Raw genomic sequence first — 144,179 nt, 5'->3', positions numbered from 1 at the left:
CAGAGTTTTAGATTCGGCTGGGGCCATCTAACGCTATTACACGTGCCGGGGAAGGTGTTCTTTTCCTTTCCTATTCTTTCAGGGGGAAAAGACCCCACGGAGACCACACCCTGCCCGGAGGAGAGGTAACATGCTTGCAGGCTCACCACTTGATCCCTGAAGGGGGTCATGGGAACCTTGGGCACAAGCCTGGCCGGGGTCTCTGGACCACGTGAGAGTCTACCGGATTGAACTCCAGGCAGGTATCGCTGACAGAGTACGCCTGCAGGTCCCCAACCCTCTTGATGGAGGTGAGCGCAATCAGGAGGGCCATCTTCAAAGAGAGGGCTTTCAGCTCGACTGACTCTAACGGCTCAAATGGGGCTCTCCGAAGCCCCAGGAGGACCACAGAGAGATCCCATGAGGGAAAGAGGCGTGGCCTAGGAGGATTCAGCCTCCGGGTGCCTCTCAGGAACCTGATGATCAGGTCGTGCTTCCCTAAGGACTTACCATCCACTGCGTTGTGGTGTGCCGCTATGGTGGCCACATACACCTTCAGGGTGGAGGGGGACAGCCGCCACTCCAGCCTCTCCTGCAGGAAGGAAAGCACTGACCCAACTGTGCATCTCTGGGGGTCTACACCTCGGGAAGAACACTAACTTGCGAAAAAACGGTACTTCAGGGCATAAAGCTGCCTCATAGAGGGAGCCCTGGCCTGAGTGATCGTGTCTACCACTGCTGGTGGTAGGCCAATTTTGTCTTCTGCGTCCCTTCCAAGGGCCAGACGTGGAGGTTCCAGAGGTCTGGGGGCGGGTGCCAGTTGGTGCCCCGTTCCTGAGAGAGGAGGTCCTTCCTCAGGGGAATCTGCCAGGGAGAGGCTGTCGTGAGGAGCATGAGATCCGAGAACCAAGTCTGAGTGGGCCAGTACGGCGCCATGAGCGGTGCCCCGAGCCCAGGAACCAGTCATCTATTCGCGAGGGCTCAGGGGAGGGTGGAGAGTTCCAGTCCAACCCGACACTTGCGGCGGCCCGGGCAAGCATGGTGGTCAGCTCTGTGTCAGCCTCAGACTGGGTGGGCAGACCCGAAGGTGGCAGCCCAGTCAGGTCCTCGGAATCCGACATCGCCAGTGCTCTCTCCAACGCAGCGATCAAGAACTCATCCTGCTCACAAGCCCTGAGAGAGATGTTAGGCTGGCCGTAAGGTGAGCTGGTCTCATCTCGGAACTCGACGGAGGCAGACGAGCGTGCTGGGGAACGGGAGGTCCGCGGGGAATTACCCGGTGAGACCACGCCCATTGAAATCCCCAAATCGCCTCCAGCGCCAGCCGGGCTGGCCTCGTACCCGTAGGTAGAAGGCGCAGCGCGGGGGGCAGCTGGAATGGTTTTCCCTTGGAGGAAGGAAAGCCGCGACCGCAACGTTGCCATGGTCATGTTCTCGCAATGAGAACACGAACCATCCACAAACGCAGCCTCAGTGTGAGCGCGGCCCAGACAGGTGAGGCAGCGCCCATGGCCTTCGGAGGCGGAGAGATATGACCACATCCAGGAATTACACAAAGACGGAACAGCATCTTTAAAAAGACGTGTCTTTAAAAAGACGTTCACGTCAATGTGTTGCTCTTATAGAGGAAAATATACTCTTTGCAGAAATATATACTCTCTCAGTAGCGCTGTCGAAGCGCCCAGGGGCGTAGTCTACACTAAGCGTGCAGAAGGAGAGAAAGCCGCTGAAATGCGCCGTATATCCAACAGCATATGCTTCTATCTGAGGTGAATGGACCGGCAGTGGAATTCAGCTCACTGACACACAGCCGCTCGGCTCTGAAGAAAAAATCTGAATGAGTGGTTGCGAGCCAGCTCCTTTTATACCCGTATGTCCGGGGGAGTGGCATACAAATTCCACTCGCCAATTCTCATTGGCCTTTTCTCAAAGATTGGAGGCGTTTGGGGCTCCCAGGAGCGACCCCTAGTGTCACTACATCGACACAACTTCGAGTGAGTGACAGAAGGGGAACTGTAAACACTTTGTTTCCAATGGTGCTATAAAAATTGGTCCATTTGATTTGAGCGGCCCATCCAGCCCAACAAAACAACATTGGAACAACCAGTGGCATGAGCTTGAGGCGGGACATTCTGTTTCATCAACCAATGAAAGACATAAAGGGTGTATTCAGAAAACTGTTTGAAAAGGTTTATTTTTGCAATTCCGTCCGTAAAAGTAATACTGTTTAAAATTATTGCAACTTAAGTAACTTTGTTTAAAGTGATTGCAATTTTATTTATGTATTTTTTATTTATTTCTTTTTTTTTTTTTTTTTTTTTTTTTTTGAGTCTTAAAGGGATAGTTTAAACAAGATTTTTAAACTTTGCTATGTGCGGCTTTAAAGCGCATTTACATGGACAAGACTTCTTCAGCATGTCTGCTATCAACATGCAGGCAGTGACAGTGTGACACAGTTGAGAAGGACGTAGCCTACATCTAAAGCTGAATAATACAGGTAGCCTATTCACTAAAATAACTCTAAATTCTGCACACGCATTAAATCCAAGTATAACCGTCAGAAACGGTGCGCGAAATTTGCGCAATTTCTTGTTAATCTTGTTCATTTTGTGCACTTTATTATCATGCAGTAACTGGCAGCAACACACTGTCGTTATGACTGATGTATGTAGTCATTAAATCACACACGCTCCCTTCGAAATCTGAATCTGTCAAATGTCCATATATATTTTAAATCGGCAGATGATTTTTCAGCTAAGGCAAGGACATTTATTTATAAAGCACAATTAAAAACAATGTGCTGTAACCTACAATAAAATAAGTAGAGGAGAGAGAAAAAAATCAATAACAAGCATAAGTATAAATACATCAAATAAGCATACTAAACAAGGGGACAAACAAATCTCAGCTCATGGTTAATTTAAAGCCTCGGAGAAAAGATACGTTTTTAACTGAGATTTAAAAACAGCCCCTGCAGCCAGTTTTCTTTTTTATTTGTAAATCACAAGCTACAAGGAATTAAAGCAATCCTCAGGCTTTATGTCTTATAATGATAAATAGTGCAAAGATTCGTGAGATTGCTCACGAATGTTTTATTAAAGATAATAAGGACAAATACTTTTTAATTTACACAGTTAGGATACTGTAAATTTCGTGAATTATTTACAATAATCAGGGCTCTACAATGCCAGCGTTTTACTCGCATTTGCGAGTGAAAATTACTGTTTGCAAATGCAGAAAATTATTTGGGGGCAGGGCGCGAGCTGATCTAACGGCCATAGTTATGAACTTATTATTGCAGCCTACCATTAGAATTCAAACTCCCCAATGCATCTTCCTTCATATACCAAATACTTTTAAAAGAGGCGTGTTAGTTATTTTTGTATTAAAAGCGCAGTTTTTTCACTCTCACATGGCTGCGAGCGCTGTCCCATCTTTCATTCACGCGCACACAAAGACCGAGGGAGAGATAGGCTATACCAAGTTCACGTGAAGAGGGTTTAAGCGGAGTTTCTTGCTTGCTTTTTATGTGTCATAATTACGGACAGCGTTTTAAATAATGACGGATTCATCTCGCGCTCACACGCAAGATTCTGAGAAAAATAGCGAGTCACATTAAAATGTGCACATTCATAATATGCACCATAACAGTAAACAGCATGTCAGCGTCCTCGTCTAACTCAACGTGATGAGCAAAATCTCAAATATAAAAAATAAAAATAAAAATAAAAATAAATAAATAATGAAATGCCACTCTACCAATAACAGACTCTTTGCACATCTGCGTGAGGATGTAACGCACCAAATGTAGAGTATTGCAGGTGCGCTGGCTATCGTGTGGACAAATGCTTGTGGGTTTCTTTTTCAAAAGCAAAGCAAAAGGGACCAGCAAAGGTCAGTGCGGGTGGAGGTGAGATCCGTCAAAGGCTCAGCGAGTTGGCTGTAGTTTCTAATGAACTTCCGATAAAAATTAGCTAATCCTAGAAGCCTCTGCAATGCCTTGCGAGAATCTGGAATTGGCCAATCGGAGACGGCTTTGACATTAGCAGGGTACATACGCACTCCCTTGGACGAAACGATGAACCCCAGGAACGGAAACTTGATGAACAGCCGATTCTCTAGCAGTCGCTGAAGCACCTGCCTGACATGCTGTACATGGTCCTGGATATTCTGGGAGAAGATCAGAATATCGTAAAGATAAACAAACACAAAACGATCAACCATGTCTCTAAGCACGTCATTTACGAGCCCCTGGAAGACGGCGGGGGCACTGACCAATCCGAAAAGCATAACCAAATATTCTAAGTGCTCCCTATGAGTGTTAATAATAATAATAATAATAATACATTTTATTTATATAGCATCTTTCCACAAGCTCAAGGACACTTTACACTCCATATACATTTAGACAGACAACAATTTGGAATCAGAAGAACGATGAGTGCGTGCTGGTGTGTATGGATGCAGCAGATCACATATATAACGAGGCGCCAGATCATTGAGAGCTTTGTATGTCAGGAGAAGAATTTTAAACTTAATACGGCATGAGACAGGCTGCCAGTGAAGACTAAACAAGATGGGAGTAATGTGTGCAGAACTCTTAGTGTCAGTGAGAACTCTAGTTGCAGAGTTTTGGATGTATTGTAATCGGGCAATAATTTTAGCTGGTAGGCCAGTAAAGAGGCAGTTACAGTAGTCGAGACATGATGATATGAAAGCATGAACTAGTGATTCTGCACCCTTCAAACTGAGAATAGGGCAAAGTCGTGCAATGTGACGTAGATGGAAGAAAGCAGTTTTTGTGATGGATCGAAAGTGATTCCCAGATTCTTAATGGTTTTAGAGGGATTGGTCAGATTTCCATCAATACTGACACAAATGTCAATATTTCTTATAAGTGTTTGTGGCCCAGAAATCATGATCTCAGTTTTGTCAGCACTGAATTTGAGGAAATTACTGTTTAACCAAAATATTACATCATTGATACAGGCAGTTTATGAGCTGATGACATGTGCGGATCAAAACGTGTGGATGTACACTACCGGTCAAAAGTTTTAAAAAACACTTACTCATTCTTTATTATAATTTTTTTCACATTTTAGAATAATAATAAAGTAATCGAAACTATGGAATAACATAAATGGAACTATGGGAATTAAGTTGTGACTAAACAAAATCCAAAATAAATCAAAACTGTGTTATATTTTAGCATCTTCAAAGTAGTCACCCTTTGCCTAGAATTTGCAGACATGTACTCTTGACATTTTCTCAACCAGCTTCTTGAGGTATCACCCTGGGATGCTTTTTAAACAGTATTGAAGGAGTTCCCATCTATGTTGGGCACTTATTGGCTACTTTTCTTTATTATTTGGTCCAAGTCATCAATTTCAAAAACATTTCTTTTTTTTTTATTTATTTTTTTATAAAATTTTAGTTTTATAATGAAATCAATTAATATGTTGGTACAATTATATTTTTGTCTACAAAACTAATTTAAAACATTTAAGCATATGCCTTCAGAACAAAAGATTTTTATGATCATGAGAAACATTTCAGTCAAGTGTTTCAAAACGTTTGACCAGTAGTGTATAAATCTGGGTGTCATCAGCATAGCAGTGATAACTGAGAGCATGACGACGGATGATCTGACCTAGTGGGAGAACGTAAATTATGAACATTAGTGGACCTAGTATAGAACCCTGGGGGATACCCTGAGTGAGAGGAGCAGCAGGGGATTTGTTTTTCTTAATAGAGATGAAATATTGTCTGTTAGTGAGGTAGGAAGAAAACCAGGATATAAGCCAGTAATACCAATATCTGAAAGTCGGGAAAGGAGTTTTTTGTGGCATACAGTGTTAAAAGCAGAGCTCAGGTCAAGCAAGATCAGAATACTGAGAAATCCATAGTCAGCAGAGAGGAGGAGATCATTAATAACCTTCAAGAGAGCAGTTTCAGTGCTGTGGAATAGGCGAAAATCAAATTGGAAAGGGTCATAGAGATTATTAGCTGCAAGAAGTGATTGTAACTGGGAGGTTACAACTTTTTCCAGAAGTTTAGATGTAAAAGGCAGGTTAGAAATAGGACGTTAGTTGCAGAGGGAAGATGATCTAAGTTGGGACCTTTAAGGACTGGTGTAACAGCGGCAATTTTAAGATCAGTTGGAACAATAGCAGATGCAAGAGATGTGTTTATCATATGCAAAATAGGTGCTGAAATGACTGACTCACAGTGTTTAAAAAGGGAGGTTGGGGCATGGTGCAACTGACAGGATGATGAGTTGGAATGTAAAATTAAATCACTGACTGATGATGGACTAGTGGGAGTGAAGGAGGAGAATGGGTGGATAGGGTGTTCAAACAGACATTCGTGGAGAGGATCTTCAGAAATGGTTGATGTGAATGTTTGGTAAATGAAAAGATTTTCTTGAAAGAAGTGCAGAAATGAGTCACAGAGTTCATCAGAGCTGTGTGAGTCCTGAGCCGGTGGGTGAATTAGCTTGTTCACCATTGCAAAGAGGGCTCTAGGTCTACAACTTGCTTTTTGGATGATAGAGGAAAAGTACATTGAACGTGCAGTGTTGAGTGCTGCTCTGTACTTTAGCTGATGTTCTCTAAGAGATAATGAATGAACAGTGAGACCTGTTTATCTACAGAGTCATTCAAGATGATGACCCACTCTCTTCAATGCCCACAGTTCAGGAGTAAACCAAGGTGATGAGCGAGAAAAGGGCACCAGCTTTGTCTTGATGGGGGCATGCTCCTCAAGAGCAGCTGAGATAGCTGAATTATAATTTGAGAGGATGTTTGAAGGACAGTTTCAAAGCATCAGAAAATAAGGGTGCACAGACAGAGGTACAGAATGATGAGGGGTCGACTGCTTTTAAGTTGCGATAAGATACCACAGTTTTCTTGTATGACTTACAGTGAGGAAAATTAAATGAATATTCTATAAGTTTGTGATCCGAGATGCCAATTTGTGTACCAGTTGTAGAAACATTATTAAGACCTGATGTACAAACTAAGTCAAGTATATGACAATGGGTATGGGTAGAAAAATTCGCATGCTGTGTTAAATTGAAGCATTCAAGGACATTCATGAGTTCAGTTATATTTGAACAGTCAGTATCAACATGGATATTGAAATCACCAAGCAGTATAACATGGGGAGACATAGCACAGGCAAGAGTGAGTTTCACTAAGTTCAGAGAAAAAGTTAAGCTGATACTTTGGAGGTCGGTAAATCAATAACACAATGAGGGGAGTTTCACCAACAATCTTGAGAGTCAGACATTCAAAAGACCTGACATTACGAAATCCAGTCAAAACCGCTCTCATTCCATCAACAAACAACAGCTAGTCCGCCCCCTTTTCCGTGAGGTCGGGGATTAGACAAATAATTGTATCCATGTGGAGTAAGCTAATTTAGTTGTAAAAAGTAATTAAGTGTTTGTCAGGTTTCAGTTAGCAGTAGCATGTCCAGTTTTTTTTATCGCTGATGAGTTCATTGAGAATTGACGCTTTGTCCATTAGAGAGCAACAGTTCAATAGTGCCAAATCCTGACAAACAAATCTGAAGTGTTTTGACGTGGAGTAGTGATCATCTTTAGTTAAATGCCTCAGTGAAAGTGAGTTTGAGCATCTTGCTGATGCAACATCAGTTTTACAGCACTGTCTTTTTGTCCAGATAGATGAAATTGCTGTGGGAGATGAGCGACAGACAGACTGGAGATTCCGTGGTGAGCGATGGATATACCGCGGCCGCCGGAGGATTCTGAGTTCAGGATAGAGTGTCTCAGAGTGTTCATATGTCTCAGAGTCTAAATGTAGATGGCAGTTTAAGACTCTAAGTCGTGATGTCAGTAGTTGGATTTCCATGGCATGAATGCCAAGGATGAGAGTGAGGAAGATCAAAAATTCTTTAATAGATGAAATCCAAGACAGGTTCATATGTGAGATATAGAGCAAAATCAGTCATGAGATGCCAGCTACAGCAGCCAAAATCAACAAATCACAATCACAATCAACATATCGCGTTAGCCAGAACCCTGCCTAGTCTACACCTAACATTTGATTGAGAGGAAGGCTACCCAACCAGTCAAAGAACTATTGACACAGGTGATAAAGAGAGTGGAGACTCACTCAATACCCATGCCGAGAGAGGGCTCGCGACATACCCCTGAAATGGAGTGTGAGCTATCCAGTTTCAAACGGCAGGTGAATGCTGTTTTTCTCTGGTGAGCAGAAAGAAAGTGAAGCATAGAATCCAATTCCAAATGTGTTATGGATCCAGAAGCCATCAGGATTTAACTTTATGCACAGACTAATAAATGAAAAGAAAAACAAATGGAAACAAACACACAAAAAATAAATAAATAATATAATCCGAGTGTGAAGCGGCAGCCAAATGCACACAGCGTTCTCACACCGGAAGTTGTCTCTTCTGTCTCTTCTGGAAGTTCACGTTCAGTGTTAAAGGCCATCTTCCACTCCTCCCCCTTCCTGATTCAGACCAGGTGATAAGCATTGCGTAGGTCCAACTTCATTAAGACTGACACCCCCTGCAAGAGTTCGAAGGCTGAGGACATCAACGACAAAGGATAACGATTCTTCACCGTGATGTCATTCAGCCCCCAATAATCTATGCAGGGTCTAATCGAGCCATCCTTCTTCTCCACGAAGAAGAACCCCGCCCCTGCGGGCGATGAGGAAGGGTGGATGAGACCGGCTGCCAGAAAATCATTGATATACATGTTCATGGCGAATACAGCCATCTCAGAGGAGTAGAGGTACCAGGAAGCAGTTCAACAGCACGATCATACGGGCGGTGAGGAGGAAGGGTCTGGCTGGCTGAACACCGCCCTCAAGTCATGGTACATCAACGACACTCCAGGCAAATCCACCGGTTCATCCTGCAACAAAACATAAGACTGGACAGGGGAGACAGCAGAATAAAGACAGTGTGATGAACAATAAGAGCTCCAAGCAAGAACAGTGTTGGTTGTCCAATCTATGTGTGGGTTGTGAGTTACCAATCTTGAATGCCCCAACACTACTGGGGTCGATGGGGATCGGATCAGATAAAAGGACAGTTGCTCTGAATGGTTACCAGAGACGAGGGTGACTGGCTTGGTAGACTGGGTGATGACTGACAGGGGCATGCCAATGAGGGTGTGGGCGGTGATGGGCTCGTCCAACTGGACCTTGGGAAGTCGCCATTTAGAGGCCAAGTCAATGTCAGTGAAGTTCCCTTTGGCTCCGGAATCCACCAGAGCTGAGACTTTGTGACTAGCAAAGCCATAATGCAACCGGGCCGGGAGAAGAGCACGAAGTCTGGGGCTTTGTTCAATGGTGTTACGCTCACCAGTAACCCCCTTCCTACTGATGAGCAGTGTCCTTTTAACAGGCAGGCAGAAGAGAAATTCTCCTTACGTGACATCGGGGTTCTCCCAATTTGCATGGGCTCAGTGTCGGGGAAAGATTCAGGTGACCTGGTCAAAGTAGTGGGTCAGAGGGAATGCTCAGCCGCTCGAGAGGGTGAAGAGTGGCGTCGACTGTGATTACGGCGTAGGGTCAGGCATTGATCGACTTGGATAGCCAGGTCCACCAAGTCATCAAAACGAGTAGAGAGATCCAAAGGATAAATCTAATTGTGAACATCATCGGAAAGCCAACTCAAGAACAGGTCCCACATGGCTTGGTCGTTCCACTCGCAGGAAGTGGCCAGGGTGTGAAACTCAATCGCATAGTCAGCGACTCGCAATCTCCTTGGGACAGTCCAGATAAGACCCTCCCCGCCTCCCGACCTTGAGCCGCGCAGTCAAACACTCGACAAAGTTCAGAAGAGAAAGCTTCATAAGCCCTTCCGGAGAGGAGCGTGATAACACATGCGACCTTCATCGTGTCGTAGGCAAATGTAGAGGGTTATAGGGTGAAGAACAGTGAACATTGAGACAGAAAGGTGCTAACGGAACCCGCCTCACCTGAGAACGGAGCTGGAGGGAGGATGCGAGCCTCTGAGCTCCAAGGGGCATTGGGAACTATCGAGGCCGATGGGGTTGTTTCTGGAGTTGTTGGACCACCGCGGTGAGTTCAGAGCTCTGTGATGCCATCATCTCCAATGCCCGATTAGAAGCGGATATTTGGTCTTGTTGACACCCTAGCAGAGCTCCTTGCTACGAGAGGGCGGAGTGAAGAGTTGATTCCTCCACTGGGTCCATGTGGGGCTAGATTATTCTGTCAGAGCGAGAGTGAGACAGAGACCCAAAAACAGAAGAACAGTTCAAAGGATTTATTAACAACAAATGTCAACATAAACTGTGCTGGCAAAGTATTAGAATCCCAGCAGTGGCTGCAGTAGCAGGAGATGAAGAACGAGTCTGTGTGCGCATAGTGGCTGCGCAGTGGGCAAAGGAGGAGTGTGTTCCTAGACAGGTGTATGCATTGTGGAAGTCAGGAACAGATCCGTAAGAAGTGTCCATTGAAGTGTGTTGTGGTGCAGAGAACAAAGCCTGGACGAAGGAGGGCAGTCGTATTCCCAACACGCGGGCAGAGAAGAATAATCATCCGAGTGGAACAGGTGTAGCTAGCACGTTAATAACAAATATTTTAGGTGCCCCTAAATACCCCCCAATCAACACCCCCACATCCCAGCTCAAAACCTCAAGGGGTGGGGACCCCCCATAAGACTGGAATCAACTCGGGCACTGGTACCACTGCATCTGTACGATTGTTAGATAAACTGACTCGTAATGTGTGCAGGGGCTCACGACCTCCCAAGTGTCAGAATTCACACCGTGTACGCCCAGCTTACCCAAAAAAGAAACTTTTCTCATAATTTAGTCATCCTCATGCAGGGTTGGGAGGGTTACTTTTGAAATGTATTCCACCTACAGATTACAGAATACATGCTGTAAAATTTAATTTGTAACGTATTCCATTAGATTACTCAAGGTCAGTAACGTATTTTAAATACTTTGGATTACTTCTTCAGCACTGGTAGATGCAGTACAGTACAGTAAGTACAAAATACACATTAAAAATGCATTCTCTGAAAAACCTAAATATCTTATGCAGTGTTGTTTCTAAAACAAGAAATCAAATTTATCTTGTTTTAAGGATTTTTAGATATTTTTACAGGAAAACAATAAAAAAAATTATTATCAAAAATATGATTTTTGCCCTAATATCAAAGGTCTTTCTAGAAAAAAAGAATTTATGATCTAACGTGAATTTTCTTGATAAAAATATGATTGTGCCTGGTAATGGCTAGAAATAGCATTTTAGCTTAGCGTAAAGCTGACAATTTACACAAGGTTTATTTCTATTTCTTCTGCTCTAAACTTACTACAAACATACTTCTCTGTCTGCTCGTATGAATGTAATGCATCATAAGAAAGTGTTTCACTGCTGTTCATATGCAATTTGGATCGCATCATTTATATGTATAAATGTTTTCCATCTGTAAGGACTAAATATTTAATGAAACAGGGGGCCTGGGTAGCTCAGTGGTAAAGACGCTGGCTACCACCAGGAGTTCGCTAGTTCACTAGTTCAAATCCCATGGTGTGCTGAGTGACTCCAGCCAGGTCTCCTAAGCAACCAAATTGGCCTGGTTGCTAGGGAGGTTAGAGTCACATGGGGTAACCTCCACATGGTTACTATAATGTGGTTTGTTCTCGGTGGGGCGCATGGGGAGTTGAGTGTTGTTGCCGCGGTGGATGGCATGAAGCCTATGTCTCCGTGGCAATGCGCTCAACAAGCCACATGATAAGATGCACAGGTTGACAGTCTCAGACACAGAGGCAACTGGGATTTGTCCTCTGCCACCCAGACTGAGGCAAATCACTATTTGACCACAAGGACTTAAAAAGCACATTTGGAATTGGGCATTCCAAATTTGGAGGGAAAAAAAATAATGTATATATATATATATACATTATTTTTACATATATATATGTATATATATATATACATATATTAAATGAAACAAATGACAATAAAATGCAAAGTAATCTCTTCAGTAATCAATAATACTTTATGAATGTAACTGTATTCTAATTACCAATTATTTAAATTGTAACTGTAGTGGAATACAGTTACTTATATTTTGCATTTTAAATACGTAATCCCATTACATGTATTCCGTTACTGCCCAACCCTGTCCTCATGCCATCCCAGATGTGTATTACTTTCTTTCTTTCTTCTGCTGAACACAAACAAAGATTTTTAGAAGACCATCTCAGCTCTGTAGGTCCATACAATGCAAGTGAATGGTGGCCAGTACTTCAAAGTTCCAAAAAGCACATAAATGCAGCATAAAAGTAATTCATATGACTCCAGTGATTAAATCCATATCTTCAGAAGCAATAGGATAGGTGTGTGTGTGTGTGTGTGTGTGTGTGTGAGAGAAACAGATCAATATTAAGGCTTATTTACTGTAAATCTCTACTTTCACATTCGTCTTTTGATTTTGACGATTCACATTCTTTGTGCATATTATCACAGACAGATTAGGTATATTAGGTATACCTACCAGGGTAGGGAGGAGAAATTATAATAAAAAAGTACTTAAAAATGTAACTTTCTCATCCCCACACCTATCATATTGCTTCTAGAGACATGGATTTAACCACTGGAGTTGTATGGATAATATTTATGCTGCCTTTATATGCTTTTTGGACATTCAAAGTTCTGGCCACAATTTCCTTGCATTTTGAGGACCTACAGAGCTGAAATATTTTCTAAAAATCTTCATTTGTTCAGCAGAAGAAAGAAAGTCATATACATCTGGGATGGCATGAGGGTGAGTAAATGATGAGAGAATTATCAGTTTTGGGTGAACTATCCCTTTAATTTTCTTAATTCGTCCAACCCACGTAAAAACAAACAGCTCTCCGTCACACTTGAAGAGTCCACATGTATTTGAAGCATTTACATTCCTCCCTGTGAGGCATGTGTACGCTTGTGATGCCGACTCGCCTGTGGGTGGGTTCCTGATAATATGATTGTCTATGTGTTTATGCACAAGTGTGTGTCCGGCATTTCAACCATGTGCAACTGAACCTGCAATTTCACAGTGCATCTCTCGCTATGCTGAAGCATTGTGCTGGTGAGGCACCTTAAATAATGTCATTTCCCCCTGCTGTTTGAGATCAAAGCATCTATCAGCTGAACCTCTGAGCCTTCTCCACCCTCACAGTGGCCCTCTCCGTCTGCTTGCACTTTCTCCACCACATATGGCGTCCACAACAAAGATGCAGTTCACCGCCAAACAGCTCTAGATGTCAAACAAAGCCAATCAATTGCTTGTTTCCTGTGTAACAATACAATCGGTTATGGCTTACCTTTAAAAATGATAGGTTGGGTACATGTAATTTCCTTGCTGTAAGGAATTTGCATCATATATTGCATTTCTGCCAAATAAGTAGTCTGTCACAAAGCAGTTTCATCAAATGTATATGTGGCCTGATGTCTGATGCGAGACACCCATGACTTGCCTTAGTTTCGAAAACAACCATCTGAATGCAAATGTTACACTAGTTAATAGTATTTTAATTTTCCACCTAGAATAATGTTTGTAGTGGATGGAACCACCTACAGATATCTGAAATCCACTGGGACAATATACATTCACTGAGCACTTTATTTGGAACAACTGGACACCTACATATTCATGCGATTATCTAATCAGCCAATCATGTGGCAGCAGTGCAATATGGGTCAGGAGCTTCAGTAAATGTTCACATCATCCATCAGAATGGGGAAAACATTTTATCTCAGTGATTTTGACCGTGGCATGATTGTTAGTGCTAGACAGGCTGGTTTGATTATTTCTGTAACTGCTGATCTCCTGGGATTTTCACGCACAACAGTCTCTAGAGTTTACTCAGAATGGTGCCAAAAACAAAAAACCTCCAGTGAGCGGCAGTTCTGTGGACGAAAACACCTTGTTGATGAGAGAGGTCAACGGAGAAAGGCCAGACTGGTTTGAGCTGACACAAAGGCTACAGTAACTCAGATAACCGCTCTGTAAAATTGTAGTGAGCAGAATAGCATCTCAGAATGCATACCATGTTGAACCTTGAGGCAGATGGGCTACAACAGCAGAAGACCACATTGGGCACTTTATTAGGACCTAGTGTTCCTAATAAAGTACTCAGTGAGTGTAGGTGAGACTGGGGCTAGTTGTCACACTCTTTACTCAAGTAAATGTTTCTCAAGGTATGTTTATGTTTATTAAATCAGTTTCTATATACCTCTTGGCTCAAGTCATGACTACAAAAAGCTATTGAACATTACTGCTACTGTTATTGCCCTGGGAAAAAATATACAGCTCATTTAACAAACAGTGGGGCATGTTGTCACACTATATGAGGAAAGTTGTCACATGAACCTCCATTCATCATGATGATAATACATCATGATGGCGCCACGGATGGCCGCCTCGGTGTGGAGCGCTTCTATTGTTTTGTTATTTTTGTTTGTTTGTCCTGTGTTTAGTAATCTTTTTTCAGTCAGTTTTACCAGAGACGAACTGCTAAACATTCGACAGTATACACCAGTCAATCTTTTCCTGGATTTTGAATATTCGGACGTTTTGTTTGACATTTTAGTCAGAGGCGCGGCTGTGTTGTTTAAATGCGCTTTGAGATGCAGGCGAGGGAGATGAGCAGGCGCGCTGGTCAAACTCCGTCGACGGGGCTTTCGAACATTGCTGCCGAGCATTCATCTTGCGAATCTCCGCTCTCTCCCTAACAAAACGGACAAACTACATCTCCTCACCCGCACAAACAAGGACTTGTGCTTCACAGAAACCTGGCTGAGTGAAGCCATTCCGGACAGCGCGTTACATCTGCCAGGATTTCAGCTGCTCAGAGCGGATCGGATTGCGGAGTTAATGGGGAAAACGAGAGGCGGTGGAACATGCTTTTACATCAATGAAAGTTGGTGTACAGATGTAACAACGTTAAAGAAGATGTGCTGTCCTAATTTGGAAGCGCTCTTTATTAACTGTAAGCCGTTCTACTCGCCGCGGAAGTTTTCCTCGTTTATTCTGGTGAGTGTGTATATCGCGCCAAACGCGTGTTTGAACACAGCGCAGCAACAGCTGGCTGATCAAATCACAGACACAGAACAACAATACCCGGACTCAGTTATTATTATTCTTGGGGATTTTAACAAAACAAACTTCACACGTGTACTGCCCAAATACAAACAGCACATTACATGCCCCACCAGAGACAGAAATATACTGGATCACTGCTACACAACAACAAAGGATGCATATCGCTCTGTTCCTAGAGCAGCTTTGGGACTCTCTGATCACTGTCTGATTCATCTTCTTCCAACCTACAGACAGAAATTATCTGCTAAGCCTGTATTAAGGACTGTAAAGGGATGGACCAACAAAGCAGAGCTGGAACTACAAGCCTGCTTTGACTGCACTGATTGGAGTGTTTTTGAGGCTGCAGACACCAATCTGGACGAGTTCACAGATACTGTTACATCATATATCAGTTTTTGTGAGGATATGTGCATTCCTACTAGGACTTATTTAACATTTAACAACGACAAACCATGGTTTACAGTGGAACTCAGGCAGCTTCATCAGGCCAAAGAGGATGCTTACAGAGTTGGGGATAAAGTCTTGTACAATCAGGCCAGGAACACACTGAATAAGGGAACCAGAGTGGCTAAAAGAAGATATTCTGAGAAGCTGAAAAACAAGTTTTCAGCTAACGACCCTGCATCAGTGTGGAGTGGCATGAAACAACTACGAATTACAGGACTCCTGCCCCCAACCCTGTGGTGGACCAACAACTGGCAGACGACCTGAATGTGTTCTACTGTAGATCTGAAAGGCCCAATCTCACACCCCGCATCCACTCTGATCTTCACTTCACACAAACACCAATACCTCCTGCAACCCCCGTCCTCCCCCCTCCTGCTACTCAACCTGCACTTAAGATCTGTGAAGATGATGTGAGCCGCGTCTTTCGACAACAAAGGATAAGGAAAGCACAGGGCCCAGATGGCGTTTCACCTGCATGTCTTCGATCCTGTGCTAACCAGCTGGCCCCCATCTTCACACAGATCTTCAATAGATCACTGGAGCAGTGTGAAGTCCCATGCTGCTTCAAACATTCCACTATCATCCCCATCCCAAAGAAACCAAAAATCACAGGACTTATTGACTACAGACCTGTCGCCCTGACGTCTGTGGTCATGAAATCATTTGAGAGACTGGTGTTGGCCCACCTGAAGAACATCACTGGACCCTTTCTAGATCCCCTTCAATTTGCTTATAGAGCAAACAGGTCTGTGGATGATGCAGTCAACATGGGATTGCATCATATCCTGCAACATCTGGACAGACCAAGGACATATGCAAGGATCCTTTTTGTGGACTTCAGTTCGGCTTTCAACACCATCATCCCAGCTATACTCCAGAATAAATTACACCAACTCTCTGTTCCCATTTCTATCTGTCAGTGGATTACCAGCTTTCTGACAGACAGGCAGCAGCTTGTGAGACAGGGGAAATTCACTTCCAGCACCTGTACAATCAGCACTGGTGCCCCCCAGGGATGTGTGCTCTCCCCACTACTCTTCTCCCTCTACACCAATGACTGCATTGCCAAGGACCCCTCTGTCAAGCTCCTGAAGTTTGCAGATGACACCACTGTCATCTGCCTCATCCGAGATGATGATGAGTCTGCATACAGAAGGGAGGTTGAACAGCTGGCTGTCTGGTGCAGTCAAAACAACCTTGAGCTGAACACGCTCAAAACGGTGGAGATGATTGTGGACTTTAGGAGGAACACCCCAACACTGACCCCCTCACCATTCTAAACAGCACTGTGGCAGCAGTGGAGTCTGTCCTCTGCACTTCAATATCTGTCTGGTTTGGTTCAGCTATGAAATCAGACATCAGAAGACTACAAAGGACAGTTTGGACTGCTGAGAGGATTATTGGTTGCCCCCTGCCACCCCTTCAAGAACTATACACTTCCAGAGTGAGGAAAAAGGCTGGAAAAATCACTCTGGACCCCACTCACCCTGCCCACTACCTTTTTGAACTGTTGCCTTCTGGCCGACGCTTCAGAGCTCTGAATACCAGAACCGTCAGGCACAGGAACAGTTTTTTCCCCTCAGGCTATCCATCTCATGAACAGTTAAATTGCCCCATTGAGCAATACCTATGTGCAATACACAGTTTAGTCTTTCTTATATTTATCCAACACATCCAACCTCTTCTGCCATTTCATTCCTCTGAGAAAAAAAAAACAAAAACATTGCACTGTACATAACAGATTTGTATTTACACTGTACATAACAGATTGTATTAGATTTGCACTACCCATGTGTATGTGTGTATGTTTGTATGTGTGTGTCTGTACGTATGTGTATAATTATTTTTTATTTTTTATTTTTTATTATTATCTATGTCTTGCTGCTGTTTTTGTATTGTTTTGTATTGTTGTACACTGGAAGCTCCTGTCACCAAGACAAATTCCTTGTATGTGTAAGCATACTTGGCAATAAAGCTCATTCTGATCCTGATTCTGATTAAATAGCATTATGATCCGAATAGCCGAAATGTAAAAAGTAACAAAACATTTCAAATCAATGTTTTGGCCTACAAATATTTGTAGAAATAATTTGTAGAAATGTTGATTTCATAAGTTTTTGAAAAACATTTTTAGCATTTTCTACAAAGAAAATTGATGACTTTAAAATGTCATATGGTGTAACCATCAAGCCAAAGGTACTAAAATACTTTCCTTGCACCCTGAATTCATGAGTGTGTAAACTCAATCATTAATTTCAAAAAAGTTTTCCAAAATACTTTCAAGGTAAAAAAAATAAAAATAGATATTTACAAATATCATGAATGTTTTGAGTAAAGAATATCAAGAATTTTTCTAAGGGATACTCCATTTTACCTTGCTTCCATTTACCAAAAAATGGCCTTTTCATAAAAATGTCCAAATATCTTCACACACAGTCTTGACAGTCTAAGGGGGTCCTCTCTGTTTTGTTTACTTTGATTTGGTGGACAAAAGGTTTTAAAATATTAATAATATTAATAATAAAATGTATAATATTACTATTAATGATATTTTAAAACAAAACTGTTTCACTGCTTTTTTATATATATAAATAATAATACAAAATTATTCTGCACTACTCATGCCAATATTTATTTTTTCAAGAATTTCAGCTTTTAATGGGTATTTTTTTTTTTTTTTTTTTTTTTTTTTACTGTCTCCAGATGGTTACACCACATGATATTTTTTACTTTAAGCCCCAGAAAAAAAGAAAACATATCTAAATGACTTTGAACACAGTAATTGAAAACATGTTCATCATAGAAGAGATGTATTCAAATTATTGTTTTGTGTGAATTGCATTTATGTATCTTTGAATACCTTAATAGATCCATACAAAAATTAGTGTGACGCCATTGACCCAAGAGCTATTACAAAAATATGATGGTAATGGAATTGATTTATTTATTTTTATTATTTATTTATTATTTTATTTTATTTATTTTTGTTAGTTTAAGACAGTTTGGAAGGTAACTGAAACCAACATACAAGAGCACTTCTAGAGAAAACAAGTGTTTGTGCAATTGGACTTTTGACTCAGAACCTTATAGTTGCTTAGGAACATGCCTTGTGAAAACTTTCCCATTAGACAACCACCCCTCATATACACTGTGGCCTGAGTCAGAGGAGCAGCAGAGACTCATGTAATGTAATGCCTTGAGTTGGTAGGAGATCGGTGCTTTCTGGCTGCAGCCCAGGCTGCTCTCCCACTTGCACAGTACAGCTACAGATCAGATTACTGTTTACACTGAATTTCAGCCTTAATCAGGATCCACATCTGCTGCATTCCATCATTGCATAATACATCATCAACCATTCACAGTACTGTCCAGTTATGTTTCACTCTTACTACACTACACTAATACTGTACTTACAGGCACATATCTGACATCACTTCCCCTTTCCATAATGAAAAGCATTTTTACTGAGATTATTTATCTACCTTTGAGTTTCTCACTGACAATATCTGAGTAACAGAACTGCTCAAGATTATTCAAAGTTTCATATGTGTTTTCTTGCTCTCCTCGTGGTAATAAATGGAGGATGACAACTGGGCACAGCCGTGCTTCCTCAGGTCCCCATTAATCCAGCACATTCACTCACCATCACTGTCTCTCTTCCATGAATATAAAGGCCCCTGGATTTGTAACAGTATGTCCTTCATGGCACTCAAAGACAGCTTCATTCCCATCAATATTAAATAAAAATTAAAGCCCACTCGATATATGGGAGTGTGCATTGATTTAATATTTCACCCCACCAGTGAAAGAAGCCCTTGCTCCCAGAATCAACTTGCAATTTGGAAATAAATTTACTGATTTAGACAGAGCCAGAAAGAGAAAGAGAGAGAGAGAGAGAGAGAGAGAGAGAAAAGGGTTCGATGCAAACCTGGTCCGCCACCACGGAGTAAGGTGACATTGCACAACAAATCACTTGCATGAATATAGAAAAAGAAAATGATTGCTATTTCTGAAAGCAATTTTGTTTGGTGAAGGTGTGTTGATTGCCATGTATGTGAATCTATCACTCACACAACAGGAAGGGGCACGTGTATTTCGTAAGAATCAATGGCATATTTTGCTGTTAGCATAACAATATGAAGACTTTCATACAGAAGGAGACAAAGCATTTTTTTCCTTTTGAAAACATAAAAAGGTACAGTAGTTCACAATTTAGTGTAATCCTGCTTTGAGGATAGTGTAAGTGTGTGTGGCTCGCTGTCCTGGGCGAAGGGCTCGAGGCTCGAGGCTTGACCTGAGCTTGAACGAGACTGCGAGCTGTTGTCTAGAGATCCTTGTGTTTGAGACGAGATGAAATATGTTGCAAAGACTTTTGTGCCCCCAAAAGTAATGTTAAAAATGAGTTGCGGCGGGTGGATGGGAGATGTCGCTTGCTTATCTTGTGTGAGATGGGCAGATGTGCCAAAGAAGATAGAATCGAGCAGGGCCACTAGCTGAGGCAGCCTCGCGCTAGGGTCCGCATTGGGGGATAGGAAACTGGGAGGTGTAGGATAGGAGATTGGAGAGTGAATGTAGGTTGAAGCATTGAAGGGACAGTGGCAGAATCGGCCACAGGGAAATGTGCTGGAGGGATCGTTATGCCGTAACTTGGGGGGGCACCCACGCAGTAGGGCAGGGTCGCCCCAGACAGAGGCGTGAATCCTAGCCGCCCAGATTGACCTTAAGTCTCCCTCCAGGTTGTTCGACGGGTGGGCTCGCGCGTCAAATGGTGCCGCCACTCAAGCAGGCAAGTCCAGCTGCGGTTGAACGGGAAGGGCCCTCACTGCATTCGATGGGGGAGTTGTCCTGGGCCGCTAACAGGGGAGCCCACGATACAAATGAACGTGAATGGCTCACACAGCGTTCGGACGGGGAATCTCTTACCACAAATCGAATGGGGAGAGCCCTTGGCATAATTGTGTTGGAGGGGTCTGCAACGCCCTACCACAGGGGCCACCCCCGCAGTCTGGCAGGATCGCCCCGAACAGAGGAGTGAATCCTGGCCACTTGGAACCGACCTGGCCCCCCCTCCAGATGCAATGGGGGCCCTCACTGCATCCGAAACGGAGGAGTCCTCGCTGCGCTTCGAAGGGGGAGCCCATGATACAAATAAACATGAGTTAGCTTGCATGCATTAGAATGGGAGAACCTCCTGCTGCGATTCGGGAGGGAGAGCCTTTGAGTGTTTTAGGCGGGCCCATCCAGCAAATTGTGACAGGGGGGCTCTCGGACTGGCCGGAGAGGCTCCCACAGTGCCTAAATGGGGGGGCCAGCCTGGTGGTTTGACAAGGATAAGGCAAGCATCCCCCTGACCCTGATCATGAATGTATCGTGGTTAGCTAATGAGGGCTTTTTGTGTGTTTGTGATGTGGAGACGGTTGGTACGGATATAGCTAAGTTAAGCATCGGATGACCAACGGCCCAGTAAACCTTTTTGATGCCAAAAGAACAAAGAAAAACGAATAAATGCTCGGGCATGCCTTTTCGGGCTGCAGTGCTGATGTGTAAGGAATGGTTTGAATATAGTTATTCTGAGAAGCCGTATTTAATCAGAGCAAATTTGAGGTGTTTTTGGAACCAGAATCGGGAAACTGCTTGGTTTTTGTCATCTACGAAAAGTGGATCGAGAGGGTTTTAGGATTGGGAACCTCTGTAATGGAGATAAAGTGCTAGTGATTGAAAGGGCTGGATGGGAGAGGGCAGGTTGAAAATGAAAAATTGAAAGCCCTCTTGTGTTTGGTCTGTTTGCTTTGTTGAGAGGGAAATGTAACTTGGGAGAGTTGGATGGAATTCAGCAGGTTTAAAATGTAAATTGAATGTCCTCTTTGTGTTGGTCTGACTCTCGTAAATGATTTCCTCTGTTGCGTATCCTGCATCCTACTGATGTAAGATTTGCATGGCGATTCGAATGGGTAAACCCAGCCTGCATTCAAATGGGGGTCCTCCCGCATTCGAACGGAAAAGACCTCTCAATGATTCGAGCAGGAGAGCCCACGGCTTGGACGAGATGACTCTCGTTGCATTCGAACGGGAGAGTCCATACTGTGATCCAAATGAGAGAGCCCGTGCTACATTTGAACAGGGGAACCCTTTACTGCGATTTGAACGGGAGAATCTGTGGCTTGGACATTGTGACTCTTGCTGCATTTGAACGGGAGACCCTTACTCTGAATCAAACTGGAAAGTCCATTTTGCGTTTGGACGGGAGAGCCGTACTGTGTTTGAATGGGAAGGCCGTACTGATTCGAACGGGAGAGCCCACGGCCTGGACGTGGTGACTCTCGCTGCATTCGAAATGGGAGAGCTCTTGCTGCATTCAGATGAAGTGATTAGAGTTGCTTTAAACAAGAGCCCTCCCCTCTTTGCGATTTGAACAGGCTGAATCCTCAAGCGTGGGACCGCATGGCATTCAATGGGAGAGCATGTGATTCATGCGAGAATGGTTTATGCTGCATTTTACTGAGCTCGCTCGGTGCTGCGAGTGGCATAAAAATAGGTTGTGAAGAAAAACAAAGTCGTAGGAGCGGAGAAATATTATTTGAGGACGGGTGGTTCGCTGACTGCCTGTAGGGAGGTATCAGGTATTTTATACCCCGATTAGGTATTGCAAGACACCTGTAAACATGCTTGTATGAATACTTGTAGAGTGAGACATGGTAGGCTTGATTGTTTGCTAGATTAAGTGACTGGAACATATGAGAAGCAATATTAGGATACGGGCTTGCATGTGCATTGCGATATGAATCGAATCGCTGCTGGAAGTTGAGGAATGGCGTTGGAAGAGACAGAGATGATCCTGGGTTCAATAAGCTGTTGTGGGGAGTCCGGAGCGATTGACAATTCTTCGTCAGAAGGAAACAGTTCGAGTTCCAAAGACATCTTCGAGTATGGGTGGGGCATAATGCCGGAAGACTCGACGCCACGTAGAGGTAAGCAGCTGTTTATATACGCTTACTCTGGCAATGTGATTGGTTGGATTAAATGAACTTGCTCCTCCCAAACCTAGTTTATAAAACTCCATCAACTTTTTGCCTAGGCCTTTTATGTTTCTATGAGGTGTCGGACACTATGACTTTTTGTGGAAATGCATCAGTTGTATTTAAATTGAGCCTAATGAAGAATAATTAGGTAGTTAAACTGTGGATAACTGAGCTGCTCAGTAAACAGATAAAATATGAGCTGGCCTGGTGGTAGAGTTGGAGCACACACACACACACACACACTGAAACACTTTTTTCCCCCCAATGCATCACTGTGTCGAACTTAAGGACCAATTTGCCATACCAATTCCCCTAGTTTTCTTTGAAAACTGGTAACATTTTTTTCCATGTGCTCATTAAACTTGCATGTAGTGAAACTCAAAATGTAATACTTTCCTTTTGGAATGATTGAAAATGTACAATATTAATTTAGCTATTTTAACAACTCCCCAATAAAGGTATTTTTACATAAAGGCAGAGCATGGTATGTGCTCATAGGTCTTAGTGAGCACCATGAAGGGATTATTTCAACAACACAGCAATTACCATAAAAATGGAAATGACTGTGCAGCCAGTTCACAACTGCGCTAACATAAATATTAACTGAAAAAAATAAAAATAAATAAAAAAATAAAAGGAGAAATAAAAACTACATATAGCATGGCTAAATGACTTGTGTGTGAGGCCAAATAACAGCATCCAACTTTCTGCTTTATAGATCACTGGTAACATCAAAATGGATGTTAGCACAATGGTAAAAATGCACAGAGATGCCATGTGGTCAAATTTAAAGGAATAGTCCAGGTTCAATAAAAGTTAAGGTCAATCGACAGCATTTGTGGCATAATGTTGGTTGCCACAAAAATGTATTTAGGCTCGTCTGTCCTTTTCTTTAAAATAGCAAAAATCGAGGTTACAATGAGGCACTTACAATGGAAGGGAATGGGGCCAATTTTAAGGGGGTTTAAAGACAGAAATGTGAAGATTATAATTTTATAAAAGCACTTTTATAAATTTTTCTCTTAAAACTCATGTGTTATTTGAGCTGTAAAGTTGTTTAAATCATAATTTTTACAGTCATTTTAGGGTTTTAGGGGTTGTTGACATTACATCGTCATGGCAACGAAGTTGTAAAATTGGCTATAACTTAACATAGAAAATGTTAGTAAGCGATTTTATCACACTAAAATCATGTTAACACACATATTGTTTACATCTTGTGGCTATACTTTTGAAATAGAGAGTATTCTAACGTTTACAGATTGGTCTCATTCACTTCCACTGTAAGTGCCTCACTCCAACACAGATTTTTCCTTTTTTTTTTTAAAGAAAAAAGCAAAACCAATTCAAATCAAAATAATTCTTTGTGGTAATCAATATTATGCCACAAATGCTGTCAGTTGAACTTAACTTGTAATGAACCCGGAATATTCCTTTAATGCTATACTCTTGATATTTGCAATAGAAATGTAGTACAATACTGTTTTCATTCCTTTTTTTTTTTTTTTTTTTTTTTTTTTTGCACAAGGACAAACGGATTATTGACAAATGATACAAAAAGTGCATGATATGAATCCAAAGATTCTATTATTCGCCCAGTGTGTGTTAAATCAAGCGTTTAATAATGGCAGCACTGCCATCTACTGGACAAATAGGTAAACAACAACAACAACAACAACAACAACAAGAACACCACCTATTAAAATAATAATAATAGTAAGGCCGTTTTTTATAAGTTTAACAACTCTGAATATTTGTATTAGGCTATGTGTAGTAATGTGAGGGCTACGAGAAAACAACAGTAAAACATTAAAAAGTCGTATTAAAGAGGTTGATAACGGGCACGGTGTGATTCGTGATTTAATGTCAGGGTAAAATTAATCTCCTTTCCCGGATGACGGATTAATGTTTTCAGTCATTTCCGCTCCTGCGAATCAACAGGAAAGTTCGTAAAAGTGATGCTGATGCTTTTCAGCATTTAGGCATCTTTTCACTCGCAGCACTATGGCTATTTCAACATGTCAGAAGATCACCTTCATCTCTTGCAGCGTCCTGTGTATGTCTTTATTCCTACCCAAAATGTTTTTATCCAGAGGGAAGAAAGAAATCGTGCACTCGGAGGGTAAGATCAGTGAAATGTGTAATCCCTCATCCCTGATTTACTGTTCGCATAGTGTCAGCGCTGGATTTGACCATCCCTGTGATCTCTTTCCCCAGGTCCCATATTAACCTCGTGTTTCTAAAGTGTGTGTGCCTTCATAATGTGAGGATCACTTTTCTTTGTCCTTTTCACAATATACTTTTCCATTTTCTTTCGCTTTTCCCCTGATGATGTTTCATCCCTTTACCATGGTAACCTCTGTCAAAATACCTTAGTTACTACAGTTATTGTTACTGCTACAAACGCATGTGGGATCTCATTGAAATAAGGAGCTTTCACAGTCTTTGTCATTTTGATTTATTTCTGTCTGTGTTGATGACAGTTGTTACTATGGTTATCTTAATTGATTTTTGTAGGGGAAAATATTGATTACTGTGTATGTTTATAGACATTAATACATTTTTAAACAGCTTCTCTGAAAATTGTTTTTGTATTTTTAAGGCAGGTTGTATAACCTGTAAAACTTGAAAATACTGTAGCTTGCCCGCTAAAATATGTCTATCAAAAAGCTAGTTGAATATAATACATTTTTATAATAAAAATATATTATATTATATTATTATTATATCAGACTGATACGATGTTCAGTGGGGGGCTTTGTGCGGGCCATGACATCTGTTGCAGGGCTCCCTGTTCTTCTATTCTAATCTTTTCTATTTGCAAAAGTAATGTTTGGGAGTCTAACATTTATATATATTTATATTTTCCTATTGACACTAAAGCTGAAGATATATATATACAGTACTGTGCAAAAGTCTTAGGCACATAAGATGTTTCACAAAAGCATTTGTCTTAAGATAATTATATCTTCAGCTTTAGTGTGTCAATAGGAAATATGAATGTTAGACTCCCAAACATTACTTTTGCAAATAGAAAAGATTAGAATAGAAGAACAGGGAGCCCTGCAACAGATGTCATGGCCCCCACAAATCCCCCTCTGAACATCGTATCAGTCTGAGATTACATAAAGAGACAGAAGCAACTGAGACAGCCTAAATAGACAGAAGAACTGTGGCGAATTCTCCGAATAAGAAGCTTGGAACATCCTATCTGCCAACAACCAAGAAAAACTGTGTCTAGGTGTACCTAGGAGAATTGGTGCTGTTTTAAAGGCAAAGGTGGCCACACCAAATATTGATTTAGCTTGTTTTATGTTTACTGGACTTTGTATGACATTAAGTGATAAATGAAAACAATTTATGTCATTATTTTGGAAAACATCCTTACTATGCAACATTTTTCACAAGTGCCTAAAACTTTTGCACAGTACTGTATATATATATATATATATATATATATATATATATATATATATATATATATATATATATTATTATTATTATTATTATTATTATTATTGATCTATTTATTTTGAAGTTGGGCCAGGGCATTTTCCTCCCTTGCGAAACAGCCATTCATTCTCTGGAGATCAAGATAACTGGGACACGGAGTCTCATTACACCAAGCATTACAACCCAGAGGCCATCGCCAGAGCCAAGGGTGCTGGCAAGCCAAACCTTCTTGGTCAGGTGATCCCTGTCTATGGTTTTGGGATCTTTCTTTATATCATCTACCTGTTCTTTAAGGTGAGCCATACCAAAAGCACTTTTGAAATCAGTTTTTTCAGCAGTACTCCTGGAACAATACTGACACTACAGAAGAGATCTGATTGATGTGTAAAAAAAAGGTGTACTCCATAATATTTTCCTCTTTTACCTTTAAGTAATTGAATAACAGTACTTTTGAATAATGTTTGAGTCCAATATACTCACATGTGATGAAGAAAGTCCAAGATGACTGCCTAATAAAAGCTGTTTTATTTTTCATGGAGTGGGTCGCCTCATGGGGGCAACCGTGTTAAGATCACATGACGAGCCAAAAACTCACTTTATCTCAGTAAACCCCATTATTGGACACTATCTTGTGTAATAAATTAACCATGGCTGAGTGCAAATAGTGCATTCCTACAATTGCATCAGCAACCGAAAACTGTTGTCTTGGCATGATGCTGAATCAGCTCCGCTAAGTGTCCAAGATGACTGCCATATCAGCCAGTGTAACATAAACAAACAAAAAAACAAACAAACAAAAAAATAATAGCATCTTTAACATGTACTCCTGCTTTAATACATGTGTAACAAAAATTATTGTTGTCTTAGGTTTGAATATAGTTACACTTATTAGCCTGCACTTAGTGGGCTAGGAAGTAAATAAAAATGTTTTGCAATAATTTACTTTTTTTGCCTTTTAACAGCTGACATCTAAGGACAAACCTCCCCGACAAGGGTGCAGATTTCCTATACTGCAGCCAGAATGCACATTTGAAGAAATGCGTAAGTTTCACATTTACATTAATAATCCTTGTTGAAAAACATAATCTACCTTGTCACGATGTTAGATCAATTTAATAGCACCATTGTCAAGTTAAGACTCTTTTTTTCATAATATTTCTGTTTCTTTCTTGTGGTGTGTGCTTTCAGCATATCAGTAACTAAACCACATGCAGTTCCAGATAAGGTAGATTAAGATCCTGTCCAAGACCTGGGAAGCTTTGTTCTCTCCTTTTGTTAGACCCGGATTAGCAATCAGAAGTAATGTTGTATAAGCCTAGCAGTGCCTAATAGCAATTAACTGCATGTCTTTTGGATCAGTACTAAGAGGTTTAGCTCTATACATCAAATGGATGCCAAAGGGTGGAGGGAGCAAGTGTGAAAGAGCAATCAGTACTGCACTCATTCACTGTACAGTCTGTGTATCTAATGCACAAATTAGTTTTACAAATCTTGGGGTGAGGGCTATATCTAAATATTCAACTGCATTCGTGACACAAAGAAGAGCTTTGTATATGGAACAAGGGTTAAATGATCACATGAGAAGGCATGGCCGATAAGATCATGAAGTTGGAGCTTTCCTTGGAAGTTTAAGACACCAGGGGCAATTAATTTTTTTCCAGTTCACAAATTCGTTGAAAGATTTTGCTTTTAAAAATCTGGGCAAAATCTCGTATTTGTCATTCTATTGCTGACTGTTGTTCTGTTGGCCCTTGACACAATGACTGCAGCATGTGGGGACAATGTGTTTAAGTGAATCAATGTACTGTATCTAAAACGAATTTAACCCCCTTTCTAATGTCTTCCTGGCAGCTACTTGTCAGCTGGTCCAGCTGCATGCCAAAATGAGTGAAAAAGTGAGAGAAAAGAGGATATCTAAAGTTGTCCACTCATCTGCTAGGTAAATAGTGCAGATGTCTCTCCTTCCACTATTCCTCACCTCTGATCAAAGAAACTGAGAGAACTGATGTAATACTTCTGCCTCTGACACAAATATATATATATATATATATTTTAAATGGGCACAATTTCAGCCTTACTTGTGAACTTTCCATCTCTGAAGTGTTAAAAAAAAGTCATATTTCCTGCACATTTTAATTCAAATACTTGTAAATCTTTATTCTAATAAAGATTGGTAATGAAACTTTTATTGTGTCTCAACTCAAAGAACTTTTCTGTTCTCCTCATGCTTGCAGTGTGTAATTAGTTGCTATTTGACCCTGCACAACTCCATGGATGGTTTCTTTAATCTCAAATGTACTTAATTTTCATTTTTGGATGAACTTAGTGTCAATGTTTACTCACCCTCATGTTGTTTCAAACCTGTATGACCTTCTTTCTTACGTGGAACACAAAAGGAAATGTTAGAAAGTCACTATGCATCTTTTTTCTATACAATAAAACTTGATGGTTACTTTGACCCCATTTACACCTAGTATAAAGATGTGTTTCGGGTGATCCGATCACAAGTCAATGAACTGCTGCACTAAAACAAGAGTTTAAAGTTTGCTGTTTACGAGCGGCTTTAAAAGGAAATAACTGTCTGGTTGGAAAATGTAAAAAAGCGGGTACATACACAAGCACGAGAACTTCACAGATCTTCTTCAATGTGTCTGATATCAACATGCAGTGAGACAGATGAGAAGCACAAACATCTGAAGCTCAGGTTAATTCAGGACATCCACTAAAGTAACTAATAATTCAGCTCGAAATTTTGCGTTTGTGCTTAGATTAAATTTCAACTGCATCTGGGAGCAACATCGCACCGTTTTTTTGCGCTTTGTCTTTTCTGACTTTTTTGCACTATAATATCATACAGTAACACACTGACATAGTTATTGATGTCGTCATGAATTTAGAGACTGTTCAGATCTGAACACAAGTGGTCACAGGAGATGCATTTAGCGACCAGGTGTAAACAGTGATGTATCTCACCTGACCACATGTGATCAGATCACCCCAAACACATCTTAATACCAGGTATAAATGAGGTCTGTCAGTCCCTAACATGCCTAACATTGCCTTCTGTGTTCCACTGAAGAATGAAAGTCATTTGGGGTAGGAACAACATGAGGGTGAGAAAATGATGGCAGAATATTCTTTTTGAGTGAACTATTCCTTTAAGTTCTACTGGTTTCACCTTCGTGGTATTGGTTTACTTAAATTTGTTTTGCAGCTCTATGATTTATATTGAAACAACACATTTTACAGTAGGATGTGTTTTAGTTGTGGTTGTGATGTGTTTGTAGTTCTGATTTAGTCTTTGACTCAACAAGTGTTCTGTTCCCTGGCTTCAGGTCACGCAGGGAGACACGGAGGCGAGAGGAGAGAAAGTTGAAACAGTTGAGGGAGATCACCCACATTATGCGGGAAAGACAACTGCGAGAGGGAGCTACCCCGGAAGAGGAGGCTGAGGAGGCCCCCTACACAGCAGACTGGGAAGGTATACCTCAGGGTTTTGTAAAAGGCCCATTGCTGTTTCGGTTGCCCAGTGTCCATGTCTAATAATATTCATAACCTCCAAAGGCTATCCAGAGGAGACCTACCCAGAGTATGATATGCCCTGCCGCAGACGCAGGTTTCCTAGCGTTATCCTGGAGGAGCCAGATCAAGTTATATTCACAGCTGAGGAGCTGGCTGAGAGAATGGAGAAAGAAGAGGGAGAAGATGAGAATGAGTCAGGTGACAATGACTTGTGTACTAATGAGAATGTGATGAAAGATGAACAAGAAGATGAAGAGGAGGAAGAAGAAAATGATGAGGAAGAGGAAGATGAGGAGGAAGAGATTGGAGAGGACCAGCCCTGTCTTCCTAAAAGTATTGATGAGGACGATGAGAGACTTAAGTCCGTAGGTGAAAGGGAAGAGAAACAGAATGCAAGCAAGAAAAGACGACAAATCACCTTCAGCGATCACAGACATGTCTACCATTATCCAAAGGGTGGTGCTGTTGGCTGCAAGTTTGAGGAAGAGGAGGAGGAAGAGCATGAGGAAGGAGAAGAAGTAGAAGATGAGGAGGAGGAGGAGGAGGAGGAGGAGGAGGAAGAGAATGAAGAGGAAGAAAATGGTGATGATGAAGACTGCGAAGAGGAAGAGGGGGAGGAAGATCAGTGGAATGAAGAAGAGCAGAGCGATAAAGAGGAGAAAGAGGAGGATCCACTGATGGAGGCTGAGAGTCTGGGATTTAATGATGATGCCGAATGTGATCCTGAAGAGCATGAAGTAGACCTCATTGACTTCCTTCAAACATACCAACCTGAAGTAACCATCATCTCCAGTCAGTCACAGTCTCCCAAAGCTCAGGCCTCTGGGACACTTAGAATGCGTCACAAGAAGCAAAAGGTGAAGAAGTGACCTACTTGGTAAAATATAACAATGAAATTCAGTTTGATTAACCTTTATTTCTTCCTGTAGAATACTACCTCTGTATCAATGTACTTTACTGTGAATCTTTGTACTTATTTTGCTCATGGGTGACAAGTTCTCTGTTATCATTCGTGCTTTTCTGATTAACAGATTTCACTGCTCTGTCTTTAAGAACAGTTCCAAGGTTGATGATATTTGTAATGTTTAATTGTTTGTATCATTCCGCTTAAATGTTAAGATATTCTTATTCTTCGATGTGCAACATTAGGTCTCATTTACGAATAATTGTGAATAGGATCTGTACTAATGCACACAGAAAAAGTTCTCACACAAAATTTCAGCTGGATTCACCACACATATATTTGTTCTTACCCTCATTCTATTGTTAATGCATCCGGATTATTCTAAATAAGGGAGTGCATGCCCACCATTAGTAATTTGCATAAAACATGACCAAACAATCTCAAAAGGCATTCGTCTGAGTGCTTTCTGAGAGCACATGCAGCAAGAAAGCAAAGTGTGCCATTTTCAAAACTATCTGAAACAATAAGCACCTTTTTATAAGTTGTCTAGAAGGGAACCGCCTGGCCGGGAAAAGTCTTGCAATAGTCACATGTAAGATTTATACACTGTTTATTGTGTTAAATCCTACACCTACCTTAATCTAACCCTAACCTTAACGTTAGTAGCAGCAAATGGGACTCTCACAAGACTTTCCCAGCCCGGCAGTTCCCTTCTAGACACAGTCCTTTTTATAGATCAGGGCTACACATGATCAGCTACATTTGTATGCAGAACCTATTCCGAATCAAGCTACTGAATGGTTACTTAGTAACCCTTAAAAAAACATTTTGGCTTAACATATTCTTTGGGGGCCTCAGGGGGTCTGTGATTTTTGCATACATGTGGTTTTATTGCAAATTTAGAATAAATGAAGTAGGAACTTATTTAAAAAAAAATCCTGATTTCTGCATGAAAACATTTGCATAGGTTTTATGCACAAATACTGATACGTGTGAACACACAGTAAGTAAATGAGACACAGTGTAACTAAACTATTTTCATTGGCAAAGCAAAAATAAACAAAACAGTTGGCCATTTTGAGTCTGAAATGTAATTTATTCTATATTAACCTCTTCTTTATAGAACTATAAATATAAAATCAATATCACACTCGCAATTTATTATATTACTGAATATAAGCATGGCTGTGATTATCTTTCGCCTTGTACATACGGCTGAATCACAATCCTCATATTCAGTACAACACTCTTGCTTGATGCGATAATTGGCTAAAACATGTTAGATTATCCGATGACCTGTAAAAAAACAGGCACTTAAATGTTTATAACACCTTTTGCCCATAAAAGTTTAGTGAACAGAAATGATTGTGTACAGACTTTCATTTGACTATTTACAGTAGTTTTAAAGTATTGTAAATTGACTTAGTCCTAAATATCTGAGATATAAAAATTCACTGAAGTTTAGATTTATTTTTATTTTTTTATGTACTGTATACAAACACTGTATATTGACCAATGTAAACATTTTACAAAACAATGTGACATAACATTTATACATTATCACTTAACAGAGTGGTGAGAATCTTTTTTTTTTTTTTCAAAAAGATAAAAATAGCAGAAAAACACGTTAGTTTTCAGTGTTTTTACCAGAGCAAACCCAAAATTGTTAGAGCATTACATTGACAAAGAGTAAAAAAGCTGGAATGGTTTCATGAACCATTTAAACAAATCATTTACAGTAAACATCACAGATTTATTTTCAATATGCCTAAGAATTGTATATATATATATATATATATATATATATATATATATATATATATATATATATACACACACACACACACACACACACACACACACACACACTACCGGTCAAAAGTTTTGAAACACTTATTCTTTATTATAATTTTTTTTCTTCACATTTTAGAATAAAAGTAAAGTCATCAAAACTATGGAATAACATAAATGGAACTATGGGAATTATGTTGTGACTAAACAAAATCTAAAATAAATCAAAACTGTGTTATATTTTAGCATCTTCAAAGTAGTCACCCTTTGCCTAGAATTTGCAGACATGTACTCTTGACATTTTCTCAACCAACTTCTTGAGGTATCACCCTGGGATGCTTTTTAAACAGTATTGAAGGAGTTCCCATCTATGTTGGGCACTTATTGGCTGCTTTTCTTTATTATTTGGTCCAAGTCATCAATTTCAAAAACTTTTTTTTTTTTAATTAAATTTTAGTTTTATAATGAAATAAATTAATATGTTGGCATAATTATATTTTTGTCTACAAAACTAATTTCATTTAAGCATACGCCTTCAGATCAAAAGATTTTTAAGATCATGAGAAACATTTCAGGCAAGTGTTTCAAAACTTTTGACCGGTAGTGTATATAATAATATAAGTTAATATTAAAAAATACTTTTCTGGGGAAGAGATATATTTTAAAATGTTATGTCTGAAGCTATAATTTTAATATGATCAAAGTGAATAGTAAAAAAAAATAGAAAGGAGATGAATGTTTTGACAGTTTTCTACTAGGTGTTAAAATATGAGTGAAAATTAAGGTCAGCCATTTACAGCACATGTCTTGTCTGTATCTTGTATTCATAAATAAAGTAATAACTCAAATTTAGTAATCAAGTAATTTTCATCACTAAGCCAAATGAGACTGCAGGGAAAAACTAATGTTATTAGTTATTAGATGATAACAAAAGATTTGGATTTTCAAGATTTTACTGGGACCTTGACTTTCAACCGGAATAATATCATAAAAATCATCTGAAACAAGGCATGCTTTTGGATAATTGAGCAGAGCTAAATCATTGAGGCCATATTATCAAATTATAAATGAAAATTAACTTCTAAAATGCGCTAAGAACAATTTGGCTTAAGGGAAGGTACAATATCACACATTAGGCTTTTTGATTTGCAATTCAATTACCACACTGATGAAACACCACTTACTTCCTTGATTCACTCATCAACATTGTTTAGCAAAGATGTGTACATTTACAAACTAGTAAAATTAGGGGGGAAAAATATGCTGCATTGAGTTTTTTGTCTTTGACACTTTGTTCGTTCCACAATTTCATGCTTGTCAATTTTGCACTACAGCAGTTTTATACGCATGCAGCGGGACATTTCATGGATGGCTTGTAAACAAACTGCATATGTCATTGTCTCACTTTGTCAACAAGAATCCAAATAGTTGTTTTTCTGTTCTTAAAAAAATCAGCTTTTCCACAAGCAGGCAACTGAACCATATTCATTCTGGAAAGCTACAGCCCAGTATACTGTAGGTATACTGCAAATATACAGGTTGTTCTCAAGAAATAAGACAGAAGCTCAGGTAGTTTCAGGATAAATAAACACTAGCTGGAGAAAACAATGTTGCATCCCATCAACCTCAAGCATCTCAAGTGTCTTGTCCAAAGGCACAAAGCTTTCCACAATTAAACTCTTTATAAAGTGCTCCATTCAGTACATTCCCCTACAATGTAGTGGGTCAGTATAACTGAGATGATAATGTACTTAAACTGATATTGACCCTCACATAAAATAACATACAATATACTTTTGCCACCGTTTAGGTTTTTGGGCACTTTTACACTAGAGCTATTGGTGTGCATGTAAAATCAGTAAACCATTCATTTTGGGTCATTCTACTGGTGACGGCACTAAGGTCCACATAAAAAGTGGTATCTGGGTTTCACGTTTCAAAGTACAGTTCACCACTGATGTGAAACTAATGCAGTCTGGTTATGAACCCCTATTGATTACATATATTTTGTAAAACTATCACACATTCATCATTTAAATTTAATGAGTCTGCACCAGACACTCGAGTGTGAAAGTGACCTTGTCAAAAATTGTGCTTGAAGCACAGAGAATTATGGGCAAAGGGGTAAGACAAAAGCAGAAGATGATATGTAAATCTATATAAATACATAAATAATAAATATGACTTCATACACTGGCAAAGAATGATGGAGCCCTCATAAAGCATGTATTATTACTGATACATTACATATTTAAGTGTTTTATGACAGAGGTGACTTATGTCAAACTGAAGCCATATCACATATGACAGTGACATTCAAAATCACTTCACAAAAGTCAGTTTGTTAAAGGGATATTTCACCCAAAAATGAAAATTCTCTCATCATTTACTCACCCTCATGCCATCCCAGATGTGTATGACTTTCTGTCTTCTGCTGAACACAAACGGAGATTTTTAAAAGAATATCTCAGCTCTGTAGGTCCATACAATGCAAGTGAATGGTGACCAAAATTTTGAAGCTCCAAAAAGACATACGACTCCAGTGGTTAAATCCATATCTTCAGAAGCGATATGATAGGTGTGGTTGAGAAACAGATCAATATATAGTTCCTTTTTTACTATCAATCTCCACTTTCACTTTCACATTCTTCTTTTGTTTTTGATGATTCACATTCTTCGTGCATATCATCACCTACTGGGCAGGGAGGAGAATTTATAGCAAGAAAGGACTTAAATATTGATCTGTTTATCACCCACACCTATCATATCACTGGATTACTTTTATGCTGCCTTTATGTGCTTTTGGAGCTTCAACATTTTGGTACCAATTCACTTGCATTTTGAGGACCTACAGAGCTGAAATATTCTTCTAAATATCTCCATTTGTGTTCTGCAGAATAAAGTCATACACATCTGGGATGGCATGAGGCTGAGTAAATGATGAGAGAATTTCCTTTTTTGGGTCAACTATCTCTTTAAGTAAACCAATTTTTCAAACTGTTATAAATCACAGCTACACGTTACATTTCTTGTGAAAAATCAAGTTAAAATGTTAGTGAACATTAAGCTTTATTCATGTAGAATTATGACCATGGCAAAATTACGTTTTTCTTGTATTCTAAGGAGCACAAATACGACTTTAAATGATTCTCCATTTAACATGAACAAAATGTTAGTTTTACCTTGCAAAACACAAAAATGTCTGTTAAGTAAAGAAAGAAAAAGGGGATTCAATTTTGACAGCTGATAAAAATGAATGTATCACCTTATGATGTTCTCTCCCCCATTTAAACAGATAAAAGGAGAAACAGTGGTTTAGTCTTTGTGCTTTGTGCCCCACTGCCATGTCCTTTAAAAAAAAAAAAAAAAGGCCATACACATTCATGCCTCCAAAGGTGGATGTTGAGAGAGGGACTCTGCTGCTGTGGAGTTTACCTCGCATCACTTACTCAGTGTTTCTGATTGTAAAGCAGACTGGCTGGGTCTTTTTCTGGTCATGGCTGGCAGAGAGGCTGCTACTCACAAGCCAGCTTGCTGTCAAAGCTGGACAGAGCAATAGCAAATGCCTGCAGGGCACACATGGGGTAGTTGTAGTCCATAGTGAAGACATCCTCTGCTACACGACCAAACTGCATCACTATGTAGTCTGCTGTGTATAAACGGGTGAAAAGTTACAGTAAAATTAAATGTTTTCTATTGTGTTTCCATCTAAAATCCATCTCTGGAATATATTTGCTCCACATACAGTATATGCTGCAGTATATCCAGCACAGACAGTATGTTAACTTAACGCCTGTGATTTTTACCAGTAGATTGATAAATTGACAATTTAATGAAAAGCGCTTTTCTTTTTTTCAAAAGAATTGAAAATGAACTCTAATATTGTAAATCTAATCTTTCCAGCAGAGTTTACTATTGACATATACTGAGCTAAAATTAAATACTATTTACTATTTTTCAATAGTGTGACATCACAACCACCATATCAAATCTGAAAATTGTTACTTGTAGGCATCAAAGCACTTAAAACTGATGTATGTTTTTTTTTATTTTTTTTTTTATGTTACAATTCTCTTTCGTATTACATCTTAAAATGCAGAGTAAACTATAAGTAAGCCATTTGTAGGTTGATTTCACCTATTGTATATGCGCTATCAAAACATTCCTCTGTTTGTCTGAGCAGCCCATCTAGCTCGACACGGCAACATTGGCTCGACCAATGGCGCAAGTTTGGGTTGGAACTATCTGTATGTACAACCAATGAATGATGTGGGGAGTTTTTTTGGTATCTGTTTGAACAGTAATTATTTTTGCAATTCCGTTTAGTGATGCTAGTGGCACAGAAATTACACACTTCAGCTTTAACCCAAAGGGTCTAGATGCAAACCACTGCAAAATTATGTTTTAACTCACGGTCATTGTCATGAATGATCTGAAAATTTTTGACGGATGCTTGGGTGACCCTGCCATGGAAGTTGAGAACATAAGATTGAGTGTCATCGTTCCACACAGGCGTCTTGTTGTGGAGCTCTATCACATTCTCAGTGCTTTTGTTCTGCCATCGAGCCAGCAAAGACTCATGGTCCTGCAAAGCAAAAGACAGATGTTGAGGGAGGGATTAGCTTTCCATTAAAGCATGTAGACTCGTTGCTAACACTATCATCTATAGCCTATATAGGCCAAGGGTTACTGGTTTACTCAGGCTTAACATATATACGGGTCAGCATCAAACTTGTATAAATGATACTTAACATTATTGTCATTCTGGCTCATATACAGTACTAACCCTTAAAACGATCAGGAAGATAAAAATAACAAATTAATTTATTGCTTATTGTCCACTACATTAGGACTAAAATAATATAATTTCATGTTACTCTTCAAAATATTGCCTTTATTTTCACATTTTTGTATCTACCATGAAAATAACATCAAAAAGATAGGAACATTTACCTCAAGGTCAGCAGGCTTCTCATGGAATGCTGCCAGGTTATTTTCAGATAGATTCTGGGTTGATGCCAGAGTTTTTACACAAAGTCTCTTGACCCGAGTATTTTCAAGACCCCTTTACAATATTTTCTCAGAAATCTGGCACACTCACTCATGGTCTCTCAAAATGGTATCTTCCAGGATTCAAGACCATTAAAGGGTTAATATACACACAGTCCACTTACACAGGCCTACATGCTAACAGCCCACTTGTAATTTTCTAAAAAGCCATGCACTCACATTACGAGGCCTGATGGAGACCCTTTCATGGTCCATGTTCATTCCAGGAATAATGACACTCATCTTTCGAGGTCCCTTAAAGCCTAAAACGTTAGTTTCCTGTGGAACAGAAGATGAACAAACAGAATCATTGACATCTGAATTGGCCCTTTACCACTATGATTGCATATACATGTGACTCACAAATCTTTTGACGGATGACAAATTCTTAGAAATCCTTTATCTATAGATATGAGCTTTATTCCTGTTTTCCCTCCATCAGAGGTATTGCTGTCCCAGTAATAACCACCAGAGGCCAGGCTTGGTTCATGGTCTGCTTGTGCCCTCACTGACTAATAGATTGAGTGCCCTTAGGGCTGGGTGCTGGCTCTTTGCTGGCCACTAATAAAGACCATTCTCATAAACTCACATAGCAGATAGCTGCAAGCTCCTGCCGTAGGTTGCCGGCTTCTAGACTGGAGGTGGTTTTAACTGGGTTCACACCACTGTCGTATACCGTAAACTTGGTGCCCATAAGGTTCGATCTGTGGGGATAAAGGAAGGAATTCTTACAATGGTGATTTTTTAAAAGATCTTTTTAGAGCCTATCCCAGTCACAAAACAGTGAACCCCAAATCTCACACAGACATTCAAGAACATGCCTGGGTCATATAAATAATTAAATAACTAAATAAATATAAAATTATATAATATTATATTATATTATATTATATTATATTTTGCATAAAGTAAATTGAGTGTATTCTTGTACCATTATTATTTTATGTTTATTTATTTATTTATTTATTTTATTTGAAAATTAAGCAAATTTCCCTCTAAAAATTCTCATTACTTTTATAAAGCTAAAAAAAACTCGTTCTTTTTATTGTAATGGGGGAAAAGAGCCCACTCAGTGTCTTTACTATTTAAATGGTAAAGTATTCATACATAACTGTACTTGCTGTACTACCTGATTTTAATAAAAGAAAATATGCTGATTTTGATTAAAAAAATATACTATAATAAATTACAAAATCTCATTACAGTAATGAAAATTTAATAAAAATTATTTAAAAAAAAATGTCTGGATGCAGTACAGTAAAAATGGGGGGGGGGACAACATTGAAGTTCACATTGTCATTCAACTTTCAGTTAACTTTATTCAATTTGAGTTTCAATATTATTCAATATTATTTTAATAATAATGTATAATTTCTAATATAATTATAATGGCAGATTGTTTTTATATATATTTGTTGCTTCAAATCACTATATATAAAAACTGTATCTCAAATCTCATTATCACTCCATGAAGTCTTTTTTTTTTTTTTTTGGACATTTTGATTCCCCACTTTTGCTGACTCTATTGTTAAGATGTTATCTTTTCTCTGTAGTAACAGAATGAAGGCATGTACTCAGACACACCTACACATACCCTCACTCCATGTCTAAGATGAATACTGTGTTGCAGGTGCAGTATATATTTTCACATATGCTGTGGTTTAACCATACTCTGATGTCAGCATACACACAGGTGCTCACTCCTCATACAAATGAGGACACTCCAGTGCTCGCACATTAGTAGTGAACCCAATTACTGTTTTAAATAGGCTCATGCAGTTGCGTGAGCAGCACACACGTGCATTCACAAATTCATTAAAGATCTCGTTTAAATGTTTTGAGAGAGACGCATGTCTCTTGCCTCGACAAGAACAGTATAGATTTAGGTTACACTACCTTATGAATCACGACAAGATGAACTATCTTTAAACATATACCTTAGTTTGCCAATGAAGCTCTCGCCACCTCGAGACAGGTCAGTAGGGTCGATGGAGATAAGGTAATTGGATGTTTTGCTCTTCTTTCTCTTCCTCCCAGCTAAAAGGAACACCTACAGAATAAAACAGAATTTACTTGGGCATGCATGATTCTGACATCAAAAAAGATCCAGATCAGAGATTGGAGATCTTGCATAAAAAACATCCTGACAACAGAGAAACAAGTTTCCATATTTTGTTTCTGAGATTTCTGTTTAGAGGACAGGCATAATAAATATACATAACTATTATATATATATATATATATATATATATATATATATATATATATATATATATATATATATACATACATACAGGGTTGGGAGGGTTACTTTTGAAATGTATTCCACTACAGATTACAGAATACATGCTGTAAAATGTAATTTGTAACGTATTCCGTTAGATTACTCAAGGTCAGTAATGTATTCTAAATACTTTGCATTACCTCTTCAGCACTGGTAGATTTTTTCACTTGTTTTGACTATAAAACTCTGTCAGTACAGTAAGATTAAATACACATGTTAAAAATACATTCTCTGAAAAACCTAAATATCTTATGCAGTATTGTTTCTAAAACAAGATTAATCAAATTGATCTCGTTTTAAGGATTTTTAGATATTTTTACAGGAAAACAATACAAAAATTATTATCAAGAATATGATTTTTGCCCTAATATCAAAGGTCTTACTAGAAAAAAGAAATTATGATCCAACGTGAGTTTTCTTGATAAAAAAATATGATCCTGCCTGGTAACGTGCATGTAAAATGACTAGAAATAGCATTTTAGTTTAGCGTAAAGCTGACAATTTACACAAGGTTTATTTCTATATCTTCTGCTCTAAACTTACTTCAAACTTAATTATTTCACCGCTGTTCAGATGTACTTTGGATCGCATCATTTATATGTATAAATGTTTTCCATCTGAAAGAACTAAATATTAAATGAAACAAATGACAATAAAATGCAAAGTAATCTCTTCAGTAATCAAAATACTTTTTGAATGTAACTGTATTCTAATTACCAATGATTTAAATTGTAACTGTAGTGGAATACAGTTACTTATATTTTGTAATACGTAATTCCGTTACATGTATTCCGTTACTCCCCAACCCTGAATATATATATACAGGTGCATCTCAATAAATTAGAATGTCGTGGAAAAGTTCATTTATTTCAGTAATGCAACTCAAATTGTGAAACTCGTGTATTAAATAAATTCAGTGCACACAGACTGAAGTAGTTTAAGTCTTTGGTTCTTTTAATTGTGATGATTTTGGCTCACATTTAACAAAAACCCACCCATTCACTATCTCAAAAAATTAGAATATGGTGACATGCCAAACAGCTAATCAACTCAAAACACCTGCAAAGGTTTCCTGAGCCTTCAAAATGGTCTCTCAGTTTGGTTCACTAGGCTACACAATCATGGGGAAGACTGCTGATCTGACAGTTGTCCAGAAGACAATCATTGACACCCTTCACAAGGAGGGTAAGCCACAAACATTCTTTGCCAAAGAAGCTGGCTGTTCACAGAGTGCTGTATCCAAGCATGTTAACAGAAAGTTGAGTGGAAGGAAAAAGTGTGGAAGAAAAAGATGCACAACCAACCGAGAGAACCGCAGCCTTATGAGGATTGTCAAGCAAAATCGATTCAAGAATTTGGGTGAACTTCACAAGGAATGGACTGAGGCTGGGGTCTTGGCATCAAGAGCCACCACACACAGACGTGTCAAGGAATTTGGCTACAGTTGTTGTATTCCTCTTGTTAAGCCACTCCTGAACCACAGACAACATCAGAGGCGTCTTACCTGGGCTAAGGAGAAGAAGAACTGGACTGTTGCCCAGTGGTCCAAAGTCCTCTTTTCAGATGAGAGCAAGTTTTGTATTTCATTTGGAAACCAAGGTCCTAGAGTCTGGAGGAAGGGTGGAGAAGCTCATAGCCCAAGTTGCTTGAAGTCCAGTGTTAAGTTTCCACAGTCTGTGATGATTTGGGGTGCAATGTCATCTGCTGGTGTTGGTCCATTGTGTTTTTTTGAAAACCAAGAAATTTTGGAGCACTTCATGCTTCCTTCTGCTGACCAGCTTTTTAAAGATGCTGATTTCATTTTCCAGCAGGATTTGGCACCTGCCCACACTGCCAAAAGCACCAAAAGTTGGTTAAATGACCATGGTGTTGGTGTGCTTGACTGGCCAGCAAACTCACCAGACCTGAACCCCATAGAGAATCTATGGGGTATTGTCAAGAGGAAAATGAGAAACAAGAGACCAAAAAATGCAGATGAGCTGAAGGCCACTGTCAAAGAAACCTGGGCTTCCATACCACCTCAGCAGTGCCACAAACTGATCACCTCCATGCCACGCCGAATTGATGCAGTAATTAAAGCAAAATGAGCCCCTACCAAGTATTGAGTACATATACAGTAAATGAACATACTTTCCAGAAGGCCAACAATTCACTAAAAATGTTTTTTTTATTGGTCTTATGATGTATTCTAATTTTTTGAGATAGTGAATTGGTGGGTTTTTGTTAAATGTGAGCCAAAATCATCACAATTAAAAGAACCAAAGACTTAAACTACTTCAGTCTGTGTGCATTGAATTTATTTAATACACGAGTTTCACAATTTGAGTTGAATTACTGAAATAAATGAACTTTTCCACGACATTCTAATTTATTGAGATGCACCTGTATATATACACTATATTGCCAAAAGTATTCGCTCACCCATCCAAATAATTGAATTCAGGTGTTCCAATCACTTCCATGGCCACAGGTGTATAAAATGAAGCACCTAGGCATGCAGACTGCCTCTACAAACATTTGTGAAAGAATGGGCCGCTCTCAGGAGCTCAGTGAATTCAAGCGTGGTACTGTGATAGGATGCCACCTGTGCAACAAGTCCAGTCGTGAAATTTCCTCGCTACTAAATATTCCACAGTCAACTGTCAGTGGTATTATAACAAAGTGGAAGCGATTGGGAATGACAGCAACTCAGCCACGAAGTGGTAGGCCACGTAAAATGACAGAGCGGGGTCAGCGGATGCTGAGGCGCATAGTGCGCAGAGGTCGCCAACTTTCTGCAGAGTCAATCGCTACAGACCTCCAAAGTTCATGTGGCCTTCAGATTAGCTCAAGAACAGCGCGTAGAGAGCTTCATGGAATGGGTTTCCATGGCCGAGCAGCTGCATCCAAGCCATACATCACCAAGTGCAATGCAAAGCGTCGGATACAGTGGTGTAAAGCACGCCGCCACTGGACTCTAGAGCAGTGGAGACGCGTTCTCTGGAGTGACGAATCACACTTCTCCATCTGGCAATCTGATGGACGAGTCTGGGTTTGGCGGTTGCCAGGAGAACGGTACTTGTCTGACTGCATTGTGCCAACTGTGATGTTTGGTGGAGGGGGGATTATGGTGTGGGGTTGTTTTTCAGGAGCTGGGCTTGGCCCCTTAGTTCCAGTGAAAGGAACTCTGAATGCTTCAGCATACCAAGAGATTTTGGACAATTCCATGCTCCCAACTTTGTGGGAAAAGTTTGGGGATGGCCCCTTCCTGTTCCAACGTGACTGCGCACCAGTGCACAAAGCAAGGTCCATAAAGACATGGATGAGCGAGTTTGGTGTGGAAGAACTTGACTGGCCTGCACAGAGTCCTGACCTCAACCCGATAGAGCACCTTTGGGATGAATTAGAGCGAAGACTGTGAGCCAGGCCTTCTCGTCCAACATCAGTGTCTGACCTCACAAATGTGCTTCTGGAAGAATGGTCAAAAATTCCCATGAACACACTCCTAAACCTTGTGGAAAGCCTTCCCAGAAGAGTTGAAGCTGTTATAGCTGCAAAGGGTGGGCCGACGTCATATTAAAACCTATGGATTAAGAATGGGATGTCACTTAAGTTCATATACGTCTAAAGGCAGATGAGCGAATACTTTTGGCAATATAGTGTATATATATATGTGTGTATATATATATATATATATATCAAGACCTGTGTGTATCTTTCCCCTATGAGGGAGTGCTGAGATTGAGAAAGTGGCTGCATATGTTATTCCATCTGGTAAATAACAGCTGGAGAACACTGTTTTTACTTCTTGTATGGTTTGTGATTTAGTCATGATATTTTTTTGAATCAGCATTTATCAGATACAACAATATTATGAGCAATTGTCATTTGGCTAAATCTCCCTTTGGGATAAATTTGGCCCCTTTCATCAAAATCAATCATTTGAAACCCTTCAGCAAATTGGAGAAATGTGAGCTGGAGTGTCACTGATTGGACTCTTGATTGCATGAGCACAACAATGAGGAGTTCCAAAAAAGGCAAAACTCTTTAGAAAACTGGGAATAAACAGTCTTTGGGTGTGTCTGACCTTCTTGCCATCCTCCCTCTCCATATGGAGGTAGTAGGTGGGGTACATGCCCCTGTCCATGCCCTTCTTATCCCGAGTGATCCTGCACTTTACAGTCACCCCTTGGGGGGCAGGTCTGAGAGTAAACTCCTCCAGGTCATCCACATCGATGGACGGCTCGTTGGCCAAAGGGGTGGAAGCTGAGGTCGCCTCCTGTTACATTGATTAAGCAGATAGAGATTGATCCCATTCAATTTAAAATGTATATACTGAAAGAAACATACATCTGTACATACACTATAAATTAATACACACAGTCATGGTCCATTTTTAGCTAAGGTCCAGGCCAAGTGATAATTAATGAAAATAAATAAAAAAATAAATGAAATGTAAGCAGCTGGGATTAAAAGTAAAATGTTAAAGAGCAACAAAGTAGCCCAAAGACGTCAGCAGGGTCAAGCAAATAAATATAAGCCAAAAAAAGAAGAAAACTCTAAGTTCTAGTCTAGTCTTCTAATCTTGATCAATTTAACAAAATAACAAAGCTGCTTTCAGTAATTTACAAATAACATGGGTGTTTTAGGACACAAGTAAGATTTTAGGTTAAAATATGTATACTGTAAATAGTGTAGATACAGTATATACAGTTGTCCTCAAAAGTTTGCATACCCTGGCAGAAATTGTGAAATTTTGGCATTGATTTTGAAAATATGACTGATCGTGCAAAAACACTGTCTTTTATTTAAGGATAGTGATCATATGAAGCCATTTATTATGTTTGGCTCCTTTTTAAATCATAATGATAACAGAAATCACCCAAATGGCCCTGATCAAAAGTTTACATACACTTGAATGTTTGGCCTTGTTACAGACATACAAGGTGACACAAACTGGTTAAAATAGCAATTAAAGGTTAATTTCCCACACCTGTGGCTTTTTAAATTGCAATTAGTGTCTGTGTATAAATAGTCAATGAGTTTGTTAGCTCTCACATGGATGCACTGAGCATGCTAGATACTGAGCCAAGGGGAGCAGAAAAGAACTGTCAAAAGACCTGCGTAACAAGGCAATGGAACTTTATAAAGATGGAAAAGGATATAAAAAGATATTAAAAGCCTTGAAAATGCCAGTCAGTACTGTTCAGTCACTTAGTAAAAAGTGGAAAATTCAGGGATCTCTTGATACTAAGCCAAGGTCAGGTAGACCAAGAAAGATTTCAGCCACAACTGCCAGAAGAATTGTTCGGGATACAAAGAACAACCCACAGGTAACCTCAGGAGAAATACAGGCTGCTCTGGAAAAGACAGTGTTGTTGTTTCAAGGAGCACAATACGACGATACTTGAACAAAAATGAGCTGCATGATTGAGTTGCCCGAAAAAGGCCTTTACTGTGCCAATGCCACAAAAAGCCTAGTTACAATATGCCCGACAACACCTGGACACGCCTTTGGAGTGACAAGACCAAAATAGAGCTTTATGGTCACAACCATAAGCGCTATGTTTAGAGAGGGGTCAGCAAGGCCTATAGTGAAAAGAATATCATCCTCACTGTGAAGCATGGTGGTGGCTCACTGATGTTTTGGGGATGTGTGAGCTCTAAAGGCACAGGTAATCTTGTGAAAATTGATGGTAAGATGAATGCAGCATGTTATCAGAAAATACTGGCAGACAATTTGCATTCTTCTGCACGAAAGCTGCGCATGGGACGCTCTTGGACTTTCCAGCACGACAATGACCCTAAGCACAAGGCCAAGTTGACCCTCCAGTGGTTACAGCAGAAAAAGTTGAAGGTTCTGGAGTGGCCATCACAGTCTCCTGACCTTAATATCATCGAGCCACTCCAGGGAGATCTCAAACGTGCGATTCATTCAAGACGACCAAAGACTTTGCATGACATAGAGGCATTTTACCAAGACGAATGGGCAGCTATACCATCTGCAAGAATTTGGGGCCTCATAGACAACTATTACAAAAGACTGCACACTGTCATTGATGCTAAAGGGGCAATACACAGTATTAAGAACTAAGGGTATGCAGACCTTTGAACAGGGGTCATTTCATTTTTTTCTTTGTTGCTATGTTTTGTTTTATGATTGTGCCATTCTGTTATAACCTACAGTTGAATATGAATCCCATAAGAAATAAAAGAAATGTGTTTTGCCTGCTCACTCCTGTTTTCTTTAAAAATGGTACATATATTACCAATTCTCCAAGGGTATGCAAACTTTTGACCACAAATGTATACACTCACTGAGCACTTTATTAGGAACACTTGTACACCTACTTATTCATGTGATTATCTAATCAGCCAATCATGTGGCAGCAGTGCAATACATAAAATCATGCAGATACAGGTCAGGAGTTTCAGTTAATGTTCACATCAACCATCAGAATGGGGAAAAAATGTAATCTCAGTGATTTCGACCATGGCATGATTGTTGGTGCCAGACGGGCTGGTTTGAGTATTTCTGTAACTGCTGATCTCCTGGGATTTTCAAGCACAACTGTCTCTAGAGTTTAATCAGAATGGTGCCAAAAACAAAAAACATCCAGTGAGCAGCAGTTCTTCAGACAAAAAAAACGCCATGTTGATGATAGAGGTCAACGGAGAATGGCTACAGTAACTCTATTTTAATTGTGGTAAGCAGAATAGCATCACAGAATGCACAATACGTCAAACCTTGAGGCGGATGGGCTACAACAGCAGAAGACCACATCGGGTTCCACTTCTGTCAGCCATGTACAAAAAGCTGAGGCTGCAGTTGGCACAGGCTCACCAAAACTGGACAATTGAAGACAGAAAAAACGTAGCCTGTTCTGTTGAATCTCAATTTGTGCTTAGGCACACAGATGGTAGGACCAGAATTTGGCACCAACAACATGAATCCAACAGTCCAGAATGTTTTCTTAGAATACTTTGGGCCCGTTAATAGTAATACCAATCAATCAGCACCACAGCCTATTTGAGTATTGTTGCTGACCATGTGCATCCCTTCATGACCACAATTTACCCATCTTCTAATGGCTACTTCCAGCAAGATAATGCACCATATTACAAAGCAAAAGTCATCTCAAACTGGTTTCATGAACATGACAATGAGTTCAATGTTCTTCAGTGACCTTCCCAGTCAACAGATCTGAATCCAATAGAACACCTTTTGGATGTGGTAGAACAGGAGATTCACAGCATGAATGTGCAGCTGACAAATCTGCAGAAATTGCGTGATGCAATCGTCAACATGGACCAGAATCTCAAAGGAACGTTTCTTACATCTTGTGGAATCCATGCCACGAAGAACTGAGGCTGTTTTGAGAGCAAAGGGAGGACCTGCCCAGTATTAGTGTAGTGTTCCTAATAAAATGCTCAGTGAATGTATATATATTCTGTAACTAGTAGATACGTTCATGTTGTTCCACAATGTTTAATCATATTTTAGCTTTATTACAGTTCACTTTAATATAATTTTTCCTGCATTGTGACAAATACATTTTTTTAAATTACAAATATTCCATGTAGTCCCTCAGTTACTATGAGACCATAAATAATGTACAAAAATGTTGTTTAAAATAGTTTTATATAAAGTATAGCATGTTACACAGCAGGACACTCCTGTTACTGCTATATTCTCCCCATCTGACCTATCTGTTAACAATGTATGTGTACATGGCACTCCACAAAATGATCTATGAAAATTATAAATTATAACTATAATAATTAAGAATTTTTGTTTTCTACAGAACACTATACAAGACAGAAAGATCACCAATGAGATATTGGCAAGAGCAGGGCTTCAAAAAGGCACAGTTTCGTCACCAAGTTATTTTAAGAAAGTAATCATTTCACTGTTGCCATAGGAAACAACAGGACCATGACCCTCCATTTCCAGCATTGTGGGCTTTGTGCCTTGGTAGACACAAGAGAATACATCCTAGCAGAACAATACACTGTCAGCTTGTGTCAGCACTGAATATGTTACACATCTGGCCACTGAGAAATTCACATTTAGAGCTTACTGCATAAAATGGCAGTCCACAGTCAAACTGATATTCAGGGAAACAACAAGCACATCATAGATACAGTGTGCAACATGTCATATAGACCATTTCAGAAGAAGTGACATCTTTTTGTTCCTTGAACATTTCCTGCTAGTTGTCTAACTCAGACTGCATTCCAATCGGGATAAATCACCCTCTGAAGGGCACTTTGAAGAAAGAGCAATCATGATAGTCATGCTGTAAGATCGCTTCAAACTGAATTTCCAATAAAAATAACTTAAAAAGTGAGTTCTGAATTAACCTTATTTTTGAGCCCCCCACCTTTTAGCCTTTCCAAGCTCTGACAGTGGATGGTTAAGTCTTTGAATGGAATAGGGCATAAGGATAATCCCTTCTGAATGGAACGCACCCTCATTTAAAACAACAGCGGGAGGCGCTTCATTCATAGTGACTTTAACACGATTAATGTTACTAACATTTACACGATTGTCATAAAATGCCATTTTATGTCATTTTACGTCATTTAGCTGACGCTTTTATCCAGAAGAAAGAGACAAGACAAGTATTTTTACCATTAAAAAAGAAAACCTTACCTTGTCTGCAGGTCACGCATTCAGTTTTATTGAACGGCTTCATTGATTATAACAGGAGCGATCCAACCGATCTCCCCACTGAGGAAATAATTGTGAGCATCTAAACTACGATATAATTTTATCGCTCAGTATCAACAACATGTCTGGATAAGTCACTTCAGGTAAACGTTGACTGTTGACTCAGGGTCTTATTTAAAGGATCTGGTAAAACACCTTTTTTTTTTTTTCTTTTTTTTTTTTGCACATATATCTTTTTTTCTGTTTTAGCTCTAAAAGGATGTGCTAGTCATTTTATTTTCAGTTCTAGGTTATAAAAATGCCCCTACAGGAAATGTTTCAGGGTCAGACATGTGCAGTTGCATTCTAATTCTTTGTTATTGTTTACGCCATTGAAATCATAGATATACATATGTAGATGCCCCATTCAGCTGGTTCAGATATGTAAACTGTTGCGCCATCTTGGAACAGTCAACAAGGAGAGCTGTTTGAACATAAGTGAAAGGAGGAGATGCCTCAGACTGCTGCATAAACTGCTTTTGTGTGGAAACATTTCTTCAATGAATGAACTGACTGACTGGGTGCTAATTTTCAGTATGTTTGCCTTGATATATTCTTTTGTAGAGGACTTAATTAGCTGCTTGCTATGGGGGACAAAAACTGTTTTAGAAGTGAGGTCAGGATTTTTTATATAATCTAAAATACTGCCAAATGTTTATGGAAAATCAGATAATATGAAAGTTGGCTGGAAAAGACAATAGACTTTTGCAAACCGCATATGTCAATTTACATTCATATGTTGACAGATGGCTCTTGACCTAACCAATATGGCAGATGCGCCGACGTATCGCGGTCCATAGAAACAGCTGCTAATAAGGTATCTACGTATAGATATCTATGCTTGAAATGGACTATACTGGGGGTATGGTTTACCATAGAGGAAAACAAATCCCAGTTTCCATAGTTCCCTTTTATTTCTATGGGGGAAATGAAACAAAATATCAAGTTGAGCTTTTTATAGCAGTGGTTCTCAACATTTTTGACTCCAATGCCCCCCATTGTCCAAGACAATTTTCAAAGAGCCATGACAATGATGACTTTTGGCATTTAATTAATAAAAAAAAAAACACACACACACAAATAAATAGTCCCAGAGAGAGTTCATCTGATGATAAATATGATTTCAGTTGTAGGCCTACATCTTAATCTTTATTTTCTGTATTTAGCCTTTTAATTAAGATTATTTTAATATAACTTATCCTATACCCAGATCTATCTAGCACTAATATCTATCTAGCCCTAGCCCCATAGACTCTCTGTGCCAGTGCATTGATGAAATTAAAAGCTGGATGTGCCAAAACTTCCTTCAGTTAAACAATGACAAGACAGAGGTCATTGTATTTGGCAACAAAGGTGAAATTGCAAAGGTGAATACATACCTTGACTCCAAGGGCCTAAAGACAAAAAATCAAGTAAGAAATCTTGGTGTCATTTTGGAGTCAGACCTTAGTTTCAGTAGTCACATCAAAGCAATAACTAAATCAGCCTACTATTATCTTTAAAAATATAGCCAGAATTAGATGTTTTGTATCCAGTCAAGACTTAGAGAAACTTGTTCATGCATTCATCACCAGAAGGATAGACTACTGCAGTGGAATCCTAACCGGCCTTCCCAAAAAGACCATTAGACACGTGCAGCTCATTCAAAATGCCACTGCCAGGATTCTCACCCGAACCAAAAAATCTGAGCATATTACTCCAGTCCTCAGGTCTTTACATTGGCTTTCAGTTACATTTAGAATTGATTTTAAAGTGCTATTACTCATTTATAAATCACTCAATAGCCTAGGACCTAAATACATTTCAGATATGCTTGTTGAATATAAACCTAACAGACCTCTCAGATCACTAGGATCATGTCAGTTAGACATACAGAGGGTTCACTCAAAACAAGGTGAGAAAGTGTTTAGCTATTACGCCACCCGCAGCTGAAACCAGCTTCCAGAAGAGGTTAGATATGCCCCAACAGTAGCCACATTTAAAACCAGACTGAAAACGCTTCTGTTTAGCTGTGCATTTTATGACTGAGCATTATGCTGCATTTATTGATTTCACTGAATCATTTTGCTTTTGTCTTTCTTCCATTTTAATTATTCTATTTTATTCTTTTTATTTTATTTTTATATACCTTTTCTCAATGTGTGTATTACTTTTTATTCTTATTTCATGTTCTTAATTGTTGTTTTTTTAAAAAGAAAAATTTATGTATCTTGTATTTTCTTTCAAATTTATAAGTTAAGCACTTTGAATTGCAATTGTGTATGAAATGTGCTATATAAATAAACTTGCCTTGCCTTGCCTATATTCAGTTATTTGAGTCATCTTGCATAGGTTTGCTGAGGATGAAAAACACGCAAAAATATTTCTGTGGGGTTTTTTGCCCTCAGATGAAGCAAAAAATCTAGAACCATTTTCTTTTTTTGCGAGTTCATAGAGCACAACAGTGCCCTCCCACTTTTTCAGCCTTCTTGGTTCCAGAATTATTTTTCTCATTTATTTTTTCAATAAATATTACATACAATTTTTCAGAAAAGAGTTCTAAGCCATGAGCCAAATAAACTATCTCTGAGGTGAATCACAACATTACAAATTTTAATTTAAAGCAAAAAGGTATTTAAAAATCAGACTAAAAGACAAACGTACAAGACTATGTTTCATGAGGGAATTGCCATGAAGCATTGCGAATGACGTCATCGAATTAAATACGATGGAAAAATATAAAACTATTGATTTTGAAGTTTTTGATTATAAGAATATAAATAATAAATTTGGATTTGTTTGCTATTTATCAAATAAACAAGTAGTTTTAGATTGTAGGGAGATCGACTCGATAGACCTTTTTCACCTTTCTGGGTTTTGAAACACGGAAGCAAACTATGGATGGGCAAACATCTATAGCAGTGAATGGGAGACCACAGCAAATTTCATTTTTACTAATCTATTTGCTTCAACAGCAAAGAAAAAATCCACTATTACATACTATGACTTTCCACAAAGAGGAAAAAACAGAGAGCAGTGGATTACAGCAGTCAGAAGAAAGAAGATGCCAAATTTATTGTCACTCCCTCAGCAGATGTATTACAAACCCCACAGCAGCTGTGGTAACTAGTTATTTAAAACGAATTACAGGGTAATACAACACAAAGCATAATGTTATAGATTTAAAATTCAAATTGAAAATATACAAATTTTGCTAGATTTATGCTGCTAAATAAGGCAGAAATGCATCATCACAGTCTGTGATAAAGGTCTATTGCATCATTCACATTGCACCATGGAAGTGGGTGGTCGCTACAGAGCTTGTTTGGCGTGCTTTTTAGCCACACTGGTGGTTGGTTTCCCTTCAGGATCATGGATAGTGTTGTTCTTCACCAGAAATTCAGCTAGTAAACACAATTTTTTTTTATTAAGTTGAAATAAAAATGGACTGATGGCTTCAACAGAAGAGTATACCATCGATTAACAACCTTACGGTAGGTCTGTCTTTAACCTCCTGAGTCTCGAGCATGACTGCTGTGTGCATTTTCATTCCCCTTTTTGATTTGTAACTAGTAGCTCCTAAGAAACATGCAAAAAAAATTTTTTTTTAGACCAAACAGTTTTCATAAAAATGTATGTCCACATATGTGGACAGCGGGACTAAGTTGTGAAATTTTAAAAAATACCAAGCTATAGAAAGTCCGATATTTAAGTTTATGTTTCCAGGAGTGTTGGTTATTAATGTTTTTGAGATGATACAGACATTGCATCAGAAAAAATTCTGATTCAAAGTAATGGAAGTTTAGATTGAATGCACTTTGCTGAATAGAGAGATATAGGATGCTCCCTTGCTCCCTATTTAGTGAATGACTTAACCGCCAGTGTACTGTCTGTCTGCGTTGGTCTCAGAACAGTTTGAAATGCAACTTATTTTCATCCTAACTCTGTATACAGCCTCTGAAAGCAAACATTTTCAGCTTTTGGATGCATCCATTGATTCTCAATGGCATAATGCACAGTGAATATAGGATATTTTAAATGAAAATGAGCATACAGCTCAAATAAAAAAAAAAAAAAAAAAAAATGGCATATTGGATGAGACTCTAATCTTTTGACTCAAACAGGTTTCAATGTAAAAACTGTAAAATAATTAGGTTTCTTACCAGATGTAGTTTTGTTGGTGTTTCTCCAAAAGACAAACTCCACTGTGATCTATGCCATGTTGTTTGGTCACATGACACTGTACATCGAAAGTTTAACCCTTTACTGACAGCAGAGAGTCTCCTGAACTGACATTGGTCGGTTGAAATTAAATTAAATTATGCATTGCGTATAGCGAAGCCAAAATACAATGCCCACGCATGTGGACGCCGGGTTGCAGGAAGTTAAAGGTTTATAATGTTATCCTTAAAATTAAATTACCCTATGGAAAAAATTTATGAGATTTTTACTTCTGGAACCAGACTGTTGCGCTCTGTTGATTAAAACAAGCTCCAATGTGTGGGTGAAGCCTCCTTGCCGACTGTATCTATAGGTCACAGTGTGCGAAAATGACAAATTAACCACAACCTCTAATTGAATAGAGAAACTGAGCCCAGTAGAATGCTGTCTACCTTGCTGGACTTTTTGCTAGTGGCAGAGCCAGGTCTTGTGTTGCTGTTAAGCTGAGATGAGCTTGAGCTGACCAAATCATCTTCATCCTCCTCCTCATCGAAGTTCATGCTACTCGAGATTCCTTTGAACATGAAAACATATTGAGGTGCTAATTTAATAGCGTGTTGATAGCTGAACACATGGAGAGAACAGCAGCAGGCATAAAGCAAACATGAGGCATTATGCAGTGCAAACAACACTGTAAATAATTGCACTCTGATGCCTAAAGAGCATATGGCCAGATATGTAGTCAAATCAATAAACTGAGTACATCTGGGTTTAAAAAAAAGTTCTTCACTCTCAGTGGCCGTTTACACCGAACGTGCTTTCACGTCTGTCTGCGCTGTTTTTCAATTGTTTTTCAATGTACACAAGCGCTAGACGGACATCTTTGACTGCTGAACTGCATCTCACATAGGAGCCCTGTGATTTTAGATTCAGTGTCAAGTTTCAAAGAACTTCAATTGTTTGAACGCGTCTTAAAACCTGTGCGTTCTATTATATTCAATTATCTGCGTCTTGCTTTTTTTTTTTTTTTTGCATAAGAACACGTTCAGTCTAAATGGCTCCTTATCTGTTCAACAAATTAACAGAAAAGGACAAAGTTATTGTCCACAGTCCAGAATTGCACATCCCAGAGGTGTTCTTACAAGTAATGCAGACAGTAAAGACATGATCTGATCCAAATATGTCCCAAAGGGAGGAGAGAGAGGCAGACATTGAATCTTAATGCTACAGCAAGTAACTCCGATAGTGTTAGTTGCCAGATTATGATATTTCAGGAACATGATATTATTTCTTGTTAGGTGATCAGTAATACCGAATTATGGGTAAATGTGGTATCTGCAGTGGCAATCTGCAAATCTAGATGAATTAATCTTGATCGTAGAAGCCTCTCCATCTGTCTCTCTCTCTCCACTCGATTTAATCTGAGGAGTATCATTGTTGTACCTTTTTTCAGCATGGTGACCCGTAGGTCCTGTTTGCCCTGTGACTGTGTGCTGTCCACTGCCTCACCCTGACCCTCTGCCTCGTTCTCCTGGGCAGGTGAGTGGCCCACTGTCAGGATCTGAATCTGGTTGCCTAGCTCCTGACTTTCATCCTGGAAGGCAGCGGGCCCATCAATCCCTGTGGTGCCACCACAACACAGTAACACCATTAACTCCGCTATATCAACCTAAACATTTATTTTGATGTCAGAAAGTAATAGTGTTCTGAGAAGACGTCATGAATGTATGGAGACAGACATTAACATTTTTAATGCATGAGGAATGGATCCCAAAAAACTCTGTTTCCAGAATTGTGCTCTGAACCTTGTGATAACACATAGCTTTACAAAGTATACACAGTAGCCCTCTTGGTGAAATATGCATATGATGCTTTTAAGTGCCCCTGGGATTTCAATAGTTTGCTTCGCATCTATTTATAAACGCTCTTATGTCAGTCTGGGTTTTGTATTTCATCCAATTAGTCACTATCACTAGGGGAGAACATGTTGTCCTTTGTGTCCCAGCCAAGCAGTGCAACATGCAACTCCCTATATTACAGCTCCTATCCATCGATCGATCCATACATCCATCCATCCATCCATCCAGGCCCAAAAAAGGAATTATAGCTACAGAAACCCTTAGTAACATCAATCTCCCACCTCCTGAGTCTGCTCTGCTGCATAATGTCAGTGAGTTAGCTCTGGCTAGACAGGCGAGAGGCATTTGTGGTTAAGATTGCATAATAATCAGCATTGCATTTAGACTATGATTGTCATTGTAGTTAAAGTGAACTTTGCGAGGGCTGCTTCCAAGAGAGGCCTTAACAAGGTGAGTAATCTTCAGAAGAGCCAGAGGAAGAATGAACACGGGACAAAAAATATTGATCAGTCTATCAAGAATAAAGAGTGCGGAGAAAAGCAACAGTCAGAACACATGGTTCACCTTGTAGGGTTTTCATAGCATGAACAAGCTGTTTGTATCAGCTTATTCTTTCAAAGCATTAGTTGGATTTCATACCATCATTTTTTAGTCAGAGATCAGTTTTTGTGGGATGGTAAGGGAAACACGCAATTACTTTTATTTTATTTTTTTTTACCAATATGGAATTGTGTAGCTGTGTGGAATACTTCTTCTTTACCACACAGTTTGTTTATATACTGTTACATTGAGTACATAACTGTTTCTGTTGACCTGTTGCTAGACACATTTATTATGTTGGCTTGACAAAGCCAAGATGCTTTTATTTTGCAGACATTGTTAAACCTAGAACAAAATTATCAACTGTAATTTCTCCTAGAGCTCTCAAGCCTCATCCACCAAACTTGTACAGACCTTCAGACTGTTTTGACTTAGGGTCTGTTCCAAAACCTAGTGAGGAGTGCTATTTGAATGATGCACAGAGCTACTGTCGATGTAAAGGGTTCAAAATCTCTCTTAAGAGGCATCATTTCAGTAAGATTTTACTGAAGACAGCTGCCCATAAAAGGCAGCTCACTAAGTTTTGGAACAGACCCTTAGTGTGCCATGTTTTGTCTAACTGATTTTCTAACTATTTTCTATTTTCTAACTTTTTTTTTCTTTTTTTTTTACTTACTGTTTTAAATCCAGATTTAAAAATTATAAATACCATAGATCAAAGTCTGTCCACTGTCGGCCATCTTTGGAACGCTCCCGTGAAGCTATTTCCAGTCATGAAAGTGCAGCTCCTATCTACTTGAATGAGGAAACAACAAAATCTCAAAAACGGTTGGTCAAGATTACGATCAAAGAACATATTTCAAATCAGCAGTAAAATCTGACAAAACTGGAATCATAAATTGTGCTTCTTTACCTCAGATTACAAAAAAAAAAAAAAAAAAAAAAAAGATTACCGGCTTACATAGCTAATGCACATGCACGTTCTCCAGTTGACTGACAGGTGATGTCTGAATCCAAAATGTGATTAGCTCTTTTACCTGTAAGGCAGGACTTCCTTTCTACATCCGTTGACCGTTGGGCGTTCCAGTTACTCCCATTCATTTTAAAAGAAGTGGCCCGTCTCTGCTAAATAGTCTCTGCATAGACTTACATTGCCGGCAAATACTATCAGAGACTGTTTAGCAGAGCTGGGCCACTTCTATTAAAATGAATGGGAGAAATGGGAATGCCCAATGTACAACGGATTTTGAAAGGAAGTCCCGCCTTACAGGTAAAAGAGCCAATCACAATTTAGATTCAGACATTGCTTGTCAGTCAACTCGAGAACGCGCATGCGCATTAGCTATGCAAACCTGTTTTTTTTTTTTTTTTTATTGTAATCTGAGGTAAAGATGCACAATTTATGATACCTGTGTTGTCATATTTTACTGCTGACTTGAAATATGTTATTTGATCGTAATCAACCATTTTGATTACGTTTGTCTGATCAACCATTTTGGAGATTTCGGTCCATCCCCATTCATATAGATATGAGCTGCACTTATGCTATTACATATGCCGCTTGTTAACATAGAAAAATAGTTGCCCGAGAGCATTCCAAAGATGGCCGCCAGTGGACTGACTTGCTAGAAAGACTTTGATACTATTCCAGCTTTAATTGTCTGTCTATCTGTCAGTCAGTCAGTCTGTCTGTCTGTCTGTCTATCTAACTATCTATCGGCCTCCAGCTTGCCTCCCAGCTAAACCAGCAGAGCACCAGCCTGGCCAGCCAACCACCTTAGATTGGTTTTAGCTGGGTAATCTGTAACAGAAACTCTGTTTTCTTGGCTTTACTCTGTTGTATGGTATAGTATAGTTTGCAGCCTTGTCAGCTATGCCACCTAAACTCTTACCTTCAGCAAAAGTCAAAGTGTTTAGTTTAAAGCAAATAACTAATGTGTGCTCGCCAAGAAATACACATGCTTCCTTATGTGAATCATACTGGTGCTGAAATTGACCCAAAAGCATCCCTACCACTGCCACAGCTTATCTAACTGAGCTCCATGTGTCTATTAGTAAGTGCATTACAATCACAGAGAGGCAGCATTTCTGTAATTCATGAATGTACTGTATATGCCTTTTACCGATGAAGGCTGCATTATGTTTTTTTTTTTTTTTTTGCTGCTCTTGACAAGTGGAGAGCAGCTGTTCGTGTACATGGTATTAGACATTGTTTTTTTTTTTTTTCTTTGAGGAAGGATTGGCAATGGTGCAGCGGTTTGGTCTCTCTCCAGGGGCGTGTTCATTAATGCTGTGTGGGATGCTGTCAGTGGTGGGGAAAGTAGTGAAAATCCTCAACACGCTCCCAGATCACAGGGAGATGGGTTTAGAGGACAGGAAATGAAATTCAAAAACACAGTATAGAGAATACAGAGACAGGATGAAGAGATTTTATATAGCTGTGGTACAGTAGCTTAAGCAAATACACCACATGAGAAAAAAAAATTCAGTAGCAGCTCCAATGAGAGTTTTGATTTCATAGTGTTCATGTCAGGGATGTGCATGGATAGTTGTTATTCAGTTAACCATTCGACGCACCTGTATTTGAATACCAAAATCACTATTCGTTTTTTCTACATGTGCAATAGAGGTCTTCAACCCGATCTAAACCTGGCGGTACCCGACTAACCCTCGGGTTTGGGCCAGGTTCAGGTCAGTTTTTTAAGTACAGGGCTAGTTAGGGGCTGTTCAAATGTGTTTTTACACGCGTCTGTACTTTTTCCAATTGTTTTTCTATCTAAACACATGCTGGATGGATGTCTTTAGTGCAGGACCACCGCATTTACACTTTGTCAAGTTAAAAAAAAAACGTAAATAACTGTAAATGCATCTCGAGACACCTGTGTTCTGTCTCGCCATTCGTTGCCTGCATCTAGCATTTATATCGCAAATGTCACAAAGATTCGATGTTCTGAAGTTCATGTGACTGTTACATTGTTACACATGATTCCAGATGTTCCAGTTTCAGCACCTGATAAATAGTAAGACGTAAATGTTTTTCCCTTTTACTCTGGTGTGTAGACAATAATTCCACAAGTTAAATGCTAAACCATTTAAAAATTAAGAGGCTAATAAACTGCAGCAGTGTAACTCCATGCACATGACTAGCGTTCGCTGCCTCATGGAAATGTTGACCTGCCCAGGCAGAGCGCATTTCAGGTTTAGCATTTAAATGATGCATTTCCCATTGGTTAAAAATACTATGTTGCAGGCTGTGGCAGTTTGATTATTTTTGTTTGACTTTAATGTAAATTATTTTATCATTTGTAGACCTATGTATTGTGCTATCTCAGCTCACAGATAACTGTGGTCTTTATTCCATGCCATTTTGAGTAGTGTTTGAGGCATTTCCATTGCAATAAACATCCTTTATTCCTGAGTCCCGACAAATAAACAAATAACCGTTCATGACCCCTCAGGTTAACTGAATATTACAAATGGTTACCATGCACATCCATAGTTCATATTTGCTTTGTTTTTAAAAAAGCTAAATTTGCAGATGTCTCGCAATGTCTCACATAAAAAAGTATGCATCTGGAAAAGAAAACATCATAAAGTTAAAGCTGAAGTTTGAATTTCTGCACCATTAGCATCACTAAACAGATTTCAAAAGGTTTTCTGAACACTTTTCCCAGTCTGCCATTGGTTGATCAAACAAATATTTTGACCGAGACTCATGACATTGGTTAAGCCAATGTTGCTGTTTCAGGCTGTTCGGGATGCTCAAACAAACAGAGCAATGTTTTGACAGCACCACAGACACATTTCAGGGAAATGAACCTACAAATAGCTTACTAATAAAACTGGGATAGGAGAACGTTTAAAATCTGAAGAAAAAAATTCACACACATCAGCTTTAAGGCAGTTATATAATAATAATTAAGCAGCACTTTTGGAAAAAAAGGAATAAAAGTGTTGACAGAATTGTGCCCTTACATGCCAGCTGACAAATGCCATGATGCACAACCTTAATGTGCATGGCAAAAGGGCACTGCTGATGGCAACAGAGATGGACGAAAGTAAAGAAATCCTTGTGAAAAGCATTAAAAAGGAAAATAAATTGTACCCTTCTCCCCTATATAGAATAGGTAATGCTGATCATAACACAAACTGACATGCTGGATGACACAAACATCCTTCACACGAACACACACACACACACACACACAGAGATTTTCGTGCACATGCTGGGCCTGACTGTTAACAGGCTGCTCAGCTGACCTCTGTGCTTGCCCTTTTTCTCCTTCTTGGCGCTGCCAGTCTGAGAAGTGGAGGTAGGCAGCTTGGTTTTTTTAGCCGAGCGAGGGGCCTGAACTTCTGCTACAGCTTTAACGTCTTCATGCTCCGCTTCTTGTACTAAATGAGGAGGTGCAGGAGAAGGCCAGGGATGAACAGCAGCAGAGAAGATAGTGTGAGAGAATAAAAATAAAAAAACACACAAGAGGAAAATGAAGAATAGGGTTAAAATGAATGAGGAGAGGAAAGAGAGTTAGCAAAGACATAGCCCTCACAAAGCAGATACACAGATTACAGTAAATGGACAGTTTATCCAAAAATGAAAATGATGTCATTTATTCACCCTCACGTTGCTCAAAACCCAATTGACATTTTTTGAAGTCCAAGCAGCTTTGTCCCTGGTCATCATTCATTTCACTGCATTAAAAAAGATGCAAGGAAAGTGTATGGTGACAGAGGCTAATCTCCTTTTGTGTTTCACGGAAGAGAGTAAGTCATGCGGGTTTGGGACAAAATGAGAGTGAGTAAATGATGACAGAATTGTAATTTTTGGGTAAACTTACTATCCCTTTCAGTTGGCAGTATTCCCAATGAGATGGTTGCAAGCACAAAACAAAACAACCCGGTATTTGTATGTGTCCCTGGATGCAATTTTATTGAAGAGGATTCAGGGGCTGTCAGAGCAACTGTGAAATCAAAGCTTTGAAGCTAAATTAATTCTTTCTCACAGACAGTTTCTTATAACTTCAAGACCATGCACTGCTGTGCTTTCTTTAAGAAACAGATCTGTAAGAACTCTTACAAGTGCAGACAGAGTGGCTGTACTTTGACATCACTGTCGGTCTGAACTGTCCATAGCTACACACCACAAAAATTGAAAGGCATGAAATGGAAAGCTTGTCACATAGAGTGACATAAAATGATTAATGTTTTAGCTATGAAAAGAAACCTCAGAGATCATGGCTTGCTATTTTTTTTTTTTTTTTTTTTTTTTTTTTTAAGTCTTTAATACACAAAGAAAGAAACATGACCATTTACTTAATTTTACATCTCTCTGACTGAAGCTCAGGGTGGATTAGAGCCAAGGGTACTCTCTCTTTGATGAGAGAGCACAACATTAAGGGAAACACTGTAAATTATTCATAATGGTGTGTATTGCAGGTATCAACAGATTTCTTCTCTTTCATCAACACAATCCTCTGAGGAATCTGGAATATTATTACACACAAAAAGTACAGATCACAAATTCAGCATCAACTGAATGATGATTTATCTTAGCAAAGTGATGTGTGGTTAAATTTAAACATTTCAGTGTAATTTATGGAATTTTCCAGGTTCAATAGAGGTTAAAGGAATAGTTCACCCAAAAATGAAAATTCGCTTATCATTTCTTATGGATTATTATTATGCTGCCTTTATGTGCTTTTTGGAGATCAACATTTTGGCATACATTCACTTGCATTGTATGGACCTACAGAGCTGAGATATTCTTCTAAAAATCTAAACTTGTGTTCTGCAGAAGAAAGAAAGTCATACACATCTGGGATGGCATGAGAGTGAGTAAACGATGAGAGAATTTTCATTTTTGGGTGAACTATCCCTTTAACCTCTGTCAATAGCATCTGTGGCATGCTGTCGAACACCAAAAAAAAGGTAATTTTGACTCATCCATCAATGAAAAATACATTTTCAGCTATTCACTTATTTGTAGTCTATGGGACAGACTGACCATAGGGAGAACCGGGACTATTCCCAGTGGGCCTGCCACGAATCTGGGTCGAACATTTGAGTAAATTGTTAAACTTTTACTTACAATTATGATATACATGAATAAACTTGGTAATATTTAAATAAACATTTTCTTAGAACACGTCACATTTTGAATTTTCCTTACAAACATTTTTAATCATGTATCACATAACATATAGAAGCCTCCCACAAAGAAACCTAATGCATGTTATATAGTCTATGAGACTATATCACTCTGTATTACTGACCATAAAAACAAGAAACAGAGCATGCAGACCTCAACACCTGGTGCACAAAACACCATGACGGTGACAATCAACAGATACAGGTAATTTTGAGTAAAAAAATTAAACAAGAAGTTACCAAATGTAATGACAAAATTAACAATAAAAACTATGTAAATAAACTTGCAAACAGTGAAATCATGCAAGCTCATTAATTATTCAAGGCCAGTGCATGCTGAGAAAACCAGCTAAAATTTAGTTATTTTATTTACTAGCGAAATATGAATACCAAAAAAAATATATGAATACTTCAGGATTAATACATGATGGCACATTGTAAAAATAACAAACAATCATAAATAATATTTACTTATAAGCTACAGAATTAATTTGTACATGTTTGAATGTAGACTTTACTTAATATTTTCAAATTTATGCTTTAACTTATTCAATCTAGAAAGTATTTAATCTTTTCTGCTTTTCAGTGTGTATGTCCTTTTCTGGTGTCCTTGTGTGTATTGTGCAAAAGTAACTACTGTTAAAAAAAAAAAAATTGTTCCTGGCTACTTGTTGCATGACTTTGACAGTATTTTTTATAATAGTATTTCTACAATTTATTACTATTAAAAGACAACTGTATACTGTGACTTCACAGTGAACAGGACCAATACATTACTGTAAAAGTGCTGTGTTGCAGAATCACAATGATCATCTCTGTATTTTTTATGCACATTGTTTGTTAATTGTCACCATCGTTGAGTTTTGTATGCTGAGTGTTGATATCTTGCATGCCTGACTGACAACTCATGATAAAATGTTAATGAGTGATAAAACCAACCATATTATAGCCTAGCTTTGCAAACATCCCTTCCTCATTGTTCATTTAAAATAATACTATTTCTTTACTTTCAAATGCATCATATGGTGTAGCTTATCCATCATGGGCTGACATAAAGTTAACCACTAAATTGACTATTTTTTCCACACATTACAGTACAATAAATTGTGTTCTTACACAACTGCACCAACTGGAACAAATTCAATTAGAAAAGAATAAGAGAAGGTCCCATCCAAAGGGAACACTAAACACCGTAATGGTGACTTCAAACGAAACAAATTTTCCCATAATGCAGTGCTAAGCACCCTCAAACGAACCTTAGAGCACCCTCAATTGCAGACCAGGGCAAACTGCTGCCCGCGGGTCGATTTATCATGAACGTTTCTTATTAGATCTTTCATTTTTCTGGCTTCGGGACCTATCATGCATCCATAAGCTTTTAATATGCTCAGGGTTGCCAGATAATAGATGCAACACCCCAATCAGAGATTTATACTCAGGGTTGGGAGGGTTACTTTTGATGTATTCCACTACAGATTACAGAATACATGCTGTAAAATATAATTTGTAACGTATTTCGTTAGATTACTCAAGGTTAGTAACGTATTCGAAATACTTTGGATTACTTCTTCAGTACTGGCAGATTTTTTCACTTGTTTTGACAATAAAAACTCTGCCAGTACAAGACAAAATACACATGTTAAAAATACATTCTCTGAAAAACCTAAATATTCCAATCTGGCAACCATGCATGCGAGTGCGCACACTCTCTCCTCTTTGGAAAAAACCTTAAAGTGCTCAATAGTGCAAAATTCTGCTCAAAGAAAAGTGTGATGCAGCCACTCCATGTCCATTCGTGATGCTGCGTGTGCTGTTTAGTGGCAAGTCTGTGAGCAAACCTTTTCAGTGGTGAACTTTAGTAAAATCCCAATAGATCTTCGCATCAATCGCACGCGGAGGGGTTATTCTTTGTGTTATTTGTAAAATGCTGAAGTCCCTCACGCCTGTATGTGAATGTTACTCTGGCAGTAATCATTTATCAGTGTCATACAACCTGTTTTATTCAGTTGTGTGCTGAATGGGATGCCACATCATGACCCATGAGCATGTAAACAGGTTGATAATGTTCTGAGAATAAAACAAAGGTGTCCACTTTGCAGCCAACATTAAAATAAGCCTTTAGAATCTATAATTTTGGAATATTTTATTTTACTATTAAACCAAACTGATGTAGAGTGTTAAATTGAATACTAAATGACCACTGCATTGAAGTATGGTAAAATAATCAATAATTTTATTCAGTCTTAATTCTGTTTTACTAACACGCAAAACTTCAAGCAATTGCAGAATGGCTTCATCAGTATACACTTCAGAAAACTGTGCATCATTCATCGAGTACATGAGTGCACCTCTACTTCTGGGATTAAAAGATACAACTATGTAAAACTTTATCTTCTCTCTTCCATGTTCTACTTAACAACTGATGTGGCCCCTGTACCAAAACAATTGCACACCCCTGCTCAATTGAATATGTAAGACTAATACTGTAAATTGGCAAGCGGATTTCCTTGAATCCCAGCAAACACACAAAAATCCCTGCATTTTGTGAACACACAGTTGCTGCATCAAAACTTATAAATGTGTATGATTGTGCAAATCAGTATGTCCTAATCTGCAGGTGCAGCATTTTGCTGTCATTTTCAGTGACAGATCATGTGAAAAAACTAAGCAATATATGTTTTGTACATAAAAAAAACTGTTATTTACATTGTTTTAGTAGCATATAAACATGATTTAATATATTTAAAAAAATGTGTAATTACGATACATCTCCACTTTATACAGAGCACCCCCACTATTTTCAGAAGCACCCTCAGTGATTTTGATCTGGAACCAGGTCTGATGCAGTGCGATATTCAAATTTCTTTTTTTGTTGTGACAGAAAATGACCAAGCCTGCATTGATTTTACAGCAAAAATCTGAAAACAGTATTTTATTGTAAGAAATGAGTTTAATCTTGTAAAATCCTGGCAATTTTTTACTGTGTGGGTTTACTATTTTTACATAGTCGTGACAAGGTTGATAAATGATTCTATCATAGAAACAGTATCCATTTTAACATTTACACCAAGTGCATGACAGTATACATGAGGTTTTTATTGTTTTTACAAACTGAGGAATGAGTCAAAATTATTCTCTGTGGTACTTGACAGCGTCACTGATGCTGCTGATAGAGCTTAGCTAGTATTGAACCCAGAAGATTCCTTTTAAAGGAAGACTCACAAAGAGGTATACTGTAGGTTTAAGCAACTACAACTATAGCACTTTACCATGCAAGGTGATGGGCACTAAAACTGTGTCAGGAACAGAAGAGAAGAGTTCAATGTGGTTGAAGGGCTGAAAAAAAAAAAAACTGAAACTAGGATAAAAAAAAAGTTTCACTATGAGCTCTTGGTACAGAGCATATGGATTAAGCTGTGTTAAAGACCTTAATGTAGATCTATAACACAAACAATAGTTATTTATTGCCTGTGCAATAGGGCTGCATTTCCCAAAAGCATTGCAAGTTTAAGTTGATTGAAGAGACCATTGCTGCCAATTGGGAAACACAGCCCAGGTCATTTCATTGTGTAGATCTTAACCATAATGCCAAACAGAAATACGGCATGATAATGCTCTATGAATAAGATGTTTGCTCACGAGTCGTCCAAAATAAAGTTTCTGGTGGCTTAGAGGAAGAACCTCTGACACTGTTCAAGGTCTTAATATAGATGATTGAAGTCTGCAGTGACACTGTAGGAAGGGTTTATCTAACAGTGAGCAGTCTGGGACAGAGATCAATAGAGTAACTCAAGCCAGAACTGCTGGCAGCGGGAAGAATGGCAGCATTGTTTGCCAAACAATCAGCAAACAAGCATTTCCATTTTCAATCACTGGCCTTTGTGAGCTTCTCTGTTTGAGCAGCTTGGGTCGATATTGGGATGTCAGCATAGTGACAGTTTGGAATAATGCCTCGTGCCCTCAAGAGTGAATGTGAAGCTCAAGTCTCTCTGGTCATTGTGTTTTTTGGAATTTTACAGGGTTCCATTTGGAACTTATCAAAAACCAGCTTTATTGCATCTGCTAGTACAGCTGAGCTTAGGAGAAGGGTATATGGAAGCCTGAGGCAGGATGACTGTAAAGGAAAATCATGCAATCTGGCTTTGAACTGCACTTTGTACCATGGTAGATGGTGCTGCTGTTGCCGCTGAGGTAGCTCTCTACGAGGGGAGCCTGCTCCTCTGACTGCCGGGTCCTGCGGACACGAGATCGCCCATCCAGATTAGACTGCACCATTAAGGGCTCCTGACGCTTCTTCTTCTGCTTCTGTTCCAGTAGAGCTCTCTGCAAACACACATTAACAGCCACACACTCAAAAGCATATTACTATTTATTAGCCAATGGTATTAGACATTGCACTGTGTCAAAGAAGATCAGAGACTTGAGTTAAAATGTTATATTTGATACTCTATGCAAAATATAATCAAAGAACATAGTATTGTAACTGCGATAAAATACTGTAAATGATGTATCACTTCTCTTGTAGAATTCCCAATGTGAAGTAAAATCACCAATGACTATCCGCCTTATTTTGCAATGCGGAAGTAAGCAGCGGCTGCATTTCCGGCGAATGTGTAAACATTCCGCAGTTATTGATTGCAATGTAAATAAACAGAAGGATAATAATACCAGAATTTAGTGATATAAGTTTATAAACTATCACACAACCACAGGATGTACAGCAGAATGATGGTCTAATGACAGATAATTTTCTAACTTCAGCATTTATTGTAAAAAAGTAAATCATTCACTTGTTGGTGTGTGTTGTATTGAAGAGACAGTGACACAATCTGCTTCTTTTTTTACCAAGATCGTGACGATGCAGTGTTTCTTGTCTCTATGTAAATCTCCATTTATATGTACCTGCATAACCTCCAATGATGCCTTTGTTTGTTTATTTCCAAAGGCGATATTTCATAAGCCATGCCGAATGTGAGATCTGCGTGTCCGTTTACTATACACTGCTAAGAAATAGAGAATGCTCTCTGACAAGAAGGGAAAGTAAAATGCGTTTATTAATTTGCAAAGATGAAACAAGATGCAGTTTTGGTGCAAAGAAAGTTAATTTGCCCAGTGGCTTTCTGCTCTCTATTGGTTGTGTAAAGTTTGTGGAGGCATGTCAGACGGTGCGGAGTACTGTCCTGTCAGTGCCTGATTTCATTCATTCTCCCTGTGAAACAGTGTGATACAACGATGGCAAAATGCGATATACAGTAAAACTTTATGCGTTTAAAACCAATGAGTTTATGAAAATCATAATTAATGATAATAATATGATGACATACTATATTGCCAGCGTGTAATATAAAGCAGCTTAATGTAGTATTTTTGTATCGCTAAAATAACTGGAAGTGGCTGATACCGGAAGTGGTCCACATTCAACGTTGATAATGGTGGCTCCCTGGTTTCACTGAAAAATAAGGTTTGTAGGGGAAGTGATCATGTACTGTAAACCCATGCACCATAGAAGCCCACATGTTGTTTTATTTAGAAATATAATAAGGACAGATGAGCAAAATTATTTGTTTTACATTAAATGCAGATGTTTGTTACTGTCACAAGGAACAGTGTCATTGACCCCCAGTGTTCCTATTAAGCCCACTAAGCTGAGAACACATTGTACCTCATATAGAATAGCATTAACTGATTGTGCCCAGAATACACTATTTCAATTCATGAACTTAAACCACCATTTTCATTTTCATTGTAGGGACAATATAGGCATCCTGAGGAAAAAAAAAGTATATAAGGAATCTTACAAGCTGGCTGCAATGGAAATGAAATATGGAGTTGATGAGAAGACCCTATTTCAGAGAGCGCAGATTTGTGAAAAAAAGACAACTTTGAAATAACATTAAATACATGGCATGGCAGTTTTCTTAATATTCTGTATTCCACAGTTTTAGATTATATTTTTATACTTATTGTGGTGCATGGATTCACTATCTTTACCATTTTGTTTTTATACTTGATAAGTCATATGGACAGAAAAAGTTATCTTGAACTTTGTTGTGATGTTTTTGATGTTCATTAAAAAGAAATTGTTCTTGTTTTTTTAAGACTGATGAATTATTGTTGAATGGATGCTGAAAAATGTCAAACCATTTTATTTTTAATTAATGAATAATTAAGTAAATAAATAATTAGTATATTTATTTAGCTGCATTTCATATTCACCCAGTTTTAACCGGAATGTTTTAATTGGTTACGCTTTGGTGTACGAATCTTAAAATTATTTAATAAAACAATGGTTGTGTTTATTTCATAAAATGTGAACCCAATACATTTAAAAGTATTCAAAAAGTAGCATAATTATTAGGAACACTTGTGAGCTTAAATGGTATAAGCCCACTCTGGACTTTTCATGTTGCAATAAATATTCAGATGAGAAATTCATCTTTTTTTTTTTAATTCAATACAGACTTTATTGGAAGGCTGTTCATTTATCTATAAAAACATGTACTGTAAAACCTAGATTTGGGTTTATTTGGGTCACTTCCCCTACATGTTATGCAACTACTTTTCTTATTTATTATTTATTTTTAAATATGAATAGTCAAATGCCATTAAATAAATAATAAAATGAAATGTAAGCACAAATAGCTGGCACAAAATATATTTATTTCTGAGAGAGCTGCCTCTAATGGTTACAGTCTAAACCCAAAACTAAAAAAAGAAGAATCCCAAAGGCAACCAACATGCCTGCACATGAGTAAAACAAAACGTTTAATTTACAGCTGAATTAAAGCAAAAATGTTTATTATTAAAAGGATTTCATGAGCACAACACTGTTTCTGTACTTCTGCCATGATATTATTGAGCTTATTATTCCCATCTTCTGAAGATTTGATTTTAAAATACAGGTGAACTGGAGATGCACTGAAAGTTTTAACTTCTGGAATGTATGTTTTTGTTGTAATCTCTCTATAAAGATAATTTGATTTTACATTGTATCTTTACTGAAAAAAGAATAAATATTTAAACCCCAACTGTTTTACAGTGCCATAATATTGGGCACTTTAAGTTGCACTTAAATTTAAGTTGGTGAGGTACTGTAAACTATGATCTATGACTATACAGATGTTCTTCTTGGCACAAGCATATAAGAAAAAGACTAGTTACATACAAAAGAAAAACTTTACAAAAATATGATACAAAACAAAATGGACAAATCTAATACAGTGGGGTTCAAAAGTATTTTACTAAATTAAAAATCTGGAATAAAAAATGTAATTTAAATCTGAATTTAAACCTTAATTTAAACGTTATGACAAAGAATTAATACATTTTTAAGATTCTTATATAAATATTTAAGATTCTTATATTTAAGGTCACTATTTCTAGGTCAGTTGCAATAAAATAGGCTACACTGACATTGACCAGGTTAATTCCTTTGTCCGAATGAACGCTTTTTTTTTTTTTTTTTTTTTAACAAATCATGCTGGGATAACTTGGATCATCAGGTTTTGCATAAACTTGTGGAGTCCATGACAGTTTGAGTGAATACTGTTCTGTCATTATAGCAAAAGGGGGACATACCACAATTTAGACATAATGAAATTCATATTAATTGTTCAATTCAACTTTACACCCAAATTTCTATACTGATATAATGTAATTAAAACTGTATTCAATTTACAAATTAAAAGTAGATGCATTTTTCCTAGTCGACTCCATTGTAAATATTAAATATACCAAGTGATACTTAAATTTGTAGTAAGACAACATAATAAAAAAGGCCATGGTAATTAAGTGAGGAGCTGTCTTAATATTGTTTACAAGGAACAACTGAATAACAAGGAATAACTGAAGCTCCGTGACGCACAGCACAGAAGATATTTCCCTGCCATTATTTTCCCTTGAGAAATCCCTGATGAGGTCTAACTGACCTAAAGTAGTCTAACAAGTCACTCTCAGACATTTGCTCTAACAAAGACATTCGGCTCTTCACAAAGGAAAGAGAACTATAAGCAATGTTAGGAAACATACATGAAATTGCCTTTAATAATTCAATTTCATAGTGTTGCAGAAATGAAGTTTTGCACTATGTTTAATTAGTAGTCCCATATTTCTTTTTGTAATTATTTAATAATTGTCACATTTCATAATTATTTTTAACGTTTATAATTTGTCCCTAGCATTGGTCAGTATACGCATTATTATTCCCTACAATGAATGAGATTTCAGCATTTATCTATGAAAAGAGTAAGACATAAAATAGTCTAACTTCTTTTGTAACAATAATTGATGAGCACTGAAATAATGTTTGAAGTGAGATGTAACACATCACATCTTTGGACCCGGAAATCTTTGAGCTTCAACATCACAGGGGTCAAAGAAAGAATCATCTAGAGCACAGGGACTGTGTCGCTCCCTCATAAAACTTTCAGCGTCTCAGAGCTAAAACCAGCCACTACAACACTCCTGCCCTTTACACACATGTTTACACAGCATGGGTTTCCCCAGACAACATTCTTCACTTTGGCAGCAAGCTGACATTATGTAAAGCTCAAGTCAAGAGTGCTGAGGAGATTCCAGAGCTGGAGTCCTTTATACATTTAAGGAATCCCTGTACCAAGAGAGTTGCATGGTCTGCTTTGGATGGTGGCTATCCAGTCAGGCAGAAACACTCAGTACTTCAATAACACTGGGTGAGTGTGCTAATGGAAAATCCTTCAAAAGAAAAGAGCCTCCAGAACATTACCACAGATTATGCAAGCATTACCCGCAATAAAATACCTTTAATACCATGGAATTAAAGACCAAAATATAAATGCGATGTAGCTCATGCACTCTGTATGTAATGCAGATGAGTTTACTACTTTCTGTGTTAATTCTATTGTTTATTACCTTGGCTTGTGTTTCATTCACAAAAGTCGTAAGGTTACTGTCTGCAACTGAATTTTACTGTATTTGTAAAGGAAGTATGTGTACATTTTTGTGTGATCATGACAGGAGTAATTTATCAAAAGATTCTCAAACGATGGTGATGAGTGTTATAACTGGCATATATCCAGACATACAGTGTAGTCGATCACACTTTTGGAATTTTAAAGAGTTAATATAGATGCCAGCATCACAGTGGTGCTTGACAGTGATGCTATACAGTCCCACTAATGTATGCCAGAATGCAGTAGTCTGTATCCTTCAACACCTAGAACTAGGCTGCAAGGAGGGGGAATTGCGTCATACTAAGTGTCTTTAGCACTGATTTTTTGTGACTTGTATGTGCCTTTCCCTAATTTGCATAATCAATTTAGTGAATCGAGTGCAAAAACTATGCATATTGCGTGTGCAAATACACAACGCTATCAGCAGGCTTGTTTTGCTGGCTATAATTCTATAAGTTGGATCTCTCTTATAGAGAGATAATGAATTCATCTGTTTTTAATAATGCTTCATATTCCTATATGATTGCATCTCCCATGGGTTTCTGTTCACAGCTTGTTCTGTTAGTGGTACCTTGTTGCTTAGGGAAACATGCCTTTGTGCAGTATACAAAGATCTCTATATTGATGTCCTTATAAAAGTCGTTTATCTGTGAACACATTGCTTGAGCACACTCACCGACTGGGCTCATTTCATCTCCTCTATAAGCCATAACATTTTTTAGTATTATTAACATAGATAGCTTTGAATATGTGCTTGCACAGCACCTTAAAATTCATTGAAATGGAGTGTCCAAAGACTCTTGAAGCCATAGAGAGTACAAAGAGGTTGGCTAAGGTGACGCTCAACAATTTCAGGCTCAGCTCCTTCAAGGTTATTATGCAAAGCAGACAGGCAATAAACATGGTAATTTGGCCCTGTGGTCTTCCAAAGAGTGTGGGAGGTTCATTAAAGAGCATCCGAGTGTTGTGGGCTCAATCTATTGGCTAGAGTTGAGATATGGAGCAAATTATGCTTGTCTCTCTCTATCCAGCTGCAATAACTTCTGGTGTATAGAGCACAACAGCAGACAAACAGATGCAAAGCACCCTCAAAGAGATTTCCTCACAACACCCTCACTGCAGATTCACAGGAACATGGAGGCTTGTGTTCCTATAGTTTGCAGCTCATTAAAATTGTATCTCCCATCTCTAGTCATTTTGGACAGCTGAAAAGACACAGGACTATGACAGACTAAGATTTTAAGATGTAAGTTTTATCTAAGAAAAAACATGAAGGCTAAGATAGATGCTCTTTCTCTCTCCTCAAACATTATCCCAAATCTGTCCTAGCTCTGATGCTTTAACAATGAATGTATCACAGAATCTTGCTACAGTATATCTGTATGAAATTTGAGAGCTAATCAACTAATTCTGCATGAATAATTCCAGTCTGGCTATTGCTAGTTAAAACTGAAGATGTATTTCTAATGATATTAAATTATTAAGTAAATCTCAAAATGAATGTATTCTGAAGATTGGGCTTTTGGGCCTATCTTTGAAGAAAAAATCAGGACTTAGGAGAGTTATCCTTTTGATAACACTTTGTTCAAAAAATCTTTCCAAAGAAATTTGTGGAAACTCACATAATATGCTTGTGGATAATAAGAATAACTCAAAGTCTTGCGTATAATTATTATTATTTTTTTTTAAGAATTATGATTAACCAACATGGACTGTCTAAAAACTTTGTGAATGTTTCCAAAGACCCCTTCTATTCTCATTAGACTCCCTACTAAGACAATGAAGACCACAGAGAATCAAGTCTTGTGTCAGTTACTGAAAGAATGACAAAGCTCGCATTAGTCTTCAAGGCTGTCTGGAGGAATTCTACTGAAGTGACTGCACATAAAGGGAAGGCAATGGGATGGTGTACAGAAAGTTCTCAAAGTATTTTCTATACATTTAATGAATTAACATTACACTTATACAGTATGGTGCTTTTCTGACACTACACTCAAAACGCTTTACATAACCACCACCACCAGCGTGCAGCATCCACCTGGATGATGCGACGGCAGCCACATTGTGCCAGTAAGCTCACTGCACACCAGCTGTTGGTTGAGAGGAGAGTACAGTGATAGAGCCAATTCATGGTTTGGAATTATCAGGAGGGCATAATTGATTAGAGCCAATGGGAGGAATTTGGCCAGGACACCAGGGTTACACCCCTACTCTTTTACGAGAAGTACCCTGGGATTTTTATTGACCACAGAGAGTCAGGACCTCGGTTTAACATCTCATCTGAAAGATGGTGGCTTTTTTCAGTATAGTGTACCCATCACTATACTGGGGTTTTAGGACCCACACAGACCACAGGGTGAGCAACCCCTGCTGGCCTCACTAATACCTCTTCCAGCAGTAACCTCCGTTTTCCCCAGGAGGTCTCCCATCCAGGTAATTACCAGGTTCAGCCCTGCTTAACTTAAGTAGGCAAACAGTCTAGACCTACAGGGTGATATAGCTGCTGGCCATGTCATGAGAATATGATTGTGTAATTTAGTGAGTCTCAATGGTTTCTTTCTCATTGTCCTTCAACCTGACGTTTATCTCTTGGTCATTCTTCTATTTCTCATTTCCAATGGTTTCTTTAAGCAGTGCATACAGAAGGCTCTTCTCGAAAGAAAACTCACCTGTCTGTCCAGCTTCTGTTGCCGCAGGTTAGTGCCTTCATCATCCAAGGTGCTGCAGAAGGACAAAAACAAGATTAATGGGAAAAACTCGCAAAAAAGATTGCACCTCAGAATGCCACAGAAAGATAAGCACTGACAGAGATACAATTCAAAACAAACTGTGGTTGTCTTACTAGAGGTCATTTTGTGTACACAGATAATCCAGTGTCAAGAAAACCATAAAACAAAAGCAAAATGCATCTCTCTGATGCATTTATCGATGATTTAAAACAGGCAATTTTCACACAAACAATTCCCTCATGTTCATGTCTTTCATTAAACAGAACAAGACTCTACTTTGCTGGACAGGGCATGACATCAATTATCAACAAATTTATTTTACTTCATGCATCAGAGATTTCATTGAAAAATGTAAATAAAATACATGCATTGGGCATCTGACATAAATATCTTTCAGCATAACTTCAAATCAGTGGTGTGTGGTGGACTTCTGAATATCTATAGACTGTTTGAATGTATGTATGTATGCATGTATGTATCTATCTATCTGTCTGGATATCTATCTATTGTTTACACAAAGTAAATATAATTATAAATGTTTCTGAGTTAAAGGAATATGGTATAACATACAGTAACAAGCATTGTGTAGCTTTAATTTATTACTACTGGCTTCTTTAATTTAACTGAGTAGTCGCAAAAAACAAGCTCACTCACAGATCATATCATGGTAATTTTGAAGGACGAAATTCATGTCTGTCTGGGTGAGTGAGTTGTTTACTTTGTAATTAGTCTGTCCATTTCCACCAGACCCATTCATTGCCTCCTCGGACAAAACAGCCAAGTTAAAAATTCATAAATCCCCATTAATTAAAGCCAAGCATATGGACAGAACAGAATAAATAAAATAGAATGTATAAATATAAATTTTTCAAAGGAGAGAGACACTGCTGCAGTAGTAAATATGCCTCTGACTCATTGTCCTCTTTCAGGTCCTATGAGGAAAGAGGTCTTTGGTGAGGCATTTTTACTCTGCCTGTCCCTCTCCTTTGCTTTAATCAGCTATGACACATTCACTCCAGATCCCCTTATGCATTTGTGCCTCCTGATATTGCTGAGCCAAAAATTTTGATAAATAAATGGCAATGGAGGGCTTCCTCTGTGGAAGTGGTGGGTCATGTGGGGGAGCAGAAGAGTGAGAGATCAAGGTTGGTGTGAATGAGGGTTTCTGTAATGCACAACATTATATTAGTATACCCAGCTTAGCTGGTCACTAGCATTTGTTGTGTTTTGAATGCTGGCACACAACACGTGTTGGTGTGCTGGTGATCCAACAAGGCTTTTTGACAAGCAAACCAGCAATACTATGACTATTTTTATGCATATTGCTATATTCCTATACCAATATTATAGAAATATTCGATAAATATGTTTCTATCATAGTTTATGCACGTCTTCTTAACGAATAAATCTTTTTTTGCACATTTTCATTCTAAGCATTTTTTATGCAATATCACACAATATGCATAAAAATATGTGGATGGAAACCAAGCTACAAAAACAGGTGTGATATCTCAGGACACCAATTTCAGTAATAATTGTCAGTAGGGACATTTTCTGTATGCTGTTCCATATAAAATGCTTACAGTACCTTAAATAACCAAGACATTCTTGGTCGATTAGTTTCTCCAGAAAGACCATGTTGGTCAGTTTCAACAGCTATGTTTTGCTGGTGAACAGCATGTCTGTGCTGATTCACCAGCTAGACCAGCACCAAATTAGTACCAACCAGTTGGTCTATGCTCATCTTTTCAGCAAGATTTTATGAGTACACAATCTCTCGCTCTCAAAGAAAGACTACAGGACCCAGCTGAAGAAAACCCAAACTCTCTCCATTCCTATTTAAACCTGAGAAATCTCACTCTCTATGGATTGCCAACACTGACACCCCTTTTTTTATCACACAAGCACATGGGCACGAACATACATGCCCCCTCACACATTCATTCAATGCACTCACACTAACTCAAGCCTGAGGATACAGAAATAGTCACACTCATTTGCACACAATTACAAATTCCCTGCTGAAGCTAAAACGCATAAATGAACAAACACACACCTAGTGTTAGCAGTCAATGGTGTCAGTTCCCATCAGACTGCAGGATAATGACATAAAACAGAGCTGTTATAATGAGGGTCAACAATCTCATTAAATTAGGTATGAGAGATAAATTGATATGTTCTGACAGCTGCCTGAAATGTGCATTAGAATTTCACTGACGACAGTGACAATTCACTCTGTATACAGATATATGTGTATGTTGGAATCCATATTGTACTTTTAACTGCTTCAAAGCTTGTGCACATTCAAACATGGTACATCACGATACATATGAGAACCAATTAAGTTAATTAACCAATTCTTGTTCTTATGCACATTAATTATATAACAACAAAGATGTTTCTCTGTGTATCAGTTAACTTGAACACATGGAAGGCGAGATTTTGAGCTAAAAGCAACTTAAATTTAATTCTGTTCATCGGACAAAGCTATTGTATGGCCTCAGAAGACTTGCAATATTGTGCACTGGAGCTTGACAACTTGGAAAAGAACAGCATGAATATCTTAAACTTCACCTTTTGCGTTCCACGGAAGAAGAAACAAATCATACAGGTTTCGAACGTCATGAGGATGAGTACATGCTGACAGAATTGTCATTTTTGAGTGATCTAGCCCTTTAAGACTGAATGAGTGTTGTTCATAGTGTTCTTTACACCATGCTATTTTGGTTTATGAATTGAAAAGGTCAATGTCAATATCATGGTGGTTTTAAAGCGTTTCTATATAGTTATGTAAATCTTCTTTTTTCAACATCTTTCTTTCTCATCTTCTTTGTGCCTGGTCCTCTTATTTTGATTCTCTCTTTTCATGAAAAACACGGTTTATTGAGTCATGTGATGTGCTTCAAAATACTTAAATTGTTCATTTTCAGTGTCTCCAAAGACATTTTTGAAAGGAACAAATCAATAAATATATATATATATATTTTTTTTTACAAGATTGAATTATCAATACTTATTTTTAATAGCATTTTCTTGATTGAAAGAGGAACTCAGTTCTTCCTTCATGATAGTACACATTCATCTACATCAGAATCAAATGGTGATGTTGTTTAGAGAGCATCTGACTCAGATGGTCAGAGTATTGACAGACGTTTGAGTAATATGTGTACATAATGTGAGTACATCCTGTGTAATAAACAGCATGTGTTCTTTGTGTATGTGCATGCCAGCATGAAAGTGTTCAAATTAAAAACATGGGTAATGGTACTTGTCATCCCATGTTTGTGGATAATAGAGGTCCTTAACCTCTTCCTGTGTGTGTGTGTGTAGGTGCTGTGACCAACCAGGGCAGACTGGCTGTCTAATAAACTGACCAAGGCTCTTAAATGAGTGTTTGCAATGCAGAATGTCCAGCTGAGGCAACCTCTGCCCTGCCAGCATGATCTCTGGGCTCCATACATTTGTCATAAAAGGCCCCATCTGTAGAGGAGGAGATGCTCATCACATCAGGAAACCAGGCATGAAAGGCCCAGCAGCCCTGATGCCTGAAGGGGACATCAGAGAAGGACAGACCCATTTGCTGCCACTGCTGTTTATTTCTCTAGTCCTTAATCAGAAACAGAGGCTGGTTAACACAAGGATCTGGGCTGCTATCACAAAGGCTGAGATCAAATCTTGCAGTATTACCATTCTGCCTATAAGCGAGACACTCAATTCCAGGCTGCCCAAGTGTTGCTCCCCTAATTATTGACCTATTTTCTTCTTTGGAAGCAAGCATTGTCTAAAATCAAATACTGGAAGAATAATTCAGCCTTCACTTCACCGTTAACCACAGCCCTTTAGAACAAATTGCAGAGGTTGCACTATCATTGCACAGGAGGCTTAATGGATTAAACAGTTAATTTCATTTAAGTATCAACTTTGTCTCATATGATTCTCCTAAAATTCCTGAGGAGAAAGAAAAATGAAGCATTAAAAGTGATGAGTATAGTACAGCTCAGATAATTTAATCTTTGATTATTCTATTGAGAAATCAGTTCATATTGAAATTTCTTACTTTTGATTGCTGACTTTGGTGTCTTGGCTGTCTGAACACAGTCTGTGACATTGCTGACATCTCTTTTAAAACTAAAGGAGACACATGTGAGATTACTGTAATCTTTTCCTCAGGAGACTTAAGCAAAAGTCTCAAACTGCTCCCCTTTTAATTTAATTTTTGTCTCACTTTAACAAGTGAGATATTAAAGATATCTCATTTGTGATTGCTTTCCTACAGACAGAAAAAACTAATATGACTCATCTATGCATCTCTCAGAGTGATACCTTTCATTTTAGTTTCCTTCAGCTCCTCAAGCGTCTACAGAACTCTTAAGAGAGTGTTTTGTAACATTTCTGAAATTTAGTCACAATCACAGACCTCACACACAGGAAATCGGGGTGTGGGAGAGGGCAGATATTCACAAACAGAACATGCTCCATAGAGACAGTCGTACACCCTCTCGGGTAGGTTTAACTGTACCTTCAGCTCTCTGCAACAGGAGGCAAGTTTTCCCTGAAGCAATCCTTTAATATAAGAGTGGAGGCAAGTGGGCTTGTAACTTATAGCAACCAAGAGCCAATGAGAGAGTGGAGGAGACAGTGCAGCCATGGCTATGAGGTTTCTCCAATTGGCAGCGTGCGATGGGAGAAACATGCCTGACGTTGTTCCTGGCAGGCTACTCAGCCTTACAGGCTCTATTTGGTTAGGAACAGGGATGGAGGTGGGATTAGGGCTTCTTCTGCCTGCCGGGAACAATTCTAGGCAGCTTTGTGCAATAGGTGAGGCAGAGGCAAAATGGCCTCATACAGCAAAAATAATTCTCAACCTTAGGAAAATCAGTGGCTGATTTACACTGATAATCACTGTTCATAACCATATAAAAATTACAAGGATTTGAAAAAATATGATGCAAAAGTTACTAAAGGAGGAAGTACTTTCAGAAGCAGTTAGATGATGAAAAATGAACCTGATGAGGAAGGGGAGACCGTGGCTAGTTGTCAAATTTTGTACTCTAGTGAATATTCCTCAGGTCAATTTCTGCATAGCCGCATAACTTAAAGTCTTCACTACAAAAAAGCTACTGAACATTTTCACCGTTAATGCCCAGGAAAAAGATACTGTTAACTGAACACGTGTTGGCCTTTTGTGAAAATTTGCTCTAATAACGGGACATGTTGTCTCACTATAAGTTATCACATTGGAACCTGTCACTAAACAAGTGACGTGGGTTTCTTGAAAACACTGGGGAGGACACGTTCCCAAGTCAACCAACCACCACAAAAAAATAAAAATAAAATCCATGCCTCACTTCATATAAATGCCTGCACCAAACAGCCTATTATAGCCTTTTCAGCAAAATGTAAAAATTAAAAAATTTAATGGTACAACAAAAATGGAAAAGGTATCACAACATTCTTTTGGCCAACAAATATTGTAATTGATAAATTGTATTAATTTAAAGCATTTCAGTTATGACAACTCTCGAAAAGATTTAGCATGTTAATGTGGGTATGACATATTTAAAAGATATTGGTCTAGGCCAGTGTTTCCCAACCTTTTCTCTGCCACGGCACACTTTTTACAATTAAACAAATCCCATGGCACACCTCTATCCCACTGTCCCACATAACCATCATTGATAGTTTTCCTTTTCAAGAATTTCTGTCCATTTTAGTTGCGTGTTTACTCATAATGTTTGAAATTCGGCTATGCAAAAAATGAAGTCATGTAGGTACGGTGTATAATGAGATCACAGGTGGCAATAGTGCTAATTGGGTACTGAATAAAACAACAAATTTGCATCTTTTCTTATTTTTAGATTTGTTCTTGCAAATTAATTCTTGCAATGCCACAGAAAATATTTTTTTTATTATCTATTTATTGACATGGCTCCAGACTAACATTTAAGAGTTGTAGCACCGGTGTTAAATTCTACAAATGGTCAAAACCAGCACTTGAGTTGGTCGCACCGGTCCAACTGAAATAAATTTTGTTTTCTTTCACGGTTTCTTTCTTTTTATCAGGATCTTGATGATTAAAATACAGTCATCTGAAGACAAACAAAGTATTTTTCTACAATTAGAGGACATTAGAAAAGATTTTACACAGAAGGAAAGTTCCATTGTATCCATAGTTTTAACTGTGGCATTTGCAATAAGATCATAGTAACCAAAGTATAAGTATAACCATGATCAGCAGTAACCATAAAACAAATTATGGTATTTTTCATAAGAAAAACACATCCAGAAATTAAATTGTATTCTCTCACTATTATATTGATATAAGTTCATGGTATATATATATTTTTAATGTCTGTTGTGTGTTGATTGAAACCTTACAATTCCTGTCTGTTCATTGTGCAGATTTCTCCTTTATTCCTTTTCAGTGCTGTTTAGAATGTTGGGGCCGTTTAATCCAATTTTAAACTGGTTTAATTATCGACATATTATGGGCTTTCATAGAGGTTTTAAACAAATAATCAATGCTGAATTCATGACCCAGCCCGTGCTTCTCGCAGCTCTGTTTATGATGATCTGCGCTCGAGACCAGTCCACGTGTAAATGCACGTCTCTGCGCTGATCTGTCCATTGAGCATCGCTGACTGATCCGGGTAAAGCTGTTTCCTTTCGCATTTGGAACATTGATTTTGATATATCTCATACAGAACAAAAAAATGACAGAGCACAGTCAGAGAGTCAACCAACTTTGTAGTTGCACCAGCGTGACCTCTTGCAATGTTTAATCGAACTGTTAGGGAAAATGGCTGGAAAATTAGTCTCAGTCCGGAGCCCTGATTTATTTTGTGGACTCTGATAATTTTCCACGGCACACCTGACAATCTTTCAAGGCACACAATTGTGCTGCGGCACAGTGGTTGGGAAACACTGGTCTAGGTGGACTAGATCTGCTACACTGCTGCTGCAGCGAAAGTATGTAGACTTGCTTCTACTAGAACATATACAGACATATTGAGTTAAGAATATAGACATGCTACTGCTGCTGCACAATTATAAAAACAAAAGGCATGCTGCATCAAGCATGTATGACATGCTGCTGTACAATTAGAAATGAATTAAATCCCCCTACTAAGCAGGGAAGCTGCACAAACGCATAACACAAAACAAAACCCCCCGTACAGGCAGATCTACCACTAAGACTTGTGTACTGCTGCTGCTCCGAAGAGCCATGTGCACCAACTGTATGCTAGCTAGGTTTTCCTTGGCCTGCTTGGCCAAATGGCATAATGCTAAAGAACTACAGTACATCTCTATGTGTGCTTAGGCCTGCTCGGCCAAATAGCTAAAATGACTGGTGACCTGACTCATGATGTGTATCTGTACCAGGAAAGCCAAGAGCGTATTTAACTAGTAACTTAGCCTAGCTATGTGTGGATTTATTTAAACTTATGACCAAAGAAAGCAATTTGTGCCAGTCCCTGATTTGGCTATAGCCAGGCCCAGACAGAATTTGCGCACGCAGAACTTAGCAGATTTCCCCAGAATTGCAACATCTGACGTTCATAAAAGTTCTACGCATTTCCCATCCCTTGCATGTTTGTTTATTAAATATTTTGGCTAATTTCATGGTGCTTTTAGCTACCAATAACAGTGTTGTACTCTCAGGTACATTTAAATATATTTTGCTATGTTTAAATCCCCTCTGTAGAATTCTGAAGATTTTCTTTAAAAAATCAGCACAGACAAAAAAAAAAAAAGAAATCTGGACCTGGCTATGGCTTACCTTGATAATAATGCACTTCTATGTGTTATGGCCAAAGCAGACCTTACAGTGCAATCTAATATAAGAAAAAGCCCCAGCAACCACCTGAGCAAATACTATTTTCAGAGAAAACTCTCGCAGTGCACTGTAGCAGTGTTTCCCATTAATTACCTAGATTGTGGCGGTCAGCCACAGTCTAATTTGTCCCACCACAGATTCATAATTACCGAAAAGATTTTTACACTTCTAATAATAACATAAAAGATCTCTAACGTTGTGTTTTGCACCGTTGTTTCGGCAAAGCATCTCTCACTCCCAGTCAGTCAGCCAGCCCACCTCCACATTTTTAATAATTCAAGCATGTTTCACTTTCAAAATGCAGGGAATTCCCTCTATCACGTCACCCTCTCTCCCTCTCGCCTTCACTCAAAAAATGGAATACATACATAATAAATTAATTGCAGCCTTCATCAGCCAAATAACAAAGCATAATGCATCCGTTTGCACTTCCACAGTTAATTAAGAATGTAAATTCTAAGACTTTAGTCATTAATCCTATAGTTAATACAAAAGCTTTCTGTTTTAACATTGGCCCCTAACACTTACTTAGTTTGCTCATTTTAAACCTTGACCTGTATGTAGCGCAGAGGAGGGTGGGGCCGGGCTGGAATGATGCACGCCCGGACCCCAATCAGTCTGATGAGGCGAGCGAGGGATAAAGGTGACCGGAGACGGTAGTTCGAGAGAGAGAGAGAACTACAGGCAGCTGCCCTGTATGTGTTTATGTTTGTGTGTTTTTATTAAAGTATATCATTAAACTTTATTTATATTGTCAAGCCGGTTCTCTCCTCCTCCTTTCCCTTATAACCCCTTTACATTGGTGCCGCAACCCGGGAGGCAGGATGGATGCCCGTCGTTGAGTCCTCGACACTGCCATCCACACAGGGGAGCGCTGCTGCCATCCGCTGGGGGACGGAGTACACCGACTGCCCGGACGCAGGGAACAGCCGCCATCCGCGAGGTGAGGAGGGGCTGGACTCCCCGACCGCCTGGAGCGATGGAGCCACTGCCAGGGGCGGAGGAGTGCCCTGCCATCCATCAGAAACGTGGAGGGGTCAAGGGAAAACCGCCATCCGCGAGGGGAGGAGGGAATCGACTCCCCGACCGCCTGGAGCGATAGAGCCACTGCCAGGGGCGGAGGAGTGTCCCCACGGGTCGCCAGAAATGTGGAGGGGCGTTCTGTCCACTGGGGGTCAGAGGTTTGACTCCGGTCCACCCGGAGAGGAGCGGCTGTCATCCGCCTGAGAGGGTGGAGGAGTGATCGAGGACAACACGTCAGCACATCAGAGAACCGGTGAATGAGTTTCTTTTTTCTCTCTCTCTCTCTCTCTCTCTCTCTCGCTGTTGCTCCATGTTGGTTTTCCCTCACCTGTTTTTTTTTTTTTTGGACAATATAAATTAAGTTTAATGATAATCTTAAACAAAAACACACAAACATAAACACATACAGGGCAGCTGCCTGTAGTTTTCTCTCTCTCTCAAACTGCCATCTACGGTCACCTTTATCCCTCGCTCGCCTCATCAGGCTGATTGGGGTCCGGGCGTACGTCATTCTGGCCCGGCCCCGCCCTCCTCCGCGCTACCCTGTACTATACATAAATAGCTAATATTGGCATTATATTCATGATGTTAGCCAGAGGGGCACTGGCCCCCACAGTGAGCCTGGATTCTCCCAAGATTATTTTTCTCCATTAACCAACATCTTATGGAGTTTTGTGTTCCTTGCAACAGTCGCCTTAAGCTTGCTCACTGAGGGTCTAAATATAAATATCATTATTTTCTATTATTTATTTTAAGATGCAATTTACAATCATGTTTTTTTTTTTTATTAAACCACACTATTATGACTCGAAAACCTTACTATATTACAGCTTTTTCTGTTGAACTTCTGCAGTTAATCCATGATGAACTTCAAAGACATTAGTCATTGATCTTACATTTCTTACAAAATCTTTGTTTAATGTTTGATGTGTGTTGTGAAAAACGCTATACAAATAAAATGAATTGACTTGAAGTTTAGCTGGTTATCAAATGCCACTCCCAGGTTCCTGGCTGTCCTGGTTGTTGTTAGTATTGTTGATACTAATGCACTGTTGATTGATGTTTTGCTTGAATGACAGGTAGAGCTGCGATGTGTCTTTATGATAGGTCTGAGTGATGTTGTTTAGAAAGAGAAGAGGAGGAGTCCAAGCACTGAACCCTGAGAAACAACAGTGGTTAGCTGGTGTGACTTGGACACCTTTCCTCTCCAGGAGACCTTGAAGGATCTGCCTGTGAGGTACAACTCAAACCAGCCAAGCGTGGTTCCTGTGATGCCCAGGTCAGAGAGGGTGGACAGGAGGATCTGGTGTTTAACTGTTTCAAAGGCAGTAGACAGGTCAAAGAGGATGAGGACTGATTATTTGGAGTTAGCTCTTGCCAGTCACAGGGTTTCAGTTACTGGAAAAAACACATTTAACAATCTGCCCTGACCTGACTTTTATGAAAAATTAATTTGTCCTAAGAACACATTTAAAACTTTAAGTAAAAATCTGCTTTCACAATATAGCTGACCATTGCCTTAATGTATTCCATTGTGGTTTGATTATGTTCACTTGTTTACCAGAATGATGATATTGAAAATGTACTTTGAATGGAAGAATTGACTGAAGTTATTGTAATTTAAATGAGTTTTGAACTAGGTGTTTGACACAAACATACAAAAACTCTGCTAAAGAAAACATTTGACTCTTATCGTAATTGAGATAAAGCCATTGTGAAAACTCCCCCATGTGACTAGCCCCAGTCTCCTCTATATCAGGAAAGCCTCTATTATTTAGAGGTATTAAATGAGACTTCCAGTTACAGAAAGAAATGTTACTAAAAATCTCAATTTAAGATCTCAAAACTGCACAATAACTTTATACACAAACACACATGCTCACATTCAAATACAGTTGCATCTGCTTTATAAAAGCTGGATTACATACTATGCAGCACGAGAGAGCCAAGAGTCTAACAGAAACAAGACAAGGGCAAGAGGTTCACCTTTGCAACCCTGCCAGCAAATCATTCATTACACACTGTCTCCTGTCAAAGACACATCTCCAACCCTGAACACATACCCTCACAACCTCACTTGCTCGTTTGTGCAATAAACTCCATGCTCACATGAGCAATGGATACAATAGATGTACCTGTAAGGGATCCAGTCAGACGAGTGTTTGGAGCTCATCTCTGTGTATGTTGAATGGGTTCAGAGCGCAGGGGAAGGGTTGAGGCAGCCGAGCAAGACAGCAGCAGCGATGCCAGCGACAGAGCCCATGCAGCCCGACCATGCCCTGCACGAACACACATACATACACTTCTTCCTCCGCTGTCTAGAAATCCTCTGCCTCTTCCATTCATACAGCCTTGGCTTGCAGTCCACGACAGATCCTCTTTACATAGTGAGCCGTGTTAGGCTGCCTCGCTGTGGCTGCACTCCCCCTTTCCACTTTTCTTCTTCTCTCCTAATTTGTTTGTTCCTGTTCTTTCTGTCCCTGAGTCTTGTCCTCGCAGTCACGTCACACTTCTGTCTGTTTTATTTTCATTCACCCTAACTGTCTGTCTCTTGCCATCATCTGTGGTTGTTCAATCTTATAAACACATCTGTGTATTGTGGCTCTCTCTGTCTCTCAACTGCGCCTCGTACTGACTGCCTCCTTCCCTTTTCTCTTTCTCTTATTCTCTCCCTCCTGCTCACACTCTCTCTCTCTCTCTCTCTCTCTCTCTCTCTCTCCAACCACTATCATTATAACCTTACAGCTCCCTTTTGTCTAGTTGCTTTGATGTTTGTTGCAATGCTCTGCTGGTCTATCAACACAGATACACACACAAGGCTGTGAAAAGCCGGAGCCTCAAATGCGTTTTCTGAGCCATGATTTATTCATCCCTTCATTCAGTTCTGGGCTCATTAACATGGGACAGAGCAGCGCAGTTGTAATTGTCTTTGATTTAACATGCTGAATACAAACTCAGCACACCATTTTGTCTTTGTTTATTGGCTTTCCCTTGTTTTTGGTCCCCTTGATACAGTACTGCAGTCAGCTAAATGAGAAGCTGACTTCATATACATACAGTTGTGCTCAAAAGTTTGCATACCCTGGCAGAAATTGTGAAATTTTGGCATTGATTTTGAAAATATGACTGATCATGCAAGAAAACTGTCTTTTATTTAAGGATAGTGATCATATGAAGCCATTTATTATCACATAATTGTTTGGCTCCTTTTTAAATCATAATGATAACAAAAATCACCCAAATGGCCCTGATCAAAAGTTTACATTTCCTTGAATGTTCGGCCTTGTTACAGACACACAAGGTGACACACACAGGTTTAAATGGCAATTAAAGGTTAATTTCCCACACCTGTGGCTTTTTAAATTGCAATTAGTGTCTGTGTATGAATAGTCAATGAGTTTGTTAGCACTCACGTGGATGCACTGAGCAGGCTAGATACTGAGCCATGGGGAGCAGAAAAGAACTGTCAAAAGACCTGCGTAACAAGGTAATGGAACTTTATAAAGATGGAAAAGGATATAAAAATATATCCAAAGCCTTGAAAATGCCAGTCAGTACTGTTCAATCACTTATTAAGAAGTGGAAAATTAGGGGATCTCTTGATACCAAGCCAAGGTCAGGTAGACCGAGAAAGATTTCAGCCACAACTGCCAGAAGAATTGTTCGGGATACAAGAAAAAACCCACAGGTAACCTCAGGAGAAATACAGGCTGCTCTGGAAAAAGACGGTGTGGTTGTTTCAAGGAGCACAATACTTGTTGACCCCTCTCCAAACATAGCGCTTATGGTTGTGACCATAAAGCTCTATTTTGGTCTCGTCACTCCAAATTACAGTGTGCCAGAAGCTGTGAGGCATGTCAAGGTGTTGTCGGGCATATTGTAACCGGGCTTTTTTGTGTCATTGGCTTCTTTCTGGCAACTCCACCATGCAGCTCATTTTTGTTCAAGTATCGTTGTATTGTGCTCCTGATCAGGGCCATTTGGGTGATTTCTGTTACCATTATGATTTAAAAAGGAGCCAAACAACTATGTGATAATAAATGGCTTCATATGATCACTATCCTTAAATAAAAGACAGTTTTTTTGCATGATCAGTCCTATTTTCAAAATCAATGCCAAAATTTCAAAATTTCTGCCAGGGTATGCAAACTTTTGAGCACAACTGTACACATTGCCTGCATCTGTTACCACCATGTACAAAGGCAAATTAAATCATCGCCATTGTGTGCATTGTATTTTAATGATAAAACTTTAAGATAATATTCATAATTCAAAGGATGCATGATTTTTGCTGCAAATCCAAATTTTAAACAAACATAATGCTGTGGTCAATTAATCTACATTAGGTGAAAAACAATTCCTTCAGCTCTCTGCTTTTAAATTATTTGTCCCTCTGTATTTGTGTCAAGCGCACTCCTGTGAGCCATCATGTTTCTTTGTAACATCCTCTGCAGCCTGGAGCGTATTCTGTTTTACTGAATATCAGCTTACTTATCTCTCCTCTGGACTTCCTCATCTTTCTTAGTGTCACACTAAGTCATGTTGATTTAGCACATGGCTCAGGCATACACTCACTTCCCTGACCATAAAATGCTCTCAGCGTTTTCAGCTGTGTGTGTGTGTGTGTGTGTGTGTGTGTGTGCTATGTTTTTGTCGTTGTTGTTAATATGAATTAGAACATACGTACGTAAAGTCAACCAAGGAACACTGTGGTCCATCATTGTAGGAAAAAATCATTATCCTACATTAATAATTAGGCCATATACTTTATGCAACAAAATGTCAAAATTATGAATTGTCACTGTGCCACTGCACTTACAAATACAAAATGAGTGCTTAGAACTTATATCTAATCTTCAAACTACTGCACACACTGAAGAAAGCATGTAACCGAAATGTTTGTGTTTTTAAACACCTTAGATAAAACTATTGCCTTTACAAGCACAATCTTACACTGATTATGCACGTATAACACAACACGTATAGTCATATAAACGGCTTAATTATTTGTTATTTTTCGAATAAGCTGATTTTTGGAAGTTATCAGTGCATTGGTGCGCATGTAAATGTGCTCAATGTAATGCAGAATGAAATTATTTATAAAATATAAAAGCAATGAGTAAGGCCTGTTTCAGTGTTCACACTGGGAGCATGAGCTGCGCGTTAACACTTAGCAAGAGTGTCCCAGGCACTATGTTGGTCATTTGAAATCAGACATCAGATGCAAGTTCCACACACAGTAACAAGTAAACAAGCACACAATCTATTCAGTAAAACTGGATAAATACAAGCTATTTAAGTGGCTTATAGCTACACTTTGAGGTTTGTGTTCCCCTCCGTTTAGATTAATCACCATTTGATGTTCTGTACTGTGATCCCCTCTGTAAATTAGATTTTAAAATGAACAAGTTCATAATACACTAATGAGCCAAAACATTATGACCACCTGCCTAACAGCTTTTTGTCCTTCGCGTGCCGGCAAAACATTACCAACCCGCCGAGGCATGGACTCTACAAGACCCCTGAAGGTGTCCTGTGGTATCTAGCACCAAGACATTAGCAGCAGATCATTCAGGTACTGTAAGTTGCGAGGTGGAACCACCGTGGATCGGACTTGTTGGTCCAGCACATCCCAAAGGTGCTCAGTCGGATTTAGATCTGGGAAAATTTGGAGGCTAGGGCAACACCTTGAACTCTTCATGTTCCTCGAACCATTCCTGAACAATGTGTGCAGTGTGGCAGGGCGCATTATCCTGCTGAAAGAGGCCACTGCCATCAGGAAATACCATTGCCATGAAGGGGTGTACCTGGTCTGCAACGATGTTTAGGTAGGTGGCACATGTCTAATTAATGTCCACATGAATGGCCGGACCCAGGGTTTCCCAGCAGAACACTGCCCAGAGCATCATACTCCCTCCACCGACTTGTCGTCTTCCCCCAGTGCATCCTGGTGCCATCAATTCCCGCACACGTACATGGCTGTCCACGTGAGGTAAAAGAAAACAGGACTCATTGGACCAGGCGACCTACTTCCACTGCTCCAAGGTCCAGTTCTGAAGCTTGCATGTCCAATGTAGGCGCTTTCGACGATGGACAGGGGTCATCATGGGCACTCTAAACGGTCTGCGGCTGTGCAGCCCCATAAGCAGAAGGGTGCAATAGACTGTGTGTTGTGACACATTCCTCCCGTAACCATCATTAAAAATTTCTGTGACTTGTGCCACAGTAGACCTTCTATCAGTTCGGACCAGATGATATAGTCTTTGTTGCCCTCTCGCATCGATGTGCCTTGGGCACCCAACACCCTGTCGCTGGTTTGTGGTTTGTCCCTCCTCGTCGGTAGGTACTCACAACTGCTGACCGGGAGCACCTCACAACCCTTGCCATTTCAGAGATGCTCTGACCCAGTCATCTGGCCATAACAATTTGGCCCTTGTCAAAGTCGCTCAGGTCTTTTCTTCTGCCCATTTCTCCTGCATTCAACACGTAGACTATGAGAACTGATTGTTTGCTTACCAACTAATCAACCCAGACCTTGATATGTGGCCTTGTTAGGAGATTATCAACATTATTCGCTTCACCTGTGAGTGGTCATAATGTTTTGGCTCAACAGCGTAATTCTCAATGACCAATTTCTGATAAGCAGTGCTGATAGTGATCAGTTATCGGCAAAAGCCTATGCCAATAGTTGACAATATATATATATTTATAACTACGTTTCACTGTGGCTGGCACTGAAGGATTCTACAGATAGAACGACTTAAGTGTGCTGTGTGAAACAGGTACTGTATGAGTGTGAAACCAGTTAATTAGTTTGAAGTACTGAAAAAAATAGCACCATCACAAAATAATCACAAAATTATGGTGTCAAAATCTGAATAAAGGTGCATCCAAACCCTGCTGGAAAATCCAGCTTAAGCTGGTACTTGTGATTTGGAACAGCAGGTTTCTAGCTGGTCCAAGCTGCTCATTAGCTGGTCCAAGCTGGGGCCGGATTCACGAAAATGTTCTTAAGCAAAAAATTAAGACAGTTCTCAGGATGAATTATAAGAAGTTCGTAAGAACATTCCTAAGTGCAATTCTTGAAAAATTCTTAAGTTCGCAAATATTTTCTTAAGAACATTCAAAAAACATTTCTTAAGAATAAAAAGACAGGCTTTGACATTGTCTGATCAGCCTGCTCATGAAGTTGCCTTGTCTAATAGCCTAACAAATTCAATATTTCAATACTGGTAAATCGGAACGATAAATGTACCTAATAACCTTTTTTTAAAGTAGAAAGCATCTTGCGAGAATCTTTTGGAATACAAAGTGCGTGAGATGTGTTAGTTTAATGACACTACCCCTCATAGGAGAATTTACTTTCTGATAACCATTTGATAACTTTAAATTTGAAATGGAGCAAAAGAAAAGAAACAAAAATTTCAGTAGACAAGAGGTTCTTGCTGAGGAACTTACTGTTGAAATTACTGTAAGGAAAATGTTCTCCTTGGGAAGCTTTATAATTATATCATGTTGGAAAGTAAGAAGCTGGTAAATGGGAGGCTGTCTCTGCTGTGCCCAACACCGATCGGGATGTGGATGGGGGGTGAAAAAGAAAGGCTCAGCTCTCTAATGTTGTAATTATTATGTTTCTATGAACTCTAAAGATCACGGAGAGAATGTACTATATGCAGCACATCCGTTTGAATAAGCATGATTGGTCACCACACCAAGAAGCTTCAAAACAACATTTATTGTTTGAATTTGGTGATAACATTTACATGAAAATAAAAATATAATTAAAAACAAAACAGTCAAAAATGTGTTTTGGTCTAAAATGACATTACTACTTAAAAAGCCCATTGCGACTTCAGACTCAACATGATAGAATGCGTCACATTTGAAAGAACCCAGTAAATTCATTAAACATCTAACCTTTTAGAATTTAAGACAACTGTGAGGTTATCCTAACTTTAAGATGTTATTTTTTAATTAGAATTCTTCTTAATTTTTTTTCTTAAGAAATTAAGAAGAAAATGGTAGTTAAGAACAATTTTCTTCTTAAGAACATTTCATGAATCCAGCCCCTGGTATTTTGCTGGTCCAAGCTGGGAGACCATCATGGAACAGCTACCAGTTGCTCATACCACCAGCTAAAGGTGGTATTCAAGTCAAGTTATTTTTATTTGTATAGCGCTTTCACAACACATCTTTTCAAAACAGCTTTACAGAAAATTATGCTTTAACAGGAAAAGCTGTAATATAGTAATGTCTTTGAGTCATAATAGTGCGGTTTAATAAAAATAAAAAAACATGATTGTAAATTGCACCTTAAAATAAATAATAGAAAATAATTATAATTATATTTATATTTAGACCCCCAGTGAGCAAGCTTAAGGCGACTGTGGCAAGGAACTCAACACTCCATAAGATGTTGGTCAATGGAGAAAAATAACCCTGGGGAAACCAGGCTCGCTGTGGGGGCCAGTTCCCCTCTGGCTAAACAGCATGAATATAATGCCAATATTAGTTATTCATGTGAAGTACAAGTCAAGATTTAAAATTAGTAAACTAAGTAAGTGTTAGGGGCCAATGTTTAAAAAAAAAAAAAAGCTTTTATATTAATTGTAAGATTAATGACTAAAGTCTTAGAATTTACATAATTAACTGCAGCTGTGCAAACAGATGCATTGTCTCTTGTTATTTGGCTGATGAAGGCTGCAATTCATTTATTATCCATGTATTCCATTTTAAGAGTTTAGTCCATCCTTTGGCCAAAGTGATGCAGGCAGAGGTCAGTAAGGTGCTGTATGTGGCAGATTAATTTCTGGTGGAGTCCATTTTAAGTCCAAGTTTCAGGCCGTGTCCAGTAAAGTATCCCATGCCTGACGGTTGGTGCTGGCATCAGTTCATCCTCTGTGAAGTCCATCATAGTAGACTGAAGTGATATCTGCTGGCACAGGATGCAGTTAGTCATCATCACTAAGTAACATGTAGTAGTGGGAGTCGGACATCAGGCAGGACCGGAGTCGGACATCAGGCAGAAACGGAGCTGGATCTGGCAGGCTCTGTTAACCTCAGGATAGCTGGTTGACCAGCTACGAACCAGCCTGGGCCAGCACATGACCAGCTTGGACAAGCTCATGGCCAGCTTGGAACAGCTCAAGACCAGCTTGGACTGGCTCAATACCAGCTTGGACCAGCTCCCATGTTCCAACACAGCTACCAGCTTAAACTTGATTTTCATGCAGGGAAAGGCAGCTTTGCATCTGCCAATTCACTGTTGCAGACCGCTAGCAGAATAAGAGACCGTTGACGCTTATTTTCTAAATTTAACTCAAGAATAAATGTATTCAACTGAATAAAGAAATTCAGTTTTGCCAATTCAAAGCTATTATTTTTCCTTAGTCCATGAAAAAATACATTAAATCACTCTCAAAAAACAGTCTCTGCTAGTCTTGCTTTCAGACAAAAGAAACAGCACTTATATATTACATCTAAGATGACTTGAATCAAAAGCCAAGATTAGCACAGACCTGCTTTCAACGGTGTGCAAAAATAATAATAAAATGAAATCATCATGTCCCATTCAATGGCCAAAATCAACGCATCTCCCTGCAGGGGGACAGAGGTCAACATTCGTCTTAGCAGGGGTCACAAACAGACAACATGGTGGGCTACTGCTGGATCATACGTCCTCCGCTACGCTCCAGCAGAGGAAGAGCAGGTGGAAAAGCAGCATGGCTAGTAAATATTTGATGGTGTCGCAAGCTGTTTGAAGTCACACTATACTGAGCTCATAGCCTGGACAGATCTGTTCTCAAAAAGTCCATAAAGTGTGACCAGTGGAAGAAATTAGTTATTGGCTGTTTTCACTGATGCTCTGTGTTGAGCTTTATTGCTGTGACAGGGGGTCTCTGTGTAGCATGGTGCTAGCTAGCATTGCCAAGGACAGCACAGCAGCTGCAGAACCAGAGTATGAAGAGCTTTGTTAATAATGCAGAGACTTCATCAGCCATGCTGGACACGAGGTGCCAATGGTTGCTGATGAATGAACATAAAATCTACACCCCTCTGTGTGCCTGAGTATGTGTATATCAGTGTGTTGCGTGCATCATCTCTTCTTTAATGTTCTGAACAAGTGACCCAGTCATTGTCAGACAAGTATGTACGTGCACTGTATTTTTGTCTTTTTTCTAATAAAATTACTTAAACACCCTTATAACAAAATAAATGTACTTGTTGCGATGCAAAATTGTGTAAAATAATAAGACTTGGTTTTAGGGAATATAACTTGAATTAAGTTTATTTTTTCTTGCCTGATTGTCTAATAGTTTTTTCTTGTTTTAAACATAAATCGAACACAATTTAGGAATGTTTATTATCCAACACAACTGTAATTCTCAAGTAAATGTAACTTGTTTTAAAAGGGTAGTTAATTCAAAAGTTAATTCACCCTCATGTTTTTCCAAATCCATATTACTTTTTGTTTTACATGGAACACAAAATTTCCCATGGAACAAATATTTTTTATCCATTTCCATTCAATAAAGGTGAATAATAAATAAATAAATAAATAAATAAATATATATAAATATAAATAAATATATATATATATATATATATACAGGTGCATCTCAATAAATTAGAATGTCGTGGAAAAGTTCATTTATTTCAGTAATTCAACTCAAATTGTGAAACTCGTGTATTAAATAAATTCAATGCACACAGACTAAAGTAGTTTAAGTCTTTGGTTCTTTTAATTGTGATGATTTTGGCTCACATTTAACAAAAACCCACCAATTCACTATCTCAAAAAATTAGAATATGGTGACATGCCAATCAGCTAATCAACTCAAAACACCTGCAAAGGTTTCCTGAGCCTTCAAAATGGTCTCTCAGTTTGGTTCACTAGGCTACACAATCATGGGGAAGACTGCTGATCTGACAGTTGTCCAGAAGACAATCATTGACACCCTTCATAAGGAGGGTAAGCCACAAACATTCATTGCCAAAGAAGCTGGCTGTTCACAGAGTGCTGTATCCAAACATGTTAACAGAAAGTTGTGTGGAAGAAAAAGATGCACAACCAACCGAGAGAACCGCAGCCTTATGATTGTCAAGCAAAATCGATTCAAGAATTTGGGTGAACTTCACAAGGAATGGACTGAGGCTGGGGTCAAGGCATCAAGAGCCACCACACACAGACATGTCAAGGAATTTGGCTACAGTTGTCGTATTCCTCTTGTTAAGCCACTCCTGAACCACAGACAACGTCAGAGGCATCTTACCTGGGCTGTTGCCCAGTGGTCCAAAGTCCTCTTTTCAGATGAGAGCAAGTTTTGTACTTCATTTGGAAACCAAGGTCCTAGAGTCTGGAGGAAGGGTGGAGAAGCTCATAGCCCAAGTTGCTTGAAGTCCAGTGTTAAGTTTCCACAGTCTGTGATGATTTGAGGTGCAATGTCATCTGCTGGTGTTGGTCCATTGTGTTTTTTGAAAACCAAAGTCACTGCACCCGTTTACCAAGAAATTTTGGAGCACTTCATGCTTCCTTCTGCTGACCAGCTTTTTAAAGATGCTGATTTCATTTTCCAGCAGGATTTGGCACCTGCCCACACTGCCAAAAGCACCAAAAGTTGGTTAAATGACCATGGTGTTGGTGTGCTTGACTGGCCAGCAAACTCACCAGACCTGAACCCCATAGAGAATCTATGGGGTATTGTCGAGGAAAATGAGAAACAAAAGACCAAAAAATGCAGATGAGCTGAAGGCCACTGTCAAAGAAACCTGGGCTTCCATACCACCTCAGCACTGCCACAAACTGATCACCTCCATGCCACGCCGAATTGAGGCAGTAATTAAAGCAAAAGGAGCCCCTACCAAGTATTGAGTACATATACAGTAAATGAACATACTTTCCAGAAGGCCAACAATTCACTAAAAATGTTTTTTTTATTGGTCTTATGATGTATTCTAATTTGTTGAGATAGTGAATTGGTGGGTTTTTGATAAATGTGAGCCAAAATCATCACAATTAAAAGAACCAAAGACTTAAACTACTTCAGTCTGTGTGCATTGAATTTATTTAATACACGAGTTTCACAATTTGAGTTGAATTACTGAAATAAATGAACTTTTCCACGACATTCTAATTTATTGAGATGCATCTGTATATATTATTATTTTATTTTTATTTTTTTTGCAGTAAGTATCCAACTGTGCATATTCTTTTATTGTGACTGTAAGAAAAGGTCTGTGATTTTCTCCAAATGTGGTTCCACTAACAAGACAAAAAGTTTTGAGATAGAGTAAGATAGAGTGGTTACTGTGAAGAAAGACTAAAGAAACATATGGGGAGATGAAAAGTCTTTCTCTCCCCTTCTCATTCTGTTTTATTTGTCTCTATCATCTTGAGTGCTAGTGAAGTGACTTCTTCACACTAAGCACAGCTGATGACAGAACCTGCTTGGTCCCTTTGATTACATTATATATTCCTTCCTCTGAATGCTCTCTAAAATCAATCCCAGGATTTTCCATTTTAATTGCTTATCAATACATGTTCCCATCCAAGACTGCCTTTTAATGAGTGAAGGGATGTAGGTTCCAAAATAACATTAAATCAGATTTCAGATTTCTGTCTCATTTTAAGATAATAGCTCAGAGATTTAAAGGAACAGTTCTTGCGTCATGACGTTTGGTCACGAGACATGTAGAAACAAAGAGCTTTGATGTTACTGATGTGCCGCCATATTTGATTTGGGCTCTGTATACATGAGTTGATCAATGATTTGATTTGAGAGTGAATAATGAGTTAAATGGTCTGTTTATTATACTAAGTGACTGTATGCTTTTTAGAAGACTTTTCAAAGAGCAAAGAGTTTCATGGACTTTTTTAACATGTAAAAGTTAGACTCTATCAACTGCAAATGTACAGAAATTCTTTAAAATATCTCCTTTTATGCTCTGCACAAGACAGAAAGTCCTATGTGTTTGAAACGACATGAGCATGAGTAAATAATGACATAATTTCCATTTTTGGGTGAACTATTTCTTTTAGCAGGAACTGGATCACAGAAGCACAAATCTCTGAAACAATCCGATGAACTCTTAATTAAAAACCAGCCAGAATGCAAAATGTTCTCAATGAGATACAGACCTTTTATTACGGCCGCATTTGTGAGGATAAATATTTACTGACATCTAATTAAGTTTTCATTTGCAGTGGCTTGAAATCCCAGATGGGCAGCTGGCAGCTTGTAGAGGAGGGTCTATGCAAACAGAGGAGTCTTTATTCCAAACTGAGGAGTAAATCTTCACGTGGCGAAGAAGGAAGAGAGGGAAAGCAAAAGAGGAAGTGCGAGAGTGGACATAAATGCTGGGCAACAATCTGCACTGATTCTATGTGACAGAAATAACAGCCTCTGCCTGCACAGATATAGGGTGACATTTAGATCTCATTCATGGATTACTCATCATGAAAGAACAATTTTTCTGGTTAAGTCACTGCAGGTGTAAGGCATCAGCAATATTATGCAATACTTTCCACAACACATGACAGACAGACATTTGTTTGAATCCATGACAATAATCTATAGATGTTAAATTGAATACTACACAGTACACACTATAGTCAACCCATCTCGAGTGACCGAGTTCTCTCCTTTATTAGGCTACATTCAAACAGCAGGCAAAAGTGGCCCAAATCTGATTTTTTTGCTCATATGGGACTCAGATTTGCTTTTTTCATAACAGTGTGAACAGCACAAACCACATGGAATCTGATCTTTTCGATTCTGATTTGGGCCACTTCCATATGTGGTCCTAAATCAGATACAGGTCTGATTTTTTGCAATGCGACCTCAGTCTGAACAGTCATATTGGAATTCATGCGACTTTCACGTCACTCTCGACATTCATCACAATTCTGCACTGGTGGGAGTCACTCTAAAGATTTTACATACCGGTAGTTCTTTGGTCACTCTGTGAATATGGAAGACAGCTGCGAAAATAGTCAATGGAGGGACAGTGAGGTGTTAGAACCCATAAGTATTTGGGGTGACAGCTCTATACAAGCAAACCTTGAGGGGTCATATCATAACCAGTCTGTGTTTGAGAGCATAGTGAAAGTTTTGCTCTCTTTCTCCTCATACTCATCCTCCTTATCACCTGCTCACGAATTCGCTGGCTTCCGCTGCACATCACCTTATAAATGAACGCTGACTTCAGTAGACTCCATGCTTACTTCAGTATGACAGCGTGCTGTGTGTGACGTCTTTGTTATTGTTCTTTTGCACATGCAGATCAGTTCAGGACCGTGACCAGTTCACACTGGAATCTGATATTGGCCACATTTAAAAAATAATGTGAACAGCCAAACGAAAAAATCGGATCTGAGCAATAAATCCGAATTGAGCACTAAGGCTTGCAGTGTGAACGTAGCCTTAGATGCAAATCTGGATTCAAATCTGGATTCACTGACAACACAAGCCACAGGTATCTAACTCTCTTAACGAGGCCAAGGCTTTATCCCAAGTCACCTGCTCTGTCCTTTAGCTCATGTAGTGGAACAGAGCTTGAGGTTAATATGCCTATATTAGAAATGTGTTTCTCAACTCTGGAGAATGATATTACATGGTTATTATACCAGGGATGGTCCTAATGGAAGTGAATAAGAACAATTAACATGCACTGCTGGATTTAAAGGAATATTCCAGGTTCAATACAAGTTAAGCTTAATTTACAGAATTTGTGGCATATGTTGATTACCACAAAAATGTATTTCGACTTGTTCCAACCCTAACCCATATTTACACAACCTCGTGTTATTCTAAATATGTATGACTGATAATCTTCCCCTCCATCGTAGCTTTCATTCCTCATTCGCACTTTGGTGAATTCCAACGTGTCACACAAGAACAAATGTGACCTGCCCTATCATTTTGAGTTACTTTGACCCAGAAACACATTTTGAGTTTGATGCACTAAAGTTAAAAGGAAGGCATTTAAATGAATATATCATGAAGGGGTCGATTTTTAGTGAAAAGCAACCTTAGTCTGCTCCTCCACAAGCTATCGTATAGCTTCAGATGCAGCCTGATCTTATGAAATATACAGTACGTGACTGCGGCCACATTTTTGCAAAATTATATTTTGTGGTTCTTTAAAAAATTTCTTAGGTGAAATATCCACTTTGTAGTGCTAAAAGTGAAAAAAGTTTTTTTTTTTAGGTTTTGCTCATTTTTTAAATCAACCAAACCTACCTCTCTACCCTAACACTTAAACGTAAACCTAACTGATAAGTGTTATAAAAAGCAAATTTGAGATACAAAATAAAGATATATGGTTTTGGAAGTACATGAGGGTGAGCAAATGAAGAATTATCATATTTGGTTCAATGAACCCTTTTAAAGATTTTAACATCTGTCAACAAATGCTTGCTCTTTTTCACTCTCTCTCTCTCTCTCTCTCTCTCTCTCTCTGTCTCTCTCTCTGTATGGGCACATTGTACAGTTCCCTGGGGGCACAACACTTTGAACGTTGGGAAGAGTCATTGGTGACATTAGTACTGAGCTAACTGAGCCAAGGAGGTCAAGGAGATTTCAGGTAATGCACAGCCTACAGACCCAATGAAATGGACTCATGCTAAGAAGGAACAGAGCCTGGATCCTCCCAGGCAAGACACATGACAGTTTACAAATGTTTTACACATTTAGTAGTTTGAACGAGGGGACAAGACACACATGGATGGTTGGAACCTTAGGCTTAATGACTGTGCACTAGTATTTGTGCCACATATCTGTAGCAAAACTTACATCATGTCTATTAATGAGGAGTTAATGGTTAAGGCAAGTATGATGCCAACTCTTATGGCCTGTTATCCATTTACTCTAATGAGGGATTTAGTTATAGGGCCCACCCCAGACTGACTTCAGATGGATTCAGATTTTTTATCTGATTTTTAAGCATATTTAGTTTTGGGGTGAATTTTGTTTGACTTCAGAATACAATGGTACACTCAAAAAAAATAGCTCTTTGGCTGAAATCGTTTCATTCGTGGACAGTGGTTCCATGTGTTTGAAATTGGTTTTCTTTACTTAAAATTACTAAGTAATCTCAACACAAACACATGTGTAGAATAAATCCAGTTGAAAATTAGACATTCGTGTATCTCAAATAAATATCTTCAAATAAACCTTTATGTACTAACAAGTGAAAGTGCATGTTAGCACATTAAATACATGCTGGTTGGAAGCACAACAGGGTGTAGTTTAGTAACTGTGCTATGGTTAGAACAGCAATAGCTCAATGAAGCGAGCAATCAATTTCATGTACAACATCTACTTGTCTTCATTAGCTTAAGCTCCACTCTTCACCGTAATGGTAACCCCCAAAACTCCAACATAAGAGAAACTCTTCTAAATCTCAGCATAACAAAACATTAAACACTAACAAGTATCCCACTTTATATTCATCTTGTACAAAAACACATAAAATTACACTTTAACATTTACTCTCCCTTTCAAGTCCCATGCAAAGCATGCTTGGAAATGGAAATCCCGTCCTGTTTATTCAATACTACATTAACACCACAAAAAGTATGCATGTAGTCCCAACTCAAATGGGTTAAAGATGCACTATGTAAGATTGTTTTGGTTTAAAATGAACAAATTGCCATTATTGACTGAGTACGTAAACAATCAGTGTTCAAAACAATGTTCTTACCTTACCCCGATTCACTAAGGTAAGCCTACAAAAATTATTTGTATTTTGAGCTGCTGGCTTATGACGCACATCCTTGCATCATTATGTCATGTCCATACACATAGGAAAGAAGAGCCGTATGTCTCGATCCCATGTAAATATGTAAACGTTGTAATACAGTTCTGAGCGTCAGCTACTGTTATCTGAAGTTTTTGGGGGTTTTTTTTTTACCACTTTTAATAAAATAAAACAAAATAGCTATTGTATAATTGCTCTCAACAAATATCAATGAAGTAGGTGTTACAGCCTTAGGTTGTATAAACAGCAAGAAAAAAAAAAAAGAGTCAGGGGAGCAACACACATTTTTAGCCAGAAAAATCTTTGAATACAAGCCAGTCAGAAATGTCCTCTGCCTGTGTATCATTTTGCACTTTCATATTTGCTGACATCAGATTACTAACGAGGCTGGGGCGGATGGAGGACAGGTTGGAGCAACGTTTAAGCAATAAATTTTTGCTTTTAGTTGAACAGGGTAGTATTTTATTTCATTTTATCATTTATATATGTATTTATTCATTTTCAGTTTGCCTGTCACACCAACCATCCTATTTCCAGCAGCTGAAAAATATTTTATAAAGTCAACCAAAACTGTAACAGCACTAGGCTTTCTTCTCTCTTAACAGTGGCTAGAACCCTCGGAAAGTTAATTTCAAAGTTAATTTCCACTTCATCAAAGGATCAGCATAACATACATGCCAGTTGTGGCAGTCATGTAAAGCACAGGTGCATGAACCAGAGGTCACAATTTGATCTTTGTCTCCCAGTCTCCTCTCCACACTTTTAAACATTACAGCCTCACTGCAGTCCACAAATTCCCACTAAGACCAGACTGAAATGTGTACATGCATTTGAAAATGTGGGGCTGAAAATGTCAGCACGGTCAACCTACTGGCAGTAGACCTGGAGAGATCCCATCTGGCATTCTGATAACTGTAGCTTCAACTGACTAAACAAAGCAGATCCAAATGTGTTCTATATACTAAGTAATTTCTGGAAAGATCTGTAGTTTGGTTGAATGTAGTATTTAAAGATATTTGTGACAAATCTAAAAGATGTTGGGAATTCCAATTACAATATAGCTTATAATTCAAGCTTCTAGATACAGAGTAGCTAGAGAATATGATGAGCATTGTAGTATGCATAACTCTTAACACCAGAGTCCTGCACATGGGCAGGTACCCAACGGGTGAACCGCTAATATTTGATGTAACGAGTGGAAAAATATTTACATTGTCATTTGCGGTGCGGGTCGAGAATCAATAGGCACGGGCCGAACTGCGGGTCAAATAGCAAAGGCAAATGACACCAGCATCTGTATGCACTGTGCGTACCATACGCGCTCCGACTGAGAAACATGTACTCTCACAATATTTCATCAATCATGAGGTGTGTCCAGTATTTCTGTTGGCGAATGAATAATTCTTTTGAGTTGATTCTTTTCAGTGAATTGGCCAACTTGAATTGGGCTTGCAAAACGGTCTGGATCGATTCGTGATTCAGTACAATTAGTTCGGAGCACTCTCTGAATCATTTGGAGCAGTTTCTCACACAGTAAAACAGTATCTGGATATTTACGTGGAAATTTACCTACAATCAACTGAAACAAATGGCTAACTTTTTGAAAGGTAACTTTGAGAAACTTCAGCTAGTGCTGTGTCATGTGAATACGAGGCTGTTCAAACAGAACGTCTTTTTGTGTCCGCTCGTGCTGTTTTTCAATCGTATTCCATGTAAACATCCACTAGATGGATGTCTTTTGACATCTGTGACACACTTCACTATGTTTTTAGCATCTCTCATAGGAGCGCTGCTTTTTTAGAAGCCGTGTCAAGTTAAATAGAACTTCTTCAACTGATAAAAACATGAGACACCCGCTTTCTGCTCTATTCGTTGTGGTGCGTTTGGCTTTTTTAACGCGAGCGCGTTTGTCCTGAGCGGTTACTGGAAGAAATGCTTTAACCAATAGTTGCACAAATGCTTCTCTCAAAGTCACCAGAATTAATATTTGGTTGTATTAAGCAGATTTCTGTGTGTACCCAAATCCTCTAGGCACCCATGGCCAAGGCAATTTATTTTTATTTTTTTTATGTCAAATAGGCCTAATGTTCATCTTTCTCATAATTGTCTGTTAATTGTCCAGGGCGTAGATTCCAGGGGGATGGGGGGAGGACAACTTCCCCATTATTTATACAAGGATCAATGGAAACATGGGTAAATGCTTCACGCTGCAACCCCCCAATGTTCGAGCCAAATCTACACCCTTGTAATTGTCACCACAATGTTAGGCTGTGTGTCTATTTTTCTTAAATGCACCAACTTAGGATGCCTAATGTTAATTTTATTACTTGTGTGATGTGAGCAAATAAACAATTTTTGTCTACCTGATGTAGTTGATTTATTTTAATGCGGGTGCGGTTCAGAACGCTGTCTACATGTTAAACGGGTCAGGTTGGGTACAGAATTACATTATTGCTGTTGTCAGATAATGGGTCAGTGTCATGATTTTATGTGTTTTGTTCTTGTTTTCATGTCTTTTATTTTAAAGTTTAGTTCCTGTTCCTGTTCAGGTCATGTGGTTTCATGTCATGTGATTTCCTGTTTCCTCATGTGTTCCTGGTCATGTGATATCCTATTCCCCTCCATGTTCATGTGTCTTGTTTTCATTGGTTCATTGTCTTTTCTCTTTATCAATTCTAGTTTGTCATTGGTTTTAGTTTATTAGTCTTGTTATCTTGTTTATAGTTCTGTCTGTTCATTGGTTGTCTTGTTACCCTTGTCCATGTATTTATACCCTCATGTTTGCCATTGTTCAGTGTCAGGTATTGTTTGTGTAACGTCGTGTTATTGTTTATGTTATAAGTTCATAGTCTAGTCTAGTCTAGTCTAGTCTAGTCTAGTCTAGTCTAGTCTAGTCTAGTATAGTCATGTCAAGTTCATGTTTATGTTCATGTTTGGAGTTATGATTTTTTGGATATCACGTTTGTAAACCATCAAACATCATAATCTTCATTGTCTTTGTCATTGCCAGCGGCAGAGTTACAGTCGGGTGCTCTGTTAAGTACTGCGGGTGTGGTTTTACAAAACAGGACCCGTGCAGGACTCTGCTTGACACTATCTTTAGATGGCAAACTCCCACAAAAGCCTTTGAACCTGAATCTACCTTAGTGATCTGACAACCCAAGCACAACTGCAGCAATGCCTCAGAAGTCATTGGAAATAGCACAGCTAAAATCAGCTTTTATCATTTTCAGTGCAAAGCACACAGACTGTAAACTGTGGGATTTAAAACATTTAAATTCCGGACTTACATACAGTACATTTCTTAAAAATGGCCTACACCTCAAACCTAATAAAAGTGTTATGAATGAGTGATATGGAGAGGTGCCAACAATTGACCTAAATAACTTAAACTAAAATTACTGTTCCCTGAAAAATGTATGTATTTTAAGTCTCTGTAAATAATTGATGGTCAAGCTCCATACATTTTCCCAAAAGCAATGGGCAAAATATAAAGGTATATGACTCTGCCCTTCCTTCTCAACCTTGTTGAATCTAAGCTTTTCTTTTCCGACTTGGCAAGTACAAAGAAGAGCCACTCTAAGGTTCAGCTAATTTTAGTTACCATGGTAACATCTATGGGTGAATGGCTGTCAAGGTAGTGTTATTGCATCAAACAAAGTAGGAGAACAAAAGTACTTACGATTTGAAAATACAACAAATGGGAATACATTAAATTATCCTGATAATGTAAAAATGAAGAAATAAAATGAATACAATTTTTAATATTGATCATTCAATAAAACAGATTCTTTCACTGAAATAAGTGTGGATGTCATGTTAAAGATTAGCAATGTTGTACATAGATATTATTTTTATTTTCTCTCTGATCACATTATCATGTTGTTATGAGTGGTTAGCCATTAAATAATGGGCATCTTTTTTTTTATTCTGGAAAACAAGGTACTCATATCAGCTTTTACCTTCATCACCCTATTGATACACTAACCCACACTCGCTGTAAATACGTTTTTCCTTTTCCATACTGTTATCCTGTGTTTCTCCTCATGTAAAAATATTTCTAGCACCCCAGTGGACTGTGACAGCCCAGCTCAGCTTTACTGCACTGACAGCTTCAGAGAAATGTATTTTCAAAATGCAAATACTGACACACATGGGCATAGCAACCATTATAATTGTAGCGGAAATGTCATCCCACATTTAAAAATCTGACCCATTTTTTTAGATAATCAATACTTACGCCTTCAAATTCATATTATATTATATTATATTTTATATCATATTATATTATATATCATATCTTTCGAAATATGCCCCTGCTGACATCTCATTATCATTGTCTTTAATTACTGGACTAAATACCAAATATAATCCTCTTTAAATGTCACTAAATCTGGGTTTTAACCTAAAGAATCCCAATTACTACACCACAGCAGCAATATTATAGGCTGCTTTATGATACCTCTAAGCAATGATTACGTGTGCTTTTATAGGTGCGTGTGTGGTGTGTTTGTGTGGGTTACACTCTCACCGACTGCTACTAATGAGATGACGTCTTTGCCATGTCTGGCTGCCTCATCTAACACTCGCACCGCCACACTGTAGCCCGCTCAACCATGGCAACAAGCGACTAATTGCTACCAAAAGAAAAAAAAGAAAAAATGAATGGTACATGAAAATGGCACACAGTGTCAGCCTTAATCATGTGAAGCCATCAGATCTGCTATTGTATATGTACTTACATCACATGCAGTGATGAGTTATGAAAGCAGTGCAGCATGCCTTATCACTACACTGCAGAGAGGCAACACGAGAACAGAGATAGTACAAGAAATGCAGAGCAAAATGAGTTTTGATATGAATGAGTCTTCAAAAATCATCTATGCACTATATAATCATATGGATCAAACAAAATGGATAATATAAATCAATCCAACAAGCCACTGCCTACGGAGATTAAAAAGACGCTGTACACTGACATCTTGTGGCAAAATATCTAATATGACCTCATGCATTTGGTTTTCAAAGTCAAAGACAGTGGGCCTCCCTTATGACATATCATAATGTAATTTTTTTTTCTATTACTTTCAGAACTGTTTAAATAATGTTTTATAATATAATATAATAGTAAAACTCAATACATACATACATACATACATACATACATTCATACATATATATATATCTGCAAAATAAACAAAATGAACATTATAATTTTTACTTATTGTAAAAATACATATAAAACAAAATAGGAGCTTGTGCTACTTTTCAGTCGTTACACACATGCAATTTCTGCATTCTGGTGATGAATTGTAAAATATAAAAAAATGATTAAATCCCCTACCTTAATATACAAATTAGACTTACAAATGACCAGGTTACATTAAATTGATAGTTTCCCCAAAAAGTTCAATTCATAATTTACTAACCCTCATGTTGTACCAAACCTTTCTTTCTTCCGTCAAACACAAGATATATAAATAAAAGTGAATGGGGACCAAGGATGTCAGACCAAGGCTGTCTATCGTGCTCCACAATAGAAAGAATGTCATAATAGTTTGAAACAACCTGATGCTGAGTAAATTATGACAGAATTTACATTTTTAGGTGAACTATCCCTTTAAATCACGCATTCATGACCATGTGTTTATGAGATCTTACCACAAGATGGAGAACTAGCCTCGTAAGATGAAAGTCTCAACACATTGTGAAATAAGGAAACATATCTGACACTATTTATCTTTTTATTCTGAAATACAGATGTATAGACTGTATATTACTACCACATACAATTTAATATTCAAATTTAAAATCCTAAGGCGAAAAACAAAAGACAGATCAGAAAAAAGGAATCCCCTCCACAACTTAAGCGAACTTAACTCCATTTACATACCTAATATCAGAACATCACGGCAGAGAGAAAACATGATAGTTTAGAGAAATTGTGTCATTTTATTTTATCAGCAAGCCTACTGACCCACTTGCATACTGCCTACAGCTTTACTCAATCAACATCCACTAATCACTCCTTCATGCCTTCACACAGTCAAACGTGCATGCAAGAAGCCTTCTTACTCCATATTGCACCTGTGTAGTTCCTTCATTTATATTCATGGGGATGCAAGCCGGTCTATAAGCTGCTCTCTCTGCACAGAATGTGCAAATAGGTTACATGAAAAACTGCCAACAACCCTCTCCATTTCCATGCAGTGTTTTTTTTTTTTTTTAAGGTGTTTGTCTAACTAAATAAAACCAGTGCATTCGACAAAGGTGAGCGGTATCTATTCATAGCTGTTAATGCACAACAAAAAAGATCATTCAAAATGTGCTGCATTATCTTAGGCTACATTATCGCACAGCTCTTTTAATGGGTGTCTACATATTCAACTAACAAAACAGAAAAAAAAAAGTGTGAATAAGAAAAGAAAATAATTGCTTAATATTACAGCACATGCTAAAAAGAGAACAAAAATGTAATAAAAAATAAAATAAATAAATAAATAAAAAACAGAAACATCCTGGGTTCACCAGTTTTGACCCTGATTAAAAAACACCAGCTTAACCAGCATGCAATTCCTGTGCTGGTTTATGCTGGTTAAGTGCTGGTTTGGTGCTGGTCTAGCTGGTGTACCAGCATAGTCATGTTGTTCACAAGCAAAATGTACAAAAGCTGGTGAAACTGGTCAACCAGTATGGTTTTTCGGGTAATGCTGATTAAAGGACATCTTGCTGGTTAAGCTAGTCAAAAAGCCTTGTTGGAACATTAGCACACCAGGATCCTGTGTTGTGGACCAACATTCAGAACACAACTGGAGACCAGCTATGCCAACCCAGCCTCATGACAAACCACAATAATAGTACGAGATGGCAAAATAGCAAGAAATTGTACGAGTTGGCTTGTACAAAAACGTATGACTATTACTCCCATTAAGAAAAATAAATGAACCAACAAACAAACAATTTTATTAAGATTTTTCCTAAGTTTAACCCCTATCCCAAACCCTAAACCTACCCATAAAGTCTAACCCCTTACCCAAACCCTAAACCTTACCATGATTTTAACAAAAAAATAAATTTTGTGTTCCATGGAAGAAATAACATCAGATGTAATGAGTTTTTAACATTTGTAATTTGATACCTATATTGTATTGATTTAAAATTCTGTTCGTTGATTGGTTGGTGTCTTTTGGAATAAAACCTTTCCATACGAGCCAAGTCATATGATATCTTTCGATTTTGCCATCTCGTACAAATTATTACGAGTTGTCATGAGACTATGTTGACTATGCTGTTGTTGTTTTTTTCAACAGGGTAACAAAGGGTCAGCACTAAACCAGCACTTTGTCTCCAAAGCTAAACTTATGTTAAAACCAAATAACCTTAAAACCTTCTGGGGTCGACGGACACGCCGGCGCGTCCTGCTGGATTTTTTCCGCATAACAGCGGAAACAACTTAAAATACTCCGTCATTTTTGTGCATACAGATAAATGTAAGACATCATTAGAAACCATAAAGGGTCTACTTTTATATGTGTACACTCACAATAACAACAAAACCTTGTGCTTTAGTAAAATAAAGAAAATAAACAGGGTGCGCTTTCAGCCGTTTCTTTCTCCTTAAGCATCTTTCTGAAACACTTCACAAAAATGAACTGAAACTCCGCGAATATTTATCACACAAACATGAAACATATGTCTAAAGAAAGCTTAAAATGTCTACTTTTAAATAAAACAATTCAAATTTAAAACAAATATTCTCCTGCAATGTAATCTGTATGAAACAAAGCGATGTACAGTTTCTCCTGGCTCAGCTAATTATCTCTAATGAGATCACACCCACCAGCAGAGCGCGATATTCATACGGTAATGTGTTGAGACGATCAATGCAAATGGTAAACGCCCCAACAGTGCCTTAAAAAGCATCAAGTTCATTCACTTTTCTGCACGTTTAGAAGATGGCACGCTACACAGGTGAGGAAGCACCTGGATAGTGACGAAGAGTTCACATTTTCCTCAGAAGAAGAGCAGAAATCCGACGATGAACATTTGAAGAGCGACTTGATCCAGCCGAGGATACAATTTCGGATGAGTAAGTCTTTACTTACATTAGTTGACATACTATTTTATATAAACATGTACACATTTTACTAGTTGGACTATTTCCAGACTTGCCAGCCATGATTCAGAGTACTGAGATTTGAAATATGTCCTGATAGGCAAGTTTTAGTTACATTTAAATGTTGTTTCGGCTAAAGCAGGTATTTAAATTGTATGCTGTATGATATAAATATGATATGTAATATGATATAAAAATAATATGAACGTTTAGATTATATTTGAACTAGTGTTTATGCTGCCTCATTATCATCAATGAAGCTTGTGCTTGCAAATATCTGTTCGGGTGTAAATGTGTAAAATGTGCAGTAAGTATGCCCATATTAGAAAATCAGCATATTAGAATGATTTCTGAAGGATCATGTGACACTGAAGACTGCAGTAATGATGCTGAAAATTCAGCTTTGATCACAGGAATATATTTCATTTGACAATATATTCAAATAGAAAAGTTATTTTAAATTGTAAAAATATTTCACAATATCACTGTTTTTGCTGTATTTTTTATCAAATAAATGCAGCCTTGGTGAGCAGAAGAGACTTCTTTTAAAAACATAAAAAAATCTTACAGATCTAAAACTTATAAAAGGTAGTGTAGGTCTAAAGTAAAGTCTTTATGTAAAGAAAATGCATAGTCAGATTACTTCTTTTAACTTAAACTTGATTTTGTGAATAAGCTACAAACAATACATTCAATCATTAAGTCTCCTCACATTCATTATCTCTCAGGGAAGGGGTCTTTGTCTCCTCAGGTGTGAATCATATCTATATTCATGATCATCCGCACCTCCTTGCATATGGCCTTTCTAACACTAAAAGTGTCTTACAAAAGTTAAATGACTAGTGATCAGGATGGTTTTCACATCATTTTATAGCAAAAACTCTAGGCTACAAGATCCAGTCCTCAAAAGTCTTGTGAACAAATGTTTAGTATGTGTTATATGGCCTTATTTCAGTGACTTAAAATTTTTGTTTTTTCAAAAACCACACATAAACTTTATTTTCTCAAAAATACAAATATGTACATACATGTTGCTCACATATTATTGTAGCCCCGTTTGTGCTGAATACAGTGTTATCAGACTTTAGCCATTAATATGTTTTTAAGCAACTGAAAAAAGCACAAATGTCAAGGCATGTCAAAACTTCTCCAGGGCCCAAAACACCATCAGACCACAGGGGGTTAAAGGTGCTGTAAGTGATTTTAGCCATTCTGGAAATTCCACAAGCTGAACTGTTGGATTAGCCACGCCCCCTTCTTCCAAAAGAGCAGAAACGGTTGTCAAAAACAACAGCAGCGAAATAGCGCCCTCAACTTACAACTGTAATGAACAAAATGGCATAAAAACAGCATTAAGCCTTAATAATTCGCTGCAACTACAATACTGTGAGAACACACAGGCATGTGCACAGGATTGACAGGCAGAAAGAGTTAGAGACCGGGGTCCGCGGACACATTTTTGTTTGCTGTTTACAGAGTCTAGTGCTGTCACAGAGACCAGTGAGATATCTCACGACACTTATTTCATTGATCTTTTAGGGAGTAGGAAACATTTTTGCCTAACTTTCCATGAAAAAAAAAATCATTTACAGCTATATATAATACTTTATAACTAATACAGTTATAAAGGCTTCTAACATTTATCTGGATTTTACACCAGCAAATATCTCAGCGAATATCTCAACAGCAGCCTATCATAAATAAATTATTAACACACTATTGCAACGTCAACCTCACCCATAAAACTGTCACAATCCATCTTACTATAAACCTCACTGCTGAGAGAGTGGATTCTAGTAATTACTGTGGTAGTCTAACTGCCCACAGCCATGCATCCTCCTGTCAACTCCTATCTCAACCATTATTGTTCACCATAGCAACAAGCCACATGGGTTCCTCACATGGGCCAGAGCTGGTGAGACCTAAGAGTGCAGTTCTCCTTTTAACCATTACAATTGGCAACTGTTTCTCATACCTCTCTTATTCATCATAAGGGCAGAGTTATGAAATGGCATTGCCACCTACACGGCTCATTTCAGGGTGCCTGGCAAGAAATGAAGAGCACACTGTCCACTGAAGGGGTTGTTACTGTGGAGGTTTTGCTGACAAAATACATCTAATCAGTGCCCAGGGAGGAGACACATATGGGCCAGGAAAAATGACCTTTGAAACACAAGCTTTAGCTATTAATTAGACCGACCCTTTGTATACCGTCAAGCTACATGGTCACTTGAATCCCAAATGTCAGAACCGCTTTGTGCTTTGACAAACAAACGGAGATGAGCACATGTTTTCTTTGTGTATTTTTAAAAGGTGAGGCAAATCGATCTTTGCAATGTAATATTCCTCGCTATGGTCTGTGTCATTGTTCTCTTGCATATGAATGCATTATCATGTTTCTGCAGGGACAGATTGGTGGACTTAAAGAGATAATGAGGAAAAGACGACAATCAGATAACCTTAACAACAAAGCATTTGGTGTCTATAAACAGCTACTAAAATTTCTCAAGAAATGTCATAATTACATTGAAGGTTATGAGATGTCACTTGCCACTCACATGAAGTCATCACACACCAGCAGACTTGAGGGGGAAGCAGATTCCCAGAGGCACTGAAACTGCAGTCTTAAACTGCCAGAGCTGCTATGTTTGCTGAAGTGCAGTTTAAACTAAATGGTGGTGGTGAATGCCAGATGACACAGAACATGAATGGCTCCATTGGAGATTATCGGTGACTAAGACCACTTTAAGCAACACCTGACTTCAAAGAGCTTGTCACATCATAACAAATTAACTGATGCTGCCTGTGGTGCAGAACAGAAACAGATAAACATCAATTTTAAATTAGGAAAAAGTTAATAATAGTATGTTTTTCCAAATAATGAGCATAATGATTGAACAAATAGTAATCTGTTACTTATAGGGTGTGTTGGACACAGAAATTAAGTTTCCTTACTGCCCAGTCAATTAGCTGCTTAACAGACAGTGTTTATGTTTGAAAGTATCTTTAAATCAAACTTCTGAATTGAATTAAAAGACACCACTATGTAGCATCGGATGATCAAGAACAAGTTTCACTGAGCTTTAGGTGGTTTTCATCCTGGGCAAGTTTACTGTGACCCGAAAAAGAGTGAGACTGTTCCCGGTGCCCCCGGCAGTGTTGGTCTGGTTTCAGTCTTTCTGATTCTGTCAAACCCTGGTGCTTTTACGTCATCAACTTGCGTCATCACAAACGCACACATGATGGAAAACACAGTGAGGGTCACTATATTAGTGGGGTTTTTTTTTTATTATTCATTTGGTGTCATTATACACACCAGAGTGAACGACACTTGTGACTCTGTGTGTCGCACACCATAATTCAGCAGATATGCATGTCTGGGAGAAAGCGACTATATCTGATGCTCACAAACGGTCTTTTTTGAGAAAACAGCTGGTTGCAAACAATATATTTGCATTGCTGCTTATGTTCCCCTGCCACTCATGGTGCACAGGGTGTGTGTGTGTGTGTGTGTGTGTGTGTGTGTGTGTGTGTGTGTTTTGTGGAACAGATTATGTCGTCATGCTTAAATCGGCAAAAACACAAGTGCAAGCTCCTTTATTTCCAGAACAAGTGCGAACCCGAGTAGCCTAACAGATAGGGTATGAACAGGTACTCCCACTGGAGTGCCAAACCTGCCGAAATGGAATGGTGGACAGTGGTCCTGATGACGGCAGTGCGCACCGGATATGTGACCCCGGGGAACAAGAAAACCACTCTTTTGTGAACTTTTGGGTACCGCAGCCTCTTGGACATGTGCGAAATTAAATGAAAAAGAAATAAAAGATTCTCCTCCCGGCCCTCCACCGGGGATGGAGTGGTCTGTTCACCAGCTCCAGAGCAGCGGGTCTCCTTGTCTCTGGGTTGTCCATCTCAGGGGCGCTTCGAAGCCTTTCTCGGGTTCTTGGCGGCCGGCCGTGAGACGGGTGGTGTCTGCTTCCTGCAGTGGGCTCCACGCCGGGGCCAGGCCATGGGGGCAGGCTACGGCAGAGCCGGTGCTATTGCTGCAGGAGGACCCCTTGGCGACGAGCAGATGGGGATAGTGTCGCCAAACAGGCCAACCTAGGAGATGGGCGTCAAGGAACCGTGCCTTGTCAGCCTCTCTCATCTCGACCAGGTTGAGCCAAAGGTGGTGTTCCTGGACTATCAGGGTGGACATCGCCCGCCCGAGAGACTGCGCCGTGACGTTCGTCTCCCGGAGAGCGAGGTCGGTTGCCGATTGCAGTTCCTGCATCAATCCCGGGTCAGAACTACCCTCGTGCAGTTCTTTCAGTGCCTTGGCTTGGTTTACCTGCAGGAGAGCCATGGCATGCAGGGTGGAGGCGGCTTGTCCAGCGGCGCTGTAGGCCTTAGCCGTCAGAGACGACATGAACCTACAGGCCCTGGACGGGAGCTTCGGGCGCACCAGGTGGTGGCCCAGCCTCCACGTCAGACTGAATGAGCCCGCTCTCCGATGCTGCGCTCGAGAGCTCATCGTCTTCCCGGGCCCCAAATAAGAGGTCGAACTTGCCCTGAGATGAGCCGGTGGTCTCATCCGAGAGCCCGACCAGGGCAAGTGAGTGTGCTGAGGAATGGGAGGTCTGTGGGGGGATACCTGGCGGAGGTGCTCCCATTGAGGTCCCCAAATCGCCCCTAGTGCTAACCGCCGTGGCCTCATAACCGTAGGAAGAAGGACAGAGGCGGGGAGCCGCTGGGGTGGCTTGCTTTCTTATGAAGGCAAGCCACGACCGCAACGTTGCCATGGTCATGTTCTCACAATGAGGACAAGACCCATCTTGACCTTAGAAATAACCAAGTAAATATTTAATGGCAATAGATAATGCTTATTTCTACAGGAAGTAGAATTATTAGTATGAGAAAATTAAAAAGGAAACCAGAAATTTATATATAAACTCACTTTCAACCACTCTAATGCTTTTGGTATGAGAAAATTTCATTACAAATAAAATGTATTATTATTATTACAGTATATATAAACTGACTTTCAACCACTCCATCACACTGCATTTTTATGATTTCATTCAACTACTGAATCACACACACAGTATTTTTTTGGTTACCACAGGCTACCTAGAAAGGATACTTCTTAAAAATCCCTCAATGGAGCAATCTCAGGAGACACAATATTATGTGAAAATTTGATTCAGACTTGCCTTGATGCCTTCCTGTCTCAGAAGACTACGTATTTGTTTGCACAGCTAAATCTTAAACCCTGACGAACAAAACGATTTTCAGCAAATAAGTCTTAGCTGTGAGACTGCAGCTAAAATGCTTACCTCAAATGCATATTGAATAGTACTTAAAATACAACACTATTTCTTGACGCTAATCATCAGGAAATGTGAATGAATCAACACATCAGAGATTTCAGAACAGTAACTTTCTCAAGAATAACCAAAAGGCTCTGTCGAGTTTTCCAGTCTCCATCATTTTCACAATCAGAGAGAAAGCTAAATAACACTGTAACAGCAAGGTCACCACCCACCCTTTACTGACTGCTACTGCTGGGGTTGAAATATATTGTTAAGCAGAATCATACGACTGTCATTGTGTTCTAACAAGATGACTGCATGCTCTTAGCCTGTGAGACATTTACTGTACCAGCACAAATGTGCTGTGACATACCAGAACAAACAACTTTAAATTTACTGATTTAAGCTAGACAGGTTTACCGTGCACGTTTTCGGCCACTATTTTGCCGTCTAAGACACATTTCAGGAATTGTAAAAGATTTCTCGTCATAGGGTAAAATTTGCAGTCTTTGATCACTTAGTGTGACATGTTCACTGATGGCCGATTAATTGCCTTTGAGATGAATCTGAGCCTCCATTCTGGCAGCGTCAGAAATTTTGCATGCCTTCTGACTGCTCTTACGATGACCAGATGAGATACCACACACAGACAACGATGTCAATCGGCATGATTGGGACCAAAGTCTTGTCTAGAATGTTTGTCATACAGTCTGACATAATGTCGCCCAATGTGCCAAATCTTTTACCCAAGATGTCACTGGGATCTTATCGTACAGTCTGACAAGCGACAATCATAAATCATGATTTTATGTATTGCACTGCTGCCACACAATTGGCTTATTAGATAATTGCATAAATAAGTAGGTGTACAGGTGTTCCTAATAAAGTGCTCAGTGAGTGTAGAAAACAGAGAATACCCTATATACACTGATCAGCCATTAAAACCACCTGCCTAATATTGTGTAGGTCCCCCTCATGCCACCAAAACGGCGCCAACCAGAATCTCAGAATAGCATTCTGAGATGCTTTTCTTCTCACCACAATTGTAAAGAGTGGTTATCTGAGTTACTGTAGACTTTGTCAGTTCGAACCAGTCTGGCCATTCTCTGTTGACCTCTCTCATCAACAAGGTGTTTCCGTCCGCAGAACTGCCACTCACTGGATGTTTTTTGTTTTTGGCATCATTAGTACATTCTAGAGACTGTTGTGTGTGAAAATCCCAGGAGATCAGCAGCTACAGAAATACTCAAACCAGCCCATCTGGCACCAGCAGTCATGCCATGGTCCAAATCACTGAGATCAAATTTTTTCCCTATTCTGATGGTTGATGGGTGAACATTAACTGAAGCTCCTGACCCGTATCTGCATGATTTTATGCACTGCACTACTGCCACATGATTGTCTGATTACATAATCACATGGATGATTGTTGGTGCCAGACGGGCTGGTTTGAGTATTTTTGTAACTGCTGATCTCCTGGGATTTCACACATAACAGTCTCTAGAATTTACTCAAAATGGTGCCAAAAACAAAAAAACATCCAGTGAGGGGCAGTTCTCCAGATGGAAATGCCTTGTTCATGAGAGAAGTCAACAGAGAATGGCCAGACTGGTTCAAACTGACAAAGTCTACGGTATCTCAGATAACCGCTCTGTACAATTGTGGTGAGAAGAATAGCATCTCATAATGCAATTCTGAGATGCAGGTTGGCGCTGTTTTGGCGGCACGAGGGGGACCTACACAATATAAGGCAGGTGGTTTTATTGTTGTGGCTGATCAGTTTTAAGTATAAATGATGAAGAAATTACATTCTACTTGTATGCATTTGCAGGAAACATAGTCTGGGGTGATGTGATTGAACAGAAAATAAATATGTAAATAAATAACACCAAGTTTCCTTTGTTCACCTACGGCACAGGCCAACAGCGAGCGAGCGAGAGAGAGAGAGAGAGAGAGAGAGAGAGTGTAAAAGAAAGAGTTCTAAAACTCAATATAGGCTTACATTTGCTCAGTCCTCCAAAACCCTTGAGACTTCAGGCTGTCAATTGCTTCTGACTGCCAACTGGCACCTGACTGAGAGCTGAAATCAAGCTTTTCAAATATGAGCAGACACAATTGATTTATCAAGCAACAAATCAATTTAGGACACGGAACAAAAGAGTAACAACACTTGGTGAAATGAATAAATGAGATTGTAATTTATACTGCCAGTTGTTTCCGAGGCTGGACCTCTGGGTTTTTGTCTCCTTTTCCTGCTTTGGAATTCATAGACAGGATTTCTTCAGATTTACTCTTGAGAACGAATGAGCGATACACAAAATTTTTCTAGCATGTGTCAAAAAGGTTGCCACTTCTCAAGCAATTTCTTAATCCAATGATTAAAACTGACTTGAAAAACAAGTTAATGAATGTTAAAATAAGAAAAAAAGAATGAGAAGCTAACTAACTGGTAAATAGCTATCCTTCACTGTTAAGACTCCCTCTGCATGTCTGTCAAAAGGAAACCATGTAATTGTGCATAATATTACAGCACATTTTTATTAAATAGAGTTAAATACTGATAATAATCTAATAGTATCATGAATATGTTACATTTACACTAAGTGTAAATAGCAACAAAAAAGCATCTTTTTTGGACTAAGTGCAAGTAGTGTTCGATGCTGTGGCAGATACTTTTTGCACCCCTATTTAAATACTAACATTGAGTAATTTTATTGTTTTGTCCCACAGTCACCCTACCCCTAACCTTCTCTAACAAAAATGAAACATGGCTTTACTACAGTAACCATAATATTACCATTGTATTTTGCAGTAAAATCATAGTAACCACAAAATGATCTTGAGATCCCTGCCTTCGGATTTGTGCTCCAGCAAGCTGTGTTTTTACGCAAGAACGTGTTCTCATCTTGTGTTGTCTGCTCTTGGTAAGTGCAGTTTGTTCACTGTCTGTACAAGCTGTGCATTGCATACAGCGAGTTTAGCTTACTGCCCCCTGGAGAAAACAGGTGGTATTCCAAGCTTGAACTGCTCAGATGGAAGGAATATTCCTTATTATGGTCCAGGGACATGATTAATTACGTTACACATTATTTTTTGTACAATTAATCGCACCAAATTAACATGTTCAATCGACAGCCCTAGTTACTGTGTTAACACCATATTACTATAGTAACACAATGGTTAATTACATCAAAACTATGCTTTCCGCTAAAAACGTGGTTAGAATATTACTACAAAAGCAGCTATACAATCTACACACGACCAATGCCGAGCCACGGGAGAAAGCCATCACCCCTCTCTCCCCAGACGTGGAAGGGAACTCGTGCAATCAACAAATCCCGCCTCTTACCTGGATCAAACCCTTCTTTCAGCTCCTCGACCTTCACCATGACCAAATCACTGCCAGGAAATCAACCCTTATATTAATTTATAATATTATTATAAGTAGTATTAAAGGAAATATTAAGAATGGAGACAGGAAACACGATGGGAAAAATAGTGGGGCAAAAGGCAGATTTTAACTCGGGTCGCGCACAGTGGTGGAAAGTGTACTTATTTTTTTTTACTTAAGTAAAAGTGCTGCTACTGAAGAAATAATTAACTTGAGTACAAGTAGAAGTACTGAGAAATATTATGACTCAAGTAAGAGTAAATAAGCAGTTTGCCGAAAAACCCCTCAAGTAATTATGTTACTTTATGAAAATTATATTATATATAGTATATACGCTTCCATTTTTAAAACACAAAGACATTTTTGTTCTTGAAAGAAATTGATGCTTCCTTTCACCAAGGATGCATTAAACTGATCAAAAATACTGCCAAAATCATTAATTGCTAATTGTTATTACGGTTTGAAATAATTGTTTTAAGTGGTATTTATTCAATTTTTTCTTTACCTGTGATGGCAAACATACTGTGTCACCTATTCCTTACAAAAGCATTCTAAAGTCCTAATTTGGTACTCAAGAAAATGTTCTTATTATTAGAACAATTGAAAATGGTTGCGCTACCATGTGGAAATCACAATACAGTGGGGTTTTTTCCACATTTGCTGAGGTATTGAGTTCTTACAAGTTGCTTTACACTTGCAAGTACAATTTTGGTTTTAAAAATAGGCAAAAAGAAACACATTTCTCCTTAAATTCTATTTTCTCCTAAAGTCTTTTGTTTTAGAGAGATGAAGGCTATTCCATGCATTACTGTTTTGAAAAAAGAATCTCTAACCAGGACAGAGAAGGAAGTGGATGGCCAGATGCACAACAAAAAGACAAGTAAATCACAGTCTCTAGTTTGAGAAACAGACTTCTCACAGGTCCTAAACTAGCAGCTTCTAAATGCCAAAGACCTACAGTGCTGCAAGAGGATTCTTGGACAAACAGAACATTTTAAGAATACAACATTTATTTAAATAGAAATAGCCATTTGTAACATTCTAAATGTCTCTAAATCATCTCTAAATTAAATAATGTGCATTGTGACTGAAACACATCCCAATTTCAGGTTTATTCTCATTCACGTATGTCCAAGTATTTTGGCTATTACGTTAACATACTGTACAAAACTAATATAATGCAATATCATAGAGGAGGAAATATACCCCTGGGGGTACGTGAGGTGACAATGGGGGTACGTGAATAACATTTTGAGATTTACTGTTCTTTCACACAAGTATCTTTTTTCGCCAGCCCAGCACACTTTTAGGTGACGTAGCTTAGTGATAGCAAGTAAAATTAATACTTCACTGTTTTACCAGACTTGCACATGTCAGTCGTCCACGATTTTAGTTTAGTTTTTCGGGGGGGGGGGGTTGGGTTTTTTTGCAGTTTAAAACTGAATTTGTTTTTAAGGTTAGATGCATAGGGAGTTTTGATTCTGATGGTATAAGTTCATAAGCTTTGATGACAGGTGTCAGACATCCGGTGCCGCCAAATAATTTTCCACATTCACATGCAGTAATTTTCACTCACATCTGTTCGCATGCTAGAAACCTGTTTTTACATTGCTGCATAATGTTCTTCTGCAAATGAGCTCAACCTTGCTAACAGTGTCAAATGTGACATAAAAAAGTACCTTGAGCTGACCGCACAATTGCACAGATACTTACCCGCAAAGCTCGAAGTCGGCCGGCAATGCCATAGCTGCAATGATGCGCAATTCCAGGAACAGAACCAATATTGATATTGCAGCAATTATCTAGATATGGAATGAGATTATCAAGCAAACTGTTATCAACTCCTACATACCAACTGAATACAATAAGGCAAAAATAAACATTTCACACAGTGAGAGAAGTGGTTGTTATGTATATGTATTATTGTATTACAGCTGTAATAATAAAGTCTTAATTAACATTATGGTTATTTAACATATTGAGATATTATTAAGTAAACTGAGCATTTGGTTACATTGTTTTGTGACAATGTAACCAATGACAATTATCTCATACCTTCGTTATATAACATCCATCCCTTGCGCACTTTTGGCCACTAGCGGGTGAGGCTTTTCAGACAGATAAACAGCAGCACAGGGCAGGGAAGTACAGTCCAGCACTGTGAGCATGAGTGTTACAGTTTAGGACAGTTTATTTTGAACAAGAGGGGCGAACGGTTACGGAATTTAACGTGGGAGTACAATACCGAACTGATGCGGATTGATAGAAGTGGACAGCCCATCTGTGTGCGCGATGGTGTGAGAAACCGGATGGCGGGGAAAAAAATAATGTTCAGTGAAAAGTCAAAAGAAGATCGCAATGTATGTAATTGTAACTATATCAGATATTATTAATAAAACACAGGAACTCATTGTGTGGGCAGTTTTTGCCTCCATATTTTTAATTTCTGGGATATTTTTTGTTAATTTCTGTGGCATTTTTGCCCCGAGTCCCCATTAATTTCCGACACTATTGGCATTGTATTTAAAAGTTTATTTTAGACATATAGTAGCAAGTAAACAAATATCCCCACATAAGGGGCCTGGGTAGCTCAGCGAGTATTGATGCTGACTACCACCCCTGGAGTCATGAGTTTGAATCCAGGGTGTGCTGAGTGACTTCAGCAAGGTCTCCTAAGCAACCAAATTGGCCCGGTTGCTAGGGAGGGTAGAGTCACATGGGGTAACCTCCCCGTAGTCACGATTAGTGGTTCTCGCACTCAATGGGGCACGTGGTAAGTTGTAGTTGGATCGCGGAGAGTAGCATGAGGCTCCATATGCTGGGAGTCTCCGCGGTGTCATGCACAACGAGCCACGTGATAAGATGCGCGGATGCGCACAGCGTGTTTTAGCTTATAAACAGATTTAGTGCTTATAACTTTCTTCTTCCCAAAAATTCAGAAATATTATGTATGTATTTTTTGTACTTTGTAATTGTGGTGAAAAATAATTTTAGCGAAGATGAATACTTCATTTTTAATCAACTCAAGTAAAAGTACTATTATTTATTTATACATAAAAAAGTAGAACATTTTGAAAAAATTTACTCAAGTACTGTAACAAGAGTAGTTGTAATTCATTACTTTCCACCTCTGATTGCGCACACAAAAAAAGCACTTCCACACCTTCGTTACACCCCACACCACTGCAGTGACACTAATAGAGTAGTTTATCGTAAATGTCTGTGTTTCCACCAGACTTTTAAAGTGCAAATAGTGTGGGAGGTGATATTTACACCCGGTGTCACAGCTCTGGTGAGTTTGTCGGTTTGTTTTGTATGTTTTGTCATTTTTTCTCCCTCATGTCTCGCAGACGCAGCCAGCACGCATGATCGGCATTTCCATTGGGAACACTGATTGTTCACGGGGAAACGCTGATCATGCCAATGATCACACGGTTTCCACCTTGGTTGATTCCGGAGCTGAAGTGAACTTTATGGTTTTCTAATTGGCTTTTATGTGGCGACTTCCTATGAACCAGTTGGAAAGACCCATCACCGCCCACACCCTAAGTGGCACGCCGCTGTTCGTCATCATTCAATCCACAGAGCCAGTCACCTTCGTTTCTGGAAATCATACGAAGCAGTTGTCTTTCTACCTTATCAATCTCCATTGACACTGGTAGTGTTGGGACATCCTTGGTTGGTAACACACAACCCACACATAGATTGGTCAACCAACACTGTTCTTGTATGGAGTCCTTATTGTTTGTCTTAACTCTGTTGTTTCCCCTGTCCAGTCTTATGTTTCATTGCAGGATGAACCGGCGGACTTATCCGGAGTACCGTTGACATACCATGACTTGAGGGCGGTGCTGGTCCCACACCGCGACCCTTCCTCCTTATCGCCAGTACGACTGTGCGATTGAACTGCTTTCTGGCACTTCGCCGCCTCGGGGATGGCTGTATTCACTTTCGGCTCCTGAGAGGGAGGCCATGAACAGGTATATGAATGATTATCTGGCAGCCGGTCTCATTCGCCCTTCCTCCACTGCAGAGGTTTCTGGGGTTCGCTCATTTTTGTCTGAGGTCTATATAAGAACTACAGTCAGCTTGGCCCAACTCTGACGGACCTCACCTCCACACGCACTGATTTTTGTTGGTCCTCGCGAGCTGAGGCTGCATTTTCTAAATTAAAGGAGCGGTTTTCTACCGCACCCATCCTCGTTACTCCTGATCCTGCAAGTCAGTTTGTGGTGGAGGTGGATGTGTCTGAGGTTGGTGTCGGAGCAGTCTTGTCACAGTGCTCCCCCTTGGATGGAAAGATGTATCCGTGTGCTTTTTTTCCACACCGCTTATCAACAGCTGAACGGAATTACAACATTGGAAACCGAGAATTATTGGCTTTCCGGTTGGCCTTGGGCGAGTGGCGTCATTGGTTAGAGGGTTCGGGGGTACCTTTCGTAGTCTGGACAGATCATAAGAACCTAGAGTATATTTGTAGTGTCAAACGCCTCAAATATTGCTGGGCACTATTTTTCACACGTTTCAACTTTGTGCTGTCTTATCACCCGGGCTCTAAAAACATCAAGCCCAACTGTTTTGAGGTCGAGACCTCCACCACCCCACTGGATACCATTCTATCCACCACTCACGTAGTGAGTATGATATCCTGGGAGGTGGAGGCTAAAGTCAGTGCGGCACTACGAAACACTGTGCCCCCACCACGTGCCCAGCGGGCCGGTCATTTGTTCCGTGATCTGCCTGGACACACGTCATCTTGAACATAATGAGTGCAGTGGGTAGAGCTTTAGACTATTGAAACAGAGCTATCCTAAAGTTAACGCTAACAATAATAATTATACTATTCTTTAATGCAGCCTACAGTGTGAATGGTGACTCTGATTAAAAGCATCCATGACATGCTAAGAAGAAAACATGTACTAGACCAATGTTGCTATATTATACTCAACAGGCTTTTATGTGATTTGGGTTACATGTAAAAAATGACATGGTGTGGTTTTAAAAAGCTTGTCATTAGGTGATAAAGGGGTGATATATTTAGGTAATCACTATTATTGCTTAAACTTAAGAAATTAAGCAAACCACTAAAGCCCAAAGTATACTTTTTATTTTTTTTGCTTTCACAGAGAAGTGCAAGAAGATAATGTAGAGTAGGCATATGCTAGCTTACAGGTAAAAACTGAAGCATTCTTTGGGCTTAACCTTTATTAAACTTTAGCACCTTACCCGTCAACCCACACCAAACATTTTTATTTTTATTATTTGATACCTCCAATCATGTGGCTTGTTGAGGAGAGATGTGCTATTACTAAGTGATCAGACTTAACATTTTCATCTAACAGATGATAAAACGGTAGGAAAACCCCACAGACTTACAATGAAGGAAGGACCTGAGCCAAATCTGGAACGAAAATATCATAGAGACTTAGGGGTTAGGCTCTTTTGACTTGGACTAGTAAGCAACCACACAGAACAACCTAACAATCACCTAGCGACACACAGCAACCATCCTGAACACCTTGGCAACTGTATACCAACATGCTAGCATTCAAAACACCTTAGCACCACATAGCAACACCCTTACAACCACACATAGTGGCTACTTTTGCTCGAGCAAGCACCAATTACAATTTATTCATTCATTTAGCGTAACACTTTAACTACAAATTGAATATTATTTGAAAGTTAAGGTTTGTATTATACCATGTCAAAATATAAATCTATAACTGGGTCATGCGGTATGAAAATGATTAACTACATTTTGATGTTAAGCTGAAGAATTTATCCTCATAGAGTGGTTGAAAGCAACACATGCAACAAAGGGAAAACCTAATTTAACTGATTAAAGTTAAAAATTTCTGTATTTGTTCTCGTTAAACAGCAATTTAATCCTCTGGCTTCCCCATAATAAAACAATGCACAAATTAAAGGGATACTTCCCCCAAAATGGAAATTCTCATCATTTACTCACCCTCATGCCATCCCAGATGTGTATGACTTTCTTTCTTTTGCTGAACACAAATGAAGATTTTTAGAAGAATGTCTCAGCTCTGTAGGTCCATACAATGCAAGTGAATCAGGCCTTTGAAGCTCCAAAAATAAGATAAAGCATAAAAGTAATCCATACGACTTCAGTGATTTAATCAATGTCTTCTGAAGCGATATTATAGTTGGTGAGAACAGACCAAAATATAACTCCTCTTTCACTGTGGATCTTGCCATTGCAGTCTTTAGGCACGATCATGATTTCAAAAAGGATAACACTACCAAGTGCTTGACACATGCACGGAGCACTAGAAGGCACTACAGAAAGTGTCAAAGGAGACTGCTATCAAGAAGTAAAGTGAAAAAGGAGTTATATTTTGGATTGTTCTCACCCATAAACAACTGGATTGCTTCAGAAGACATTGATTAAACCACTGGAGTCTAATGGATTATGTTTATGCTGCCTTTATGTGCTTTTTGGAGCTTTCAAAGGCCTGATCACCATTTGCATTGTATGAACCTACAGGGCTGAGATGTTCTTCTAAAAATCTTTGTTTGTGTTCTGCAGAAGAAATAAAGTCATACACATCTTCATACACAGGGTGAGTAAATGATAAGAGAATTTGCATTTTTGGGTGAACTATCCCTTTAAAAGTACAGTAAAACAAAGGACAAAGAGAAAGAGAGCAGAACACAATTCAGAATAAATGAGCTTAAGTGATTTTAGATGTTTTGCTAACTTCCGGTGCTAAACAAAATATAAAGCATTATATACTGCTAAAGTATGTGTAATTTATGCTTTTTTCAAAGGTAAAATTTGTCTTTAAACTGTTGTGCCAGATGTGAAGGGGTTGGGAATTTATGCATCCATCGGGTGTTTTGATAAAAAGACTTCCACATAGGATGCACCTCTCCATCCTCACTCCACTGAAAGCTTTCTCTCTCCTCAATCCTCGCCTCCTCAAAGTGTATTTAGAGAATTTATATGCCCTTCTTGATGGAGGATTTCTATTGATTTCTGGGTCATGGGCTGGAGGATGGAGGAGTGAAGAAATGAGAAAGCATCAATTAGAGCAGATAACGTCTCTGATTGGCTAGTTTTGTATTTGGTTAAATAAGCATGGACCACCCCGCTAAAAAATTTTATTTCACTGAGGTGTGATTTTTTTAGGATAACCATTTCAGTGATATATCAGTTATGCCTGTTTCACATTGGACACCTAAGCAATGTGTATACAAAGCTACAGCATAACTACAGCAGCAGATGTGCTATGGTCCTTCACACTGGAAGTGTTTTTACTACAGCCACAGCTCTATAGAAAATAAAATTATTTCTATGTATCTACGTTGAGTATTTCCTTCATTAACAACCTTAACTAATAAAATGGTTATCAGGAGTTGGACATTGATAAGTATTACAAACTTGATCTTCACTAAATCTCATTTACATAATGTTGGTGTAACCTAATGAAGTCTTGTAGAATTATTTTATTTTATGGCAGCCAACACAATAAGCTCTGCTTCTTACAAACTTTTTTCAGCACCACTGCTGAAATTTCACATGGTTGGTTAATGTTCTTGACGCAACATAACACTTGCTAGGCCCAGTCAGCTGCACATTTTCTACACTGCACACAGTTGAATGAGGCTGGTATGAAATAAAAAATTAAAGGAACCCCACTGCATACACAAACAAATGCACACACAAATTCACAGTGACATCACTGTATAATAGTCCATAAAAGGCATTTTGTGAATGTGTGTGCATGACGGAGAAGCAGATACTCGACAAGGTAGACCTACCTACCTCTCCTAGAGTAGTCTTTTACTAAGATAAGTTCTTTGGCAAATGCAGTAGGAATATAACATAAGTACCAAAATTGAGTTAAACAAAATGAACATTTCTGAATGTCCATGGAGAAGTGATGGTTCCAAGCCAATCTAAATGGCTACTAATTTGGCAACGGATTAACATAGTTGCGCAGCCTATTCTGTACACTGCCATAATGTATGCACATTTAACAATAATTCCTCAGGTTGGGCGTGTAATTAAACAGATAGCACCACAGTGTATGGAACAACTGACGTCTGTAGGTTGCCACCTCATGTGATCAGGATATTAATACAAATATTTAAATTCTTTGTTTGTGTACAAAATGTTTTATAAATGTGCTTGAACCATTTTTGAGAAATCAATATTTCGTTTGTTTAAGCCTATATCTTGGAATATACTGTAGTATTAAATTAAAAAACTGTGCATCTGCTTAAGCTATATAATTAAAATAATATCAATTTGTTTTTGTGTAATTTTACATCTGACAATACTTTTTTTGCCTACAAATACATGCTTATTTTGTGCAATTTCTACTTTTTCGTGTCAACTTAAATTCATAATGTCCATCAACAATGCACTGTCATTTTAATTCAGCGTGAGCTACGCAGAAAAAATTAGACTCGCTGGCAAAACCTCTGCTGCTCTTCTGCTCAAGCTATGCTGAAAAAAAATATCTGCTTACGTATGCGGTGTGAAACAGGCCTGAGTGAAATTTTTACTGTATGTGTGGTATTCCAAAACATTGTATACAACACTTTTAACAGCTTGGAAAAACAGAGAAAATTTAAAACCTGTATAATCCCTTTGTATTGGTAATTTATCAGCCCTGATCAAACAATGCCAGCCATCCAAGATTTCATAAACATAAAACTCCAAACTGGTCCATCTGCAGTATGTACCAAAAAGACTCCATATGGTCCAGAATCAAATAGTGTATAACCAACCACTGCTCCTCTTCAGAAACTGCTTATTGCTCATGCATCCATCTTGAAATGCAGTCATTCAAGTTTTTAACTATTTAAATTCCTTTAAATAAGACACACATTTTAATACATAATTAAAAAAAACTGGAAAATAAATCAATTCTATTTGGCGAAAAGGGGAAATGTTTTCCTGTTTCCTACAGCAAGTCAGATTAGGTTTCTCACGGAGATTATTTACTGATTAAAGGAATATTCCAGGTTTAATACAAATTAAGCATTTGTGGCATAATATTGATTACCACAAATATTTATTTAGACTTTCCCAATCTTTTCTTTAAAAAATAAAAATAAAAAAATATATAAAAAGTGTAGCCACAAGACATAAACAATATGAGTGTTATCAGTATTTCAGTGTGATAAAATCGTTTACTAACCTTTTCTGTGTAAAGTTACATCCAATATTATAACTTCGTTGCCATGACGATGTAATGTCAACAAACCCTAAAACCCTAAAATGACTGTAAAAATTATGATTTAAAAACTTTAAAGTCAAATAATACATGAGTTTTAACAGATGAATTAATGTAAGTACTTTTATAAAAATTATAAGCTTCACATTTCCACCTTTAAACCCTCTAAAAATTGGCCCCATTCACTTCCATTGTAAGTGCCTCACTGTAACCTAAATTTGTGCTCTTTTTAAAAAAAAGGACAGATGAGTCGAAATTATTTTTTGTGGATATCAACATTATGCCATAAATGCTGTCGAATGAGCTTAACTTTTATTGAACCTGGAATATTCCTTTAAGTTACATATAATGGTCAGGCCTTCATTTTTAAATTGGATTATTCTTGTATAGTCTATGGTACATGCTAATCATCACATTACATATAAACTAAGACATGCATGATTCTTTCCTGCTATTCTGCTTGAGATGCAAGACAGATGCACACGTGAATCCACGGACAACCGATCCACACATGCATGCAACAGATCTACACGTGCTCAATTTACAAATCCACACACCAGAAGAATGCACAAAATGTGATTTTCTTTGCTCACAATACAATCCACAAGTACATAAGTGTATGTGTAATTTAATGCACAAATAAATTCGGAGCCGTTTGTATTGGTATTCTTCTTCAAGAATGTCTGTTCTGCAGTCTTGACATACATACACGCTCAATGCTGGGGGCATGGTTTAGTGTGGCTGACAGCAAATGCTCATTCATTAAAATTAAGGGAAATACCCATTAAATTTGGCTATTTTTTATTTTATTTTTTAAGAACAAAAAGAGAAAAAAAAGAAGGGAAAAAAGTTGTTTAAAATGTTAATTTTCGGCCAATAATTTTCATTTTTCAAGTGTAACGTCGCTATAGATTACAGATAATCTCTATAACTCTAAATCTGAAATAAGTGTTTTATGTTTTTATTTAGCCTATAATTAATTGTTTATCCAAGCCCCATTTTCAGCTGCCATTACTCCAGTCTAATAAGAAAATAATGTGCAAAAAGGAGGCTTCAAGGTAAAAAGTTTGGGAACCACTACTGTACGGAATGCATCAGGACAGATTAGAGTTTACACTACAAATTCAGTGTGGTCACATGCATTTCTGAGTCCTGATGTGGTTCGAGCGATCTGATAACAAAAAACATTGGTTGGTGTGCAAGATGGCGCCGGTGTGTGTGGCTTGCAGTCTGCTCCCTGATAGGGCAGTGGTAGCTCAGCAGGGCAGTGGTAGCTCAGCGGTTAAGGCTCTGGGTTACTGATCAGAAGGTTGGGGGTTCAAGCCCCAGCACCGCCAAGATGCCACTGTTGGGCCCTTGAGCAAGGCCCTTAACCCTATCTGCTCCAGGGGTGCCGTATCATGGCTGACCCTGCACTCTGACCCCAGCCTAGCTGGGATATGTGAAAAAGAAGAATTTCACCGTATATGTGCAAAATGTATAATGTGTGATAAATAAAGAAAATTATAAATTATGATGTGTCTCTTAGTTTGTCTATTTTAATGTGTCTTTGGTTCTTTTTATTCCAAGTTGTCTCGCCGCTTATAGTATATGACCATCAAACGCTGTTGGATCTCCGGGTTTTTGCGGATGAGATGCCTAAACAAGTTCAGAGAGGCCAACAATACTCTCCTCCTCCATTCCTGGCGTCTCTACCTGCATGTTTGCGCCACCCTCCGTGCTCTCAACCTCGGAAAAGACGCCGCAAAAGACGGGGAAGACGGGGAGGTGCTGCCATTAAGCTCAAGCTCCTGGTGTTATCAAACAAGAAGGTCCATCCTTGTGATGTGGATTATAAACGTTTTATCACCTAGCGTTCCTCTGATCCTGTATGTTCTTGGAATATACCCATTGTTCCGCCTACCTTTGATCAGTGGCCCCGACACTGCTCGCCTTGTCTTCGCCGTGGCGGTGTGTGTGTGTGCCTTCTCCGCTCATTGTGCCAGACCTCACAGTCGACTGATGTTCTGGTGCGGGTAGGGATGGCTTTGATCAATGCGAGATCAATGGTAAATAAAACTTTTATTCTCAATGACTTCTTCACTTCACGTGCCTTAGACTTCCTATTTGTCACTGAAACGTGGCTTACTACTGGGGATTTGAGCCCTTTTTCGGAACTACTACCTGCTAATTGCAAATTTTTTAATTCCCCATGAGCTGCGAGACGGGGTGGGGGGCTGGCCTCTATTTTCAAAGACAATTTCTCATGTCGGCTTTTAACGACAGATGCATATAACAGTTTTGAGTTATAACCCCTGGTTCTGGGCTCTGTCAATCCCTTGGTGATTGCGCTGGTATATCGACCCCCGAAACCTCACAAAGACTTTCTCACTGAATTTTCTGACTTTGTAAGTGGCATTAAGCAAGTTTAATTCTTGGGGATTTTAATGTGCCTGTGTGTTTCCCATCCAACCCTCTGGAGAAAGATTTCATTAGGCTTATTGACTCTTTTGATTTAGTCCAACTGTTGAAAGACCCTACTCATACACAGGGTCATACACTCGATCTTGTGTTGGCTCATGGTTTTTCTGTGCTGGACATTGAGTTGGGTGATTACAGCTTCTCAGATCATAAACCTATATTATTTACTGTTCATGTGTCATCTCCTGCTGTCAAATCCGACAAACCTGCCTGTGACTCGGAGACTGTCCTCTTCCACCAGTGATACTTTCTCTTCAATGTTCAAGGAGTCTTCTCAATCCTTGCTCTCCTCCCCAGCTGATCAAAGTGCAGACGAGCTCCTGGGTTGTATGATGATGTCTGCACTAACATCTTGGACTCGGTAGCTCCTCTAAGGCCTAAACTCCATAAACCTAAGTCTATGTCTTGGTTAAATGATACCACTCCTGCTCTTAGACAGGCTTGCAGAAGGGCTGAATGTAGATGGAAGAAAGACAAGCTCCAGATCTCATATGAAATGCTAAAGGACTCCCTATCTAAGTACTGTATCAGAAAGCACTCAGATCGGCTAAGTCTATGTACTTATCTGAACTTATTGATAAAAACTGTCACAGACCTAGAACTCTTTTCAATACTATAAATGCTGCTGTGAATCGCCTATTTGTAAACAGATATGTGTGAAAGCTTCTGTCAATTCTTTGTTGATAAAAAAATTAGACAAAATATTAATATGATCCTGCTGTGTGTTCAAATTGTATTGGTATTTTTAGCCATTTCAATTCAGTTTCCTTTCCGTTTTTACAGGAGATTGTAAAAAAACATAAGCCTACGGGGTCTCCATGCGATGTCATCCCCCCACGTTTTCTTAAACAAGTTTTTGATGTGGTTGGGCCCACTCTTCTAATTTTAATCAATAGGTGCCTGGAATCAGGAATTGTACCTGACTGTTTGAAACATGCAACTGTTAAACCCCTTTTTCAAAAATCAGAATCTGGATCTTACAATATTATCTAATTTTAGGCCCATCTCTAATATTTCATTTTTAACCAAAATTATGGAGAAAGTAGTTCTTCACCAATTGCAGAGCTTTTTGGTCTTTGATATATTTCAATCAGGTTTTAGAAAACTTCATTCGACTGAGACGGCACTTGAAAAGGTTTTAAATGATGTCTTAATAGCCACTGATTCTGGTGACTCGGTTGTCCTGGTTCTTTTGGATTTGAGTGCTGCATTCGATATGGTTGACCATGATATCCTTCTTTCTCGGTTGGAGCATGTTGTGGACATTAGAGGAAATGCCCTTAGTTGGTTCCAATCATATCTTAAAAATAGAACTTTTACTGTAAACATAGGAAAATTCCACTCGAGTGTAGCTCCCCTGACTTGTGGGGTCCCCCAAGGCTCTATTTTGGTCCCCATACTGTTTTCTCTTTATATGCTTCCCTTAGGCTCAATTTTTAAAAAACATGGTTTGAATTATCACTGCTATGCAGATGATACACAAATGTATCTAACCCTGAAGCATAAAAATGGCTTAGACTCTCTCGTCTGTCTCATGTTAAGGCCTGGATGTCTTTCAGTTTCTTTAATTTAAATGAAAGTAAAACTGAGATCATTGTGTTTGGCTCTTCAGAAGCCCCTAAAACTTCTCATTTAAATTTTGGTGTCTTATCGTCTTCGGTTAAAACTTGTGTGAAAAATGTGGGGGTCTTTTTTGATAGTGCCCTTAAATTTGACAAGCAAATTAACTCAGTTGTAAAATCCAGTTTTTATCAACTAAGAGTACTTGCTAAAGTGAAGTCCTTTTTGTCCATCAAGTACTTCGAAACAGCGATATATGCTTTTATCACCTCTAGACTTGACTACTGTAATTCCCTATATTTGGGAATAAACAATTCTTCCATATCTAGATTACAGATGGTTTAAAATGCAGCTGCGAGACTTTTAATGGGTGTCTGTAAACATGAACTTATTACTCCTGTTTTAGTGTCTTTACATCGGCTTCCTGTCCATTCTAGAATTGATTTTAAAGTGCTCTTGCTTGTATTTAAATCCTTAAATGGCCAAGCCCCTGCCTACCTCTCTGACCTTTTGTGTGAACACCGTCCAGGAAGAGCTCTTAGATCCACCAACCAGAGTTTATTAACTGTTCCTAAGTCTAAGATAAAATCTAGGGGTGATCGAGCGTTCGCCATAGCCACACCTAAACTTTTGGAATACTGGCCTACTTACCGACTTCTATCAGAACTGCTCCAACACTACATATTTTTAAATCTAAGTTAAAAACGCATCTTTTAACTTGTGATGTTGTCTGTTGTTTATTATTATATGTCTTTTAGGTATATATTATTATGTTTTATTGTGGGTTTTATTGTATTTAAAAAGATTTTGTGAACACATTGTACAGCACATTGGTCAACTGTTGTTGTTTTTAAACTGTGCTATATAAATAAAATTGAATTGAATTGAAAAAGTTTTGGACCTGGTTTACACCTGTATTTAGCGCTGATCACTTGTGACCAGATTAAGCTGATGTTTGAAAACTCACATTTAGTGCTAATTAATATTATTTATATATATATATATATATATATATATATATATATATATATATATATATATATTTATATATATATATTATAAATGTTTATATAAATATGATATTATAAAATAATATTTTGGTGCTTCAGTGCTAAACTCTTATTGTATGTAATGTTTTCATTAGTAAATTTCCCACCTTGTTAATAGCGGATGTAATGTAAATGACAATAGAAACTGGATCAATCCTGAAGTTCTGAGCAAAGAATGCATTTTTACCTCTCCTGCATGAAACACAGAGACTTCAGTTGAAGTGTGATGTTGAAGTACAGCTCAGGACATTAGATTGAAGTGTTTAAATATTCAATTTTCTGTATGTGATTTATGACATCTTCATATGTTGATGTCAAGTGATTGATGTCTCAGCCAATAAGCAGAGTAGACAGAATGAAGGAGAGCATCAGTCACTGAAGATGATGTCAAACCACATGTTGTACAACAGCATGCAGCTTAAAAAAAAAAACAAAAAAAACATTTGCCATGGATTACACATCCACCACCGATGACCCTTCAGTTTCTAAGAGGTGATGCATCATCGAGAGAGAACCGAATGTGCTGATTGTTTTAAAAGAAATGGAATGCAGCTTTGACGTAATGAACAACAAGACTAAACAGCCTACTCAACAATTCACTCAAGGCTTGTTGCTCTGAAATTGAATCTGCAATGAATTTTCACGACTAGAATTGTTGCGGTAAAACTAGAAAATTAGAAAAAGTGAAACTCAAACGAGAACATCGAGTGAATGGCTTGCCGTTGTGTGTAATGAAATCCATTCAAATGTAGGATATTATTCATGTTTCTATGACAGTACCACCTAATTCTAAAGGATGTAATAGCAAAATCTCGTTTCAAGTGTCTGATTAATTTACAGTCAGCAGATCACAGATGTATAAGTATTCTTTAATTTGGCCAAATATAGCATTATCTTCACTTTGTTAAAGACCAGCTACCATCATGATTCAGCTTTCTTTGTAAGTTTAAGTTCAAACAACTAAGGAAGTATCTAACAAGAAATTCAACAAAACTACTAAAAAAATATTAACGTATTCTAGCAGACCAGATGACAATTTAATGTTACTCATTTAAAATTCCAATGAGTGAAGAGTCTTCAAATGGTCACTTGTGTCAGCACATGAACATGGAGATACTGTTGAACCCAAACAGAGTTTATTCAAGATGAAGACAAATATACAAACAGAAATAGCACTACGAATGCTCAAGGCACAATAGACATCTGATAACTGAACATAAAGGGTATAAAGAGGTACAAATGATGGTTAACACAAAACAGCTGAACAAAATGGAGGACAGGTGAGGATGATAACTGTGCATCTTGGGAAATGTAGTGAAGGTGACTTCACATAAGAGTCTCTAGAAGAAAACGGGGGGGAAACAGAATAGTTTGTGACAGAACTCTGAGGGCAGAGTCGCCATGGTCAGGAGCGCTGGCAGTGACTGGAAAACGGCCTCCATGGTCGTGAGCACAGGCAGTGACGGGAACAGCCTCCATGGTCGAGAGCACAGACACTGATAGGGGAGTAGGAGCCCTTCTCCTCCTCCTTTTCCAGACGGCTGTGAGCACTGCTGTGGGAGGCTCGGAAGGCGGAGCCGTGGGTGGTTCAGGGACGGACCAGGCTTGCAACACTAGCTCTGGGATGGACACAGCTTCAGGAACTGGCTCATGGCTCACCAGCGTTGCTTGCACATTCCTGAAATGAAAGGTTCCCCATCACCGGAAGATCTGTACTCCGGTGGTAGTTAAGTCCCATACCATAGATGGATTTGAGGTAGGTGCCAGTTATTGTGGTTGTCACAGTGAGTCGATAAAACTTTACAGAATATTACAGAAGAGCTGAACAGCTACATAAACACATCCACCAGAACCCTGTCCTCAGTCAGTTCTTCTGCTGGGTTCATATTTGGATCTAGTCTTCTGTCAGCACATGAACACGGAGAGAGATACTGTTTGGATCCTTGTCCTTTTTAAGAATCAGACTGATCCAGGCTTGCATCATGGTTGGCGGAAGCTTTCCATGGTTTAATGATTCCATATAAACTTCTAGCAAAAGTGGAGCCAGTTCTGTAGCATAAAACCTAAAAAACTCAGCAGCAAAGCTATCTGGCCCCAGAGCTTTGCCTTTAGGCAAGGCCTTAATTACTTCAAGCTCTTCCAAGGTTCTCTCAAAATCAAGAAAACATTTTTATTAGTTTAGGGAGTTCTAATGGTTCCACAAAGTTTCTAATATCTTCATCAGTAGACGAAGACGTGGAACTATAGAGATCAAGATAGAATTCTTTAAAAGCATTATTAATATCAATGGCCAAGGTAAAACTTTCACCACCAGCAGATTTCAGAGGGCATGGTAGAAAAAGACTCTCTCTGCTTTATTTAGCCAAAAGCTTCCCTGCTTTGTTCCCCGACTCAAAGTATGACTGTCTTGCCCTAAATAGCCAAAACTCCACCTTCCATGACTAAATAGTATTAGATCTAAATTTCAATTGGGTCAATTCTCTGAGGCCATCAGACAAGCTTTGCCTCTGCACTTTTAATATTCCCTTCCAACTCCACAAGTTCTTGTGCTTTGGATTATTTGATGAATGAGGCATACTGTATGATCCATCACCTAAGGACCGTCTTAAGTGCCTCCCAAGCCACGTCCACAGAGGATACTGAGGACCAGTTGGTCTCAATATAAATATTAATTTCAGCCTTTAACATTTGTTGGAATTTAGGATTTTGCAAAAGGGAAACATTAAAAGCGCCAACTATATGATTTCTTTTTCTCCGTATGTGGCAACACCTCTAAACTCACCAGGGCATGATCTGAGACTAAGATGTTTCCAATTGAGCAGCCAACAAAAGATGAAATGAGGGACTGGTGCGTCCCCAAATTGACAAGACTGCGGCGATTGCGACCTGCCCGAGGCCCAAGACCAAAAAGGGGGCGAGACAGTTCCTGGGGCTGGCTGGATATTATAGGAGATTTGTACCTAATTATTCGGACGTCACTAGCCCGCTGACTGATCTCACTAAAAAGTGAGCTCCAGACCCGGTTCTGTGGACGGAGCAGGTGTCAACAGGCGTTTACGCAAGTGAAAGCCGCACTTTGTGGGGGGCCGCTTTTACATTCACCCGATTTCTCTCTCCCTTTTGTCTTACAGACAGATGCTATAAAACCAACTCCAGCCAATAGGCGGGATAAACACAAATAACGCATAGATTCATCCACATAACTGTCCCGAAGGTGTGTTCCTCCACAAAACAAGTTTCAGACGCTAGGTGGAAGCAGCAAAAAAGGCGTTCAGTTTCCTCAGGCAGTCAAATGAATGTTCAGTGAGCCGGCTGTTACACGAGTGCAACAAATGATCTAATTGCTCCAATGTCCTGCAAGAAATACTCCACAAAACAAACTCCAACCAATAGGAGGCATAAACACAAAGAACATGCAGATTCATCCAGAGAGAGATACTGTTGAACCCAAACGCAGAGTAAATATACAAACAGAAATAGTATAAGGGATGCTGAAAATGATAACAAAGAATGGCTTTTGTTCAAGGCACAATAGACAAGACTAGACATCAAATAACTGAACATGAAGGGTATAAATAGAGGTACAAATGATGGTTAACACAGAACAGCTGAACACAGTGATGATGGAGGACAGGTGAGGATGATAACTGCATCTTGGGAAATGTAGTGAAGAAAGTGATTTCAACATAAGAGTCTCTAGAAGAAGACAGGGGGATACACAGTATAGTTCATGACAACTTGAATATTCTGTTTGCTTATTTTCCAAGGAGAATCATCAGCATGTCATTCTTGCTGTAAAATGGTCTAAATTGACTAGTTAGATGAATTGTGAAATGAACACTGGCCTAGAGCTGACTAATGAAATGTTGAGGTCTTAAAAAATCAATAATGTCAATAACCTCTTGTATAACTCAGAAGATGGATGAATGAGAAGCAGAGAAATTTAAAGTTAAAACCCACAAGGCATATTTAAGCATTTTTTACATTATTAAATGCATGGCTTTCACTCTCCTTTAAAAAGTGTAAAAGATATGGAATAATTGTTCCAATGTCTCCCTTTAACTCATTGTTTACCTGACCTTTTCCCCTGCAGCAACAAGACTCATAAAAGAACATTTTCAGAGATTTATTTAGCCAATAAAAGCTTTTTCAATGCATCTTATTCAAGGGATATTTTGAGTTTAAAAGAAAATGAAATCCTCAAATAAAGTGGTAGAAAAAAAAATTGTTAAGCTGCTCTCACCTTGTTCAACATACTGATGGCTAATTTTGCAAATAGGCCTTGGCATGTGGACATTCATATCCTCAGTATAATACTCTCACTGTACAGCATTCATACCTACATGTAAGGGTGGGCGATATGACCAAAATTCTAAATCACTTTATGAGTAATTTTATATCACAGTAAAGGTATAGGACAACATAGTTTGTTTGTTTTTTCAGGACAAATCAACAAAAAAAAGGTTTATATATTAAATAACTTTATATTATTAATTAATAATACGTGATAGGTTTGGGAAATATAATTTAAAAACTTTATAGCGATATTCTTGACATTTTTGGTCAATAATTTTATATATGGTGATATAGCCTACACATTTTGATGTCAAAAACTTCTGAAAAATATTATGAAAGTTACTTTTTATTTAAAACGATGTCCAAAGTAGCCTATGGTAGTCATGTCAATTCCAGTGAAAACAACTTGATCAATATATAACTAACTAAATAATAATGTTTTATCTGTTTTATCAGAATGGGGGAAAAAATGTGATCTCATTTATTTCGACCATGGCATAATTGTTGGTGCCAGATGGGCTGGTTTGAGTATTTCTGTAACTGCTGATCTCCTGGGATTTTCACACACAACAATGGTGCAAAAAAAAAAAAAACATCCAGTGAGCGGCAGTTCTGTTGGTGGAAACACATTGTTGATGAGGGAGGTCAACGGAGAATATATCTGTTCTAACTGACAGAAAGGCTCAGATAACCACTCTGTACAATTGTAGTGAGCAGAATAGCATCTCAGTATGCACAACACATCGAACCTTGAAGCGGATGGGCTACAACAGCAGAAGATCACGTCAGGCAGTTTATTAGGACCATAGTGTTCCTAATAAAGTGCTCAGTGAGTGTAGAAATGCACAGTTGACAAAGGCGTTATTTAATAGCTCCTGAGGTAATTTACTAAGTGCGATCACTTCTCTCTGTGTTTGCGGGAGAACAGATGCCAGTTGGAAAGTTTGACGGTGTCATTAACAGTAACTATAGAGGGCTTTTAAAGGAGAGTCAGTTTCACACCACGGGGAGTGCAACATTTTATTAACAAGCTCTTCCTCATTTTCTCTCGGAATGTACGGAATGTAAAGTGATTTGAACCTGAGGTTACATTTTCTGTATAATTCCAAAATACTGTCTGTCATTTTGACAGATAAAAAAAACTACAAGAAAGAAAACTGAATAAGCGCATCACTTTTCATACTGACCATCTTAACATGCCTTCACTCTCTCCCCGCTCGCTGTGAATGCACGACAGAAAGAGTGCTCTCATCCAACACATTGAGAAAATGGCAAGGACTGATACAGTCAGAACATAGGGCCAGCACTATCTGCTTAAAAATAAAATAAAAATCTTTGGATTGAAATTATATAGGCCCATGATGTACAAATTTAATAGAAGAAGACATAGAGAAGTGTAATTGACACATCGTCATTATCCTTTTGTGTTCTGAGACTTATGTTGAAGTTTTCCCCCCAAACTACATTTCCCATCATGCACCTTCCAGACATCCTCATTACACACACCTGTTCCCCATTCCCTCTGATCCCCCATTCCCTCTGATTGTTGTTCCCAGCTGTTGATTGTAATGTCTTTAGTCCCCATGTGTATATATAGTCCTCTTGTTCTCCTTCCTCTTGTTGGTTCTTGTTTGTATGGTAATGAGTTTACATGTTATTTCTCCAGCCTACTGATGTGATGTTTAGCTTTCTTTCTTAGCAAATTGTTTGTTTCATATTCATCATCATCTCTTGTTTTCATTGTGAATAAATAGTTCTGCTGTTGGAACCCCACACTCTCTTCTCATCCTTTCCAGTAGAGTGACAGTAATAATGTAAAATGTCTCAAACTGAGAGAAAACAACAATGAAGAATGAAAATCTAAAAACAAAAATTCTAAAGCTAATATAGTTTGAACCTGATACCGTGGTTATTTTCCAAAGCTGCTCTCCTGTTAATTTATTAAATCATTGACTCCCACACAACTGACTTCCCCTCATCCATGAATATGACTATTAATAAGAGCATTCAGATTTCATCACTAGAAAGGTTCTGAGGTGAAAGAAAGAAAACCAACTAACACTACTTGCAACTTGTCTTGAGTTTGATTTGCCTAAATTATCATCTGTCTTTTATTTCTTTGTCTTGGAGGTAATGTGTGGTTGAGTAACAAAAATTAATAAATCACCATTAATATTTGTAACTCATCCAAATTATTATTTGTAGTTAAGTGGCATTTCAGAAGCATTCAGAAAATAAGAACTGATTTTAAAGAAGCAGAAAGGAGGCGGCTCATGCCTCATATTTTATGTGCCAGGGACACTGGAGATATCATACTTTGCTGCTATTAATGTATTCTGTTTTAACATATTCCATTGCATTTCCCAGGGCGAACTCCACATCTCTGAGACCGTAATTAGAGCAGTGCAGTAGTCTCTGTTCTGTGCCTCTCATCTGTCCTTTAAGGAGAAAGATTTATGCTCACATGAGATGTTGATAGAAAACAATAGCATTAAAATGTTTGTCAATATCCTTCATGTGTAAATATTGAGTAATGGTTTAAGATTATAGCTTAAAGTATATCATATCAGTCCAAACAACCACAGATATAGCTATACAATAGATTTTCTTCCATTAAAGGGCTTTGAACCTGGTGGAAAATCAGGGCTGGAGTAAGGACTGGGCCAAAGAAACAGGACAAAAGGATCCTTTTTCCTTTTCGCATATACTAATGTTTTCAGCATTTATTGGCTTTCAATGACAATTAATTGTTCCAGTAGTAGAATATTACATTTTTGTTGACTAATAATGTTTCGGTTTCATCACTGTGTACTATCACATATTACCCTGTTTTTGTTCTGTCACATATTCCCTGTTTTTGTGTTGACTTTTATGTTGAAATTCTTGTTTAGATCCTGTTTCCTGTTCGTTTGTAGTCCTTTTATAGTTTCATTTTATGATTGGTTTTCCCCTGATTGTTTTCCCCAGGAGTTCCTCGTTTCCTTGTTTGCCCATGTGTATTTAAGCCCTTGTTTCCCCTGGTTTCTTTGTCAGTCTTTACATGCGTTGTCATGTTTTGTGCCTGGTTTCCCAGGGGAAACAAGGGCTTAAATACACATGGGCAAACAAGGAAATGAAGAACTCCTGGGGAAAACAATCAGGGGCAAACCAATCATAAAATGAAACTACAAAAGGACTACAAACTAACAGGAACTAAACAAGAATTTCAACATAAAAGTTGACACAAAAACAGGGAATATGTGACATGTACAAATTGTTTAGTCCCGAATCTAAATTTTTTTCAAATTCAAAGGTAAGTAGGGCTTTGAGTTCTGCGTTATTCGAATACTATTCCAATTTTCAAAATATTACAGTAAAAATCCAGGTTTGAACCCTTTTTTTTTTTTTTTTAATACTGGCAGCTGTGCTTGCCAAAAATTCACCATAAAAAATACAGTGACCACATTTCAGCCATTAGGGGATGTCATTTTAATGCCTGTCCTCTATATTTTACAGTTCACTATAATATATATTATTAAATGATATAATGAACATCAGGAACTACAAACAAAATGTTCTTAGAAGAAACTGTATTTTTTTCATTCCAGAATTAATCTGAGAATTCTCAGCACAGAAATTATAGCAAGCATAGTAAAAGGTAGCCTAAAATGTATTCTTAATATTAAATATATATATATATATATAAAATATTTAAAATATACATCTGGCCATCTAAAATCAATTAATAGCCTAAATCTCTCATTCCTGCATACATGCACATGTGTGGGCACGTTTAGATTAAATGTCATTTTATGCTAATTATATTATTTTAATTATTTTATATTTTTTTCATTATTTAATCTTAATTATTTGTTTTAATTCTAGATCTACTTCGCAGTAAAACACCAGGCAGTGTCAAATCTGTATTAGCCTAATGCATCATACCTAACAATAATTCAGTGAAGATTTGAAACAACTGAGAAATTTACTTTTTTACCTCGATATGTTTCCTTGCATCTCAATTAATCATGCATGTAGTAGTTATATGTATTTAGTTGCCAAAAAGGTCTTCATCATGTCAAGGAAGGCTACATCCACAACATGCAGTTACAGTAGGCAAAGAAATGTGATGCAGTGGTTTCCTTCAGGATCAAAGCACATGCTTTGTTCCACTAAAAAGAGTAAAGTCCCGTTTATTTGGGCTACAGAAAGTGGTGTAATTCTGAAAATGTACTGTGATAAAAACTTTGGTCTTTGGTTTCATTAAAAAATTATCCGAAATGAAATTTACTGGTTATTAACGGGTTACTAGCATTTAACAATAACGTTTACACTCCAGAACAATTGAAAGGGACTTTGAAAAAATTTGCTCATTTTCGGTTTTCGTTTAATTAACTGTTTTTAGTCCCTGGTTAATATACCAATCTACTTGAACTACAAACATTTGCTTTTAACCACCATGCAGGTGGTAAAATAAAAGGTCACATGAGGACTTAAATTTCATCCAAAATAATAAAAGCCCTTCCAGCCCTTCTTTTTTTACTGTAATATTAACAATAGTTTACCGTAAAAGTAGGCTACATGTAATGTCTTGTTACATAAAATAAATGTATTTTATTAAGTTTTTCCTAGAAAATATATTTTACCATAAAATTACACGTATGTCATTTAATTTTTTCATGGTACATGGTATAGTAAACTAGCATTTAACTAATTAAGTGTTTTTACTTTAGCATTTTTACATTCTTTTCCATAATTTTGTTTTTTTTTTTTTTTTTACAGTGAAGGTTTAAGATTTGTGTACGCTGCTTTTTTAATGGTATAATATTGGTCTACAAATGTTTCCTAACTTTGTTTAGCCAAATCACCACTGACACTTAACGTAAGATAAAGGGGTCTGCCAGTAGGGTGATGGTGGGGCCTTCATTGACATTTTCCCTGGGGTCTTGCGAGACCATGATCCAGGCCTGTGCAAATTATATGTTTTCTTTCAAGTTTTTCTATGTAAACTTTCAAATCAATACCTGTAAAAATATTTAAAATATGAAAGATTGGCAAGCACTTAAGCCCAGTAAGATCAGCACCAAACTCATCGTACATCTGCACCAACTGCCCACTTACAGTACGCTGAATCAACCCTTGAATCATCATCAAGGCCCTTGGCCAAGGCATATGCCAGCTCCAAAAGATATAAGGCTGGAACATGTCTCTTCAAGCTGCATATTTCCCTTCATATCTTCCCAGTAAATGGGAGGTTTACTTAGATTGAGCTACTAGTGAATAGTTACGACAGAAACGGGTGCCAAATGATTCAGATTGGGTGAGTCTATGTCAGGGGTTACAGTTCCAAGGCCCAAACCTGAGGGACACGACTGCAGTGAGAGATGGGATCTACACGCACACACAGCCATGTGCTATTCTTGCAGCAGATCAGCATTGCATTGTGAGCAGAAGCAACAGAAACATTATAAATCTGCTCCCTTGTGCTAGACTAAGGTCTCTAAGCTCCAAGAATTCAATAAGGGGTGGATTATTTTATATACTTAGCCTTACATAAATTGTCCTAAGACGTCTGTCTGCCAAGGTTAACTGCTGACTGACATAGATATCCTCAAATTAATCTGATGAACAAAAGATCAGATTAATTAAAGTGGGGCTAGATCCTGAAAATCCAAAACTTGATTTTAAGACAGGTCTAGTATTTTAATGTAATCCAGAGCTTTTGCCATTTTCAGTCATGTTGTTGGTAGATGTGTGTCAATCCAATCAGTATCAATCAGTGACCTGCAAGGAAGTAAATGGCTACATTTTTTGGATTGTTATGATTACCTCAGCAGGTACCAAAAGGAAATCAGTATCAACACAATTGCAGTGAGACATCAGTGAACCCTTCTGATGATTAAGTGGGCCTACTACTGTATACCTCTCAGACAACTTCCATTCTTAAAGGGAATGGCTCCACAACTCTGTGTTCATTTGGTGAGAAAATTGAGATGTCATCCATTTACATTTATGCATTTGGCAGACACTTTTATCCAAAGCGACTTACAGTGCATTCAAAGGTATACAGTTTTCCCCCAAACAACCTCAACAATCATACTGATTCTGCACCTCTTCGAGCAGAAATACAGAATTAATCCCACAAATCAAGCATCTCAGAGAGTATGGTGCTTTGTATAAAAGCTGTTAAATGGTTCCAGTCATCTGTCTGAAGAACACAGTAGATTTTCTGTGTAATTCACCAAGCTATCCAACATCTACTGGAATTCAGTTCATAAGCTGCAGTGAATGATGTACAAAGTGTCTACTGTACCACCAGTTCCACACTAGCATTTCAGTCTTCATGTTTTTCACTTTACTAAGATATGTGCAAGTTTTACGGTACAGAGTACCTAAATAGTCTTTACCTATATAGTATGTTTTCTCTCGCCTTGATTTTTCGCTCTGTTTTATATAGACATTTTTATGAGTAGCGCCATTTTTTTAATTTTTCACAGGAATTTAAAAAAGGCTGTGAGGGATAATCTTACAGTCTATTCAATGGCTGTTCTGTATAATGCCGCAGTCATCCTAGGCTTTGAGCAGGCAAAGTTATTTTGGACACTGCAACAGATAGGATAAATAAATCACAGCAGCAAATTTTCTTCGTATGAGCTTGCGTTTCCGGTCTTACGCGTTCAGAAGTGTATGAATGGGAATGAATGGAGCACGAATATAGTGTGACTGGGGCTTAACGCTGTACCCACTTTTGTTCTTGAACGCAGAAGTGCTCCACGATTCATAACAGACGCCTGTTTTCATTTTCTGGTCTCCAGTGTTTTCACTCACATCAGCTTATATTCTTAGTAGATAATGTTATGTTTAGCATATTCAGTTTATACAAATTGTCACAAAAAGCATGTGGCTCCATAGTGCTGATACTTTAGAGAGTTGTGATGACTGTTTTTTTTAAAGTGCCTCTCGTCAAACTTTAGGGAGTGTGTGGATGACGTGAAGCTATGATCCAAGGTTGGTTACGTTGATATCTTTAAATACTTTGAGTTGTTATGACAGCCAACAACTGCACAAGTTGAGCCTAAACTTATTTTTACTCCAATTAACACTTACTGTAAAATGGTTGTTATTCTCTGACTGGATTCTCTGTTCGGTTGCCACCTGTCAAGGATTTTCCAGGACCATCCGGTTTTTAGCCATCTGTCCTGGAAAAATTTAATTCCATTCCGGGACACAAAATGTCCAGATATATGTTTATAAGTTCACACATATAAACCCTTGTTTATAAGCACACTATGCAAGGAGGAGAATGCATTCTCATATGAATCATAAAGTCAGATTCATTTGAGTAAACTGTTTTGTTCGGATGATTGAGATTTTTCTCTTTTGTGTGAACATTTTTTTTAAACTTCACTCTATTTACTCTAACACTTTATATCCTGGAAAACATGCCCAAAAAAAGGAATGTCCTTCCTTTTACTGTAAGATCTCTTAGGTTTATAATGCCCAACATTTATTTTGGGGTTATTCTTAAAACAAACAAACAAAACAAAAAACATATTTTTAAGATTTATGCATTTCAATATCATAACAAATTTCTATCAGACTGAATTTTGTGATCCTTAACTACATTAAATTTGTAAAACTTAAAATATTGAAGATTTTTTTAACTTAATTTTGTTAAAGTTTTTTTTTTTTTACACATTTCAATTTCATAACAAAATTCCATAAAATTGAATTGAGTACAATTTAGTAAAATGTAATAAAAAAAATATATTTTTTAAATTACATATATTAAGTTTTATTTAATTTTGTTCAAAATTACACAAATTATTTTGATGGAATTTTGTTATGAAACTGAAATGCATATCTTAACAATAGGCTAAAATATTTTTGATTTAGTGATGTTGTTTGAATTATATGCTATATATGCGGTTATTTACATATCAAACAAGGAGTAAACAATCATAAATAATGTTTTAATTCTTGTATGATGACCAACAATACGTTTTTCAGTCATTGATCAGGTGCCCATATTGTTTTTTTTTTTTGTTTTTTTTTGTAGAGCAGAACCAGAAAACAGTCCAGCGGCAATTAGAATCATCGTGGTGTTTCCCAGTGGTTATGCAGGTCCATGTATTTTTCTAGTTTTTTGTCTACTAAAAAAAAAAAAAATTTGGAAAGTTATTTTTTCAATGTTTCGTCAGCTGAACGATCAACACCAATAACAGTACAACCCATTGAAGAGACTGTACTTCTATCCCTCACAGCCTGTCAAAAAATTAAATATGGCGCTACTCTGAATAAGATCCATTGTGGAAAGGAAAAAAGCAGGAATGAATCATCATCATGCCTGTAAAGCTGCTGTGCTGTCTTATGGCAATTACGAGGTACCTTTTCAGTCTCCTAATAAGATAATTTGACATTTATTTGGATAATTGGAACAGACTGCCCACCTCTTTTACAAAAATTTGACATTGTTTAAATACAGCAATATAAGTGTGCCTGTGCTGAAAACTATCTGTGGCAAACACCTTACAGAAGCTCCTGATCTGGGTCTTTCAGCTTTGTTAATAGGGACACAGGATTGTTGATTAGACAGTCTGAGAGCAGCTTCAGTCCTGATGAGCACATCAGCAATGCTTGCATGAGCTGTGCATATACAAAATCTGTAATCAGCACCAGGTTTATTAAATTCAAAACCAGATCAAGGCATCATTCTGGAGCTGATATAACTGCAAGTAGAGGGCGAATTAAATTGGCGAGGAAAATGTAGTAAGCGGAGAACACAAAATCTCTTCTTACTGCAGTGCTAGTTAAAAGCGATTATAATCAGTTGAATGAAACACTCTGCAGGTTTGTCTTTATTCATGGCACAGTCTTGCACTCTTGGTTTCATACTGATATAACTATGATCTGGGATGTACTATAGGCTGATGTGCTGTCAGTGCTTGTGGTATTGTCTATGTTATCCATTCATCAGAGACAGGGCTCAGTGATGAATGTATTCCCTTTGTTTAGAGAAAGGGGGGGGGGGGGGTCTTGAGATGCTATCCCTGCTCCTTTGCACAGGATCTCTGTAGTTCTGTAGGGGAGCAGTGAGAGCAGTGAGTTTTGACTGAATCCTCAAATGTGTCACCTTAAGCAGACACTATGAACTCCAACATCATCCACTGGTTCAAAACAGTGAGGCATATATGATGATGCCTGTTGAGAATAGGGATGCTAAGATTGGAGATGAGAGGATGCTGAAGCCATGATAATAAATACACGAGATATGCACTTTAGAGAGCACTTGCTGATATAGAACCGTGATGTTCCTATTTCGTAAAGCATAATATCCGAAATAACCGTAATTTTTTATTTTAGTTTTTACATGTTACCGTTAATGAGCTGTTTGACTGAAGACCTGTTTACAGTTCTCCATTCAGCTGTCAAATCACAGAATTTACTTTGGTTGTTATGCTTTTTAAACAATAGAAGGCTAAGACAGGGTCAGAAGGTTTTCAAAATGCCATTCATTTTAACTACAAGAAAACATAAAGACATAAACAAAGAATTTTTCGAATCACGAACTCCACTTTGTCCTCAACTTCAGTCGTTAAAATTAGATTTCCGTTACCGTTATCAGCTGTTTGCTTGACTTTGCGAGCGTTTTGATGTTTCTCGCCGTGATTTACTCTGATCACTTGAAAACACACATATCAAGACAGATTATAGCAATCTGTTTACAAGATCACGGTCCACTTACCTGTCATAACTCCATCGGCTGTATGACATGCTCTTATTGTTTCCCAGTCCGTCCATGGCCATCCGTGGACTTAAAACTCTTCGATTGTACGGCGATGCGGAACCGTATGTTATTGTTTATGTCTTGTGTTAAATCCTCCGTCTTCGCTTACAGTAGATGTCTTCAGATGTTTCTTCTGGGTAACTGCGAAGTCTTAGTAAATGGTTTGGTTGAGGGGTATAAAATAGGTGGACTGAACCACTGGTAGTGAGAGGGGAATGCATTCCATGTTATTAAATTCACCATGAGCGCACATTTGGAATTATATGATATTTTCTGGGAGGAAATCATATTTCAATCATCCTTGTTGGTGGAGTTACAGTGGGAGGCGCTTTTTTCTTTTCTTTGTTTAGATCTTTCCATATGCTAGAAAGTAAAGGGTCAATACATTGAACAGATTTAGACTAGTACAGATTAAAATACAGTGGCTGTAAAATGATTAAAGGGATGAATAAAATCACTAAATTTTTCAGTATCAGTCAGGCTGTTCATTAAAGTGTACTGCAGTGGCAATCTACTACAGATCACCAAAAGGGTGATTTTCATGAAACATGTCAAGAAAATGTCCTGGTCCTTTTTACTCCAAAAAATTATATTTACAAATAGAAAATGATAAAGTATTAAAGAATTAAAATGGTAAAGTACTGCCTCATATTTTCACTGATTTAAATCTTTAAACAATGATTGTGCAATAGCATCTTTTTTTTTTTTAATTTTTTTTTTTTACTGTAATTCAACTGTGTTACGGTAATGAGAAGCATAATTGAAAACAATGGGAATAGTACAAGTAAAATGTCTGTACATGTTACGGT

At 38.5% G+C, this 144,179-nt stretch overlaps 2 protein-coding genes across 9 annotated transcripts; one reads left to right on the top strand and one right to left on the bottom strand.

The window, feature by feature from the left end:
- Nucleotides 1–24,513: 24,513 nt before the first annotated feature.
- LOC127452037 (protein RIC-3-like) lies at nt 24,514–35,093 on the top strand. Its single transcript, XM_051717170.1, has 6 exons — nt 24,514–24,690; nt 26,107–26,315; nt 26,984–27,062; nt 27,873–27,960; nt 29,357–29,502; nt 29,586–35,093. Exons 1-6 carry the CDS (start codon nt 24,573–24,575, stop codon nt 30,410–30,412), a joined length of 1,467 nt encoding a protein of 488 aa, XP_051573130.1. The 5' UTR covers nt 24,514–24,572; the 3' UTR covers nt 30,413–35,093.
- A 92-nt stretch (nt 35,094–35,185) lies between these two features.
- Nucleotides 35,186–143,604, bottom strand: LOC127451997 (tubby protein homolog). 8 transcript variants are annotated; one of them, XM_051717137.1, is made up of 13 exons: nt 143,329–143,604; nt 116,741–116,829; nt 72,549–72,600; nt 65,110–65,272; nt 59,063–59,197; nt 53,847–54,023; nt 52,856–52,977; nt 43,638–43,829; nt 39,225–39,337; nt 37,877–37,991; nt 37,468–37,566; nt 36,652–36,823; nt 35,186–35,887 (listed from the first exon to the last, which is right to left on the bottom strand). In XM_051717137.1, the coding sequence occupies exons 2-13, from the start codon at nt 116,770–116,772 to the stop codon at nt 35,754–35,756; spliced, it is 1,506 nt and encodes a 501-aa protein (XP_051573097.1). In that variant the 5' UTR covers nt 116,773–116,829; nt 143,329–143,604; the 3' UTR covers nt 35,186–35,753. The 8 variants fall into 8 exon arrangements, 7 of the variants coding, with proteins under 7 accessions (XP_051573097.1, XP_051573074.1, XP_051573084.1 ...); XM_051717114.1 differs by lacking the exon at nt 116,741–116,829; XM_051717124.1 differs by lacking the exon at nt 116,741–116,829 and having other exon boundaries at nt 35,186–35,884.
- Between the last annotated feature and the right edge of the window lie 575 nt (nt 143,605–144,179).

This window comes from Myxocyprinus asiaticus, chromosome 2 (assembly GCF_019703515.2).
Source record: "Myxocyprinus asiaticus isolate MX2 ecotype Aquarium Trade chromosome 2, UBuf_Myxa_2, whole genome shotgun sequence".
In the NCBI taxonomy this organism is placed as follows: Eukaryota; Metazoa; Chordata; class Actinopteri; order Cypriniformes; family Catostomidae; genus Myxocyprinus; species Myxocyprinus asiaticus.
This window is presented reverse-complemented; position numbering and strand designations above follow the sequence as displayed.

Bases quoted from the DNA above. Each gene is read 5' to 3' on its own strand.
- LOC127452037 (XM_051717170.1), top strand. From the start codon at position 24,573: ATGGCTATTTCAACATGTCAGAAGATCACCTTCATCTCTTGCAGCGTC. The intron at 24,691-26,106 runs GTAAGATCAGTG...TTTATTTTGAAG, and splicing joins AGAAATCGTGCACTCGGAGG to TTGGGCCAGGGCATTTTCCT. The intron at 27,961-29,356 runs GTAAATAGTGCA...CCCTGGCTTCAG, and splicing joins GTTGTCCACTCATCTGCTAG to GTCACGCAGGGAGACACGGA.
- LOC127451997 (XM_051717114.1), bottom strand. From the start codon at position 143,390: ATGGCCATGGACGGACTGGGAAACAATAAGAGCATGTCATACAGCCGA. The intron at 39,338-43,637 runs GTCAGACACACC...TTTATTCTGTAG, and splicing joins AGAGGGAGGATGGCAAGAAG to GTGTTCCTTTTAGCTGGGAG. The intron at 37,567-37,876 runs GTGAGTTTATGA...TCTGTTCCACAG, and splicing joins AGCTTGCAGCTATCTGCTAT to GAAACTAACGTTTTAGGCTT.